We start from the raw sequence: 144,179 nt of genomic DNA, 5'->3' as shown, positions 1-144,179 counted from the left end.
CTCAATCAACAAAAAAAAGAGCAAACCATTTCATCTACCACTGGGCAAGAGATCTGAACAGAACCTTCTCTTAGGAAGACAGATGAATGGTTGACAAACATGAAAAAATGCTCACCATCCCACATTACCAGAGAAATGGAAAACAAAACCACCCTGAGATATTACCTAACCCTAGTGAGCATGGCCCACATCTCAAAGTCTCAAAGCTGCAGATGCTGGTGTGAATGTGGAGAGAAGGAAACACTTTTACACTGTTCATGAGACTGAAAACTAATACAGCCTCTTTGGAAAGAAGTATGGAGAAGCCTGAAAGAACTCCAATTAGACCTCCCATTTTGTCTGCAATCCCACTACTAGGCATCTACCCAGAATAAAAAATATCATTTTATCATGAGAACATTTGCTCTAGATTGTTTATCGCAGATTAATTCACAATCTCCGAAATATAAAAACAACCTAAATGCCTGCCAACCCAGGAATGGATTAACAAACTGTGGTATATGTATACCATGCAATAAAGTATCACAGGAATGGAGAAGCAAGAGTCCAATGTACTCGATATTAATATGAAGCTAGTAAATGATCTAATACATGTCCACATAAGAGAAAAATTCAAATCAATTCATGGAGAGGCAAGGGAATGAGAGAGTGGGGAGAGAGGAGGAGGGAGGGAGAAGGGTGTGCTGTCACATAATAGGCACAATGTTAGGGTGTATGGCACACCTCTTGGGGGCAGGGCACAATTATAAGTAACAAATGCAAACATCATAACCTGATAACCTAATTCTTTGTGCCTTCAAATTAACCTGAAACAATAAAAAAGTACATAAAATGCAAAAAAACAATGATAATGTGGATAATTGTTTTTATCTTTAGAGAACTCTGCAAAAGTGATGAGAATGAGGAGATAATTATTTTTCTGTGGGTAATTCTGTAAATTTGAATTTCTAAAATACAAATTATTCTAAAATCCAACTTAAATGGGTGGTAGTGGAATCATTCACTGGAGCTAAGTTGTGTCATAAATCAAGAATAGAAAAAGCATATAGAAATGAAGCAGGATAGGTACCATTTTATTAATATCAATTTTGTGTCCAAAACCTTGCTAATGCTTTTATTTTATTTTTTGGAATAGATTCTTTAGTAATTTCTTAATATGGTATCATGCTACCTGCAAATAAAAATAAGCTTACTTTTAAAAAATGAAATAACAGCAGCTGTTGGAAGCAGTGATCAATTGAGTTCTGCTCGCTGAGGCTTTTCAACAGCCTGTCAACTTGAAGTTGGAGAAGGTGTTCCTGCTTTGCTCTGACAGGCGAGGCTCTGGGGTGGGCCTGTGGGCCAGGGTGAGTACTGACTATCTGGGGAATGGTGCTGCAGGCTTGAGGACAATGCAAGATGCTTTGGGACAGCCCACAAAATCTAGTCATGCACAGGGCACCCTAGAGATGTCACTAAAGCAGAAATGAAGGCCTAGTAACCTAAATGGGACCCATGGGGGATCCCAAGGAGGTCTGGGGGGGATCAGGAACACTCCCAACTGTTCTACAAAGCTGCAGGACTGATCTGCCTGTGGTGACACAAACCACGGACACAGAGGCTGCCCAGGAAACACAGCAGACCAGATCAGAGGGCTGGAGGGTCCCTGGGAAGCTGCACCTTGTGGGACTTATCTATATGACAAGCACAGTGGGACCCTGATCCCTACACCCTTCCTGTGCCTCTTTGAAGTGAGGCAGTGGGCCACTGTCTTCCCAATACAAGGTGTCTGGTAGAGTCCTCTTCTCACCATTCCCCACACCCAGCTCTGCCTGCACACCATAAGAAAAGCTTTGGCCACAAATTTCCAGCCACCGCACAAAGAAACTGTGGGCAGAGTCAAGACCAGCAGGTGCATCTGATAGCTGGGGACAGTTCCCTGTTTCTTATTTCCCTCTGCCCTTCAGTTTATCCTCTGCCTGTCACCATCCAGGGAGGCTGATCTGAAACAGGATTCTGGCCCATCCACAGATTAACCAGGCAGAGGGATGTGGGGGATGGTGCAGGCTCTCAGCAGCACAGACCATCTTGCATTCCCATGTGGAGTCTCTCCTCCGTGCCTCTGACCTTCCCTTTTCTTATTTCCCCTATTGCCTTCTCTTTCTACTTCTCCTCTATGCTCCTAGTGTCCCAGGCAGTTGCTCCACGCCCTCACAGTGATGTCTCTGACAGGGCAGTCAGAATGGCCGACCAGCATACGTTTCTCCTCATTGTTGTCCAGAGAGACTGCAAAGGGGCTAGCACTATACACCACCTTGGCTCTCTTGACTTCAATTGATCTTATTTTATTCTAGGATATTAAATCAAATATAGGTGTTGTCATTTGTGCTACGTATTGTTATATTTTATTCATATATTTGTATTGGTCTTATTATAACTGGTATCATGCAATATTTCATCATACAAACATAATTAATTTTTATGTAGGAAAAATTAAGGTTTTTTAAGTTTTTTGTTCTTTGTCTGCTATTTTCATATTACACAGGGTGATATAAATATTTACATTTTTAACTATTTTAAATTTTAAATAATTATGCATTTTATCCATATTAAATTTGTTTTAACTGGATGTATGGAATACAAAGCTGTTTCCTCTTTCCTTCTGCTTCATCTCCACTGTGACCACCCCAGAAACTGTAGCTCTTGTTGGAGTGGTGACATAACAGTTTATTATTGCTGTAAATGGCAGCAATTCAATAATGATATATGACATATTAGTTTGAAACTAGAACATGCCTTCAAATACAAGTGCCTACATGTGCAAAAAAGAAAATAAATAAAATTTATAAGTTACAGTTGAGATGGGAGACTAAATTTAAAAATATAACAAGAGTTGTTAAACTGAAATGGAGACCAGAACTGAAGAATCTCTGAATTAGGCCTCGCTAAAGACTTCAGCGTTGCAATTCTGCAAACATAAACAAAATGCAATGAGCTATTTTTTGCAAAGACCTCTCTTTAAAAACAACAATTTAAACTCAACCAATCAGAAGTAGCCAATAAAACTGTTATGTTACTACAGACTTTTCAAAGATGTGAACTAAAAGAAAGTCTTAAGCCTCCAGCTGACTAAATGGATCCCTTTGCCAAGATATTGGAAGTAGTAATGAGAATTTTGTCCATTGATATAAAAAGCTGTCAATTATATATAGCTTGCAAAATGGTAAATTTAAGAAAACAATGTAGAATTATATGATTGATGTTAAACAATACTTTGTATAAAGTATTCAGAAAAATAAATACCAACCTGTTAACAATAGTTTCTTCTATACATGGAATGAGTTTGGAGGAAAAGGGAAACTTTCACTTTCTCAAAATCTGTATAATTTGATGTATTTAACAGTATGTAATTCTTTATAATTAATAAAAGAAGAAAAATAAGTGTCACCATTTGGCAGATGGGTGATAGTTTTATTTTTGTAAATATTTCTAGCATATGTTAGTTCATAGCACAAACCTGTGAAAGACTAGAGGAAAAATTAACACAAAGAAATCACACCTACCGAAAGTGAATAGATTATCTTTGCGTGATAATAGTCAGAGTGAAAACTGGTCAGGTCCTACCACTGCTCCAGCTCACATGATAAGCCTAGCACCTGCCAAGGGGAAAGCAAAAGAGAAGGAAGGCCAAACTCCTGCTACCTCCCTCACCCACCAAGACTCTGTTTGTACAATTTTCCTGTCATCAAATAAAAAATTGACTCAGCATGGAACATGTACCCTTGAAGATGCAGAATAATAAATGAGGTAATTGTATACAATGTAGGGACAGAGATACAGGTTAACACATTCTTGACCAGTCACAAGTTAACTCATATTTTCATGCCCAAGCATTGTTGACCAATCATGAGGTAACTCTTGTTTCCATTTGTATTCATTAGTGCAATTTTAAAAACACCATTTAATGGAGGATATTGTGAGTTTTCTTAACCATGTTCAGTCATGTTCACTTTATTATAACAAAATTATTTTTCTAAATATTGAGATTTTTATTACAATTCTAGTATTGCAAAAAATTCAACCATGACAGATAGTGTTGGCGAAGAATTTCTTCATAAATTATATGCAAATGCTTTATCTGATTATGCAAGTGATTTTGAAATATTTTGTAGTGATCTGGAAAATGATAGTTTATCAGAATACAGTTATAAATCTGATATTAGACCACCAAAATGGCAAAAAATTGGAATGAAATGTGATAGATTAAAGTAACTTTGAAGAAGCATGGATTAAAAATGATATGACACCAAATTTGGAGGGTGATACAAATATTTCAGGTGTAATTGCTAAACTTAGTGATACACAGGGTAACAGTGAAGTGCCAGGTTTACTATTTGATATTGATACTTTTGACTTAGTTGTTCTCCAACCAATTTCTAGCACTGCCAAATGGAAAAACATTTTATAAAAACCCTGCTAAAATTTGATCATGGGTAGAAGTTACCACTAATGATATAAAGAAGTTTCTTGGTTTAATATTGATAGGACAGACAAACAAAGAAAATCACATTGAAGACATTACTGGTCAATAGATACTTTGCTTAAAATACCAATATTTCCTAAAATTATGAGCAGAATGAAGTTTGAGCAAAGCCTTACATTTTTTTTCATCTTAATGATAATTCACAAGCTACATCTGGTAAAGATAGACTTTATACAATTAGGCCTCCTTCAGATTACTTTGTTCCAACATTTTAGTCTTTGTGTATACCTAAGTAGAAGTTACCCCTAAATGAAGCAATCAGACCATATAGAGGACATATCAGCTTCAGAACATATAATCTGGCAAAGATAACAACATATGGGATTTTAGTGAGAATGCTTTGTGAAAGTGAGACTGGTTACATGTGCAACTTTGAGATCTACTTGGGTGAAGGCAAAAAGTCACCAGAAACCACATTCTCTGTCTTAGATCCATGTCTTGCTTCCTGGTATCATGTTTACCAAGATAATTATTATCACAGTGTCTCTACTGCTAAAATATTATTGAAAAAGAAAACACTAGTCTGTGGCACTATAAGAGAGAACCATGGCTTGCCAAAGGTACTAAAAGTCAAAGAATCTTCAGGGAAGGGAAATGGGGTTTTTATGGAAATAACCCATCGTTCTTATCACATGGAAAGATAAAAGGTTAGTGAGTGTGGTATCAATTATTCACAATGCCTCTATGAAATCCACAGGAAAGCAAAAGTGGAATTCGCACATAACATTGTTAAACCTATGAGCATATCAGATTATAGAAAATACGTGAGAGGAGTGAATCAAGCAGAGGAGTATTTGGTGAACTAGATGTAGCTTGTGAATTATCATTAATTAGCATTTATTCACAGGTAATTCAGAATCTTTTGAAAAAGGCTAAAGCAGTATAAAAAGTTCGATTCTTTCTGAACAATTGTGCTTTATTCAATGCATTCAAAATTACTGTAACTTACATTTGCAAAATAAAAAGAGATACAAACAATTTCTACTAGAAGTAGCCAGGGAATGGAGAACCATTGATTCAAATGAATGCAGCATAGAACCTGCCACTTCTGGTACTTCTTAAAGAGCTCCTTACAAAAATTCACCTTTCAGGATTTCAAGACAACTAAAAGATCATGCTTTAGAAAAAATAGTTACAGGTGTAGAAAAAGAATCCAATTAGAACATGTAGAGTATTCTATTCAAAAGTAAAGTACAGCAAAACAAGATATATTTGTAAAACCTGTGTATACCATTGCTTGTAGGTGACTGCTATATAGTTTGGCATATCAAAAATATTATTAAAAGTTATACAAAAGACATGCAAAGTTCCATTTCAAGTCATTATGTGTAAATAAAGTATATTAAAGTTTATTTACATTGCTTCACTTTTATATTTAATTACAGAATAATAGCTGGTGACATGGGATAGCTTCTGCATAAAATTTCTGGTCACCAATGTGTTAAGATTCAAAATGCACCATGAACTTCTGTAAAGTTATGATAGTTACTCAACCCCCTTCACTGTCAGTTTTCTCACCTATTAAATGAGGATCCTATGCCTACTTGCTTAAGTTGATTTAAGGATAAATTCACTAAGGTATTTTTTTTCTTTTTTTATTAGTATTAGATCATAGCTGTGTACAGTAATACGATCATGGGGCACCATACACTGGTTTTATAAACAATTCGACACATTTTCATCACACTGATTCACTAAGGTATTTTAAAGTGCCTTCTATGACAAGTGTTTCCATTATTAACAAAGTAGTATCAGACTTCAAAACACAAAATGAATGATGTCAGTGAGAACAAAGACAAGATGCCTAGTTTCTAAGAAGCCTCAGAAGTATCAGAATAAGGTGGTGCCTGTAACTCAGCTGGCACGGTGCCAGCCACATACATCAAGGGTGGCAGGTTTGAACCTGGCCCAGGTCAGTGATTAGAATTGTTCACAGCTTCGCTGGAGCAGATGAACATGAAACTACAGTAAGATAAGTTCTTTACCACATTACAGTGACTTAGGTATTGAGGGTGGAATCCCTAAAGATCCTGGGTCATATAATTACACCAATGGATCCCAGGAAACCACTGGGAGAAAAAAAAAAGGCAACTGCACAGGTGTTTCCAGGAATGAGGCAACCAGGGGAGGAGCAGAGCCTTAAAATCTAAACAGCAGACTACAAATGACAAAGAAGCTCCCAGCTCTGTGGACCACAACTGTGGCTGCATCAGGACTGACCTTCTGAGACAGCTGCTGTGGAAAATGCCGAGTGTCTTTGTAGCCACACTGCCAAAGGAGTGGCCCTAAATACAGACTATAAGATTATAAGATTCCCCTTTATATTAATTTATATTAATTCTCCTTTTAGTATGATGGATACTTTTCTGTTACATCCCCTTCTAACACTTGTGGTATTTTGAAAACTTAGACCTAACTAAAGAGGTGCAGAAAAAAAATATTGACATATAGAAAGGGATGCATGGCCTGGACCACACAGACTCTGCACAAGCCTGCTTTCTTATCTTTTTCTTTTTCATTCCCTTTCTTTTTTCCTTTCTTTCCTTTCCTTTCTCTCTTTTTTTCTTTTTCTTTTTCTATTTTTTGGCAGTCTCAGTATGTCACCTTCAGTAGAGTGCTATGGCATCACAGCTCACAGCAACCTCTCAAACTCTTGGGCCTAAGCAATTCTCTTGCCTCAGCCTCCCGAGCAGCTGGGACTACAGGTACCCACCACAACCCCCAGCTATTTTTTGGTTGTAGTTGTCATTGTTGTTTAACAGGCCTGGGCTGAATTCAAACCCACCAGCTCCCGTGTATGTGGCTGGTGCCCTTAGCTGCTGAGCTACAGGCTCTGAGCCCTTCCCTCCCTTCCTTCCTTCTTTCCTCCCTTCCTCCCTCCCTCTCTCCTTCCTTCCTTCCTTTCTCATTCTTTCTTTCTCTCTCTACTTTCCCCTTTCCTTTCCCTTTCTTTGTTACTTCTCTCTTTCTCTCTTTTTTTCACAGTCTCAATTTGTTTCCCAGTCTAGAGAGCCATGGCATTAGCCTAGCTCATATTAACCTCAAACTCCTGGGTTCAAATGATACTCCTGCCTCTGCCTCCAAAGTAGCTGGGATTATAGGCACCTGCACAATGCCCGGGTAATTTTTGTATTTTTAGTGGAGATGGAGTATCACTTTTGCTCCAGGCTGGTCTTGAACTCTTGAGCTCAAGTGATTCTCTGACCTCAGTCTCCCAGAATGTGAGAATTACCGATGTGAGTCACCATGCCCAGCCTCTTTACAATCCTTATTTAAAGCATACGTGGAGCCAGAGTATTGTCCTGTGGTCTCCCTTTGATATTGCTATACTTACAGATGGCACAATAGTTTTTTTCTTTCACTACAAACATGCAGATGAACTCACGTGTAATTATTTCTCTAAAGAAGCAAATTCTCCCCAAGTAATAAGGTCAATTTTTATGAAGAGGCTTTTAATGTTTTTGGTAGTATCCCACATTCAAAAATCCAAGTGAGGATGTGATAATGATCTGGAGGTGACCTGTCAGCCCATTGATCACCAGGGTTGATTCAGCTAAACTGTCTGGCTAGATGAGTGTCCCCTTCTTCCATGTGCATCCCTCACAAAGCTCCATGTTCACTTGAAGAGGATGACCTTCTCTGATAGAGAAGGACTGTTCTTCATTCAGGGGTATATGAGCTCTCAAAAATCACAAATGAAAGCTTTTGAACATGTACTATAAACAAGGTCTTATTTCATGCAGATCCACACCCAAGCACTTACAATTTAGATATCTCAACATGAAAGCTTGTGCCATCTGGGAATAAGAAAAAAAAAACTATCTCTGAGGACATAAGAAATGTAAGAAATATACAGATATCTATTAAGAGGCTACTACATGCAGAACTGCTCCAAGATGTTTCCTTTGTCTAGACAGAATTATCTGATGAACAGCCTCAGGAGTGAAGGTACATCCCTGACTGCTGTAGATAATGATCTTTGTATCCAAAGCAGAGAAACAAAACTTGATGGGTTTCCAATGCCCTTAAAGTACTCTGTACCTTGAAAGTCACTTCCTCAAAGCTGAATCATCTGTTCCAAAGGATGGAGCAACCATCTATATTTCTGAGGCACTGGTGAGTCAGGCATGAGTTGAGATGAGGGTGAAAACTTCCAAATGTAAAGAACTTAACCCATAGTCACTTCCAGGTTTATTTGGGGGCACCTATCCATGTTTGTGAAAGTGTCTCACCTCACATGCCTGGGAATTAGGGTTTACCCTTATGATCATAGCAGGTTCTGGGTGACCCAATAATTACCCTCCCTCATGCCTCACTTTCCACATATGCAGAGACGGCATCAGTGAGAGTGACATTTCTCTACAAAGGCACAGATATATCACCCAATGCAAAGCTCTGAAGTTGTTTGTAGGTGGGCCAGGTGGTTGATTTTCTCCTAAAAGTGGCCAAACCAGCACTCTGGATGGAGAAAGCAGGGGTCAGTGTCACAACAGACAGTATCTCAAGCATCATCCAGTTCCCAAATCACTTTAGCAAAGCAGATGGCTCCATGGGGGTAGGAGGTGCATTGTTTGGAAACATACTGATGTGTAAGGTGCAAGAGTAAATGAAGAGCCAAGTGGAGGTGGGATGAAGAGGAAACCCACCAGATTCATGTAAATGGGAGGAGCACTTCACAACCTCACAGTCCCACTTGGTCTGGCCCCTCTTGTCCCAGCCTGGACTCAGTCACAAGGGGATCTCAAGGAGCCAGCAGCCAGCTGCATTTGGAAAGAGTGAGGAGCACAACACCCTTCCCCCTCCTTCCAGAGTAGCTCATTAAACCCAGCCTGGAGCATTCAGGGATTGCGGTCCTGTAGTCCCACAACTAAAGTGCTGGTAGCCATGAAGAGACTACAACTCTCAGAATGGCCAGCAATGTGCACACCTTCCTATTCCTCCCTCTAGGCCTGTGTACCACCCAGGCCCGATGCATGCTGGGATTATAGTCTGGTGGTGTGGCAGTTGGCTGTAGTCTCAGCTACTTGGCAGGCTGAAGCAAAAGGATCACTTGAGCCCAAGAATTTGAGGTTGCTATGAGCTATGATGCCATAGCACTCTGCCAAGGGGGACAAAGTGAGACTTGGCCCCCCCAAAAAAATTGAACTAAAAGCATTCATCTATGTGATATTTAAATTGACTGTAGAATTCCCTTGTTAAACTACTTTTTCCTGGATCTGTATTTTATAAACTTTTCTACTCCTGTGAATATTACCTTTTATAGCTTTCCTTTCTAGACAGAAAAATATATTTATTAAAATATATTTTTTAGAAAATTTTTATTTTCTTTAGTTTTCTGAAACAATGTATTTTGAGATGTGCTAGTTATTCTTTAATGATTTTAGTATAAATTTATATTTAAAAAAGAGGCATCAATGGGGAAGAGGTAGAACATCAGATACACCTGAAAATATTGGCAGGGCCAGATGGAAAAAGTCATTGTTCATTATTTGCCTCTCTGCTTCATAAAACATGGCCTAGATTTAATATTTAATGTGCTTAGAGCTCATTAGAGACAAGTTCTATTTGAATAAACACTACTGTTAATTTTACATTAGTACATACTAAAAGTGTTCTTTTATAATGCCAGCCTATATTATTTTTGTTTTATATCCTCTAATTAGTTGGGATTATTCATAAAATTCTCTGGAGAACTGACACCCAATTGATGGTCACTGCCATTAACTGATTTAAGAAAATAAAGTTAAATCAGTTGAAAAAACTGAAGAATTACTTTAAATCGAAGTTAAAAGGGGCAAAGAGTTTTTAAAAATCAAACTGCCATGAAAACTGCTTTACTCAAATCCTTGATCCACAGACATAATTGGGTTACCTATGGGGACAACTGAAGTTTATACATGTGAGCAAGTTCCAGTTTTGTCATAAGATTGGATCCAGCTTTCTTTTGCAAGCTGGAGAGTTTGTATAATATTGTTGTTTCATGGCTAGAGTTTTGATATAAAATCTATTGTAGGCTCGGCACCTGCAGCTCAAGCAGCTAAGGCATAAGCCAATACATGAGAGCTGGCGGGTTCAAATCCAGTCTGGGCCTGCCAAACAACAATGACAACTATAACCAAAAAATAGCTTGGCGTTGTAGTGGGTGTCTATAGTCCCAGCTGCTTGAGAGGCTAAGGCAAGAGAATTGCTTAAGCCTAAGAGTTGGAGGTTGCTGTGAGCTGTAATGCCATGGCATTCTACCCAGGGTGATGGCTTGAAGCTCTGTCTCAAAAAATAAATAAATAAAAATAAAAAATAAAATAAAATAAAATCTATTTTAATGTGTGCAACCCAAAGGTATATTTCAAAATAACTAAGACTAAACTTCATAAACGTCTTACCACAAAAAAATAAGTGAGGTGATGTTTATGTTAATCAGTTGGATTTAAGCATTCCACATTGTATATCAAATTATCATATTATATGCCATAAATGTATAGATTTATGATTTAATTTAAAATTAAATTTAAAAAATACTATTGTAATTCACTCTGTGTGTGCAGGTGCATATATTAAGATGTATTTTGTATATGTCCATATATATGTTTCTTCATACACAGTTCTAGATGGACTTGTGAACAAAGAAGCACTAATAAATTAAGCAAAACCAAATGCTTTTTAGTTCGTGAGAATTCAGCAATCTTTGATACATAAGGTGGGTTATATTAAAAAAGTATTTTTGGTATAGTAAGAACAAATATGTTTTCAAGGCCAGGTATGATGGTTCATGTGTATAGTTCTAGCACTCTGGAAGGCCAAGGCAGGAGGTTTCCTTGAGCTCGGGAGGTGGAGACCATCCTGAGCAGGAGAAAGACCTCATCTCTACTAAAAATAGAAACATTACTGTAAATTACCCTAAGGACTTCTGGCTAGGTCTTGTAGTCCCATCTACTTAGGAAACTTCAGGAAAACTCTAGAAGCCCAGGTTTGAGGTTGTTGTGAGCTTGGCTAATGCCAAGGCACTCAAGCCTGGGGCAACAGAGTGAGACTCTATCTCAAAAAAAAAAAAAAAATTTTTTTTCAAGTTGTCAGCATACATTTTTTGCCTAGGTTTTACTGGACGTTTTATGTTTTTAAAGTTTGTGTGAGCATTTGACACAAAGTTTATGAAACTATAAACCCAGCCAGAGACAAAATGATCTGTGTTTGTATGATTTCTGATAAGGTAAATTAAATATTATTGTCTAATAATAATAGCTAAATCACCCGAGTTATCGATAAAAATTTCAATTAACTTTTAGGTTCTTAGCTAGGCAAAAATAAAGACATGATTAAATAAAAAGTGGTGTCTAGGCCAGGCACGGTGTCTCAAATCTGTCATTTTAGTGCTCTGTGAGGCTGAGACTGGTCGATTGCTTCAGGTCAGGAGTTAGAGATAAGCTTGAGCAAGAGTGAGACCCCATCTATATTAAAAATAGAAAAATTAACTGAGTTTTGAGGAAGGTACCTTTAGTTTGAGCTACTCAGGAGGATGAGGCAAGAGGGTGGGTTGAGGTCAAGAGTTTGATGTAACACCCCCCACCCACCCACTCTACCCAGGGCAACAGAGTAAAACTCTGTCTCAAGACATAGTCTGCTGAGAAGACTCCGCCCCACTCCTCCCCCTTCTTACCTTATAGGACATGGGCAGTTGCTGTTCACTTCCCTGCCAAGACACTCCACTGGGCTGTCTTCTCAAAAACCTGGGCACCCTGGGTCTGAAAGGAGACATCAAACTGAAGCAATTAACATTCCTCTGCAATACTGCCTGGCCCCAGCACAAATGAGACATTGGAAACCAATGGCCTAAAAATGGCATTTTTGATCTAAACATTCCCAGAGGTCTTGAAAATTTTATAAACCACAATGGCAAGTGGTCTGAGGATCCCTACCTCCAAGCTTTATTTCTCCTTCAGAGCCACCCTTCATTCTGCTAAACCTGTACCACCTTCCAAATCCTCCTCAATGAGCAGCCACCACCTCAACCTTCCACCTCTGACTTGGACTTAGATCCAGCTGACCACTCAGTCCCCACACATTATGCCTCTCCACCTCCTGAGCCTTATTGTCCTGCTTGCTTCCCTACTCCTACATCTCCAACCTCTCCACCTGATTCCCCTTCTCCTCTCTCTTGCCTCTTTTTTTCCTCCACACACCTGCTCTCAGGGACAGCCTCCAGAAACTATTTTACCCTTATGTGAAGTAGCAGGAGCTGAGGGCATTATCAGAGTCCAGGTCCCCTTTAACTTAGGAGATCTATCCTAAATTGAAAAACACCTTTGATCTTTTTCCAATAACCCTATGAATATGCAAAATAATTCCAATATCTAACCCAGTCATATTACCTCTCATGACAGGACATTTACATAGTACTTTCCTCTATCACTACTCCTGAAGAAAAGAACTCATATTTAGGCTGCACTCACAGCCTTTGCAGATACCTTACATACCCAAGATCCAAACTGTTACCCCCGGGGGGCAACAGCAGTACCCACTGCAAATCCTAAATATAATTATCAAGAGGAATCTCCCCACCTTCCTGCCAGGGCTCATTTCATGAAGGGATGAAGAAGGTCTCCTTTATGCCGGGCAAGTGGCTCAAGCCTGTAATCCTAGCCCTCTATGAGGCCCAGGTGGATGGATCACCTGAGCTCACTGGTTCCAGACCAGACTGAGTAAGAGGGAGACATCATCTCAAAAAATAGCCGGGCAATGTGGTGGGCACCTGTAGTCCCAGCTACTCGGGAGCCTGAGGCAAGAGAATCGCTTGAGCCCAAGAGTTTGAGGTTGCTGTGAGCTGTGACACCACGGTGACAAAGTGAGACTCTGTCTCAAAAACAAAGAGAAGGCTCCACTTAATTATGATAAAATCAAAGAAATCTCCCAGATAACTTATGAAAACCCAGACACCTTTTTGACCATGCTAACTGAGATCCTAATAAAATATTCCAACGTTGACCCTGAATCTGAGGCTGAACCTCCAGGTCTCTGGTACAACTGTGGAAAAAGAGACAGTTGGCCCACCACTGCCCTAATCCTCAAGCTACTCTTAGACCCTGCCTGGTCTGTAGGGTTCAGGGTCACTGGAAGGATGAGTATCCCTGGGCTGAAGGGCATGGAGCCACCCCTTCCAAGACAGTGACTGAGCCAGGATTTGAGCTGCCTGAACTCCTATGACTAGCTACTGAAGACAGAAGGGGCCTGGACTCTCTGTCATCCACTGTTACCATCTTACTAGAAGAGCCCCGGGTTTGTCTTCTGGTTACAGGTAAGAGAATTTCCTTTCTCTTGGATACAGGAGCCACATTCTCTGTACTGCCTGATTTTTCAGACCCATTACTCTCTTCTATCATTTCTGTGTTTGGGGTCGATGGAATCGCCTCTACTCCACTCAAAACTCCACCTTTACCCTCTCAGTTAGAGCATCTGACGTTCTCCCATTCTTTTCTCATAATTCCTAGATGCTCCTCTCCCCTGATTGGCCAAGACCTGCTATCTAGAGTCCAAGCCACTTTTGCCTTATACCCATCACCCAAAACCGATGATGCCTCTCCGCTCCCCACACTTCTATTACTGTCCTCTAAAGCCTCTCCCCTATCTGCACAAATGTTCCTCCCAGAGGCTTTATGTCAGGTCAATCCTAAAATTTGGGACACCTCAACCCCTTTGATCGTTCTACACCTCAGTTCATTATAGTCACCCTTTCTAAGCCTTCATGTCCAGCAGGTGACCTCAGTATCCCCTTAATCCCCATTCTATAGGGATTCCAAGCAATTATTAATCACTTACTAAAGGACCACATCCTGAGACTCACCTCCTCCCTCAACCAACACTTCTCTCCTAGCAGTCTCCAAATCTGACAGCTCCTTCCAATTGGTCCAAGATCTATGGGCATTCTACAAGATCCCTGTCCCAATTACTCCTCTTGTCTCAAACCCTTACACCCTCCTCTCCATTATTCCTCATCCACCACACAGGCCTAGACTTAAAGGATGCCTTTTTCACTATCCCTCTACACCCCAACTCCCAAGATTTCTTCAGCTTTACCAGGACTGAACCACATGCCCAATTAACAATAACCTGGACAGTCCTCTGACAGGGCTTTGGAGTTAGTCTCCACTTTTTTGGCCAAGCTTTAGCCTCAGATCTCAAAAAGTTCAGGCCGGGTCTTCATCTGTTATCAATATACTGATGACTTACTCCTTCGCCATCCTTCCTTCACTGCTTCTATCTCTGATACTACCTCTCTCTTAAACTACCTTGGGAATATGGGTTTCATCCAGGAAAGTTCAATTAGTCAAAACCTTAGTCATCTACCTTGGCAGCTCTGTCACCCCTTCCACCTGGAGCCTAACTCTGGAAAGAAAAAAACATATTGCCACCTTACCCTTCTCCACCTCTAAAACAGGTCTCCTATCCTTTGTCAACTTGGCTAATTTTTTTCATCTATGGATTCCTAACTTTGGCATTTTAGCAAAGCCACTATATCAGGCAGTCACTGGAGACCCTAATGAACCTCTGCTCCCTGAACCCTCCCTTTCTCAACCTTTTATGGAACTCAAGCAGGCTCTACTTCAAACTACATCCATTTTGCTTCCTAATCAGTCCCTCCAAACCTTTTTTCCACTATGTTGATCATCATCAGGGATTTTCACTCCACATACTCACTCAAATCAAAGGACCTGATCATCTTCCTGTAGTATACCTTTCTAAAATACTCGACAGAACAATAGAAGGATGGCCTTCTTGCCTATGCACCTTAGCAGCAGCTTCACATTTTTTGCCATTCAGGAAAACCGCACATTCACTTTCACCCAGCCCCCCCCCCGCCCCCATTCCCTTCAGGGCTTGTTAACACACCAGGAAATAATAATTTCTTCAACCTGTCTCCAGATCTTTCATGACACCTTTCTAGAAAATGCAAATGTCTCCCTATATCAGTGCACCTCTTTAAACCCAGCCATACTTCTGCCACTCTTGCCACTCCCTGACCCATCACCAACCACATCACCACACAAGTGCTCAGACATTTTTTCCAACTTCTTACATTCCTTCCATTACCTCCAGGACATAACCATTCCATCAGCAACCACTTCGTTCGTAGACAGCAGCTGTACCCACATCAAAAACACTACTAGAGCAGGTTATGCAATTGTCCCTCACACAACCATTATTGAGTTCAGCCTCCTACCCCCAGGAACCACACAGCAGGCTGAACTCATTGCCCTTGTCCATGCCCTAACATGCCCTAAACACCAGCATAAACACAGATTCTAAATATGCTTTCCATATCCTTCATTCTCACATACCTTTATGGAAAGAACATGGATTTCCACCCAGGGATCCCCTATCATCCACAAAAAACTTATTCTTAGATTACTATAAGTCATTACCTTCCCCATCAATGTTGCAGCCTTACACTGCTGGGGACATCAAAAACTCACTTCAGACATTTCCAAGGGCAACCACAAGGTGATGTAGAGACCAAAGCCCAAGCCTCTCCTGTCCCCAAACTATCTTGCCCCTCCCATCAACCCTGATACCATAATACTCTCCCTAAAAGACTACCTGCTTAAAAGGAAAAGTAGAACCCTACATGCAGGCTGGCACACCCTAAATAATAAAATCATAATTTCTTAACAATCAGCCATTTTCATTTTAACATCTCTACATAACCAAATGCACATAGGACCCTGACCACTGACCCACCTTTTAAGCCTGTTCATACCTTAGCCAACTCTTTCAGGATATAACTAAAATCACTACTTCTTGCACAGTCTGTTCACAACCCAGTCCTCAACCTCTCCTCAAATCCCCTACTACACATCCCCACCATGAGAAGACACCCCTGGACAAAATTGGCAAATTGATTTTATACACATGCCCCCAACCCCCAGTAAAATGCCAAAAATATCTCCTTGTATCTGTAGACACATTTACAGGGTGGGTAGAAGCCTTCTCTTCTTCCTGTGAAAAGGTGGAGACTGCCATTCAAGCCCTTCTCAATGAAATAATCCCTAATTTTGTTGTCCCATCACTCTCCAGTCAGACAATGGCCCAGTGTTTACTTCCCAAATAGCACAAGGGGTTTCTCAGGACCTTGACGTACAGTGGAAATTACATTCATCCTACCAACCACAAGCCTCAGGGAAGGGAGAATGAATGGATTCATTAAAACATACCTCACTCACCTCATGATGGAAATACAACAAAGTTGGACAGACCTACTCCCCATTGCTTTAATGTGGCTATCCATTAGTCCCTGAAAACTCCACTCCCTTCACCCCTTTGAATTACTGTATAACAGATCATTCATCCTGGGAAACTTCCTGTTACTCTCTTTCCCCTTAGGGGACAATCTCCCTAACCTCTCCTCTATTAGTCTCACTGAGGCAGATAGCTGATACTATCTTATCTAAATCAACTTCCCCTTTAAAGAGACCCCCTCCAGCCAGGCTATTGGATATATCTCAAAACCCTCCAACCTAAGTCTCTATCCCAAAACTGGGATAGTCCCTTTTTGGTCCTCCTCACTACTCCCACTGTGGCCAGGTTACAGGGCATTAACTCACTGATACATTTTTCCAGTTTTAAAAACGCACCAGAATAAGTACCAACCAAGTGTGGAAATCTACTCTTCTTTCTCCAACTTGCATTCTCTTGTCCTGAATCATAGAATAGGAAGAAATTAACCCCAACAAGCTCTAAGCTGTAAGTCATAAATCAATCTCACAGTTGTAAGTTGCAGTCATAATTCCATCTTACAGCCACAAGTAAGCTGTAAACCAACCTCAAAGCCTGAGTCTGAGTTGTAAACCAGTTTTATAGACCTCTCCTGCCCCCTCCAGAATAGCTATAGAATCTGATCTTCTGATTGCCAAAGACCTTTTCACATTTCGTGGAGATCTTCACCTCCAAGGAGACATTAATTTCTCGTGGCAGATTTGACTGAAATCATTTTCTTCCTCACCTTAATACCCCCTTTAATCCTTTTAAAATTCCTTACATTACACCTCACTATCTACTCAACACAATCAATCTTACACAAAACCTACTAGACCAGTCCTCATCACCCTTGTCCACCAGTGCTGTCCGGCTGTCTGTCTCAGATGCATACACTGCCATTCCAGCTCCAAGTCACAGCTGGGAAGCATCTACTATACACTTAGCCTACTGCAAACAGAAGGGAGCCTCCTTCTCTGACTGAGTAGTCACCCTTCTGGGGAATTATCTCACTACTGTAGCCAAAGGAGTGATTATACTATTTTAAACCTTTCCTGAAAACATCCACTCACTCCCTTACACAACAACTCCCATATCTGGGACTGTAACATCCACTATAAACCTTCTTTCATCCCAGCCCCACTTTGCAGAGGCATGTTGACTCTGGCCTTTCCTGGGCACTTTACTCCTGAGCCTCTGCAATCATGCTACCAAAATCCTTCCTCCCAACACTGTTCAATCCAGACAAGTTGATTATTCTCTATCACCTCATGCTAAGGCAATTGTTTACAAACCATTTTCTTCCTGCCCCCCCCCAAATTCATAATGTTCCCCTCTTTTCTAAGCATAACTCTCAAAAGCACTGCCTTGTGTCCATACTCTCTGAGGCCCTCCGCAGACCAATGAGCAGATCTCCCTTCTTATTGGGGGGGGGGAGGGGCGGGAGGAGTTGCTGTTTTTTTGGTTTTTTGTTTTCTTTTTTTTTTTAAATCTAGAGAAATGAACCAGGACCACATCAGGGAACTTACACTTTTCTCCACTTCTTTTCACTCCAACTTATCTCCTTTAACACAATAAGGTTCTATTTCTTTGTTTGTATAAACAAGGCATATTTTTGCCTACCCACCATCCAGACAGACACCTGTACTCTTGCATGTCTGTCTCCAAATATTAACATGGCCCCTCCTAATCAATCTCTACCAATTCCAATAAAAACACAACTCAGGCCCAAAGAAAGCCCCCATTCCAATCCCACTCCTTGCTGCCCTAGGGATAACCACAGGGATTGGAACAGGACTCAGAGGTAAAGGGTCTTCTCTACATTTCTTCCATGTGTTATAACAAAACCTAGAAAGCCCAGAAGAAATATTACAGACCTTTATAAAACTGTAAGACCAAATAGATTCTTTAGTACCCTTCAAAACAGACATGGCTTGTACCCCCTAACTGCAGAAAAGGGAAACTTGTGTTTGTTGCTAGATGAAAAATGCTTCTTCTATGTCAACCAGTCTTGACTCATCAGAGATGTGGTCAAGAAATTACCACAGTGGGCTGCTAACCTCCAAAGACAAAGAGAAAACAGTGGACAAACTTGGTTTAACTCAAAAAGTGAGCTTCCTTGGGTCTTACCTGTAAGTACCCCTATAATTCTTTTATTACTTTGAGTCTCCATAGGTCTCTTCTTTATATGAACTGCGATCCAGTTCATTCAAAACACAGTTCAAAGCTTAACACAACAACACATCACCCAGGTCCTTCTTCTAAAGGAGACTCAATCAAGACAGTACCAAAATACCTCCAATTCCAATTACTACTCTCTGTACCCCTAAACATTCTATGCCTCTCTCCAGCAGGAAGTAGTTTTGAGAGATTACAGCAATCTCATTCCTTAAAATAAAAAGTGAAGAGTTATGGGGAAGAAATCCTCAAGACTCTGACAAAGTACAGCTATTTGGAAGACAGGTAGAGAAATAAAGCAGACCAGAAACCTAATTGCATGATTTCAGCAACCCCCTTCCTATACTCTTATAACTCCTCATCACCCGGACAAGAGTTTAGCCATCGTGGGAAGACAGCTAGTGATAGAAAGCAGGCCAGAGACCAAATGGGATGGTCACAGCAATATCTTCCCTACTCTCCTGAAATGCTTTAGGGCCAGGGTTTCTGGGAAGCATCAGAATATCCTACTCTGTTCTGGCTAACACTAGAGCTAAGGCCTTCATACAAGATTAACAACTTTTGCGGAAGGCAGTAATTCGAAAATCAGTCTTGGACACACCATCTTTCACTCTGCAGAAAAGAAGACTTCCCTCACTTCTCATGACCCCCTTCCACATTCTAACTATACTAATACAAGTCCTTTGAAACTGTGTGAGCTGAACTGACTTCCGGTCATACTCCATTCTGCTTCTTTAAAATAAAGACTATTCTTAATCCCTAGATTGGTCTCCTTTCCTTGAGGACCCTGACAGGATTCGATCCCTAAACCTCTCATTTTCATTTCAGTTTAGTATGAGGGCACAAATGATTAGATTACATTGTTTTCGTGCATTAGAAAAGTCTAAGAAAAAATGTATTTTTCAAACATTTACACTATACAATGCACTTTAAAGAGGAGAAAATATAAGTAATGGACAAGTGGGATGTGGTTCTACAAGTCATAGAAAACACATGCTCACAAATTAAATAAAAACCAGAATCTCTTCTTTTAATGCAGTTACAATCTGCTTCATTACTTTCTATGAGCCGTGATTTGTTTTATGTATTATCACGTATGTAACATGGCAGCATCGTTGAAATCCCTGCCATACATTACTGAACCATCTCCATGAGCCTGTTTTTTTAAGTTTCACAACATTGCAGAGGTACACACATTTTGGTTACATGCTTGCTTTTGTACATTTTAGGACAAATTCACCCAGAATGTGTGAATTATATCAGTTAGATGTGAGTCTACTCTACCCCTCTTCTTGCCTCCCACCTACATAATTTCTGTCAGAAGTTTTACTTCCATATGTGCATTTAAGTTTTGACTCAATACTCCCAATTTCGTATTGAGTATTTGTGGTGTTGTTTCATTTTTGTGTAATTCATTTAGAAGAATGGTCTCCAGTTCCATCTGTGCTTTAACAAAGGATTCTAGATTGCCACTATTTTTTATGGTTGAGTACTACTCCACAGTGTACATATACCACATTTTACTAACTAATTAATATATTGATGAGCACTGGGGTTGTTTCCACATCTTTGTGATTATGAATTGTGCTGTTACAAACATTTAAGTGCAAGTGACTTTTTGATAAAATGCCTTTTGAAACAAAGCTGGGGTGAAAACACCTTCCTGCTCATGTAAAAATTTCTGGTGAAACATCTTGAGAAATAACAAATAGAAGAAAATTGTTTGTTGTTCTCAGGCTTCTGACACTCTGACTTAGTGAAAAGTAGTGAGTGACCTGGCAGAGCTGAGGGTAGCTAGGTACCTCTGAATCTCACCTACGGTGGGTCAGGAGAGACCTGGGCTGAAGGGAAACTTAAAATATCTTGAGGAAGAGAGGGTCTGTTCTCCTACACAAGCTGTCACATCACAGATTGGCCTGTGATTCCACATCTCCTCCTGGAGTTAGTGGGTACTGAGGACACAGAGCAAAGGAGTTCTTAGGGCAGAACACCTCCCAAACCTCACTGCCACCATGAGATTCCTGCCCATTTGTGCACATGCACAGTAGGCAGTGACTTGGCCCCCTCCCTTCCTGGACAGGAGGCTACCCTCAGGAATTCCATGTCCAGAACAGTTGTTTCTCACCAGAACTTCACGCAGGTGTCTAGAGGACTAGATGTGCTAGGCCCTTCCCAGGACAAGGCTCCAATCCTCAGGAATCACGTCTACTGCACATTTCCTCCTAGAGTTCAATGTTCAATGATGAAAACACACAAAGTTGCCTAGAGGACTTCTGACAGATCCCCACACCTGGCCTTGAATTTTCAGCAGGAACCAGGTTCCTCAACCAATCTAGGATTCTGGACCATCATAATCTCATCTGACTCAATGGAGACAGAAAAGAGCCAGAGAACAGCCCTGCCTCGGCCAGTGTCTGTAGCACGAATCTGGCCACCAACTTTGCACTGTTCCCCACCCATGCAAATAGATCCTTAATAGCACCTCCCCCATTGTGGATTTTCAACCCAAACCAAACATGCTTCCATATGCACTGTGCTTGAGACCACTCTTCAGTTGCCTAAATTCAGGCCTACAGAATTTCAGATGCCCATGTGTTCCAGACCCAAACTCACTGGACCTGACTGTAGTAAACATAAATACAAAGTAGAAATAAGGGGCTTAACTTTTCCAACTTGAAAATAAAAGAATGGATTTTTCTCCCTTCCCTTTTCTGAGATCATTTAATTTAGAAAATATAATTACAAGTTCTTTTTTAAACTCTTTGAAATCTTTTTAAATCCTTTTAAAACTTAAAAATGGCTTGGGTCATCAGAATTTTTTTTTGTGAACCTGACAACCATCTCTTAGAAATAAAATATCAAAGATATAGTGCCCTGTCTCAGTTTCCACATGAGGATGAACATCTAACTTTAGAAAACACCAAGCTTTGAGGCCCAAATCTACCTCCTGTTATATAGACTTCATATATGTATTTCTTTTTTTTCATATATGTATTTCTTATTAGAATAAAGCCAATTAGCAAACACAGATGATCATTATAATTAACAGATCAATTAGTATGATATATAGTGATCTCAAGTCTTATTTGAAAGGCAATTATTATTTATTTTGAAAACTTTTTGAAAATTTTGGATTTTCCTAGTTTTATAAACACATGAGTTATTGTATATCTGAAATCTCTCAGTAGATTGCTTATGAGTCACATCACATTCTGGTTTAATTGAGGGGTAAAGGGTTTTTTTTCTGCTTTTCATCTTGTGGTTAGGGTTTCTGTGTTGGGGAATATTTATTTTAAACATATTTCCAAAAATAATTTTAGAATTAAAAAGAAAATTAAAAGGTGTCCATGAGGCATTACACTAGACGTCCTTGTTCACAATTTTGCATTACAGAATTTATCTGTCCCAACATGAGCACACAGAAAGGTCTCTCTGCTTATTTGAGATCTGTTGCCCCTTGTAGAACATATTCAGATCACATTCCTCTGGAAACCCTTGCATAAGGTGGCAATTGGCAGTTCTAGTCTTTCTCTCAATGCACCTGGAATCTTCAAACTTGAACATGATTCAGAGACGTGGGGTCTCTGACACCAACTTGGATGAGAGAATGTGCACTGAATTGATCTGAGAAACTCCTGTTCTGCCTCCCCCTCCTGCCCAGATGCAAAGGAATATGCAGTGGGTGCTACCAAATTCATGGCATTCTAGCATACTAAATCTGAAGTTCTGAGTCTGAATCCAAGGCCTGAGGCTCCTCAGAATGCACTAGAGCAGGACCATAAGGAAATCTCTCTTCCTGAATTTCTTCCCTCACTATAGCACCTGTGAACACAGAGCAGGCTGGATCTCATCTAGAATCTGCACACATGACTTGACCTCTACCTGGAATTCACAAGACAAGGCCAGACTTTGGGATGAGGATGTATAAACCCCCAGGGGAGAACTATTCTTCAGTGTTAGAGATCATCATAACTTTGTAAAAATAAAGGACCATTTGGAGTGGGGGCCCATAATTTTATAGATCTTGCCCAGTGTGACCTATTATAGCTGTGTAATATGAAAAATAGAAAGGCTGGGCACCACATCTCAACTCTGCTGGGAATTATTTGACACTTTGTACCAATCTTAGAGCATTATAAGCATTAACTCACACAATGTGAAGTTCCCAGCACTGTGCACCATACCATGCTTGTAAGCACAGAGTACCTGTTCACTAAACACTGCATTAATGCACATGCATGTGCCATTTTCCAAATGCAGATGTATTTATATACTGCCACCTTCTCTAGCCATGGTAAATCTTAAAGTGCCAGCAGAGAATGTCATGTTACAGAATGGTGTTGGTGGTCTTCTTTTTGGAACATAAGTATCTGTGTTGTGATAAATGTTGGCAATAAGGGATTCTGTGTGCTATGTCTGCCATCTCCAGCTGAGTGCTGCTGATAATGAACCTGGGGGCAACATGAGCACTGACAGGGGACTTGTTAAGGAGGCCAATTTGTGGTCCCCTTCCACACCTGCAGATCACATTTCCTGATTGGGGCCCAGAATACCACATGATTTCTATGCTCATTGAAGCTTCCCAGGTGATTTTTAGCTAAGTGGCTCTCAGCCTACGCTTTCAATTAGAATCACATGGCCACTTTGTAAAAACACCATCACCTGTGCCCTCCCCACACTTTCTGTCTATTGGGCTGGTGGAAGCATCCATGTGGTTTCAATTAAGGGCCAAAGTGAAGCAAAATGGCTCTCAGATACACTCATGAAAGCTGGACTCAGCCTTGTTCCAGAAGGAGGTATCAGGACCTGCTCTGCTTTAGTGTGGTGGGAGCTGGTCAGTGTGCTCCATATGCTCATTGTTGTAGCAGAAAGTCCTGGTACGTGTGGCAAGGGAAGGCACCTGAGGGTAGGAAAGAAGAAACTCACATTTTGGTCTACGTGAGGAGTTCATCATAACTGATGCCTTGTATAAAAAAGGAGAAGGGAGTTTATCCTTTTCTACATTGGAAGGCCCTCATTCCTGTGTATATTGTAAAATCAAGTAAAGAGATTGTGCTGACTCCTTTCTGGGATTATTCTCTAAATATAATTTTAATTTGTCTAGGCAATATCACCTGAAAGGAAATCCTAGACAAGGAAAAGGAGAAGTCATGGCTGTTTCTCAGGTAAATGTATCAAAAATGAGGGGATGTATTTACTATTCCCCCTGAAATGCAATGTGGAACTTACAAGTTTAGAATTTGCAAATCCTTTTTTCTTTACTTCTGATGTTTCTGCTAATGAGTTTGTTGTTACTAATTTCTTTCCTTTTTGTTATAATAGTCAAGGAGTCATGTGGAATGCTTCTCCTCTGTGTATCAGAGCATTCTCTATGTCCAAGTCCCATACATGTCATGGGCAAGTTTCCCAATAAACATACAAGCCGTAATATTGGGAATGTCTCTTTGTTATAGGTCAACATAGAATAGTGAAAAGTGTGGATGTCCAGGACTCCTACTGGGGATTAGGTCTGAGCCTGGAATATTAGTGAATAAGGGGAACACATTTTGTTTAGGTTCCATCTGGATGCTCCATTATAATCTATGTAGAACCAGATTAAGAAAATGCAGGAAATGAATGGCATTAATTGCCTAGGATAACTCGGAAAGTTCTGAAAAAGAAAAATAAGAATAGAGTTTCTCTATAGGATACCAAAGACAAATCATTTAAATGAACTATTAGAGATTAAAGAAAATGGGAGCCATCTGTAGCATGAACTTTGCATAAAATGAGTAGTTTTTTTTTATTATGAATATTTTTGGTTACTACAATCACAGCAGTGATGTTATGTCCTCCTGTGTGCCTTGGTACCTAATACAAATTGTACATGATAGCAGATGTTAATTTCATACAGTTGGTTAAGTTGCTCTCTAATTCCTTCGTTATAAAGTTATTTTTTCTTTTTATCACTAATAAATGTCGTTGGGGAGATTTGCTAACTGATGTTCACAAACTATCACATTTAATCTAGAAGCTTCACATCTTTGTTTTTCTTTGCTTAAAGATTTCTTTTAAAAATGAATACTGGCTTGACGCCTATAGCTCAGTGGCTAGGGGGCTGGCCCCATACACCAGGCCTACCAAACAACCTTGACAACTACAACAAAAAGAAACCAGGTGTTGTGGCACGCACCTATAGTCCTAGCTACTTGGAGGCTAGGCAAGAGAATTGCATAAGCCCAAGAGTTTGAGGTTGCTATAACCTGTGACACCATGGCACTCTATAAAGGGCAACATAGTAATACTCTCAAAAATAAATAAATACCATAATCTTTATTCACTGGTCAGAGGAACGGAGATAAATTCAAAGTCTACCACTTACTGGAGGCCTGCCATATTATTCTCTTTGGGCCATAAGCTTTCACTTTATTGATGAAATTTTTTGAAATGCAGAAACATGCACCTCACCCTGGATCTCCTGAGTCAGAACCTATATTTTAAAACTATGTTATAAACTAGAACCTATAATTTAAACTAGAACCTACCCTGTTTCCCCGAAAATAAGACAGTGTCTTATAGTAAGGTGTGCTCCCAAAGATGTGCTAGGTTTTATTTTCAGGGGACATCTTATCTTTCCTGTGAGTAGGTCTTATTTTCGGAGGATGTCTTATTTTTGGGGAAACAGGGTATGTTCTAGTTCATTGGTGTACACATTAAAATTTAGGAGATACTTTTAATTCATCATATTTATCTATGTAAGAAATACACAATTTTGTTCTATATGCTATAAATACAGTATTCAAAATGTATATGGCTGAATGCTCTTAATTTTTTTATCATCCAGAAAGGTATTGTGTATAGACTAGATTCATGCATCTCATGCCATTCTCATTGCTCAGAATTAGAAAATACTTTCAAGACTATTTTCTTTTTTTTAGTAAGTCTTTTGTACATAGATCATAAATACATTTATACCATTTTCAATGTGTTGATTATTTATAAAAATTAGAGTGCTTACACCAGACTAATCAACATAGCTTTCACCTCATTTACCCAATTATAGCATTAGGACATTTGTGTTCTACACATGATAGATCCAACTTGTACTTGCAATGTGCTCCATAGGTGTGGTCCCCCTACTATTCCTAAGACTATTTTCTTGAAGAAACAACATAGTGTGTTGTTGTTTTTTTTAAAATCTTATGGATTCATGACTCTTTCATTTTCTCTGTGAAATTAAAAACTTCTTTTATAACTACTTGATAAATATGTGTCTTTTTCAGGAACTGTTGACATTCAGGGATGTGTCTATAGAATTCTCTCTAGAAGAGTGGGCATGCCTGGACACTGCTCAGAGGAATTTGTACAGGGATGTGATGATAGAAATCTACAGAAACCTGGTCTCCCTGGGTGAGGATAACATCAGTACACAATTCCTATTCCACAGTAAAGGCAGAACTTCCTTTTCCTGTAGATTGCTTCTTAGGAATTTCTGCTTCACATCAAAGACTTTTATATTCATGCTTTTAAAGAAAACTTGGAGATTTGTTAATGTAAAACAAATTTATAGATTCTTGTCTTGGAATAAACTTTTCCCTTTCTTGAGCTGATCTGCATCTTTAATGGTAATTCTAGAAATTCTAGAATTAATCTGCACCTTAGACTCCAGTTTCTACCACTTATTATTCATTCAGTGGTAGGGGAAAGAGGAGCTCAGGAGCTTTTAGTTTGAACTATTTTGGTATTATTCTAAAGGGTCTATCAGTAAATAATATTTTGGGAAACAGTTTTATAGACCTTTTTATAATGTTCTTTCTTCTCTACTATGGACAGTATGAGATTGGTAATTGGATAATCCACAGCAAGAGTCATACAAATTCTTTCTAATAAAACAGGACTTGCTGCCTGTAAGCCAGACCTGATTACATGTCTGGAGCAAAGAAAAGAGCCCTGGAATATGAAGAGAAAGGAGACAACAGCTAAACACCCAGGTAGGTGACAGGAAACGATGCAAATAACGCAGCCGAGGGGTCCAAAGATCAAGAAGAAAGCCAGACTTTAAAAAGTGTTTTGGGTAAGTAATTTTGAATGCTACTGATTGTATAACTAAATTTTTATATCCAGGAAATATTCTTGAGTACTACTTCTACCTGGAGAATCTATTTCACATATCTTGTTTTCTTTTTACTAATTTACTTCAAACAGAACGTTGCTAAGCTGTTACCCTTCCCCATCACAATTATTATTATTTGCTTTTTTTTTCCTTCTCCAATAAATGGTAGCATTATGATCTTTTAAAAAAGTGGTTTGGGAATCTCTAATTTATTAGAAATTATTTAGAGATGTCTGTGTATATCTTTCTCTCACAGAGGAGCATCTTCTGTCCCATGCTCTGAAATTTTCTAAGAACTCTACTACCACTGCAGTGCTTTTCCTTAGAATTTAGTTAAGAACCAAAAATCTTTTCGTGGGTTATAAGGGACTAAATTATATGACCGCATTTTCATTGATCTGAGGTATATGGGAATATCTGTACATATTTTTAAAGAGCTCTATGTTAAACCATTTTTTGTTTGTTTGTTTGAGACATGGTCTTGCTCTGTTGCCCCAGCTGGAGTCTAATGGCTCACTGAAAACTCCTGGGTTCAAGTTATCCTCTAACCTCAGCCTCCTTAATAGCTACAACTATAGGTATGCATGACAATGCCCAGCTATTAATAATAGGAATTGTCATTGTTACTATCATTTTGGAGATGAGTTCTCATTACTGTACTGAGGCTAATTTCAAAATCCTGATCTCAGCTGATCTTCCTGACTTGACCTACAAATTTCTGGGATTACAGACAGAGCCATCATACCAAGCTCCATTCCCTCAGTTCTTTTTTTTTTTTCCCCTTCATGATTAAAATGTGTGAGGGGAATAAAAGAAATATTAAGAATTATTTCAGAGTGGAATGTAAATGTCTTAACACAATAACTAAGAAAATGCTAGGAAGGCTATGTTAACCATTGTAATGAAAATGTGTCAAACGGTCTACGAAGCTAGTGTATGATGCCCCATGATCATATCAATGTACACAGCTATGATTTAATACAAAAAATGTGAATAGCTGAGAATATTTATCCACCTGTTTGTGAATGTAGTTATGCATATTATAATTATCTTATGAGTTGCTATTATCATAAATACATAATCATGCATGGAAATATATGTGGCAATAATTGATCTAGTTATGTCTAAAACCTGATACGTATTAAAATTTACATTCAAAACATAAAAAAAAATTATTTCAGAAACCTTAGAAACACTAGGACAGGTTTTTATGTTTTCTTTTTTATGATTTTTAATTCCAAGGAGGATTCAGATGTGATTTTACAGAAATTCAGACTCACTAATTTTATAAAAACATATAGCATGTTCTTAAATATAAGAAAATCTAATGTACCTGTAGTTTCAAATACTTGAAAGACCGAGGTAGATGGATCACTTCAGCCCAAGAGTTTGAGATTGCTGCAAGCTATAATGATGCCGCAGCACTCTACGCAGGGCAATACAATGGGATTCCGGGTCCTAAAAATCTAAAGTTATTTTACTGCTAAATATTCTTTTTGTCTACTATGAAATAATGTTAGAAATGTAGATCCTCTATGTCTAAATTTATCAACTGTAATATAGTTTACTATACAGCTCATATAATTCTTAAATATACTATGTCATTGAGGAGCTTAGAATTGCCACACATATATTATACTCCCATTTGATAGGTATTATTTTGATAATTTCTATTTCATAATTTTCCCCTGTGCAGTAAATTTTAGAAATGTGTCATTAATATGTATGTATGTATAAAGGTATGTGCATGTGTATAACATGATAAATTTTCACAAATAAAATTGTATAACCATATATTTATATGTAATAATTTCATATGTATATACATTGTGAAATCATCTTACATATTAACTATTTACTTATAAGGAGAACACGTAAGGTCTACTCTCTTAGAAAATTTTAAGCATACAAAACATTATTATATTATTGTTTATTATATTATTAACTGTGCCATGATGCTGTACATTAGTTTCAGAAACTTATTCATCTTATAACTAAATGTTGCTACCTTTGAAGATCATTGCCACACTTTTTCTGCCTCCTGGCCCTGGCAACTGCTGTTGTAGTCTTTCTTTCTTTGAGTTCAGATTTTTATGTTACCTAAAGCAGCATTTCTTTTTCTGTGCCAGACTTATGTTACTTAGCATAGTATCCACTAGATCCATCCATGTTGATGAAATCACACGATATTCATCATTTTTATGGCTGAATGATAGTCTATGGTAAGTGTTAACTCATACTTTTAAAAAACATTATTCACCCTTAGCAGCCATTTCAGTAATTTCCATTGTCTTGACAATTGTGCATAATGCTGGAATAAACATGGGGATGCAGATTTTGTTTGAGATACTTATTTTTATTTCATTTGATTAAATACATAGAAATTAGATTACTGGGCTCTATGGTAGTTATACATTTTTAACTTTTTAAGACAGATCTGCATCTATGAACAACAATATTTTACAGGGTCTGTTTTTCTCCACACTCCTGCCAACATTTGTTATCTCTTTTCTTTTTGTTATCTCTTGTATGTTTTCCTTTAAAAAGCACCTTTCCTATTTTTCAACTGGATGATGATGATGATGAATATTTTTCCCTTTAAATTATATGAATTCCTTAGATAATTTAGATATTAACATCTTATCATGTTGATTCCTCCACATGTGTTGTTTCTTCTTGTTATTTCCTTCCACTACTTAACTTCTCTCACTTCCTAGTTCTCCTTAAGCTTCTTTGTTTCTGTGCTTTGAGATTAAAGTGCCTTTGGGTATAGGAATTAAAGAAAGAAGGAAGGAGAACAAAAGAATGAGAAAAAGAGAGGTAAAAAGAAAGCTAATGATAGTAATTGTAACAGGCCATGCATAGTGAAGCATACCAACAATATCAGTGCTCTGGGGGTCTAGGGAAGGTGTATTACCCAAGGTTAGATAATCCTGACCAGCCTGAGAAAGAGTAAGACTCTGCTTACATCAAATATAGAAAACAGCCATGAACAGACAGAGAGGCTCTGTCTAAAAAACCAAACATAAAAAACAGACTAAAAAGAGAGAGAGAGGAGAGGGAGAGGGAGAAGGAGAGATGGAGATAGAGAGAGATAGAGAAAGGTTATCTTGGTTTTTGTTTAAGAGATTTATGAGATAAAAATGAGAATAATAGAAAAGTAACCCAAAAAGCAGGGCAGAGGAAGAAAAGAGTAAAACAAGGAAGTAAAGGGGAAAAAAAAAAAGGAAAAAAACTTTCAAAATGCATGAATACCAGGTGCTGTTCCAAAATTAGGGAAAAAAAAGAAAACTTTTGTAATGACAGTAGGTGGCACTCCTTGGTTAAGAGGGAAAGAACATCCACTACTTTTTATTCTGCATGTGGTAGGGGTGGGAAGTTACTAGCTAGTTGCCAAAAAGATTCAGTCTTATTTCCTGATTTATCTGATGCTATTCTGGGTTTGGTAAAGCTGTGTGAGAGATGAATCCCCATTGGGGTGGTAGAGCCAAATTTCTGAAGCTTATGCCAGACTATGAGGTTGGGGGGACATGACTCAGCCATCCAAACAGTTCCCTGCAGCCACAGATGGGGCAATGTGGTAGGTATAATCTGCCCACCTCTGCCCATGCATCCAGCCCTGGAGTGACTGTCTGACTCCAGTAGGTGGAATCATAGCCATTCATACAACGGGACACTGAGGCTACTCCAGGATGAGCCCCCATGGTGCCAGCCAGCTCAAGATTTTAGCATTATCCACTCCTGCCTTGTGGCTTTCCCTAGGTGATAGGGCCCTGGCTGCTGGACAGCCCACTGAAGAAGCTCCAGGTACAAACCTGACCACCCAGTGCCACTACAAGGATAGCCTGGGTTAAGGCCTCTGGCTTTGTCCCATAGAGGCAGGCCTTCAACAAAGGACCACATTCTGTGCAACTGAGAATCTTGTGGGACCTATATTCCTGCTTGTTTCATACCATTCCACAGGCATGGATGGACAGGGCATCCCAGAGTTCAGTTCAATCCCCAGTCCACCCCTACAGGAAGCCATGGTGAGGTGTGGGCAAATCTCCTGCAAAATTTATCTGTCAGCTCTGTCCCTGGGTTGCTGAGTCTCTTACATCTGCTTTCCATGCATGTCTCCAATGCATCTTTACTTTAGCTCCTGGTGTCCCATGTTGTCTCACTGTGTCTTCGCAGTATTGCTTCTGGACAAGATCATCCAGATAGACGCACCTCCTCGCTTCGATTTTATTGAGATCAGCTGATGAGAGAATGTCTCTAGTCTGTGATCATAGAGCTCCTTCTCTGCATTCCTTTTTAAAATCTGGGTATTTAAGGACAGAAAATAGATTATAAGTTATTTTTGTATTTTTACAAAAATTAATGACTGGATTTTTTTTTATTTTAAAATATTAATGGTGCAAAAAATATTTTAGGTTACCTGAATCATTTTTTTGATGCTAGAGTCTTAGCTATAGGTGTGCACATCACTCAAATGGTATTCATGGTAACCATTAGTAGGGTGTTCCTTTCTCCTCCTTCCCTCTACCCCCTCCCCTGGTTGATTTTTACAGAACTTTACTTCCCTCTATTCACATGTGTGCTCATCAGTTAGTTTCAATTTAATAGTGAATATATGTGGTGGTGTTTTTTTATTCTTGAGATACTTCACTTAAAAGGATGGTCTCCGTTTCCATACAGATTGTTGTAAAAGGTATTCATTTATCATTTTTTTGTGGTTGAATAGTACTCTATGGTGTACACATACAACATTTTATTAGTCCACTAATGAATTGATCAGCACTTGAATTGCTTCCACATGTTGGCAATAGTAAATTGTGCTCCAATAAACCTTCAAATCCAGGTGTATTTTTGATACAATAACTTATTTTCCTTTGGGAAAATACCCAATAGTGGGATTACTGAATCAAATTTTAGGTCTACTTTTAGTTCTTTGAGAAAACTTCATTCTGATTTTCATAGAGGTTTTACAAATTTGCACTCCAACCAACAGCTTATGAACATGCCTTTCTCTCTGTGTCCATGTCAGCATCTACTGTTTTGGATTTTTTAAATAAATTCCATTCTAAATGGGGTAATGTGATAATCTCTTTGTGATTTTCACTTGCATTTCTCTGATAAGTTGTGACATTGAATATTTTTCACATATTTATTGACCATTTTTCTTTATTCTTTTGAGAATCTTCATGTGTTCCCCACTCTTTATAGGATTTTTTTTTTCCTGCCTGGTAAAATCTAGTTATTAGCCCTTTATTGGAAGTGAAACTTGTGAATATTTCTTCCAATCTGTAGGTTGTCCACCTGTTTTGTTGATTGTGTCCATAGCTATTTAGATGCCTTTTAGTTTAAAAAAATGTCAGTTTTGGTTTTGCCATGATTGCCTTGGGATCTTTTTCTTAAATTCTTTGCCTAGAAGAAGGGTATTTAGAAGGGTATTTTCCAGATTTTCCTATAGACGTCTGATGATTTCATGCCATATATCTAAATCTTCCATACAGTCTCAATTCTTTTTGAGTGGTGAGAGGTAGGAGTCCTGCTTCATTCTGCTGCATGCGCAATTCAATTTTCCCTGCACCATTGACTGAATAGGCCTTATTTTCCCCAGTGCATGTAGTTGCCTGCTTTGTTAAAGATAACTTGGTTGGGCCAGCATTGTTTTGGTTACTATAGCCTCATAGAATAGTTTCAAGTGTGGCAGTGTGAATCCTCCAGATTTGTTCTTTTGCTTAAAATCCAGGCTATTTTATGGCAAACAAAGCATGGAATGACTTTTTCTATATCTGTGAAGTATGACTTTGCTAACTTGTTGGGGATTGCATTGAATTTGTAAATCACTTTGGGTAGTATTGACATTTTAACAATTTTGATTCTCCCAATCCATGAACAGGATATGTTTTTCCAGTTGTTTATATTCTCGGCATTATTTTCTTCATAGTTTCATAGTTTCCCATGTTAGAGATCTTTCACTCTCTTAGTTGCACATAAATATATCCCTATGTGTTTTTGTTGTTGTTGCTTTTGTGAATAGTACTGAATCTTTGTTTTTACTCCCAGCTTAACTGTCATTAGTATTAGAAATGGTATTGATCTATCTATATTGAATTTTTATCCTGAGACTTACTGAATTCATTGCCAGTTCCAGAAGTCTCTTGGTAGAAACTTTAGGATTTTCTAGCTACAAGGTCATATTACCTGCAAAGAGAAAGTTTTGACATCCACTTTACCAATTTGGATAACATTAATATTCTTTTCTTGCCTGATTATCTTGCCTAGGACTTCTAGCACTATGTCAAATAGGAGTGGTGATAGTGGGAATCCCTGTCTTATTCCAGTTCTTATGAAGAATGCTTTCAACTTTTCCCCATTCAGTATGAAGTTACTTGTGGTGTTTACATATATGACTTTTACAATTCTGAGATATTTTCTTTTGATGCCTGGTTTGTTGAGGGTTTTTATCATGCCTCCTTTGCCTAGTTTATTGAAGGTTTTTAAGCATGAAAGTGTGTGAATTTTATTGAATGATTTTTCTTCATCTATTGATATGATCATATGGCTTTTGGTTTTACTTTTGTTTGTGTGATCAATCACATTTACTAATTTACATATGATGAACTATCCTTGTATCCCTGGGATAAAGTCTAGTTGGCCCTTGGGGGGTTTCTTACTGTATTATTGTATCCAGGTTGCTAGTATTTTATTGAGGACTTTTGTAGCGGCTTTCATAAGGCATATTGATTTCTTTCTTTCTTTTTTTTTTTTTTTTTTTTTTGAGACAGGGTCTCACTTTCTCATCCTTGGTAGAGTGCCGTGGTGTCATAGCTCATAGCAACCTCAAAATCTTGGGCTCAAGTGATTCTTTTTCCTCAGCCTCCCAAGTAGCTGGGAGTACAGGAGCCCACCACAATGCCTAGCTATTTTTAGAAACTAGATCTTGCTCTGACTCAGGCTGGTCTTGAACTCATGAGCTCAGGCAGTCTATTTGCCTTGTCTTCCCAGAGTGCTAGGATTACATGCATGAGCCACAGCGCTCAGACTAGGGATATTGATTTCTAGTTTTCTGTTGTTGTTGTTGTTTCTTCTCCTGGCTTTGGTATGAAGATACTATTGGCTTCCTAGAATGAGTTGGGGAAGATTCCCTTCTTCTCAATATTATGGAATAATTTCTACTGTATGTGTGTCCTGTCTTCCATATAAGTCTGATAGAGTTCAGTTGTGAATCCATCTAGCCCTGAAAGATGCAGGGGTTTTCTTTTCTGAGTGGATTTTCATTACTAATTCAATCTCACTTTTCATTTTTGGTTTGTTTAGGAGTTCTATTTCTTTCTGGGTAGTCTTAGAGATTATGTGTTTCTAGGAACTTGTCCATTTACTCTATGTTCTCTAGATTATATGCATAAAGATTTAATTGGTATTCATGGATGATGTTTATTCCTGTAGTATCAGTAATGTCACCTTTTTCATTTCTGATTGAGCTTATTTGGTTTACTTTTTTTTCTATTTTTAGGTAATCTAGCAAGAAGTCTGTAAATGTTTTTATCTTTTCAAATAACCAACTTTTTGGCCAATCCTCTTTTTTTTTTTTCTTTGTCATCCAATTAATTTAGTTCTGATATAAATTTTTTTTTTCCTTTTTTCTTCTGCTGGTTTTGAGTTTGGCTTGTTTTTCCTTTTGTAATTCCTTGAGCTATGACAATACACTGTTAATTTGTAATCTTTCTGCCTTTTAAGAAAAGGCATTTAAGGATGTAAAATTTACTGTGAGGATTTTTTTTGCTGTGTTACAATGATAGCTGACATCCTCTTTGTCCTTCACTTCATGATTTTTTTTAAATTTCCATCTTACTTTCATTCTTGATGCAATTGTCATTCAGCAGCAGGTTGTTTACTTTCCATGACTTTGTGTAGGTTTTATCTTGTGAAGTATCTTTTATTTAGCAGTGGTCTGAGAAGATACATGGTAAAATTTTGAAATTTTTGAATTTGTTGAGACCTGTTTTGTGGTCTAAGTTATGATGAATGTTAGAAATATCTCATGTGGTTTTGAGAACAATGTATATTTTGTAGTTACAGAAAATAATGTTCTGTGTGTGTCTCTTGGTCCATTTGATTTTGAGTTTGGTTTAAGTCTTGTTTTTGTTTATATACATGTTTTTACTTGTGTTTCTCTTATATCCTTTATTGAGCTCTGACAGTGGAGTGTTGAGGTCCCCAGCGTTTATGATGGTGCTATTTATTTATTTGCATTGCTTTACTAAGATCTACTTCATGTATCTCGAGGTTCCCGTTTTGAACACATATATGTTTATGATTTTTATATCTTCTTGTTGGATTGCTTCCTTTACCATTACATAATGACTCTCTGTATTTCTTTTCTTTTGTTGGATTAAAGTCAATTTTATCTAATATGAGAATGGCTACACCTGCTCTATTTTCATTTCCATTTGCATGGATACAAAATCTATGCTGTTGTTCTTCAGTTTAAGCTGATTGAAGATGGATCCAATCCCTTCAGGCTTATAAAGTTTCTTCTAAAAAGTCTGTTGTCAACCTGCTAGGTTTTCCTTTGTAGTTATTTGATACGTCCATCTTGATTCTTGCAGAATTTTGTCCTTCATTTTGATTTTGGTCAGGATGTTTACTATGTGTCTTAGCATTGACCTGTTTGCTATAAATCTTCCTGGTTTTCTATGTCCATCTTGTATCTGTGTGAATTTCTGGCAATGCCCAGTATGTTTTCCTTAATGTTTTCTCATATAGGTTTCCATTCTTTAACTTGTACTTTATTTTCAGGGATACCTATAATCCAAATGTTAGTTTGCTCACATAGTCTTACATCTCTCTCGATGATTACTTGGGAGTTTTTACACTGTTCTCTGCTTCTTTGAGTTACGGAGTTACTAAAGAGTTGTCATCAAGTCTTCTTCCTTTTGGTTCAATCTATTGTTAAATATTTAAACTGAATATTGACTTTTTTCAAATGATGCTTTCATTTCCTTAAGTTCTATAATATCCATTCTTACATTATCTGTCTAATGACTTTTTGTATTTTCATTGATTCCCTGATTTTTTTTCTTTTCTACATGTTGGTTTTCAACTTTCTCTTTAATTTCAATTGTAGTATTGGCCATTCAAATTCTAAATTCAATTTCTGTTATTTTGGCAGTTTGTGGGTGGAGTTCACTGTGGTAACTCTATTGTGTTCTCTATGGGGTATCACAATATTTTGTTTTTTGCTCTTGACAGAGTTATTTTGCTGGTTTCTTCTCATGTAGACTTTCTTCTCTTAGTTTTAGGTTAATGGGAATGAAAGGTACTTGGTGTCCTCTAATGAGGACCCTTTTGTTCCAAGTTCAGGAGTGAGAGTTGCTCAGTGAAGGGGAGTCCTAAATGAAGAATTGGACTTCAGACAGGTTCTGCTGGCACTGTGTTTGGGATGGGTACTCAGTAGTGGGGTCTTGGGGTCTAGACACAGTCCTGGAGCCTCAGGGATCAGAGTTCAGACCCAGAAGTGCCCCTTCAGCTATAGGGGCAGAGCCTCAGTCATGGGAACAGTGAAAGTTTCAGATATTGCTCTGTGCCGCTATATGCAGGGCTGTTTTATAAGCATATGGACTGCTAATGCCCAGTCATACAGGCAGGGTTTCCCTCCCCCCACCCACCCACCCCCAGTGGCCCACTTTCCATCTGGGTGGGCCAGAGATGTTGGTCATCCATGGTTCTCTCGCCATTCCCAGGACCCCCTGTGCCAGTTATCCAAGGATACCAAGTGATGCTTGTGGCTGAGGCTCCACAAAGCCTTCTTATTCTTGTATCTGAGGCTCCCCTTCTGTTCGGCTTGTTTGCTGGGAAAGTGGAATGCTTAACCTTCAGTCACAGGAATCAACACAATAGAGCATCTGTCTCTTCCCCAGCCTGGCTGGGGTGATACTAAGATTGCTGCTAGATGGAGGGTCCTGAGCAAACCTAGCTTCACACACTGGTGTGATCAGGATATTATCAGTTGCATAGGTCTAGCATTGGCAGGCATCAGAACTCCCAGCAACTGGTCTCAAGTGCAGTGTCTGCACAGACTGTGAGCAACTTCCTGATGAGCCCAGAGTTCTACAGTGGAAGAAGGGGGCCCTTCATAGATTGAGTTGCCTATAACCTTTGTTTCTCTTTTAGTAAACTGTGTCTCTTCAGATTTCCTCTGTCCTGCTGTCTTCACCTCTTTCCAGCAGTGGAGATTGCATTGGATGCCCCAGCTTAATCTCCAAGGCAGTGGGTGGAACTTGTGAGTTAGAATCAGCCATATTGTAATTGGTTGAATTGATAGATGCTATAATTATGTGTAGAGTTGTTCTTTTTGTCAATGGTTGATGCCAGCAGGGAAAAGTCAACTGTCAAAATGTTCTTTTGTGCCTGTAGTAAGTTATAGTCTCTTGGGTGCAGTGCTTGAATGCTCAGGCTTTGGGACGGGCCCTATATCTCCCAGAAGGTTGTCCGATCTCCACTATGGCAGAGGTGGGTGTAGGAGCAAAGCAAGCCATGGTTAGGTTGCACGAGCCTGGAAGGCTTGGAAAGCCTCAGCAGAGCTCAGGGTTTTTCTTTGTCCATGGCTGCAAGGGGGAGCTGCTGGGAGGAAAAGAAGGAAAACCTCTCCAGACCAAAAGGGCTCCTTATTGGGAGGGGCCTGAATGCTTGTTTGCTATGTCAGCTTTCTCTACCAGAGGACCCACCCTTCTCCAACTTTCCTGCAGGGCTGTGGGCACTATTCCAGATCACCATGTCTCAGTCCCTCACAGTGTTCTCCTAACTGATCTGTTCATGTGAGCTCCCTAAGTTTCCACATTTATCTCCCAGTCCTCCTCATTATGTTTCCCCACAACTTGCTTGAGGACAGGGATATGGAATCTGGACTGCATGTCTGACCTAGTCATGTGCATGTCTGTGAAATTCTGGAAGACAGGGAGACCCCTCCATCAGGTGCCCTTAGTTACCCTGCAGTTCCTCAAGGTGAATGATGTGGGCCTCAGTTTCTGTGGAAAACTCAGACTGCAGGATGAAGCAGCTGGGGAGAAATGGCCATTCACCAAATTCTTAACTCACTTCCCAGCTGCAGTGCCTGAGAGAGAGGTAAGGAGAAATAAGAACCTGAAGGGAAGAAAGCCAGTTCTCTGGTCTCTCAGGTCGGTTTACTTGGCAGGAGACCGCACATGAAATGCCCAAGCTCTGAGATCATGAATGTTTTCCTCACTGTGCTGTGCTTGCCCCAGTGCTTGGGCACATGAGGGTGGAAAGCTTCAAAAAACCTAAGCAGTCCACTGGACACTGAAGGAGTATGAGAGACAGAAAGGAATCCTCCCTTATTCCTTCAGTAGGCTCTAAGCCTCTCTGTGTTTGATCCATGCTAATATGTTTTTTTTTTTTTTTTTTTTAAAGACACAGAGTCTGACTTTGTCACCATCAATAGGGTGCTGTAGCATCACAGCTCACAGCAACCTCCAACTCCTGGGCTTAGGTGATTCTCTTGCCTCAGCCTCCTAAGTAGCTGGGACTACAGGTGCCCGCCACAGTGACTGGCCATTTTTTTGTTGCAGTTTGGCCGGGGCCAGATTAGAATCCTCCACCTTCAGTATATGGGGCCAGTGCCCTACACACTGAGCCACGGGTGCTGCCTGCCAATATGTTTTTCTTTATGTTCTTTTTCTGCTTTGTAATTTTTCCTTGTGAGACCCCTGGAAGGCTCTAGAGCAGGTGTCCTCAAACTTTTTAAACAGGGAGCCAATTCACTATCCCTCAGACTGTTGGAGGGCTGGACTATAGTTTAGGAAAAAAAGAAAAAAAAACTATGAACAAATTCCTATGCACACTGCACATATCTTATTTTGAAGTAAAAAAAAAAAAATGGGAATAAATACAATCACACCACCTCATGTGTCCCGCAGGCTGCAGTTGGAGTCTAGAGCTTCTATCTATGATCTACACCTGAGCTGCATTTCCTATTCCCTCTTCCTGATATGAAACCCTACCTTTCCTCCAGGATGGTCTGGCAAATGGTTTCTATTTATTCATCTTTCCCTTCCCCGTGGAATTCTGGAAGACATTGCATTAAATTTGTTTATCACTGTGGGCAGTATTGACGGCTGAACAATACAATATTATCTGACCCTTGAGCAAGAAGGTGTTTAAAATCCACATTTTCTTCGTACTTTGCCAGTTTTTTTAATTCTTTATTAAATTATAACTGTGTACATTAATGCTTTTGTGGGGTAAAATGTGCTGATTTTATATACAGTGTGAAATGATTACATCTAACTGATTAACAGTTTTTCTTTTGGTTTTTAGTTTCATTCATTTTGGTCAGAAAAAGGTACATTGTTTGATTTTAGTCATCTTCACGTGAATAAGACTTGTTATGGGTCCTAACAGAATTTGCCAAGTATAATTAAGAATACTGTGTAATATGCTGCATTTATGTCTAACCAGTCTAGAATGTTTTTCCGGTTTTCTGTTTTCTTCTTCATCATCTTATTTTCTATTCATTATTGAAAATGAGATGTTTGGGCGGCGCCTGTGGCTCAGTGAGTAGGGCGCCAGCCCCATATACCGAGGGTGGTGGGTTCGGACCCAGCCCCAGCCAAACTGCAACAGAAAAATAGCCGGGTGTTGTGGTGCGCGCCTGTAGTCCCAGCTGCTCGAGAGGCTGAGGCAAGAGAATCGCGTAAGCCCAAGAGTTAGAGGTTGCTGTGAGTCCTGTGACGCCACGGCACTCTACCCGAGGGCGGTACAGTGAGATTCTGTCTCTACAAAAAAAAAAAAAAGAAAGAAAATGAGATGTTAAAGTCTCTTAAAATTATTGTGTTGCTAAGTATATCCTTCTACATTTCTGTCCACAATTCTGTCTGTATTCGGGTGTTTGAAAGCATATACATATTTACCTATTTATTGTAAATGTCCATATATGTTTCACCTGTGTATCTTTGAATTGTGTGTTATAAATTTCTGTTAATGGACCAATTTTACTTCGAATCTTTGTCTATTTGGATAGTTTTTGTATTAAAGTGTATTTGGTTTAATTATGAGCATTTCATTCTCATACTTTTAACTTGACACTTTAGAGATAAAGTGAATCTTTTGTATGTGGCCAATTGCAGTTTCTTGGTTTTTTTTTGTTTGTTTGTTTGTTTGTTTTATAATCCATACATACATTTTATTTTCCATTACAAAGTTAAATTTATATTTAAGGAAATGAATTTACTTTTGTCATTTTTATGTTTTCCATGTGCCATGTGGATACAATTTTCTTCATTTCCTCTGGCTTTCCCTTCATTTTTGTTTTGTTGATTTTGCAGCGAAATGGTTTAATTATCTTATTTGTTTCTGCATAATTGCTATAGGTATTTTCTTTGTGATCACCTTGAGAAATGGAAACTACATAAAATATCTCTAAGTTATAACACTATTGTTTAATCTCATTAACAACTTTACTTCAAGTGAATAGGAAAATTATACCTCTTTAAATCGCACACTTTGCTATTAATGTCACAAATTATAAGTTTTTATATTTTGTGAATTTATTAAAGAATCTTTGCACATCTACATAAATTTGATAGCAGAACGTTGAGGGTTTTATTCACCATCTTTATGACAGCAGAGAATTCTATATCTCTGTGTAGATTTTCTTTAAAAGAGAGTCTTTTATGTTTATGTTTTTCATAATACTACCCAAGGTTATTTCATTTTTTAATATAATGGACTCCCTTTAACCTTTCTCATAGGACTTTTCTAATGGAGAAAAACATCATCAACATTTTTTTATCTTAAGAAATTTTTTTTTCTTCTTTTGGAAGTAAAATTTTCCCAGACCAGAGATTCTTAGTTGGGAGGTCTTTTTTAGTTTTATCACTTAGAAATGTGAAAAGTTCTCAGCTATTTTATTTTCCAAATAACTTTTCTGTAATTTTCTGTCTACATTCACCTTCTAGAACTCCTTTCTTAAATATATTGATCAATTTTATTGTGTGTAGTAAGTTCTATAATCCACTTTCAGTTTCCATTTTTAAATTTTTGCTTCCATGAATCAATATGAATAAATAATATCTTATTTTTTCTGTTTGTTCAGCTTCATTAAGTCTGCTCTTGTACATCTCTAGTGAATATTTAAACTCAGTTATTATATTCTTTAGCTATACAATATAAATTGGGTGCATTGTATAGTTATTATCTCTTTCTTAATATCTCAGTTTTCTAAGGCATCATTTTGATGAACTGTACTCTGTGCTTTGTTTTTGAATGTAGAGCATGTTTAAGATGATTATTTTTAATTCTTTTTTAGGTATTACAAAGACTTCCATTTCTCAAGGGTTAATTCCTGAAGATTTATTTTCTTCCAATGGGACATGTTTTCTGTATTATCTATATGCCCTATAATCTTGTAGTACATTCTATAAATAGTGTTTGTGTTGTACACTGACACATTACAAATTTACAATTTTATATTTTTGTGATACTTTACTAAGAAGACTGTGTTTCAGCTCCATGCAAGTAAACACAAAAAATGTAGAGTCTCCATCTTTTCTTATAGCTCAGTAGTTCTCCATAGTATACATGTACCACAGTTTGTTGGTATGACAACAAACCCCTATTCAGGAGTTGATGGGCACTTGTGTTGTTTCCACGTCTTGGCAATTGTGAACTGAACTGCAATAAATATTCTGGTATAAATGTCCTTGTGGTAAAATGATTGTTTTTCTTCTGGGTAGATACCTAGTAATAGGATTGTGAAATCAAATGGAAAGTACAATTTAAGTTATTTGACAATTCTTCACACTTCTTTCTATAGAAGGTGAGTTAGTTTGCAATCCCACCAGCACTGAAAAAGTGTTGCCGTCTCTCTACATCCATGCCAGCATCTGCAGACTTGGCATTTTTCGATGTGGGCTAATCTCAATGGAATTAGGTGATATCGCTAGACATTTTTGATTTGCATTTCTTTGATGATTAGGGATGATGAGCATTTTTTCATGGGTTTGATGGTCATTTGTCTGTCATATTCAGTTAAGTTTCTGTTCTGTTCAAGTTTCTTGGAACCTTACAAATGGGGTTATTTGTTCTTTTTTGTTGATTAATTTGAGTTCTTTATAGTCTAGTTATCAGTCCTTTGTAAGATTCATAGCATGAAAATATCTCCTCCCATTTTGAAAGCTATCTGTTTGATTTTGTTCTGGTACTGTTAGCTATGCAGAAGCTTTTTAGCTTGATCATATGACATTTATTTATTTTTGTTGTTGCTGCAATTGCCACAGGTGTCCTCTTCATAAAGTCTTTTCCTAGGTCAATTTTGTCAAGAATTATCCTCAACTTTCTTTTAGAATTTTTGGTTTTGTGTCTAATTTTATTTTTCCTGTTTTTAATATTTTTAATTTTTTATTAAGTCATAAACACATAGATTACGTATTCATTAACGCATTTGTGGAGTACAATGTACTGATTTCACATAGAATCAGGAATGCTTACATCACACTGGTTAATATATACTTTATTGGTTTTGTGTCTGAAATATAACTTTTTTATCCAGCAGGACTCAATTTTTGTCACTGGTGAAAAGTGTTGGTCCAATTTCAGTCTTCTACATGTGCCTAATAAGTTCTCCCAGCACCATTTATTAAATATAGATTCTTTTCCCCAGTACATGCTTTTATTTGGTTTATCAAAGATCAGATGGTGATAGGTGGTTGGGTTAATCCATAAGTTTTCTCTTTCATTCAATAGATGTCTATCTGTTTTTGTGCCAGTGTCATGTTATTTTGATCCCTATAGACTTGTAGTATAACCTGAAGTCTGGTAACATGATGCCTCCAGATTTGTTTTTATTTCTAAAAATTGTATTGGCTATATATTTTTTTTCTGATTCCATATGAAAAAAGTACTAGTTTTTTGAGTTATTTAAAATGTGACATTCCTTATTTCATGAGAATTACATTACATCTGCAGATCACATTGGGTAGCACAGAAACTTTAATGAAGTCAGTTTGTTCCATCCAGGAACATAGTAAGTTCTTCCATTGGTTAATGTCTTCTGATATATCTTTTCCCAGTGTTTCATAGTTTCCTTTATAGAAATCCTTCATGTCTTTTGTTGATGTATTCCCAGGTATGCTATTTTCTTTGGAGCTACTGTGAATTGTATTAGGTGTTTGATTTGATTCTTAGTCTATTATTGGTGTACTACAAAGGCTACTAATTTTTGGACATTGATTTTGTGTATTAAGACATTACTGTATTTCTCAATCTCCTCTAATAGCTTCATATTTGAGTCCTACTAATTTTCCAGATATAAGATCATGTCATCTGCAAAGAAAAAGAATTTGCCCTTCACTGTACCTATTTGAATGCCCTTGATCTTCTCTTGCCTGATTGCATTGGCTAGGATTATCAACACTATATTGAATGGCAGTAGTAACAGTGGTTACTCATGTCTGGTTTGAGTTCTAAGTAGAAATGCCTCAGTTTACTCCATTCAATATGATATTGCCTGTGATTTAATTTTAGGTGGCCTCTATCAATTTAGGAAATGTCCCATATATGCCTATTTTCCTAAGTGTTCTTGTCAGAAAAAAAGATGCTGGATTTTGTTGAGTGATTTTTCTGCATCAATTGAGACAATCATATGGTCTTCACTTTTGATATTTTTTATGGTGTTAATTACATTTATGGATTTACTTGTGTTGACTCAAACTTTCATCCCCAGGATAAAGCCTACTTGATAATGATGTATAATTTTTTAAATGTGTAGTTATATCCTTACATACAAAGATCTTACTGGATATTATTGTCTCGATATTTATTAATGTTATGGGACTATAGATGTCTTTATTTGTTGCATATTATCCTTCCTGGTTTTGGTGATATTTTCTTTGTAGAATGTGTTAGGAAGGATTCCTTTCTTCTCTATGTTTGGGTTTGATTATGCAGTATAGGTACTTGTTCCTCTTTGAATGTTTGGTAGAATTCTGGTGTGAAACCATCTTATTCAGGGCCTAATTTTTTTGAGGATGTACTTTTTTTCTAGTCTTTTTGGTAGGGTTTTGGAAGGTGGTGTGATTCCAGGCCAGGCGTCCTCAAACTAAGGCCTGCGGGCCACATGAAGCGGTGTGAATTGTATTTTTCCTGTTTTGTGTTTTACTTCAAAATAAGATATGTGCAGTGTGCATAGGAATTTGTTCATAGTTTTTTTTTTTTTTTTTTAAACTATAGTCCAGCCCTCCAACCATCTCAGGGACAGTGAATTGGCCCCCTGTTTAAAAAGTTTGAGGATGCCTGTTCTAGGCATTGGTCCATTTACTCTACATTTTCAGATTTCTGGGCATAGAATTTCTGGGCATAGAATTTTTTGTAGTAATTGTTAGATTCTTCTGTATTTCTGTGGCATCTGTTATTTTCCCTTTTCATTTCTGATTGCAGTTATTAGATATCTTACTTTTCTGTTTCTGGATAGTCTTGTCAATCATTTATCAATTATATTAATCTTTTCAAAGAAACAATTTTTTTATTTTACTAATCTTCTGAATGATTCTTTTGGTTTTTGTCAATGGTGTTCACTATCCCATTCTCGTCACCACTTGTCAGGGCCTGGGACTGGCCAGGTCTCTGGCCTGGCTTATCTAACATCTGAAAGTGGATCGCTGTGCTACCTTGCTTGGGAACAATTACCCTTAGGTGCCTGAAGGCTATTTGCCTGAGCAGAAGAGAGAGAGAGAAAGACAGTCTTTGAGGGAGAGAAACAGTCTTAGTAAGAAAGTGTATCTTAGCAGTATTCTTGGAGAGATGCCAGGCACATGCCCTGCGAGCAGAAGAAGTGACAGAGTCAAGAGTGAGTCCGTGAAAGAATGAGAATGAATGACACCCTGACTAACCTCTCCTGAAGCTTCTTACAGACGTGATCCCATGCCTATTTGCACCACAGATGTAGAGACTGCCAAGCACTGATGTTCTCATCTCATGAGCTCTTGTGTTAAGGAGAGCCAAATCCCTTCCCCATGCCATTATCACAAAGGTGTTGTATTACCGAGCTGTTACCAGTGTTTCTTATAATTATAGCTACGTGGTCTACTACAGTTTTTAATTTCATTTAGTTCTGCTGTAATTTTGGTTATTTTTTTTTTCTTTTCCTTGGTTTTGGATTGGATTCTTCTTCCTTTCCCAGTTATTTGTGATAGCCCATTAGGTTGTCGGCTTCCTCTCTTTCTGTTTTCCAGATGAAGGCATCTAATGCTATAAATTTTCCCCATAGAAAAGCCTTTGCAGTATCCCACAGTTTTTGATAGCTTGTATTTTATTACCATTTTGTTCAAGAAATCTAATAATTTTCGTCCCAAACTAATTTTTATCACAGCTGTTGTTTAGCAAAAAGTTGTTTACTTTTCATGACTTTATGTGGGTATGAATAGTTCTGTTGGTGCTGAGTTCTGTTTTTATTCTGTGATGATCTGAGAATATACAAGGTATTATTTCTTTACTTTTGAATTTATTAAGGCTTGATCTGTGTCGTAACATATAATCAATTTTGGAAGATGATGCATGGGCTGATGAGAAAAAAAATGTGTATTAATTTTATTAGAATGGAATGTTCACTGTCTATAAAGTCCATTTGTTCTAGGGACATGTTTAAGTCTGTTACTTCTTTGTTTAGTTTCTGCTTGGAGGATCCGTCCAGCTCTGTCAGGGGTGCTGAAATATCTATTATGGAGCTGGAAGACATCATATTGTTCATATCATTTAAGTTTCATTTATTATATTTATGAGCATTTAGATTGAGTAGATAGATGTTAATGATAGTAATGTCTTTATGTTGTATAATTCCCTTGATCAGTATTTAGAGTCCCCTTCATTGTCTTTCCTTATTTTTCTTGGTTTTAATCCAATTGTATCTGCAAATAAGTTTGCAGCCCCTGCTTTTTTTCTGATTTCCATTTGCCTGGATTGTTGTTTTCCATTCCTTTACCCTGAGTCATTTTTTATCCTTTGAGGTTATATGCATTTCTTGGATACAGAAGATATATACATTTATCCAGTCAGCCAATGTATGCTTCTGTGATGATAAATCTAAACCTTTCACATTTGTTGAGAGAATGGCATAGGTACCATGGAGTTTTTTTTTTTGTTGTTGTTGTTTTTTTGGGGGGGTCTGTTGCTTTGTTTTATCCCTTGTGCCATTGTGGAAGATAGGATTTGTTATTAAATTTTGGGGTGTTTATAGTTCAGTGATGGCCTATTGTGCTAGTTAGTATAAAGAATGGATCTCAGTACTTGTAGAGTTGGTTTAGTTGTGGCAAGTTTCCTCAAACTTTTTTGTTGTTGTTGTTGTTGCATATGAAACTGTTTAAAAAGATACAGGATCCTCTCCTGAAAATTGTTTTGTTTAAAAAGGTTAAAGGTGGATGACCACCCTCGTCTGGCTTTAAAAGTTTCAGCTGAAATGTCTGCTCATACCGTGATATTTTTCCTTTTGTCAGTAAGACTTTTTTTATACCTGGCTGCTTGCAGGATTTTCTCTTTCATGTTGGCTTTGGCAATGTTAACTATGATTTGCCTAGGAGATGCTTTGTTTGGATTAATTTGTGCTGGGGTTCTGAAACTATCTACCATCTTAATTCTATGTTTTTCTTAATGCTTGGGAAATTTTACAACATGATATCACGAGGTAGAGCTTTGGTGTTTTTAGGATCATCATCTTCGTTAAGAATCCCTATAATTTGGATATTCAATCTTTTAGAGTAATCCTATAACTCTCTCAGGAAATATTCTAGGTTTTTTTTCCTTTTTCTGCACCTTTGAATGATCAAAATTCTTGTCTTCAATTTCTGAATTTTTCTTCTCCATGTTCTACTTTATTATTGAGGCTTTGTACTATGTTTTGAAGGTCTTTGATTTTTTTTTTTCAATTTGTTAAGCTCTGACATATCTTTTCTACTTATATCCAGATGTTTGGTGACTTTGTCCTTAATTTCACTAATTTTTTTAAGATGACAATTTGAATACATTTTGGATTTCTTGATTCATCTTCTTGATTCCATTCATCTATTTTCCATCCATATTCTGAATTCTATTTCTGACATTTAAAACATTTCTCTATGGATGGTATTTTCTTCTGTATCTCTCTTGTAATCTTTTGAGGGAGTTGATCTAGTCTTACTTTTTATGTTGTCAGTATTCTTCTGCTGATTCCTCCCCATGGGTATTTTCAGCTTATTTTTTGTATTAATTATACATTTTTTTAGCTAAAATGTTAGGTTGTTCATAAATATTTATTAAGAGATTATCTAATTGGGGGCCATTAGACATCACCCCAGAGACCTATTTGGAAACTAAAACCAGCTAAATTTTTGTCCTTTAACTCTACTTCTGGACGGGAGCCTCTGTGGAAAGCTGGCTTCAGTCAGACATCTTGCCTTTGCCCCCCAAAGCATATCTCTTAAAACCTGTATCTCAACCCTTTCAGGGTAGCTCTCAGTCCATTATTTTTATATTCCAAATTGTATTTATTTTTTCAATTGGCAAGGGAATGTTGGATTACTTTCATCTTCTGGTTTTTTAGACTACTGGTCTAATGAATATGGGTTTGGAAGGACATATTAGAAAATCTATGCAAGAATATATCTCTTAGTTTCTTCTGATTTATAGTTCTACTTGCCTGCCTGTTTTCCATTGCAAAACTACTTTGATTACTATAGCTTTTTAATGTTTTGAAGTGATAAAGTTTGGTATATATAACATTATTTCTTTTTCAAGTGATTGTTAGGACATATATGATACCTTTGTGATTCCACATCATTTGGGGCTTTTATTTTTGCAAAAAAAAGAAAGAAAGAAAGAAAGAAAGAAAGAAAGAAATTGGAGTTTATAAAAGATTGCATTAAATTGGCAAATCATTTTGAGCAGTATGGGCATCTTCTCAACATTAAGCCTTTCAATGCCTGAACCAGAGTATTCAAGACTATGTTGTTTATTTCCATGTATTTGTGACTTTCTGCTATATCTTTCTGCTATTTGTTATTTATTTATACTTCTATTCCATTTCAGTCAGTAATTTAAGTGTATACAATTTTAATTTTTGAAATTACTTAAGACATAGCTGGGCATTGTGGCAGGCGCCTGTAGTCCCAGCTACTCGGGAGGCTGAGGCAAGAGAATCGCTTAAGCCCAGGAGTTGGAGGTTGCTGTGAGCTGTGTGAGGCCACGGCACTCTACTGAAGGCCATAAAGTGAGACTCTGTCTCCACAAAAAAAAAAAAAGACTTCTCAACTCTTTAGGGCAGCGCCTGTGGCTCAGTTGGTAAGGCGCCAGCCCCATATACCGAGGCTGGCGGGTTCAAGCCCGGCCCCGGCTGAACTGCAACAAAAAAATAGCCAGGCATTGTGGCGGGCACCTGTAGTCCCAGCTACTCGGGAGGCTGAGGCAAGAGAATCGCTTAAGCCAAGGAGTTGGAGGTTGCTGTGAGCTGTGTGATGCCACGGCACTCTACCGAGGGCCATAAAGTGAGACTCTGTCTCTACAAAAAAAAAAAAAATAAAATAAAAATAAAAAAAAATGAAGTTGCTGTGAGCTGTGACTCCACAGCACCTACCGAGGGTGACATAGTGAGACTATGTCTCAAAAAAAAAAAACAGAAAGATTGTAAAATTTAAATAAAAAAAAAAAAGAAATTACTTAAGACATTATTTATGACAGAACAGGTGGTCTTTCCAGAAAAATACTTTCATGAGATATTGAGAAGATTGTATATTTTGATGTTCTGTGTCTCTGTACCTCTGATAGGTATAATTACTTCATAGTATTTTCAAAACCTCTGCTTCCTTAGTAATAATCTGATCATTTATTACTGAGGGTAGAATGTCAAAGCATCCTATAAATAGATAGATTTTTATTTATTGGTGCAATTATGTCAGTGTTTCCTTTACATATTTGCTATCTTTCATTCAAGAGAAAGATATATGTATATTATACATGTACATATATTATTTTTAGTTTCAAGTGAATGACGTTTATCTCATGTCATGGCAGGGAAAGTATATTTTAAAAAATGTAATATTTCTGACATAAAATATAGTGTGCTTTACAAATTGTGACTTTCTATGTTCTCATAGGATTAACTCTTTTTTGGTATGTTTTTCTACATGCCAATTTTAGTATGTTTTTTATTAGATATGAGGTTGAGACTCTTGTATACAATACAGTTGTATTTTTAGTCTGAAATTCAATTTATGTCTTTTAAGTGGAACATCTAATGCATCATGCATTAATTTTATATAATCTTTAAGAAGGATATAACATACTCTATCCCTGTGATTTGTTTTTAGTGGTAAATACTTTTTATTTTGCTCTCTTGATTTCTTTCATGTATCAATGACTTTTACAGACATACTATCTTTTGAAATTTTCTCCATATCTCTATAAATATTCTTTATAATGATGATCAGAAAAATTTCTAAAGTCTTTTGGATTTACCACATATATTACAATAGTACAACTTAGTTTCAGTCTCATATAAAATTTTTTTCTTTTAGCTTGGCATGCATAGCACAGTGGTTACAGCATCAGCCATATACACCGAGGGCAGTGGGTTTTAACTCAGCCCGGAACAACTAAACAACTGCAAAAAAAAAAAAAAAATGGCCATACATTGTGTTGGGCACCTGTATTCCAGCTAGTTGGGAGGCTGAGGCAAGAGAATTGATTAAGCCTAAGAGTTGGAGTTTGCTGTGAGCTATAATGCCATGGCACTCTACTGAGAGTGACATAGTGAGACTGTCCAAAAAATTTTTTCTTTTCTGTATACATCTTCCCTCTACTTCATGTTATTAATATTAATATATATTTTCATATCTGAATTAAGATAAAGTAATGATTAGTTTTATGATTTTATCCTTCAAATTTGATACAACAATAGGAATGTTTCATGCACTATCATTATAATACCACAGTGTTTTGATATTTGCATATTCAAAACACAGAGTTGCATATTTTTCATGGAAGACAGAAACCAGTCTTTTGAAAGGCCACAGAAGGCCATATGTATGAAAATATGTGCCCCTACATTTATTCTCTTTTGAAGGAGAATCCAGGACATGAGATTTTACTACGTAAGCTGTTACATTAGGGAGGAAGGAGGGATTTGGTGGGAAACATAACAAACTTTCCATGACTTCTATACTGGGCTCTTTTGGTGTGCTATAAACTATTAAACAGTTTTAAAAGTTCTCAAAAGTCATTTTTCTAAATTTTCAAGTTTATATACCTGTGAAGGTATTAATATTTTGGTATTCTACTGTGATATCTTGCTACTGTGCTTGATATAATTTTATATATTTGTTTGTAAATTATATTCTTCTGAGTTTCTAAAGTGAGATAAATTGATATTTTCATTTCTTTTAGAACTATGTTGTCATTACACCCAGGAATTTTTGCCAGAGCAGGATATAATGGATTCATTACAAAAAGGAATAATGACAAAATGTGGAACCTGAGGCCTTGAAAATTTACACCTAAGGAAAGACTGGGAAAGAATGGGTGAATGTAAGAGGCAGAAAGTGTGTTATCATGGACTAGCCCAAAGTTTCTCAACTACACATAGGAGAGTCATTCAAGATAACAAATGTATGGAGGTCGTTAGTAAATCTGCAAATCTAAGTAGGCTTAAGGTAAGACATATCAGAAAGAAAACTTTCAAATATAACCCATGTGACAAAACCTTTAATGACAGGTCAAATATTTCTGAAAATAAGAAAGTTAGCACAGGACAGAAACACTATAAGTCTGAAGAATGTTGCAAAGCATTTAATCATTGCTCAGATCTTATAACACACAAGTGAATTCATACTGGAGACAAAACCTATAAATGTGAAGAATGTGGCAAAGCCTTTAGCCAGTTCTCAGATCTTACAAGACATAAGAGAATTCATACTGGAGAGAAACCCTATAAATGTGAAGAATGTGGCAAAGCCTTTAAACAGTGTTCAACTCTTACAACACATAAAAGAATTCATACTGGAGAGAAACCCTACAAATGTGAAGAATGTGGCAAAGCCTTTAAACAGTGTTCAAATCTTACAAGATATAAGAGAATTCATAGTGGCGAGAAAACCTACAAATGTGAAGAATGTGGCAAAGCCTTTAAACAGTGCTCATATCTCACAAGACATAAGATAATTCATACTGGAGAGAAACCCTACACATGTGAAGAATGTGGCAAAGCCTTTAAACAGTGCTCATATCTTACAACACATAAGATAATTCATACTGTAAAGAAACCCTACAAATGTGAAGAATGTGGCAAAGCCTTTCACAGGTGCTCACATCTTAAAAGACATAAGAGAATTCATACTGGAGAGAAACCCTACAAATGTGAAGAATGTGGCAAAGACTTTAGCCAGTACTCATATCTTACAATACATAAGATAATTCATACTGAAGAGAAACCCTACAAATGTGAAAAATGTGGCAAAGCCTTTCACAGGTGCTCACTTCTTACAACACACAAGAGAATTCATACTGGAGAGAAACCCTACAATTGTGAAGAATGTGGCAAAGCCTTTAACCACTGTTCAAACTTCAAAAAACATCAGAGAATTCATACTGGAGAGAAACCCTACAGATGTGAAGAATGTGGCAAAGCCTTTAACAACTGCTCAGCTCTTACAACACATAAGAGAATTCATACTGGAGAGAAACCCTACGAATGTGAAGAATGTGTCAAAGCCTTTAAACAGTGTTCAACTCTTACAACACATAAAATAATTCATACTGGAGAGAAAACCTACAAATGTGAAGAATGTGGCAAAGCCTTTCACAGGTGCTCACACCTTAGAAGACATGAGAGAATTCATATTGGAGAGAAACCCTACAAATGTGAAGAATGTGGCAAAGCCTTTCACAGGTGCTCACATCTTAAAAGACATAAGAGAATTCATACTGGAGAGAAACCCTACAAATGTGAAGAATGTGGCAAAGACTTTAGCCAGTACTCATATCTTACAATACATAAGATAATTCATACTGAAGAGAAACCCTACAAATGTGAAAAATGTGGCAAAGCCTTTCACAGGTGCTCACTTCTTACAACACACAAGAGAATTCATACTGGAGAGAACCCTACAATTGTGAAGAATGTGGCAAAGCCTTTAACCACTGTTCAAACTTCAAAAAACATCAGAGAATTCATACTGGAGAGAAACCCTACAGATGTGAAGAATGTGGCAAAGCCTTTAACAACTGCTCAGCTCTTACAACACATAAGAGAATTCATACTGGAGAGAAACCCTACGAATGTGAAGAATGTGTCAAAGCCTTTAAACAGTGTTCAACTCTTACAACACATAAAATAATTCATACTGGAGAGAAAACCTACAAATGTGAAGAATGTGGCAAAGCCTTTCACAGTTGCTCACATCTTAGAAGACATAAGAGAATTCATACTGGAGAGAAACCCTACAAATGTGAAGAATGTGGCAAAGCCTTTAACCACTGCTCAGCTCTTACAACACATAAGAGAATTCATCCTGGAGAGAAATAATATAAATGTGGAGAATGTGGGAAAGACTTATCAAGTACAATACATAAGGGAATTCATACTGGAGATAAACCCTACAAATGTGAAGAATGTGGCAAAGCCTTTAACCAGTGCTCAACCCTTAGAAAACGTCATAGAATTCATACTGGAGAGAAACGCTACAAATGTGAAGAATGTAACAAAAACCTTAACAGGTTCACATCAAACACTACATAATAGAATTTATACCAGAGAAAAGTGTTACAAATGTAAGAAATGTTGCAGAATCTTCAATAACTGCTCCCACTTTACTCAACATCAAAGAAGTCATACTAGATAAAAATGGGATAAATGTAATGATTGTGAAAACAGCTTTATCAAAGTGTTAGCATTAGCATAAACAAGAGTACATATGCTGAAAGATAATAAAAATTGGGGGAAAATTTTTATATCACAGATCTTATTGGATATGCCAATATTTCCTGAAAAATTATTTAAAATCAGAGAATTTTTATCAAAACTTTAATATAAATGTGGACAATATTTGTGCAAAGCATCTCAGAAAAAATTTCAAATTATTGATTACAAATAATTGAACAAAAGTTTATTAAAACATCTTGTCTAAATAAATATCAGTAGATTCCCATTAGAATACACTAAAGCACTAAGACTTTCACACATGCTAAACAACTTGTTGATTACAGTGAATAATCTAGTTAAAATTGTTTGGCAATTAATTTTAAGTTTAAAAGGCAGAGATGGATTTTATGGGTGTCATAATTTTATGTAAAGTATGCTTTTTTATCCTGGTTGAGCTATGCATGTAATACTTGTTTGTATTTTGAGAAGCAGGTATTGATGGAATTTTATTCACAATGCAGAAATGCTATGCTTTTATTCCTAGTGTTTATGTGGAACTATGTTTTTAATTGTTGCTACATTGGATTTATTAGATGTCTTTGTATATTAGGCAATTTTGCATACTTTTATTAGAAAATCAAAAACATTGAAATGTAATATGGATGAAGCAGAACTGTGCTTTGTGGTCGATACATAAAAAGTATTTTAAGTGATGAAGAAGTCATACAGGCTAACATTTTTTCTGTATTAGGGTAAGAAAGTAAAACAATTACAATTTTAGAAGTAAATCATTTTACTAATTGCACATTAGTCTAATAAAATACACTGTATTTTGAAAAATTTTTTGAGATTACATGTGAATTCAGTTTTATTAAATTAAAAAATGATTTTAAGTGTTGAGTGTTGTAGATTGAACAAAGTATTATTTTGCCACCAACATTAACCTAGCTCGTATTACTCAAAGTTTTAGGTAATGGATATTAACAATGTGCTATTGGGTTACGTACTAAAATTTCATCTCTTATGATCCATTTTTCCAGCTCCTTTAAATTTCAAATACTTTGAAGAATAATGTTAACCCTTAGGTTAAAGTGTTCTTATCTTTTTCAGTTACATTGTTGCCATAGTGGTTGAAATAAAAATTGTCTTGTATAATAAAAAGCTATACATTTTTCAAACCCAAATGACTATTTATAAAATCCTATCCTAAATTTCTCTTCAAACATGCAACCTCACTGGCTTATGAAACACAGATTTTTATTTACATGTAAGAAAATATGCAAATATATCGCTCTAAAGAAATGTTGTAACAGAATTAGAGAGCAATTAATTATGCTCTGATGAATGTGGTTATGTAACAACTTTTAAAGAAAAGAAAAAAATATTTGGAAAAAGATATTTTAAAATGTGTTGATAATTTGCTGTTCAACTAGAAACAGTTAAGTTTCTGAAAGTAAATAATTCTTTCATGCCGTACATTCAATTAATTCTTCTAAAATCTTAATACTCTGGCTCAGAATCTCCCCCATTCAAGTCCCCTGTTTTTACTGATTGATCATGCCTGTTATAACATATAATTTTCTTATCTTAAAGTTTGTGAAGTGTTCTTTATATTACCTGATAAAGGATTATAAGAGTTATTTTTTTTTAATTTGTGGTGCTCATGAAGTGATTTGAAAGTGAATGTAATTCCACAGCATTTAAGTCCCTCAGTACATTCTATATTTTTCTTCTAAATCAGGGAATCCTACTTAAGCCTCTTTTGCTTTAGTTATTATTTCTTTCAGTTTTTGTCACTGACGTAGTTGAGTATATTGACTTTATTAGGCTTATTTATCCAGATGATCACTGAGTAGTCTTCATTAATCATGAAGTTATTTTAAAATTCGAGTTGGGGAACAAGAATAGGGTAGTGATAGGTATGAAAAAGATGCCTTATAATTAGCATTAAATATTTCTAGAGGAGTTTGCAACAGTAGATAAGAGATTAACAAAATCTAAGACAAGTAAATAGCATTGATTTTGCATGTGGAGAGAAGACACTTTCACCTCAACAAATTCCCTGAATTTATCAAAGGAAATTCTGTTTCTTCAATTTTATAATTATGCCCACTTTGTTTCTCTCTTTCTTGATTGCAAACCACAAGTGTATCATAGCCATTCTTCTTTTCGCCAGTGATATGGCTATAACTTGCTCACTGTGTTTTACATACTACGTGAGATTTCTCACAGTATTCTAAAATTTCTCAGGAGAAGTTTAGAAATTTTTAATTTGATAAAAGAATCAAATTATTTTGAATAATTTGAATTATTAGAATTTTGAATCAAAGAATTTTAGACTATGTGTTATAAATGCACCATTCTTGATTACTTAATAGAAGTCAGTGTGATTCAGTGTCTTTATAACTCTTAAAGAAAGTACAAAGATAAATGATTCTGAATGCGAAAGAATTAAATCACGCAGTCAGTATTATCCATATTTACTCCTAATACATATTGTCATAAATATGTAAATAAAAGAAGCAAAGCATATATAACCATGTGATACTTATTGTAAGCACTACATAACAAACACTACAATTTCCAAAGGCAGTTTATGGTAAGGGAAGATGTTTGAATTTAATTTTTATGAAATATAGAGTACAACATATGATTCCATATTAGTGTATATTTTTAGTGTCAGACTCTGAGTACATATTTTTTAGTTTTATAAAATCATACAATGTCTATGAATTATATTATTCAATCTCTTTATTACAATCTTACTGAATTTATTTTATCTTTATTTCAGTGGGTGCAGCACATAGGCCACAGTTTTTTTTGTCTTGTTTTGTTTTTTTGTTTGTTTGTTTTTAGCAGCTACTGTTTATTGGTCCACTTTACTATGTGTCAAATACTTTAAGCATGTTAAGGTACATCTTCTAATTTAATTTCCACAATTCTCTCAAGTTAATAAATTGTCACCCCCACTTTTCAGATGAGACAGCCTAAGTTCAGTGAGACTTCATTTGCTCAAGATCATGTTATCTATGAAGGGAGAAAAAGTGGAATTCATTTGCACTCTGGTTTAATGGGCTCTGAAAGCTGTGCTCTCAGTTACTATGCTATAAGGAATTTGTATCTTCCTTTTTTTGGCTTGTTTTTTTAAATTATTTTTTATTAAATCATAACTTTGTACATTGATGCATTTATGGGGTTCAGTGTACTGCTTCGATATACAATGTGAAATGTTTACATTGAACTAAGTAACACATCCATCACAATTATACTCATTTCTTAATAGTTCTGAAATGTACCATTGCATCATGCACATTAGGTGAGGTCCCCCCATATACCCTCTTTCCTCCCATAACCTCCTTTCCACTCCACAATTTTTATGCTTAGTTCCTCTAACTGTGGCAAAGGTTTAGGTCATTCTCTGTAGGGGAACTTCAGGGATCATTGTAGGTTTTTTGTTGTTGTTGTTTGGTTGGTTGTTGGGAGACGACCTCCTGGGAGGCAAGGTCCCCCAGTTTTGAGGAACCACATCTAAGTCAAAGACCAAATGCAACTCGGCTCCAGCTGTTTCCTTTTATGGATGATTCTTTAACCAAATTAGAATTGAGACATGCCCTTTTGGTCATCTCAGACTGATGAGAATGCTATTCTGCTTTTAGAATGTTTTTAATCAATATATGCAATTATGACAAAATTATGCCTTCAAGCTACTGTATACAAAAGCTGTGCAGTAAAGTTGAGGTTGCCTTGTCCTGTTGAGGAAAGGTCCTCCTGATCCCACTATTTTCTGTGTCTCTTTTTCTCTATCCCACACCAGTCTACTCCAGGGTTCCTAATAACTAGGCTGGTTCCAGACATTTGGGTTTTGTTGTTGTTGTTGTTGTTGTTGCTGTTGTTTGTTTTGTTTTGAGACAGTGTCACACTATATTGCCCTCAGTAGAGTGCCATGGTGCCACAGTGTACAGCAACCTCAAAGTCTTGGGCTTAAGTGATTATCTTGCCTCGGCCTCCCAAGTAGCTGGGACTACAGGAGCCTGTCACAATGCTCGGCTTTGTTTGTTTGTTTGTTTGTTTTTGCAGATGTCATTGTTGTTTAGCTGGTCCGTGCAGGGTTTGAACCCACCAGCCTTGGTGTATGTGGCCAGTGCCCTACCCACTGAGATATGGGCACCACCCCATGGTAGGTTTATGATTGAAAAATTTATCAGTAATTTTGGAACCTATTTTGTTTTCTATGTGACCAGAGATACGATAGTAAGCACCACATATGTCAGTAACATCTACCACGACATAAACATAAGCACCAGGAATATCGGGTGACTTGAGCTTAAAATAAAAGCTTTAAAGGACGTTGGCCACTCTTATGTTTTTTGCTGGATCCTAAATGTTCTGGTAAATATCAAAGTTTCTTTGCTTATAACTGTCAAATGAAATGATAAAAACCAGAACTAAAATGATATATTTTGAGGGGTAGTTTGTAAACACTGCTGTGCGTGGGACTCCAGGGCAACCTGAAGGCTCATGAATTAGTGACCTGGAAAGATACTAAACGGAAACTTGAGAAGCACTGCTAACTAGATAAGAGCTATTGCATTCTAATTCTGTTCTTTCAGTTAAAGTACATATTAACTTATTGCTGATTATAGTTACTTTGTTGTACTATCAAATATTATTCTTTCTAACTATACTTTTGTACCCATTAACCATTCTCAAATTCTTCCCTCTACCTGGTATGCTTCTTAGCTTGTTGTAAACATACTTTTACTCTTTGTCTCTATAAAATCAAATTTTAATATTCATCTCCCATATATAATTGAGAACAAGTGGATTTCTCTATGTGATTGGCTTATTTCACTTAACATCATGTTTTTCCAGTTACTTTCATGTCATTGCAAATGGCAGGATTATTTCTTGCTATATAATATGCCAAGGTGTATATGTAACACAGTCTATTAATAAGCTGATGAACATTTAGGTTGGTTTTATATCTTGGGTATTGTGAATAATGCCATGATAAAGATGGGAGTGCATACATTCTGTTGATATAGTGAATTTTCCTTTGTTAGATATATAATTAGCAAGAAGATTGCTTTTTGAGTTGTTTTCAGAACCTCCATACTCTTCTACATAGTATTTGTACTAAGTAACATTCCAGATTCTCTTCAGTATTCATTATTGCCTGTATTTTTTATAAAAGCCATTTTAACTGGAGAGAGATGGTATCTCATTGTAGTTTTGATTTGCACTTGTCTGATAATGAATATTGTTGAGCATTTGTAATATACCTAAAGGCTTTTTTTTTAATTTATTTATTTTTTAGAAATAGTGTCACTATTTTGCCCTTGGTAGAGTGCTATGTCATCACAGCTCACAGCAACCAAAAACTCTTGGGCTTAAGCAATACTCTTGCCTCAGCTTCCTATGTAGCTGGGACTACAGGCGCCCACCACAACACTCGGTTATTTTTTGTTGCAGTTCTCACTGTTGTTTAGCTGGCCCAGGCTGGGTTGAAACCCTCCAGCCTTGGTGTATGTGGCTAGCACTGTACCACTGTGCTGCAGGAACTGAGCCCTAAAGGCCTTTTGTATGTCTTCTTTTGAGAAATGTCTTTATAATTTGCCCATTGTTACTTGAATATTTTTTTTCTACTGAGTTGCTGGAGCTCTTAATATAGTCTAGATACCAATCCCTTATCATATGGATATTTAGCAAATATTTCCTTCCATTTTGTGGGTTGTATCATCACTTTGTTGTTTCTTTTGCTGTACAGAGCTTTTTAGGTTGGTGTAATCTTATTTGTCTAATTTTGCCTTAGTTGTCTGTGGTTTGGGAGTATTACTCCAGAAGCCCTTGCCCTTTGGACAAATGCTTAAAAAAAACATTTTTAGTATTTATCCAGCTTCAGGTCTTATATCAATTTTGGCTTGATAATTGTATGTGGAGAGAGATAAGGGTCTAGTTTTATTCTTCTGCATATGAACACCTTATGCTGTGTATTTTCCCAGCACCATTTATTAAAGATATTGACATTTCCTCATGGAATGTTCTTGGCACCTTGTTTGAAGGTAAGTTTACTATAGATATGTGAATTTATTTCTTGGTTCCCTACATTTTCCCATTGGTCTATGTGTCTTTTTTTGCCAGTATTATGGTCTTTTGGTTGCTACAGCTCCGTTGTATAACTTTAAGTCAGGGTACATGATTTTTCTGGTTTTAATTTTTTTTTTTTTTTTTTTTTTTTTTACTCAGAATGGCTTTTAGTATTCTGGGACTCATTTACTTCCATACAAATTTTATATTTTTTTCTTTTTTTCTTTGAGTTGTATTGATATTTTAACATTATTGATTTTTTTTTTTAATTTGGGGGCATAGAACATCTTTCCAATTTTTTTGTTCTGTTCAATTTCTTTTATGAATATTTCATAGTTTTCATTGTGGCTATATTTCACTCTTTGGTTAACTTTATTCCTAGGTATTTTATTTAATTCGTAGCTGTGGTAAATGGGATCACTTTTTTATTTTTTCTGATTATTTACATTTGCACATATAAATGCTACTTATTATGCTATGATGTTTGCATCCCACAACTTTACAGAACTTGTTTATCAATGCTAATTTGTGTGTGTGTGTGTATAGTCTGGTCCCTTTATAGCATTTTTTTCCCCTGTTGTATAGCTGTTGGAGTTCCTTTTATATTTTGACCATTAACCAATCCTATGCATAATTTGAAAATATTTCCTTCCATTTATATGTTGTTTCTTCACTCCACTGATTGTACCTGGTAATGTATAGAAGCTTCTAATTTGAAGTAATCATATATGTCTATTTCTTGCTTTGACTGAGATTTTTAAGTGTTAGTCTCCAAATCATATTCCAGACCAATGCCATTGGGCTCTGTGTTTTCTTGTGGTACTTTCCAAGTTGTATGTCTTACATTTAAAAGTTTAATCCATTTTGAGTCCATTGTTTATATATGATGTTAGTTAATAATGTCACTTCAGTATTGTACTTGAAGATATTCAATTGTCCTAGCAGCACTTATAAAAACATTGTCCTTTCTCCATTGTTTGTTTTTGTCAACTTTGTCTAAAATAAGATAGCTGTAAATGTATACATTTATTTTGGGGTTCTCTATTTTGCTCCATTGGGCCACATGTCAGATTTTACACCAATATTATCCTATTTTGGTTACTCTAGCTTTATAATATATTTTCAAATTAGATGAGGTGAAGCATCCAACTCTGTTCCCTTTGTACAATTACTTTGATCATTCTGGGTCTTTTTGATTATTGTATAAATTTTAGATTTTAAATAGGTTCGGAGAATAATGTCATTGTTGCTTTGATATGAGATTGTATTGAATCTTCAGATTATATTGTGTAGCATAGACATTTTAAAAATATCATTTAGGGGCAGCACCTGTAACTCAGTGAGTAGGGCACTAGCACCATATGCTGAGGGTGGCCGGTTCAAGCATAGCCCTGGCCAAACTGCAACAACAATAACAAAAAAAATGTTTGTAAAAATGGTATAAATTTTAGGGCAAAGCCTGTAGCTCAGTGGATAGGATACCAGCTAAAACAGCAATGAGAGTTGCAAAAAAAATTGCCAGGCATTGTGGCAGGAACCTATAATCCCAGATACCCGGGAGGCAGAGGCAAGAAAATCGCTTAAGCCCAAGAGTTGGAAGTTGCCATGAGCTGTGATGCCATAGCACACTACCAAGGGTGACAAAGTGAGATTCTGTCACAAAAAAAATCTATGTAATATATATATATAATGTAATAAAAATATAGAATATATATATTATATATAATATTATATATATTATATATGTCATTGATATATACATATCATTTAGGCTAATCCATAAGTGACATTTTTTCATTTATTTTCTCATTTTAAATTTCTAAATTCAGTATAGAAATCCTTAGCCTTTTTGGTTAAATTTATTCCTATGGATATTTCTTGAAGCTATTGTATTGGAAATTATTTTTTATGTAGTTTTTTTTGTTTTTGTTGTTGAAGAATCATTGAGGGTACAGTGAGCTAGGTTATACTTCTTGAGTTTGCTGGGTAAAGTCCCTCTATTAATATTGTCCTACACCCAAGAGGTGTGTCACACACCGTGGCCCCACACCTCCTCCCTCCTTCCCTCTTACCCCCTCACATTCCCCCACCCCCACCATTAACTAGCATCAACTGTTCACATATCAGAATTAAGTACACTGTATTCTTGCTTCTCCATTGTTGTAATGCCTTACTAAGAAGAATGTATTTCAACTCCATCCAAATTAATACAAAAGATGTAAAGTCACCATCCTTTTTAGTAGCTATACAGTGTTCCATGGTTCAGTGAATGAGTGAACTGAATAAGTAGTCTCTACTTCTTTACAGAGAGGAAATGTATGTCATACCTAATGAGTCAAATATTCCTTGGAAAGACATAAGAAAGTAATATACGAACACACAGACATACATATGCATTATATAATACATATAATATGTAATCATAATTAAAATACAATTATAAGCCATGTAACAAAAATAAACTTATTTGATAACTAAAATATATGTATATATACACATATATAAATTATATGTATAATTATACATAATTTATATATACATATAATGTAAACATAAATATAGAAATATATTTAATATAAAATATTATATATATCAAGCCTTCCTCAAGAAAATGGAAAGAGAGAAAGTTAATAACTTAATGGGACATCTCAAGCAACTGGAGAAGGAAGAACATCCCAACCCCAAACCCAGCAGAAGAAAAGAAATAACCAAAATCAGAGCAGAATTAAATGAAATTGAAAACAAAAGAATTATACAACAGATCAATAAATCCATAAGTTGGTTTGTTGAAAAGATAAATAAAATAGATAAACCTTTGGCCAACCTAATCAGGAAAAAAAGAGTAAACTCTCTAATTTCATCAATCAGAAATGGTAAAGATGAAATAACAGACCCCCCCCAGAAATTCAAAAAATCCTTAATGAATATTACAAGAAACTTTATTCTCAGAAATATGAAAATCTCAAGGAAATCGACCAATAGTTGTAAATGCGCCACCTACCAGGACTCATCCAGAACGAAGTGGAAATGTTGAACAGGCCTATATCAAGTTCTGAAATAGCATCAACTATACAAAATCTCCCTAAAAAGAAAAGCCCAGGACCAGATGGCTTTATGTCAGAATTCTACCAAACCATTAAAGAGGAACTAGTACCTATATTACTAAACCTCTTCCAAAATATAGAAAAAGAAGGAATACTACCCAACACGTTATATAAAACAAACATCACCTTGATCCCTAATCCAGGGAAAGACTCAAAAAGAAAAGAAAATTATAGACCAATATCACTAATGAAAATTGAAGCAAAAATAATAAGATCCTAACAAACAGAATCCGACAACACATCAAAAAAGTTATACACCATAACCAAGTGAAATTTATCCCAGGGTCTCAAGGCTGGTTCAATATACGCAAATCTATAAGTATAATTCAGTACATAAACAAAGTAAAAAACAAAGACCATATGATTCTCTCAATTGATGGAGAAAAAGCCTCTGATAATATACAGCATCCCTTTCATGATCAGAACACTTAAGAAAATTGGTATAGAAGGGACATTTCTTAAATTGATAGAGGCCATCTACAGCAAACCCACAGCCAATATCATATTGAAGGGAGTTAAATTGAAATCATTTCCACTTAGATCAGGAACCAGGCAAGGTTGCCCATTGTCTCCATTGCTCTTTAACATTGTAATGGAAGTTCTAGCCATTGCAGTTAGGGAAGAAAAGATGATCAAGAGTACCCACATAGGGTCAGAAGAGATCAAACTTTTACTCTTCACAGATGATATGATGGTATATTTGGAAAACACCAGGGATTCTACAACAAAACTTGTAGAAGTGATCAAGGAATACAGCAATGTCTCAGGCTAGAAAATCAACACCTATAAATCTGTAGTCTTTATATATACCAACAATAGCCAAGCTTAAAAAACAGTCAAGGACTCTATTCCTTTCACAGTAGTGCCAAAAAAGATGAAATATTTGGGAGTATACCTAACAAAGAATGTGAAAGATCTCTATAAGGAGAACTATGAAACTTTAAGAAAAGAAATAGCTGAAGATGTTAACAAATGGAAAAACATACCATGCTCATGGCTGGGAAGAATCAACATTGTTAAAATGTGTATACTACCCAAAGCAATATATAATTTTAACGCAATTCCTATCAAAGCTCCATTGACATATTTTAAAGATCTTGAAAAAATACTTCATTTTATATGGAATCAGAAAAAACCTTGAATAGCCAAAACATTACTCAGAAATAAAATAAAAACAGGAGGAATCACACTACCAGACCTGAGACTGTACTATAAATCAATAGTGATCAAAACAGCATGGTACTTGTACAAAAATAGAGAAGTAGATATCTAGAACAGAATATAAAACCAAAAGATGAATGCAGCCACTTACCGTTATTTGATCTTTGATAAGCCAATTAAAAACATTAAATGGGGAAAATATTCTCTATTTAACAAATGGTGCTGGGTGAACTGGCTGGCAACCAGTAAAAGACTGAAACTGAACCCATACCTTTCACCATTAACTAAGATAGACTCTCACTGGATAAAAGATTTAAGACATGAAAGCATAAAAATACTTGCAGGGAAAACTCTTGAAGGAATCGGCATGGGATATTTTATGAGGAGGACTGCCCAAGCAATTGAAGCAGTATCAAAAATACATTATTTGGACTTGATAAAACCAAAAATCTTCTGCACAGCCAAGAACATAGTAAGCAAAGCAAGCAGAGAGCCCTCAGAATGGGAAATAATATTTGCAGATTATACCTCTGATAAGGCTTTAATAACCAAAATCCACAGAGAACTCAAATGTATTAGCAAGAAAAGAACAAGTGATCCCATCTCAGGATGGGCAAAGGACTTGAAGAGAAACTTCTCTAAAGAAGATAGATGCATGATACACAGACACATGAAAAGACACATGAAAAAAAGCTCATCATCCTTAATCATCAGAGAAATGCAAATGAAAACTGCTTTGAGATATCATCTAACCCCAGTAAGAGTAGCTCACATAACAAAATCCCAAAACCAGAGATGTTGGCTGGATGTGGAAAAAAGGGAACACTTCTAAACTGCTGGTGGGAATGCACAGTAACATTCCTTTTGGAAAGAGGTTTGGTGAATAATTAGAGATCTAAAACTAGACCTGCCCCTGGTGGACCATGATGGCGGACAGGATGGACGTGTAGCCCACCTCTCCCAAGTCATCAGGTGAGAAGAAAGTGGGCCTGGACCTTCCCCGTGTGCGGATTATTGGTGTGGATGGACAGTTTGAGATGCTCAGAGAACTGGCGGATTGCTATATATGAGAGGTAATTTAAAACCACAGACTCTGTTGTAGAGATTCTTCCCTGCTTGGCTGTGCTGGCCAGCAAGCCCCTCCCTTGCAGAGGACAGCAGCTTGCAAATGCTGACAAAACCCAATTGATGAATATTTATTCCTGAACTGAGGGAGGCATCCGAACAGAGAGCCACTCAAAACCACAGGAAGCTGGGCAACCTGCTGGACAATTGAAGGGAAGGGATCCTGCCCAGGAAACGACATTTTGAACTACCCAAAAGTGCGGGCACCTTCCCTAGACCAGGAGCCGGAGCATTCCTGGGGGAGAATGTTGGAGGGGGTTGGAGGTTCAGGCTGCATGGTGAACCGATCCAAAAGGGAGACTCTGAACCATAAAACTCAGAATAAGGTTCCTGAGCACTCCAGCCACGAGAACTGGCTACAGCTGCTTCAGCCACGGACCCACAGCAACCATGGGAACCCAGCAGCATCCTCCCCCACAGCTGATTGCAGTCACCAGTTTGCAGAAGAACCTGGGAGCAGAGTGGAAAGATTTAAGAAGCATGGACTCCTGCACTGAGTGGTAACATCGGTCGCAAGTGCTGTCGGGAGCAGAACAGCCAAGGCTACACAATACATAGGTGACAAACTTTTACAGAAATTCCAAAATGGTGATTGGCCATGGAAGGTGGTTACCATGGTAACAGTATAAACTGTGAATAAGGTATGAGCCTGGGAACCACTCACAGCACCACCTAGTGTCCAGAAAGTTTATTGCAGTATGAATACATTCCTACAAAAGTTGATCCCTACACCATAAATAAAGATGTATATATGTATATTTCTACATACAAGAATAATATTTTTGTAGTGGTGCCTTTTTTTTTGTTCTGTTTTCACCATTTTCTTGGAGGAGCTTTTGTTAATTTTTCATTATTTTTATATAGATATATTTTTATTTCTATTTTTTCTAATTTTCTCCTTCTCTTTTAGCTTTTCTATGAACACCACTTTTTTCTTTTTCTTTTCTTTTTTCAATTATTTTACGATTATCACTATTTTTATTGCACTTGTTTTTATGTTGCTGTTGTTGTGGGTGTTGTCTGTATATCTATGTGTCTTCATCTGTTTCTGTATCTATGGGCTCGTGTGTCCGGTATACTTTGCACCTGTTTATTTGCTCATTTGCTCTCAATGAGCTTGGTGTTCCTACCTACAACTCTGAGCTCCAAGCAACCCCTCCACTCTCACTCTGAGGTCTGCAGGCCTGCCCCCCAGGAGTCCAGATTCTTGGGTGATTTCTCGAGAGGTGCAAACAGGACCTGAACTGCAGCTTGACAGTGCTGATTCTGCAGCACAGGAGTGAGAAGATGATGGTTGGCTAAGAGGGAATCACACCGGAGTGGCAGTGCCCCGAGGTGCAGAGAAGCAGCTGTCTATAGCAATGACAAGGCCCACCCCAAGATATCCTGAAGCCACTCCTCCTGTCTCCCTGGGCAACCAGATGAGGCCAGGCATCTTCTCAGACGGCAACCACCACATAACAGACCTGGGACTGAAACACAGGCCTTGGGAGTAAAGGGTTTGCCTGAGGCGGTACTGGCCTGGGTGGAACGTGGGGACTAGAAAATGCACCCGGAGAGCAGGGAAACTGCCAGGGTGGGCCTGGGCATCTTTACTGAGCCTAAGATGCACCTGGCCCTCAGGGGATAATCAGCCTATAGACAAAGCAGGCCAAGAGGCTACAGCTGACAACTAATCGTGCTGCGAATACAAACCTGCAGGTGTAAAGGCAGGGCCTGAGGCACAGGTTCTGGAAATACAAATCAGCTTCTCCTCTACAGAGAAATTTAGCAGGGTCAGAAAAAAACTCCCACAGGGTTGCTCCGTTCAGCCAGTAACATAAACTAAGAGTGGGGCTGGAAATGAGGGAACAATCCCAGCCTCCATCAAGTGCCCGAGGTTGACAGGTCTCACCATGCCATGCTGGATAGAGGCAGAGAGCAGCGGCTTGGAAGAGCACATACAGATTTCCCTGTGATTTAGGCAGGAGCAAACCTCTGGAGTATCTGCTCACTGCAGAAAACTGACTGGGTCGCAGCCCTGTGGGGCTAGCAGCAACTGGGTGTGACAGAGCTGCAAGGTGGGGAAGAAGGCATCAATCTTCACAGACTGATCTATTTTGGGTGGCTCCACCTGACTCCACACAGCACTGGAGCAAGCCATATTAGAGTAGTCACCAGACCTCTGTGATCCAGTTCCCAGAGACTTCTTAAACTCTCCCACCCGAGACAGGTGCTGACTGAGACAATTGATTTAAACATTTTGAACTGAGCCAATCGTCTGAGGAATATTCAGGTGGTGCCCTGGGGGTGTGGTTGTAGGAAGGTATGATTTTCCTTTTCAAATTGTTGCCTGTAGTGGGCAGGGTGACATAACTGCTGGTATTTCTCCACAGCTGAGACTTCAACCCAGAGTAACTGTTGCACTAGGGTTGAACAGAAACCAGCTGAAAACAAGACAGAACCACTTAGCCCCAACACACCAAACAGGGCCCCACTTTCTCAGGCCACAGCACTGTACAGGTCTTCGACAAAGCTCCAGGGGAAAAATCAAACGGAGTAAAACAACCATGGGGTGCAATCAGCGAAATAACGCTGGTAACATGAATAACCAGAATAGATCAACCCTCACCAAGGAATGACATGGGAGATGTAATTGAAGATCCAATTCACAAACAGCTGGCTCAGATATCAGAAATTGAATTCAGAATTTAGATGGAAGACAAGATTAACAAAATGGAATTAGGAATTCAAGGAGAAATTCAAAAGTTGTCACGAGAATTTAACAAATTTAAAGACAAAACCACCAAGGACTTAGACACACTGAAGCAAGAATTTGCAGCCCTCAAAGATCTGAAAAATACAGTAGAATCCCTCAGTAACAGAGTGGACCAAGCAGAAGAAAGGATTTCTGACGATGAAGACAAAGCCTTTGAACGCTCCCAAATTCTCATAGAGGAAGAGAAATGGAGAGCAAAAAATGGATCATTCTCTCAGAGAGCTCTGAAATAATTCAAAGAAGGCCAATATCCGAATAATTGGAATTCCTGAAAATGATGAGGATGCCTCGCTGGGCACAGAGGCCATTCTGCATGAAATTATGAAAGAGAATTTTCGAGACATGCCTACAGATACTGAAATTCAAATAGCAGACAGCTTCAGAACCACAGCACAACTCAACCCGAATAAGACATTCCCCAGGCATATCATAATTAACTTCACTAAAGTTAATATGAAGGAGAAAATTCTCAAAGCTGCCAGGTGAAAGAAAGCCATTACGTACAAAGGGTAGAATATTACAATGACTGCAGATCCCTCTGCTGAAATTTTCAAGCCAGAAGAGGGTGGTCATCAAATTTTAACATCCTAAAGCAAAATAACTTTCAACCCAGGATCTTGTATCCAGTTAAACTGAGTTTCATTTATGATGGAAAAATTAAATACTTTAATGAAATTCACATGTTGAAGAAATTTGCCAGAACGAAACCAGCTTTTCAGGATATTCTCAGATCTATCCTTCATAATGTCCAACCCAATCCTATACCACAAAAGTAACCTCATCAGAAACTTCAGATCAAACTCCAACTGCCACAATGGCGAAACGATTAAAAATGTCCACAGGACTTTTGAAAAACTCGACACCCAAAATTTCACCAGACTGATTAATATTCTCCATTAATGTGAAAGGCTTAAACTGTTCTCTAAAGAGGCATAGGTTAGCTGACTGGATACAGAAACTCAGGCCAGATATTTTTGGCATACAAGAGTCACATCTTAAATTAAAACACAAATACAGACTCAGGGTGAAAGGATGGTCGTCCATATTTCAGGCAAATGGTAATCAGAAAAAAGCAGGTGTTGTAATTTTACTTGCAGATACAATAGGCTTTAAACCAACAAAAGTAAGGAAGGACAAGAAAGGTCACTTCATATTTGTTAAGGGTAATACTCAATATGATGAGATCTCAATTATTAACATCTATGCACCCAACCAGAATGCACCTAAATTTATAAGAGAAACTCTAACAGACATGAGCAACTAGAATTCCTCCAGCTAAATAATAGTCAGAGATTTCAACACTCCTTTGGCAGTGTTGGATCAATACTCCAACAAGAAGCTGAGCAAAGAAATTTTAGATTTAAACCTAACAGTCCAGCATTTGGATTTAGCAGACATCTACAGAACATTTCATCCCAAACAAAACTGAATACACATACTTTGAATCAGCCCACAGAACTTACTCCAAAATTGATCACATCTTAGGTCACAAGTCTAACCTCAGTAAATTCAAAAGAATAGAAATTATACCTTGCATCTTTTTGCACCTCCGTGGAATAAAACTTGAAGCTGAGTAACAACAGGAATCTGCATACTCATACAAAAACATGGAAGTTAAATAACCTTATGCTGAATGATAGCTGGGTCAGAGATGAGATTAAGAAAGAATTGCCGGAGGCGGAGCAAGATGGCAGCCAAGTAACAGCTTCCTTGCATCTGGGCACCGTGAGTTTGGGGATATAGGACTCCAGGCATCTCTGGCTGGTGGGATCTGCCTATCATCACCCCTGAGAGGATACAGGGAGTCAGCGAGAGACTTCTGGACCCCAAGAGGAGGACTAAAACAGTGGAAAACCGGAAAGTGGTCATGTGTGTTCAATCCGTCTAAATCAGCTCGCAACTTCCACAGGCACGAGAACTTAAAGAGCAAGAGGAAGTGAAAGGAAAATTAGGGCAAGGAAACAGATAAAAGAAATCACTCATGAGGAAGAATCAGCAGAAAACTCCAGGCAACATGAAGAACCAGTCCAGAAAAACCCGGCCAAGGGACCATGAGGCAGCTACTGCAGAGGATTCCACCTATACAGAAATGTTAGGAATGACAGAAAGGGAATTTAGAATACACATGTTGAAAACAATGAAAGAAATGGTGGAAACAATGAAGGAAACTGCTAATAAAGTGGAAAATAACCAAAAGGAAATTCAAAAACAGAATCAAATAAGAGATGAACGATATGAAGAATATAAAAAGGATATAGCAGAGTTGAAGGAACTGAAACAGTCAATCAGGGAACTTAAAGATGCAATGGAAAGTATCAGCAACAGGTTAGACCATGCAGAAGAAAGAATTTGAGAGGTTGAAGACAAAGTTTTTGAGATAACTCAGATAGTAAAAGAGGCAGAAAACAAGAGAGAGAAAGCAGAACGTTCACTGTCAGAATTATGGGACTTTATGAAGCGTTCCAACATACGAGATATAGGAATTCCAGAAGGGGAAGAAGAATGCCCCAGAGGAATGGAAGCCATACTAGAGAATATTATAAAAGAAAATTTCCCAAATATCACCAAAGAATCTGACACACTGCTTTCAGAGGACTAACGGACCCCAGGTCGCCTCAACTCTAACCGAGCTTCTCCAAGACACATTGTGATGAACCTGTCCAAAGTCAAGACAAAAGAAAAGATTCTGCAAGCTGCCAGGAGTAAGCGCCAGTTGACCTATAGGGGCAAATCCATCAGAGTGACCGCAGACTTCTCTAATGAAACTTTCCAAGCAAGAAGACAATGGTCATCTACCTTTAATCTACTTAAACAGAACAATTTCCAGCCCAGAATTCTGTACCCTGCTAAGCTAAGCTTCAAAATTGATGGAGAAATCAAATCATTTACGGACATAAAAACATTGAGGAAATTCGCCACAACAAGACCAGCTCTACAGGAAATACTTCAACCTGTTCTGCACACTGACCACCACAATGGATCAGCAGCAAAGTAAGAACTCAGAAATTAAAGGACAGAACCTAACCTCCACACTGATGCAAAAGATAAAACTAAGCAATGGACCCTCACAAAATAAGACGAATAGAATACTACCACACTTATCAATTATCTCAATAAATGTTAATGGCTTGAATTCTCCACTGAAGAGACATAGATTGGTTGACTGGACTAAAAATCACAAGCCATCCATTTGCTGTCTGCAAGAAACACACCTGGCTTCAAAAGACAAAGCTCCGAGTCAAGGGTTGGAAGACAATTTTTCAGGCAAATGGCATTCAGATAAAAAGAGGAGTTGCAATCTTATTTTCAGATACATGTGGATTTAAAGCAACTAAAGTCAAAAAAGACAAAGATGGTCACTTTATATTGGTCAAGGGAAAAATACAAGAAGAAGACATTTCAATTCTAAATATCTATGCCCCCAATTTAAATGCTCCCAGATTCTTGAAACAGACCTTACTCAGTCTGAGCAATATGATATCTGATAATACCATAAAAACAGGGGACCTTAACACTCCTCTTACAGAGCTGGACAGATCCTCTAAACAGAAATTAAACAAGGATATAAGAGATTTGGGATGATGGGAAGATGGCGGACTGAAGCCAGCTTTCCATAGAGGCTCCTGTACTGAAGGAGAGTTAGGGGACGAAAATTTAGCAAATAACCTGATGGATTCCAGCAACACCAAGCGAGAAAGTTGAAGAACGCACATCAACCCCGCTGAGAAGAGCTGTGACCACAAGGAAGCAAACAAAAGGTACAAAACCCATCACCAAGTGGATGGGAGTCCCCCCTCCCCACCTTATCGGCTTAAGGGCCCCACAAACAAAAGGGCAGAAACCAAAGACCATCCCACTACACTTCACGGGAAAGACCTACTACAAACTAGACCTACCTCCCTTACTAGGAGGCCTAGGCGTTATCCTGCCAGGCATAAAACTGTATAAATCTGTAAATTTCCTTTGCTGGTGACTCTGAGTACCCAGCACTTCCCTCCACTCTCTCTGAGGTCTGAAAGCCTGTCCCCCAGGAGTTCGGATTCTTGGGTGGCTCCTAAAGGTGAGAGGACAGTCCCTGAGCTGTGGCTGGTCAGCGCTGATTCTGGGGCATGGGAGAGAGGTTAGGACAGTCAGCGGAGGGAGACCCTCACCAGGGTGGCACTTCCCCGAGGCGAGGTGCAGCAGCCCTCCTTGGGCAACAATACCTCCAGGCATATAGCTGAGTCGAACTCGCTACCAGTTGCTCTGAGTGCCTGGCGCTCCCCCCGCCCTCATTCTGTGGTCCGGAGACCTGAACGCCTGCCGTGTGGCTGGGCAGGGAACTGGGGATAGCCGAGTCTGTTCGCTGCCCAGCGGTTCTGGGCTCCAGCCGCTCCCTCCCACCCCGCCTTCACTCTGAAGCCTGAAGGCTTGAGCTACGGCAGTACAACCAGGCGAGAGACGGGAAGAATCTGAATTTCCTTGCTGCCGAGAGCCCCGGGCTCCCAGTGTTCACCCCGCCCTCGCTCTGTGGTCCGGAGACCTGAACGCCTGCTCGGTTCTGAGCTACAGCCACTTCCTCCACCCCGCCCCCACTCTAAAGCCTAAAGGCTTGAGCTGCGGTGGTACAACCAGGCGAGAGACCGGGAGAATCTGAATCTGTTCACTGTCCACCGGGCTCCCTAGGCTCGTAGCCCCTGCTAGCTCGGAGTGCCTGGCGCTCCCCCGCCCTCACTCTCTGGTCCGGAGAACTGAATGCCTGCCGTGTGGCTGGGCAGGGAACTGGGGATAGCAGAGTCTGCTCGCTGCCCAGGGATTCTGGGCTCCAGCCACTCCCTCCCACCCCGCCCCCACTCTGAAGCCTGAAGGCCTGAGCTGCAGCGGTATAACCAGGCAAGAGACCGGAAGAATCTGAATTTGCTCACTGCAGACTGGGCTCTGGCTCCAGGCTCCCAACATTCACCCCGCCCTCGCTCTGGGGTCCGGAGACCTGGCTCGGTTTGAGCTCCAGCCACTCCCTCCACACAGCCCCCACTCTAAATCCTGAAGGCTTGAGCTGCCGGGCGAGAGACCGGGAGAACCTGAATCTGCTCGCTGCTGACCAGGCTCCCTACGGCTTGGAGCCCCTGCTGGCTCTGAGTTCCAGGCACTCCCCCGCCCTCACTCTGTGGTCCGGAGACCTGAACACCTGCCGTGTGGCTGGGCAGGGAACTGGGGATAGCTGAGTCTGTCCGCTGCCCAGCGGTTCTGGGCTCCAGCCGCTCCCTCCCAACCCGCCCCCACTCTGAAGCCTGAAGGCTTGAGCTGCGGCAGTACAACCGGGAGAGAGACTGGGAAAAACTGAATCTGTCGACCGGGCTCCCTACGGCTCTGAACCCCCTTGGAGGTAGATCAACAGCCGTTTTTTCTTTAACGGCAGAACGCTCACTTCTGGATATTCTGAGGCCACACCCCCTGTCTCCCTGGGCAACCAGAGGAGGCCACCGGTGAGCGGGGGATTTCCTGACACTGCTCACAAACCGGGGAAGCTTCCAGGGCGGGGCCGACCCAGAGAGGTGATCGGACTCAAACCTACAACACCAAAGACGTTTGAACTCAAAACAGCTCGTCTTCTGTAGGCGATTTTGACAGGAACAGAGACAGAACCCCGTAAAGTTGTCTGTTCTGTTCTGTTCTGTTCTGTTAGCAGCATCCATCAGGGACAGGGCTAAGCCTGAGTAAACACCTCCCTCACATCACCTGCATCAAACACTCATAGATGTCAGGCCCCATCTCCTCCTGCAAGATAGCGGCAGTCTACGGGGGCCTGGCAGACTTCCTGCGATTCAGGCAGGTGCAAACCCATGGAGTGTCTGTTCACTGCAGGCAACTGGGTTAGCCATCTGCAGAGATACCAGTGACTGGTCTGACGAAGGGACAAAGTGGGGAAGGAGACGTCAACCTTCCTAGATTGCTCTGTTTGCTGGGTGCCTCCTCCTGACTCCACGCTGCACTGGGGTGAGTCGTGTCAGAGGAGTCACCAGGCCTCTGTGATCCAGTTCCCAGAGACCTCTTGAACTCTCTCACCTGAGACAAGTGCCGATTGAGACAGTTGATTTGGACCTTTTGAACTCGGCTAATAGACTGAGGACTTTTCAGGCGGTGCCCTGGGTCTACGGTTGTAGGAAGGTTGATTCTCCTTTTCCAACTGGGGCCAGAGGTGGGCAGGCGGGGTGACTTAATTGCTGATTTTTCCACACAGCTGAGACATCAAGCCAGAGTAGAAGTTGCAATAGGATCGAACAGAAACCAGCTGAAAACAAAACAGAACCACTTTGCTCCACCACACCAGACAGGACCCCAGTTTCTCAGGCCACAACACTGTACGGGACCTCGATAAAACCCCAGGGGAAAAACCAAAGGGAGTAAAATAACCATGGGGCGGAATCAGCGGAAAAACTCTGGTAACATGAATAACCAGAATAGATGAACCCCCCCCAAGAAAAGACACGGCAGATGTGATTGAAGATCCCATTCATAAACAACTGGCTGAGATGTCAGAAATCGAATACAGAATTTGGATGGCAGACAAGATTAATAAAATGGAATTAGGAATCGGAGGAGAAATTCAAAAATTGTCTCAAGAATTTAACGAATTTAAAGACAAAACCACCAAAGACTTAGACACACTGAAGCAAGAACTTACAGCCCTCAAAGATATGAAAAATACAGTAGAATCCCTCAGTAACAGAATGGAGCAAGCAGAAGAAAGGATTTCTGACATTGAAGATAAAGTCTTCGAACGCTCCGAATCTCTCAAAGAGGAAGAGAAATGGAGAGCAAAAACGGATCACTCACTCAGAGAACTCTCAGATAATTCGAGAAAAAGCAACATAAGGATTATAGGAATTTCTGAGAAAGATGAAGTGGCCTCCAAGGGCACAGAGGCCCTTCTGCATGAAATTATGAAAGAAAATTTTCCAGACATGCCTAGAGAATCTGAAATTCAGATAGCAGACAGCTTCAGAACCCCAGCACGATTCAACCCCAATAAGTCATCCCCCAGACATATCATAATTAGCTTCACTAAAGATAACATGAAAGAGATTTTTCTCAAAGCAGCCCGGCGAAAGAAAACTATAACGTACAAAGGTAAGAATATTAGAATAACTGCAGATCTCTCTGCTGAAACTTTTCAAGCCAGAAGAGGCTGGTCCTCAACTTTTAATCTCCTAAAGCAAAAAAATTTTCAACCCAGGATCTTGTATCCAGCTAAACTGAGTTTCATCTATGATGGAGAAATTAAATACTTCAATGACATTCACAGGTTGAAAAAATTTGCCATAAGTAAACCAGCTCTTCAGGATATTCTCAGACCTATTCTCCACAATGACCAACCCAATCCTACACCACAAAAGTAAACTAACTCAGAAACATCGGATCAAACTCCAACTTCCACACTGGCGAAAGGATTAAAAATGTCCACTGGACCTTTGAAAAACTCGATACCCAAAATTCCACCAGACTTATCAATACTCTCCATCAATGTGAATGGCTTAAACTGTCCTCTAAAGAGGCATAGGTTACCTGACTGGATACAAAAACTCAAGCCAGATATTTGTTGCATACAAGAGTCACATCTCAACTTAAAAGATAAATACAGACTCAGGGTGAAAGGATGGTCATCCATAATTCAGGCAAATGGTAATCAGAAAAAAGCAGGTGTTCCAATTTTATTTGCAGATACAGTAGGCTTTAAACCATCAAACGTAAGGAATGACAAGAATGGTCACTTCGTATTTGTTAAGGGTAATACTCAACATGATGAGATCTCAATCATTAATATCTATGCACCCAACCAGAATGCACCTCAATTTACAAGAGAAACTCTAACAGACATGAGTAACTTGATTTCCTCCAGCTCCATAATAGACAGAGATTTCAACACTCCCTTGGCAGTGTTGGATAGATCCTCCAGCAAGAACCTGAGCAAAGAAATCTTAGATTTAAACCTAACCATCCAATATTTAGATTTAGCAGACATCTACAGAACATTTCATCCCAGCAGAACTGAATACACATACTTCTCATCAGCCCACGTAACTTACTCCAAAATTGACCACATTTTAGGTCACAAGTCTAACCTCAGTAAATTTAAAGGAATAGAAATTATTCCATGCATCTTCTCGGACCATCATGGAATAAAACTTGAATTGAGTAACAACAGGAATCTGCATACCCATACAAAAACATGGAAGTTAAATAACCTTATGCTGAATGATAGCTGGGTCAGAGATGAGATTAAGAAAGAAGTTGCCAATTTTATGGAACAAAACGACAATGAAGACACAAACTATCAGAACCTCTGGGACACCCCAAAGGCAGATCTAAGAGGGAAATTTATAGCACTGCAAGCCTTCCTCAAGAGAACGGAAAGAGAGGAAGTTAACAACTTAATGGGACATCTCACGCAACTGGAAAAGGAAGAACATTCCAACCCGAAACCCAGAAGAAGAAAAGAAATAACCAAAATTAGAGCAGAAATAAATGAAATTGAAAACAAAAGAATAATAGAACAGATCAATAAATCAAAAAGCTGGTTTCTTGAAAAGGTCAATAAAATAGATAAACCTCCGGCCAACCTAATCAGGAAAAAAAGAGTAAAATCCCTAATATCATCAATCAGAAACAACAAAGACGAAATAACAACAGACTCATCAGAAATCCAAAAAATCCTTAATGAATATTACAAGAAACTTTATTCTCAGAAATATGAAAATCTGAAGGAAATAGACCGATACTTGGAAGCACGCCACCTTCCAAGACTTAACCAGAATCAAGTGGAAATGTTGAACAGACCCATATCAAGTTCAGAAATAGCATCAACTATACAAAACCTCCCTAAAAAGAAAAGCCCGGGACCAGATGGTTTCACGTCAGAATTCTACCAAACCTTTAAAGAGGAATTAGTACCTATAATACTCAACCTGTTACAAAAGGTAGAAAAAGAAGGAAGACTACCCAACACGTTAAATGAAGCAAACATCACCCTGATCCCCAAACCAGGAAAAGACCCAACAAGAAAAGAAAATTATAGACCAATATCACTAATGAATATAGATGCAAAAATATTCAACAAGATCCTCACAAAAAGAATCCAGCAACACATCAAACAAATTATACATCATGACCAAGTTGGTTTTATCCCAGGGTCTCAAGGCTGGTTCAATATACGTAAATCTATAAATGTAATTCAGCACATAAACAAATTAAAAAACAAAGACCATTTGATTCTCTCAATTGATGCAGAAAAATCTTTTGATAATATCCAGCATCCGTTCATGATCAGAACACTCAAGAAAATTGGTCTAGAAGGGACTTTTCTTAAACTGATAGAGGCTATCTACAGCAAACCCACAGCCAATATCATATTGAATGGAGTTAAATTGGAATCATTTCCACTCAGATCAGGAACCAGACAAGGCTGCCCATTGTCTCCATTGCTTTTCAACATTGTAATGGAAGTTTTAGCCACCGCAATTAGGGAAGAAAAGGCGATCAAGGGTATCCATATAGGGTCAGAAGAGATCAAACTCTCGCTCTTCGCAGATGATATGATTGTGTATCTGGAAAACACTAGGGACTCTACTACAAAACTCCTAGAAGTGATCAAGGAATACAGCAGCGTCTCAGGTTACAAAATCAACATTCATAAATCGGTAGCCTTTATATACACCAACAACAGTCAAGTTGAAAAAGCAGTTAAGGACTCTATCCCATTCACCTTAGTACCAAAGAAGATGAAATATTTGAGAATGTACCTAACAAAAGACGTGAAAGATCTCTATAAAGAGAACTATGAAACTCTAAGAAAAGAAATAGCTGAAAATGTTAACAAATGGAAAAACATACCATGCTCATGGCTAGGGAAGAATCAACATTATCAAAATGTCCATACTACCCAAAGCAATATATAATTTCAACGCACTCCCTATTAAAGCTCCACTGTCATATTTTAAAGATCTTGAAAAAACATTACTTCGTTTTATATGGAATCAGAAAAAACCTCGAATAGCCAAGACATTACTCAGAAACAAAAACAAAACAGGAGGAATCACACAACCAGACCTCAGACTTTACTACAAATCGATAGTGATCAAAACAGCATGGTATTGGCACAAAAACAGAGAAGTAGATATCTGGAACAGAATAGAGAACCAAGAGATGAATCCAGCAACTTACCGCTATTTGATTTTTGACAAGCCAATTAAAAACATTCAGTGGGGAAAAGATTCCCTATTTAACAAATGGTGCTGGGTGAACTGGCTGGCAACCTGCAGAAGACTGAAATTGGACCCACACCTTTCACCATTAACTAAGATAGACTCTCATTGGATTAAAGATTTAAACTTAAAACATGAAACTATAAAAATACTAGAGGAGAATGCAGGGAAAACCCTTGAAGAAATTGGTCTGGGTGAGTATTTCATGAGGAGAACCCCCCGGGCAATTGAAGCAGCTTCAAAAATACACTACTGGGACTTGATCAAACTAAAAAGCTTTTGCACAGCTAAGAACACAGTAAGCAGAGCAAGCAGAAAGCCCTCAGAATGGGAGAAGATATTTGCAGGGTATATCTCTGACAAAGGTTTAATAACCAGAATCCACAGAGAACTCAAACGCATCAGCAAGAAAAAAACAAGGGATCCCATCGCAGGCTGGGCAAGGGATTTGAAGAGAAACTTCTCTGAAGAAGACAGGCGCACGGCCTTCAGACATATGAAAAAATGCTCATCATCTTTAATCATCAGAGTAATGCAAATCAAAACTACTTTGAGATATCATCTAACACCAAAGAGACTAGCCTATATCACAAAATCTCAAGACCAGAGAAGTTGGCGTGGATGTGGAGAAAAGGGAACACTTCTGCACTGCTGGTGGGAATGCAAATTAATACATTCCTTTTGGAAAGATATATGGAGAACACTCAGAGATCTAAAAATAGATCTGCCATTCAATCCTGTAATTCCTCTGCTGGGCATATACCCAGAAGACCAAAAATAACAACATAACAAAGATACTTGTACCAGAATGTTTATTGCAGCCCAATTCATAATAGCTAAGTCATGGAAAAAGCCCAAGTTCCCATCGATCCACGAATGGATTAATAAATTGCGGTATATGTATACCATGGAATACTATGCAGCCTTAAAGAAAGATGGAGACTTTACCTCTTTCATGTTTACATGGATGGAGCTGGAACATATTCTTCTTAGTAAAGTATCCCAAGAATGGAAGAAAAAATACCCAATGTACACAGCCCTACTATGAAACTGATTTGGGACTCTCACATGAAAGCTATAACCCAGCTACAACTTAACAATAGGGGGAAGTGGGAGGGGGGGTGGGTGGAGGGAGGGGGATCGGTGGGATCACACCTGTGGTGCATCTTACAGGGGTATTTGCGAAACTTGGTAAATGTAGAATGTAAATGTTTTGGCACAGTATCTGAGATAACGCCAGAAAGGCTATGTTAAGCACTGTGATAAAAATGTGTCAAATGGTTTATTAAGCGAGTGTATGATGCCCCATGATCATATCAATGTATACAGTTATGATTTAATAAAAAAAAAACAAAAAAGGATATAAGAGATTTAAATGAGACCCTAGAACAACTATGCTTGATAGACGCATATAGAACAATCCATCCCAAAGATAAAGAATATACATTCTTCTCATCACCCCATGGAACATTCTCCAAAATTGATCATATCCTGGGACACAAAACAAATATCAACAGAATCAAAAGAATTTAAATTTTACCTTGTATCTTCTCAGACCATAAGGCACTATAGGTGGAACTCAACTCTAACAAAAATGCTCGACCCCACCCAAAGGCATGGAAATTAAACAATCTTCTGTTGAATAACAGATGGGTGCAGGAAGAAATAAAACAGGAAATCATTAACTTCCTTGAGCATAACAACAATGAAGACACAAGTTACCAAAACCTGTGGGATAATGCAAAAGCAGTTTTGAGAGGAAAATTCATCGCTTTAGATGCCTACATTCGAAAAACAGAAAGAGAGCTCATCAACAATCTCAAAAGATATCTTATGGAATTGGAAAAAGAACAATCTAAGCCTAAACTCAGTAGAAGAAAAGAAATATCCAAAATCAAATCAGAGATCAATGAAATTGAAAACAAAGAATCATTTAGAAAATTAATGAAACAAGGAGTTCGTTTTTTGAAAAATGTAAATAAAATAGATAAACCATTGGCCAGACTAATGAGGAATAGAAAAGTAAAATCTCTAGTAACCTCAATCAGAAATGATAAATGAGAAATAACAACAGATCACACAGAGATACAAGAGATAATCTCTGAATACTACCAGAAACTCTATGCCCAGAAATTTGACAATGAGAGAAATGGATCAATATTTGGAAACACACCCTCTCCCTAGACTCAGCCAGGAAGAATAGAGCACCTGAACAGGCCAATTTCAAGCCCTGAGATCAAAGAAACAATAAAAAATCTTCCAACCAAAAATGCCCTGGTCCAGATGGCTTCACTCCAGAATTCTATCAAACCTTCAAGGAAGAGCTTATTCCTGTACTGCAGAAATTATTCCAAAAAATTGAGGAAGAAGGAATCTTCCCCACACATTCTATGAAGCAAACATCACCCTGATACCAAAACCAGGAAAAGACCCAAACAAAAAGGAGAATTTCAGATCAATCTCACTCATGAATATAGATGCAAAAATTCTCAACAAATTCCTAGCCAGTAGATTACAGCTTATCATCAAAAAAGTCATTGATCATGATCAAGTAGGCTTCATCCTAGGGATGCAAGGCTGTTTTAACATACGCAAGTCTATAAACGTTATCCACCATATTAACAGAGGCAAAAATAAAGATCACATGATCCTCTCAATAGATGCAGAAAAAGCATTTGATAAAATCCAGCATCCTTTTCTAATTAGAACACTGAAGAGTATAGGTGCCGGGAGCCAAAGCATCTCACAAGAATACCCCTTGTTATCTTGATTTTAGGAGCAAACTATTCTCAGGAATTCAACCGTAAACAGCAACGGTACTTTCCCCTTGCATATCTCCTCAAAAATTCACCCCCCGCCTTAGGGTCCTTGTCCTAGTAATTTTCCAGAAACTAGCCCCCTCCCCACCCCGTTAGGAATAGCCCTTAGTTACTTCCTCGTTTGTGTGCTTATAAGTCCAGCTGAAAAATAAACTCGACGGAGCTTGATCAGACTCTTGACTTGCTCTCATTCTTTCGTGTCTCTTGTCCCCTCATTCGACTGACCCCTTTGTTTCCCAGGTCCCTGTTGAATTCCCCGCGGGCCGGGGCAATTGGCGCCCGACGTGGGGCAAGGGTACGGGGGTGTCATCGAACGTTGCTGCCAGTAAGGGTACCCTTATCATTGGATTGCCGCAACACCAAGGTTGTGAGTGAAAATCCGCACTGTGATCGCCGCACCACAAGAAGGACGTGAGTGAAGATCCGCACTGAGATCGCCGCAGAATTGCCCACCTGCGAGTCTGATCCGTCAAGGTAAGAGAAAGCAACGAGTTTATGGGACAAACGTTAGGTAAACATGACTTGTTTATTCAGGGACTCAAGGAGTCCCTCAAGACACGAGGAATTCGGGTAAAGAAAAAAGATCTCTATAAATTTTTTGTTTTTATTGGTGATATCTGTCCTTGGTTCCCCCAGGAAGGCACTATTGATGTTCTGAGATGGACTAGAGTCGGTGATTGTCTAAAAGATTATTATAGAACATTTGGCCCCGAAAAAGTCCCTGTTCAGGCATTTTCCTACTGGAACTTGATCTATGATATTTTAAAAACTTACAACCAATGGCTTGATATCCAAGAAGTTGTTAAAGAAGGAGAAAAGGCGCTTAAAGAACACTCCAGACCACCCTCAGCCTGCCCTTCTGTTTCTGTTCCTATGCCTGAGTCTGACACTCCCCCCAATCCTGAACCTCTCAAACCTCCTATTAATTCCCTATTCCCCTCCCTTGAGGAGCCCCCTCCCAACTCCCTCTCGCCCGAAGAAACGACCACCTGGGAAGAGGAGGCCGCTAAGTATCACCATTCTGACTGGCCTCCCTTCCCTTCCATCCTAAATCATCCCCCTTCCTATGCTTCTGCCCCTCCATTTTGTGCTCCAATTCTAGGCGTAGATACGCCAATTGAAAATGTCAAACGCAAACTATGTCAAGAGGTCTCCTCCCTTAAGGACTTACTCCAAACAAAAAAGGAACATTTACAACTCATTCAAGAATTACGTGCTTTAGAATTGGAGCTAAAAATTCCCCCCCCACCCCAACGTTCCATAAACATAGCTCAAAAGAAAAACCTTTAAAGGTGCTGCACGCCTTTCCTGTAACTAAGATAAAAGGGAATCCCCCTTCCGAATCAGAACCAAAACCCCCCTCTGATGGGGATGAACACCCCTCGGCAGATGAAGCCTCAGATAATGACCACGAGGCCTCTGACTCAGATGCTGAAAAAGCTGAAACTGCCAATCAGCAGTATCGTCGCTTGAATTTCAAGCATGTTAAAGAATTAAAAACTGCTGTGTCCCTCTATGGCCCCACAGCCCCTTTCACTATATCTATAGTTGAATCTCTGAGCGAGCGGTGGCTCACCCCAAATGACTGGTTCTTTATAAACCGTGCCACCCTGCCTGGAGGTGATTACGTCCTCTGGAGAACCGAATATGCTGATAACTGCAAAGAAACAGCAGCCCGTAATCTTGAAAATAAGACCTCCAAGAAATGGACTAGGGATAAACTCATGGGACATAGTCCCTATGATAGTAACATCATACAAGCTAAATTTTCCCCCGGCCTCCTGGCCCAAATACAGAATGCTGCCCTTAAAGCATGGAGAAAGCTCCCTCCCAAGGGATCGGCAACTACCTCCTTGGCCAACATTCGACAGGGCCCTGACGAGCCTTATAGTAATTTCATCAGCCGCCTGACCGATGCGGCTGAGAGGCTCATCAGCCAACAAGAAAATGAAAGCGAGTTCATTAAACATCTCGCATTTGAAAATGCAAACCCTGCATGTCAAGCCGCCATACGGCCTCACCGCAGCGGCAAGACCATTTCTGATTATGTTAAACTTTGTGCAGGTATCGGCACCGCTCACTCCATGGGACTCGCTATTGGAGCCGCCCTTAAAGAATTCGCTCAGGGAAACAACCCAAAAACTTGTTTTAGTTGTAAACAACCAGGACACTTTTCTAGAGACTGCACGGCCCCTAAGGCCGAACGACCCATACCGCCCACTCTTTGTCCACGATGCAAGCGAGGCAAACACTGGGCGTCCGAATGCCATTCAAAAACAGACGCCCAAGGCAATCCCTTACCTCAGAAGCAGGGAAACTTCCTATGGGGCCAGCCCCTGGCCCCCAAACGGGCACAGACCCCTGGGGCTATCAGGTTTGTCCCCCAAAACCCGCCCCCTCAAGTCCAAGCCTCCTCTCCCTCTCCCGAGCAACAGCCGGCAGCGCAGGACTGGACCTCTGTTCCTCCGCCGGCGCAATACTAACACCTGAAATGGGCATCCAAATCCTCCCTACTGGGGTTTATGGTCCCTTGCCCCCCAACACTTTCGGACTTCTTCTTGGCCGTGCCAGTACCACCCTACAAGGCCTCACTATTCCCCCCGGCATCATTGATAACGATTACGCCGGAGAAATTAAAATACTTGCTTCCGCCTCCCTCGGCCCTATAACCATTCACCCAGGCCAAAGAATAGCTCAGCTAATATTACTTCCCCTCTTACCCTCCAACCATCCTTATTCTCTAAAAACCCAGGGTACTCATAACCTCGGTTCCTCTGATGCCTATTGGGTCAGACAAATCACAGAAGAAAAACCCCTCCTTAAGCTACAATTAAACGGCAAAACTTTTGAAGGGTTACTTGACACTGGGGCAGATGCCACAGTAATCGCCAGTAAATACTGGCCCCCTTCCTGGCCCCTCACTACTTCCCTAACCCATCTCCGGGGTATTGGCCAAACCTCCAACCCCCAACAGAGTGCTGAAATCCTCAAATGGACAGACGAGGAAGGCAACACTGGTACTGTCCAACCTTATGTTGTGCCTGGCCTCCCAGTCAATCTCTGGGGCAGAGACATCCTGGCCCAACTAAGACTAATTATGTGCAGTCCAAATATGAAAGAAAATGCAGCCAGATGGCTGCCTGAAAGATTAGTAAAACAAATTGATAGCAATTCTAAAATCCAGGGAGAAAAACCACCCTGAGATTATCTTTCTCCTTTCCCTTCCAGAACCACGGACTTCCATCCATGATGCTGCCTTATCTCCTGATTTTCTGCCTTCCGGCACTGGGCCAATGTGTTCCAGCAGTTACCAAGCCCTTCGCTTGGCGCTTTTATTTAACTGAAAACTCGACCGATGAAAACACAGATTGACAAACTTCATAAGCTTAGCTTAGATTTAAAAAAACAAAAATTTTCTTCTGAGGCAAACGAGTGATGGAAATCCTCCATGTACTCCTTACTCATGCCCCTTGCAGGTCCCCTTATTCTTGCTATTAATAATCACCCTTGGACCCATTATTCTTAACAAAATCGTGAATTTTATCAAATCACAGATTGACTCCCTGGCATCAAAACCCATTCAAGTCCATTATCATAGACTCGACATTGCAGACCGGGGCCTTGCCAACGAAGATATTCCTCCAGGAACCACGTAAGCACTCAGAGCTATGCACGTTGACTCACCATCATATATGAGTACAACCTGGGTACCTTTTTACGGGGTGCAATAAAGACACTGCAGAGGGAAGGCATAAACAGCCTCTCTGAGTCCCTTGGAAGCAAACCTGATTTGCATAGAGGTTAGCGTAAAAATTTCTCCTTTCCTCCCCAAAAGACGCTCAAACTTATCATGCGGTCATTATGCCCGCGGGAGGAATCAGGTCAATACTTCCCCCCAAAAGGTTAATGCCCTCTCTTCTAGGCCGACAACTGACAGACCCCAACAATTTAAAAAACTAAAAGGGAGGAGATGCCGGGAGCCAAAACATCTCACAAGAATACCCCTTGTTATCTTGATTTTAGGAGCAAACTATTCTCAGGAATTCAACCGTAAACAGCAACGGTACTTTCCCCTTGCATATCTCCTCAAAAATGCACCCCCCACCTTAGGGTCCTTCTCCTAGTAATTTTCCAGAAACTAGCCCCCTCCCCGCCCCGTTAGGAATAGCCCTTAGTTACTTCCTCGTTTGTGTGCTTATAAGTCCAGCTGAAAAATAAACTCGACGGAGCGTGATCAGACTTTTGACTTGCTCTCATTCTTTCGTGTCTCTTGTCCCCTTATTCGACTGACCCCTTTGTTTCCCAGGTCCCCGTTGAATTCCCCGCGGGCTGGGGCATATAGGCATAAGAGGCACATTTCTAAAACTGATTGAAGCTATCTATGACAAACCCACAGCCAATATTTTACTGAATGGAGTAAAACTGAAAGCTTTTCCTCCTAGAACTGGAACCAGACAAGGTTGTGCTCTGTCACCTTTACTATTCAACGTAGTGCTGGAAGTTCTAGCCAATACAATTAGGCAAGACAAGGAAATAAAGGGAATCCAAATGGGAGCAGAGGAGGTCAAACTCTCCCTCTTTGCTGACGACATGATCTTATACTTAGAGAACCCCAAAGACTCAACCACAAGACTCCTAGAAGTCATCAAAAAATACAGTAATGTTTCAGGATATAAAATCAATGTCCACAAGTCAGTAGCCTTTGTGTACACCAATAACAGTCAAGATGAGAAGCTAATTAAGGACACAACTCCCTTCACCATAGTTTCAAAGAAAATGAAATACCTAGGTGTATACCTAATGAAGGAGGTGAAGGACCTCTATAAAGAAAACTATGAAATCCTCAGAAAGGAAATAGCACAGGATATTAACAAATGGAAGAACATACCATGCTCATGGATGGGAAGAATCAACATTATTAAAATGTCTATACTTCCCAAAGCAATCTACATATTCAATGCCATTCCTATCAAAATACCAAGATCATCCTTTCAAGATTTGGAAAAAATGATTCTGCGTTTTGTATGGAACCAGAAAAAACCCCGTATAGCTAAGGCAGTTCTCTGTAACAAAAATAAAGCTGGGGGCATCAGCATACCAGATTTTACTCTGTACTAGAAAGCCATAGTGCTCAAGACAGCATGGTACTGGCACAAAAACAGAGACATAGACACTTGTAATCGAATTGAAAACCAAGAAATGAAACTAACATTTTACAACCACCTAATCTTTGATAAACCAAACAAGAACATACCTTGGGGGAAAGACTCCCTATTCAGTAAATGGTGTTGGGAGAACGGGATGTCTACATGTAAAAGACTGAAACTGGACCCACACCTTTCCCCACTCACAAAAATTGATTCAAGATGGATAAAGGACTTAAATTTTAGGCATGAAACAATAAAAATCCTCAAAGAAAGCATAGGAAAAACACGAGAAGATATTGGCCTGGGGAAAGACTTCATGAAGAAGACTGCCATGGCAATTGCAACAACAACAAAAATAAACAAATGGGACTTCATTAAACTGAAAAGCTTCTGTACAGCTAAGGAGACAATAACCAAAGCAAAGAGACAACCTACACAATGGGAAAGGATATTTGCATATTTTCAATCAGACAAAAGCTTGATAACGAGGATCTATAGAGAACTCAAATTAATCCACATGAAAAAAGCCAACAATCCCATATATCAATGGGCAAGAGTCATGAATAGAGCTTTCTCTAAAGACGACAGATGAATGGCTAACAAACACATGAAAAAGTGTTCATCATCTCTATATATTAGAGAAATGCAAATCAAAACAACCCTGAGATATCATCTAACCCCAGTGAGAATGGCCCACATCACAAAATCTCAAAACTGCAGATGCTGGCGTGGATGTGGAGAGAAGGGAACACTTTTACACTGCTGGTGGGACTGCAAACTAGTACAACCTTTCTGGAAGGAAGTATGGAGAAACCTCAAAGCACTCAAGCTAGACCTCCCATTCGATCCTGCAATCCCATTACTGGGCATCTACCCAGAAGGAAAGAAATCCTTTTATCATAAGGACACTTGTACTAGACTGTTTATTGCAGCTCAATTTACTATCGCCATAATGTGGAAACAGCCTAAATGCCCACCAACCCAGGAATGGATTAACAAGCTGTGGTATATGTATACCATAGAATACTATTCAGCCATTAAAAAAATGGAGACTTTACATCCTTCGTATTAACCTGGATGGACGTGGAAGACATTATTCTTAGTAAAGCATCACAAGAATGGAGAAGCATGAATCCTATGTACTCAATTTTGATATGAGGACAATGAATTACAATCATGGTTAAGGGGGGGAAACAGAAAGAGGGAAGGAGGCAGGTGGGTTGGGCCTTGGTGTATGTCACACTTTGTGGGGGCAAGACATGATTGCACGAGGGACTTTACCTAACAATTGCAATCAGTGTAACCTGGCTTATTGTACCCTCAATGAATCCCGAACAATAAAAAAAAAAATAAGAGAGAGAAAAAAAAAAGAAAGAAATTGAAAATTTTTGGAACAAAACGACAATGAAGACAAGAACTATCAGAACATCTGGGACACTGCAAAGGCAGTTCTAAGAGGGAAATTTATAGCACTGCAAGCTTTCCTCAAGAGAATGGAAAGAGAACAAGTTAACAACTTAATGGGACTTCTCTAGCAACTCGAAAAGGAAGAACATTCTAACCCCAAACCCAGTAGAAGAAAAGAAATAACCAAAATCAGAGCAGAATTAAATGAAATTGAAAACAAAAGAGTAATGCAACAGATCGATAAATCAAAAAGCTGTTTCTTTGAAAAGGTCAATAAAATAGATGAAACTTTGGCCAACCTAATCAGGGAAAAAAGGGTAAAATTTCTAATCTCATCAATCAGAAATGACAAAGATGAAATAATAACAGACTCCTCAGAAATCAAATAAATCCTTAATGAATATTACAAGAAACTTTATTCTCAGAAATATAAATATCTGAAAGAAATTGACTGATACTTGGAAGCACATCACCTTCCAAGACTTAGCCAGAATCAAGTGGAAATGTTGAACAGGCCCATATCAAATTCGGAAATAATATCAACCATACAAAACCTCCCTAAAAAGAAAAGCCCGGGAACAGATGGTTTCACATCAGAATTCTACCAAACCTTTAAAGAGGAATTAGTACCTATATTACTCAACCTGTTCCAAAAGGTAGAAAAAAAAGGAAGTCTACCCAACACGTTCTATGAAGAAAACATCACCCTGATCCCCAAACCAGGAAAAGACCCAACAAGAAAAGAAAATTATAGACCAATATCACTAATGAATATAGATGCAAAAATATTCAACAAGATTCTGACAAACAGAATCCAGCAAGACATCAAACAAATTATACATCATGATCAAGTCGGTTTTATCCCAGGGTCTCAAGTCTGGTTCAATATACGTAAATCTATAAATGTAATTCAGCACATAAACAAATTGAAAAATAAAGACCATATGATTCTCTCAATCGATGCTGAAAAAGCTTTTCATAATATCCAGCATCCGTTCATGATCAGAACACTTAAGAAAATTGGTATAGAAGAGACATTTTTCAAGCTATTAGAGGCCATCTGCAGCAAACCCACAGCCAACATCATATTGAATGAAGTTAAATTGGAATCATTTCCACTCAGATCAGGAACCAGACAAGGCTGCCCCTTGTCTCCATTGCTTTTTAACGTTGTAATGCAAGTTTTAGCCACCGCAATTAGGAAGAAATGCGATCAAGAGTATCCATATATTGTCAGAAGAGATCAAACTTTCGCTCTTCGCAGATGATATGATTGTATATCTGGAAAATACTAGAGATACTACTACAAAACTCTTAGAAGTGATCAAACAATACAGCAACATCTCAGGTTACAAAATCAACATTCATAAATCAGTAGCCTTTATATACACCAACAATAGTCAAGTCGAAAAAACAGTCAAGGATTGAGATTAAAGATGGCAGCTGAGTAACAGCTTTCCTGCAACTGGAACAGCAAGTCTGGGGAGACAAGACTCCAGACATCTCTGGCCGGTGGGATTTGCCTATAATCACCCCTTTGAGGATACAGGGAGCCAGCAAGGGACTTCTGGACCCCAAGAGAAGGACAAAAACAGTGGAAAACTGGCAAGTGGTTGCGTGTGTTTGATTGACCTAATCACGCTGGCGACCGTAAGTACGAGCAGCATTGAGACTGCAAACCGGAAAGGCCTTACCTGTGAACTGTTTCGGTGTTCTTGGACTTAGCACTCAGTTGAACTGCCTTGGGGAGAGCTTGAGCAGGAGTGTGTAGAATTTTGTGCATTGTCTGGGGCCCCAGACTGAGCCACTGAGCTGGGCGTAGGAAGCATTGTGAAAGAACTGCCCTGGCAAACTCCGCCCTCAGGGTCTCAGAGCAAGGATTGGGCGGGTCACAGTAATCTACTGACTGAGTAGCCTAAAGGCGGGGAGTGAGCTGCCTTACAGCCTTAATATTTAGGGGCAGAGTGAGATGTTTTTGGCACCCTGGAGCTTTGGGCTGTTTCCCTGAATAGAGTGCTGTGACATCACAGCTCATAGCAACCTCAAACTCCTGGGCTTGGCGCCAACCAGACCTCAATAAGAGCTGTGCAGCAACCCCTGACCAGTGACCTGCACCCACCGTGCCTCCACATTCCCTGACCAAGAACTGCGGGAGCCATGCAACCCTACGTCCTCCCTCCTGTGTCCTCCCAGCTTCCACCCTAACCCGTTCATCTGGACAGGGACTCTGGTAGCTGCGTGCCCTTTGGAGCCCTCCCTGCCTCTGCGCAGAGCTCTTCTCCTGGCCAGAAACAGCTGGAGCCTGGGATCTCTGTGCCAAAGTCAATGGGCGCCTGGCACTCCCAGAACCGTGCGCAACACCCCCAGCCCTGTTGCTGGATCCGGGTGTGTCACAAACCGGAGCTGCTTCCACAAACAGAACTACCTAGCTAGAGCAGCCCCAGAGCAACTATACAGGGTCACTCCCTACAAAGATCCAGCAACAATTGCGTGATCCCACTGGGGTCTAATCTTGGAGATACACCTCCCCAACTCTGAGGACAGCCAGAGGCAACAGTTAAAACAATCATGAGGTGAAATCAACAGAAAAACTCTGGTAATATGAATAATCAGAGTAGATCAACTCCCCCAAGTATCAGTGGGGCAGAAACAGCAGAAGACCCCAGGCACAAACAAATAGCTGAGATGTCACAAATTGAATTCAGGATCTGGATAGCAAATAAGATCGAATTAGAATTCCAAAAGTTATCTCAAGAATTCAACAGATTCAAAGACCAAATGACCAAAGATTTCAAAACATTGAGACAAGAAGTTGCATCCCTCAAAGACCTGAGAAACACAGTAGAATCCCTCAGTAACAGAATGGAGCAAGCAGAAGAAAGGATTTCCAACACTGAAGACAAAACTTTTGAACATTCCCAAACCCTCAAAGAAAAAGAGAAATGGAGAGCAAAAACAGACCACTCTCTCAGAGAGCTCTCAGATAATTTGAAGAAAACCAATATTCGTCTTATAGGGATCCCCAAAAGTGAGGAAGTGGCTTCACAAGGCACAGAGTCTCTTCACCATGAGATTATGAAGGAGAACTTTCCAGACATGCCAAGAGATTCCAAAATTCAGATAGTGGACAGTTTCAGAACACCAGCATGACTCAACCGAAATAAGACATCCCCCAGACACATCATAATCAATTTCACTAAAGTTAATATGAAGGAGAAAATTCTGAAAGCTACCAGATGAAAGAAAACCGTTACCTACAGGTGAAGCATATTAGCATAACTGCAGATCTTTCTGCTGAAACCTTTCAAGCTAGAGGAGGATGGTCATCAACTTTTAATTTCTTTTTTTTTTTTTTTTTATTTTATTTTTTTTATTTTTTTTTAAATATTTTTTTTTCTTTTTTTTTATTGTTGGGGATTCATTGAGGGTACAATAAGTCAGTTACACTGATTGCAATTGTTAGGTAAAGTCCCTCTTGCAATCATGTCTTGCCCCCATAAAGTGTGACACACACTAAGGCCCCACCCTCCTCCCTCCATCCCTCTTTCTGCTTCCCCCCCCATAAACTTAATTGTCATTAATTGTCCTCATATCAAGATTGAGTACATAGGATTCATGCTTCTCCATTCTTGTGATGCTTTACTAAGAATAATGTCTTCCACTTCCATCCAGGTTAATACGAAGGATGTAAAGTCTCCATTTTTTTTAATAGCTGAATAGTATTCCATGGTGTACATATACCACAGCTTGTTAATCCATTCCTGGGTTGGTGGGCATTTAGGCTGTTTCCACATTTTGGCAATGGTAAATTGAGCTGCCATAAACAGTCTAGTACAAGTGTCCTTATGATAAAAGGATTTTTTTCCTTCTGGGTAGATGCCCAGTAATGGGATTGCAGGATCGAATGGGAGGTCTAGCTTGAGTGCTTTGAGGTTTCTCCATACTTCCTTCCAGAAAGGTTGTACTAGTTTGCAGTCCCACCAGCAGTGTAAAAGTGTTCCCTTCTCTCCACATCCACGCCAGCATCTGCAGTTTTGAGATTTTGTGATGTGGGCCATTCTCACTGGGGTTAGATGATATCTCAGGGTTGTTTTGATTTGCATTTCTCTAATATATAGAGATGATGAACATTTTTTCATATGTTTGTTAGCCATTCGTCTGTCATCTTTAGAGAAAGTTCTATTCATGTCTCTTGCCCATTGATATAACGGATTGTTGGCTTTTTTCATGTGGATTAATTTGAGTTCTCTATAGATCCTGGTTATCAAGCTTTTGTCTGATTGAAAATATGCAAATATCCTTTCCCATTGTGTAGGTTGTCTCTTTGCTTTGGTTATTGTGTCCTTAGCTGTACAGAAGCTTTTCAGTTTAATGAAGTCCCATTTGTTTATTTTTGATGTTGTTGCAATTGCCATGGCAGTCTTCTTCATGAAGTCTTCCCCCAGGCCAATATCTTCCAGTGTTTTTCCTATGCTTTCTTGGAGGATTTTTATTGTTTCATGCCTTAAATTTAAGTCCTTTATCCATCTTGAATCAATTTTTGTGAGTGGGGAAAGGTGTGGGTCCAGTTTCAGTCTTTTACATGTAGACATCCAGTTCTCCCAACACCATTTATTGAATAGGGAGTCTTTCCCCCAAGGTAAGTTCTTGTTTGGTTTATCAAAGATTAGGTGGTTGTAAGATGTTAGTTTCATTTCTTGGTGTTCAATTCGATTCCAAGTGTCTATGTCTCTGTTTTTGTGCCAGTACCATGCTGTCTTGAGCACTATGGCTTTGTAGTACAGACTAAAATCTGGTATGCTGACGCCCCCAGCTTTATTTTTGTTACTAAGAACTGCCTTAGCTATACGGGGTTTTTTCCGGTTCCATACAAAACGCAGAAGCATTTTTTCCAAATCTTGAAAGTACGATGTAGGTACTTTGATAGGAATGGCATTGAATAGGTAGATTGCTTTGGGAAGTATAGACATTTTAACAATGTTGATTCTTCCCATCCATGAGCATGGTATGTTCTTCCATTTGTTAATATCCTCTGCTATTTCCTTTCTGAGGATTTCATAGTTTTCTTTATAGAGGTCCTTCACCTCCTTCGTTAGGTATATTCCTAGGTATTTCATTTTCTTTGAAACTATGGTGAAGGGAGTTGTGTCCTTAATTAGCTTCTCATCTTGACTGTTATTGGTGTATACAAAGGCTACTGACTTGTGGACATTGATTTTATATCCTGAAAGATTACTGTATCTTTTTGATGACATCTAGGAGTCTTGTGGTTGAGTCTTTGGGGTTCTCTAAGTATAAGATCATGTCGTCAGCAAAGAGGGAGAGTTTGACCTCCTCTGCTCCCATTTGGATTCCCTTTATTTCCTTGTCTTGCCTAATTGTATTGGCTAGAACTTCCAGCACTATGTTGAATAGTAAAGGTGACAGAGGACAACCTTGTCTGGTTCCAGTTCTAAGAGGAAAAGCTTTCAGTTTTACTCCATTCAGTAAAATATTGGCTGTGGGTTTGTCATAGATAGCTTCAATCAGTTTTAGAAATGTGCCACCTATGCCTATACTCTTCAGAGTTCTAATTAGAAAAGGATGCTGGATTTTATCAAATGCTTTTTCTGCATCTATTGAGAGGATCATGTGATCTTTATTTTTGCCTCTGTTAATATGGTGGATAACGTTTATAGACTTGCGTATGTTAAACCAGCCTTGCATCCCTGGGATGAAGCCTACTTGATCATGATGAATGACTTTTTTGATGATAAGTTGTAATCTATTGGCTAGGATTTTGTTGAGAATTTTTGCGTCTATGTTCATGAGTGAGATTGGTCTGAAATTCTCCTTTTTGTTTGGGTCTTTTCCTGGTTTTGGTATCAGGGTGATGTTTGCTTCATAGAATGTGTTGGGGAAGATTCCTTCTTCCTCAGTTTTTTGGAATAATTTCTGCAGTACAGGAATAAGCTCTTCCTTGAAGGTTTGATAGAATTCTGGAGTGAAGCCATCTGGACCAGGGCATTTTTTAGTTGGAAGCTTTTTTATTGTTTCTTTGATCTCAGTGCTTGAAATTGGTCTGTTCAGGAGGTCTATTTCTTCCTGGCTAAGTCTAGGGAGAGGGTGTGATTCCAAATATTGATCCATTTCCTTCACATTGTCAAATTTCTGGGCATAGAGTTTCTGGTAGTATTCAGAGATGATCTCTTGTATCTCTGTGGGATCAGTTGTTATTTCCCCTTTATTGTTTCTGATTGAGGTTATTAGAGATTTTACTTTTCTATTTCTAGTTAGTCTGGCTAATGGTTTATCTATTTTATTTATTTTTTCAAAAAACCAACTCCTTGTTTCATTAATTTTCTGAATGATTCTTTTGTTTTCAATTTCATTGATCTCTGATTTGATTTTGGATATTTCTTTTCTTCGACTGAGTTTAGGCTTAGATTGTTCTTCTTTTTCCAATTCCATAAGATCTCTTGTGAGATTGTTGATGTGCTCTCTGTCTGTTTTTCGAATGTAGGCATCTAAAGCGATGAATTTTCCTCTCAAAACTGCTTTTGCAGTATCCCACAGGTTTTGGTAGCTTGTGTCTTCATTGTTGTTATGCTCAAGGAAGTTAATGATTTCCTGTTTTATTTCTTCCTTCACCCATCTGTTATTCAACAGAAGATTGTTTAATTTCCATGCCTTTGGGTGGGCTTGAGCATTTTTGTTAGAGTTGAGTTCCACCTTAGTGCCTTATGGTCTGAAAAGATACAAGGTAAAATTTCAATTCTTCTGATTCTGTTGATATTTGTTTTGTGTCCCAGGATATGATCAATTTTGGAGAATGTTCCATGGGGTGATGAGAAGAATGTATATTCTTTATCTTTGGGGTGGAGTGTTCTATATGCATCTATCAAGCATAGTTGTTCTAGGGTCTCATTTAAATCTCTTACATCTTTGTTTAATTTCTGTTTAGAGGATCTGTCCAGCTCTGTAAGAGGTGTGTTAAAGTCCCCTGTTATGATGGTATTATCAGATATCATATTGCTCAGACTGAGTAAGGTCTGCTTCAGGAATCTGGCAGCATTTAAATTGGGTGCATAAATATTTAGAATTGAAATGTCTTCTTGTTGTAGTTTTCCCTTGACCAATATAAAGTGACCATCTTTGTCTTTTTTGACTTTAGTTGCTTTAAATCCACATGTATCTGAAAATAAGATTGCAACTCCTCTTTTCTTCTGAATTCCGTTTGCCTGAAAAATTGTCTTCCAACCCTTGACTCGGAGCTTTAATTTGTCTTTTGAGGCCAGGTGTGTTTCTTGCAGACAGCAAATGGATGGCTTGTGTTTTTTAATCCAGTCAGCCAATCTATGTCTCTTCAGTGGGGAATTCAAGCCATTAACATTTATTGAGATAATTGATAAGTGTGGTAGTATTCTATTTGTCTTATTTGGTGAGAGTCCATTGCTTAATTTTATCTTTTGCATCAGTGTGGAGGTTAGGTTTTGTCCTTTGATTTCTGAGTTCTTACTTTGCTGCTGATCCATTGTGGTGGTCAGTGTGCAGAACAGGTTGAAGTATTTCCTGTAGAGCTGGTCTTGTTGTGGCGAATTTCCTCAATGTTTGTATATCCGTAAATGATTTGATTTCTCCGTCAATTCTGAAGCTTAGCTTAGCAGGGTACAGAATTCTGGGCTGAAAATTGTTCTGTTTAAGTAGATTAAAGGTAGATGACCATTGTCTTCTTGCTTGGAAAGTTTCATTAGAGAAGTCTGCGGTCACTCTGATGGATTTGCCCCTGTAGGTCAACTGGCGCTTACTCCTGGCAGCTTGCAGAATCTTTTCTTTTGTCTTGACTTTGGACAGGTTCATCACAATGTGTCTTGGAGAAGCTCGGTTAGAGTTGAGGCGACCTGGGGTCCGATATCCCTCTGAAAGCAGTGTGTCAGACTCTTTGGTGATGTTTGGGAAATTTTCTTTTATAATATTCTCTAGTATGGCTTCCATTCCTCTGGGGCATTCTTCTTCCCCTTCTGGAATTCCTATAACTCGTATGTTGGAACGCTTCATAAAGTCCCATAATTCTGACAGTGAACGTTCTGCTTTCTCTCTCTTCTTTTCTGCCTCTTTTACTGTCTGAGTTATCTCAAGAACTTTGTCTTCTACCTCTGAAATTCTTTCTTCTGCATGGTCTAACCTGTTGCTGATACTTTCCATTGTATCTTTAAGTTCCCTAATTGACTGTTTCAGTTCCTTCAGGTCTGCTATATCCTTTTTATATTCTTCATATCGTTCATCTCTTATTTGATTCTGTTTTTGGATTTCCTTTTGTTTATTTTCCACTTTATTAGCAATTTCCTTCATTGTTTCCATCATTTCTTTCATTGTTTTCAACATGTGTATTCTAAATTCCCTTTCTGTCATTCCTAACATTTCTATACTGGTGGAATCATCTGCAGTAGCTACCTCATGGTCCCTTGGTGGGGTTGTTCTAGACTGGTTCTTCATGTTGCCTGGAGTTTTCTGCTGATTCTTCCTCATGAGTGATTTCTTTTATCTGTTTCCTTGCCCTAATTTTCCTTTCACTTCCTCTTGCTCTTTAAGTTCTTATTCCTGTGGACTAAGGGTTATAGGACCAGAAGGGCGAGAAGGTTGAAGAGCAAAAAAAGGGGATGAAAGAAAGGAGGACCGAGTGATAAGAAAAAAAGAAAGATAGAGAAAGGAGAGGGGGTGGGTATAAGGAATATTGACAAAAAGAAGAGAGGCACAGAAAGAGGGAGACAGGGCAATATAGGTGTACAGTAGGGTACTTTGACACAACCTTAAAAAACCCCACCTTCTGGGGGTGCCCAGTTGCGTGGTTCCCTTGAGGTCAGCAGCTCTTTGCTAACCTGATCAGACACAGTACCCCACCTCCACCAAGTAGAGAGGAAAGACAAAAATGCTATAAATCAAACCAAAAGAAGCAAACAGAAAACTTTACGGGGATAAAATTGGGTGAAAAACCAAATTATATCGGTAGAAACACTAGCAAAAATGAAGTTGAAGTTATTAAAAAAGGCAGCAATGGGAAATTATAATTAAACTAGTAAAGTTGAGAAAGAAAAAGGGATCTGTGTGGAAAAGATTGAAATTAAAAAAACAAAAGAACATCAGCAACGTCAAAATAAACAAACAAAAAAAACAACCAAACCAAAAAAAAAAAGAAGAAAAAAATACACAACCAAAAACAAAGCAGTTTGTATATGTTATTGAATATTGTCTGGGCAACACGTGGTCTTCTGGGGTATGAGATGTTAGTCACAGTTCTGATACGACTGGAGGCTGCTGATTTCTCAAACCCCAGCAGGTAGACACCCTAAATCTCTCTTCAGCCTACTTAAAAGGCACTTTGAACTTGTAAACTTGCTGAGCAGAAGCTTTCCCAGCTTTCTCGCCGGAATCGCTGCTGAAGTGGCTATGCACTTACTCAGTGTGCCAAAACCGATCTCACTCTGCCCCTGAGGGTTAGGGCTGCAAGGCGGCTCAGACCCCACCCTTAGGCTACTTGGTTGCTGGGTTACCAGCTCCCACCCGTTTCTAGCTCTGCGACCCTGAGGGCAGAGCTTGCCGGGGCAGATCACTGACAATGGATCCGTGTGACCCACCGCCAAACACTATCAGCTCCGTCTGGCTCAGTGGCTCAGACTGGGGCCCTAGACAACGGCCAAAGTTCTCCGCACTCCCGCTCAGGCCTTCCCCAAGGCAGTTCAACTCAGTGCCAAGTCCAAGGACATCAAAACAGTTCACAGGTAAGGCCTTTCTGGTTTGCAGTCTCGCTGCTCCTGAACTTACAGTTGTGGGCGGGTTTAGACGGATTGAACACACGCGACCACTTGCCGGCTTTCCACTGTTTTAGTCCTCCTCTTGGGGTCCAGAAGTCTCTCGCTGACTCCCTGTATTTTCATAGGAGTGATGATAGGCAGTTCCCACCAGCCAGAGATGCCTGGAGTCCTATCTCCCCAGACTCACGGTGCCCAGATGCAAGGAAGCTGTTACTCGGCTGCCATCTTGCTCCGCCTCCCAGTTAAAATATCAACTTTTAATTTCTTAAAACAAAATAACTTTCAACCCAGGATCCTGTACCCAGGTAAACTGAGCTTCATTTATGATGGAGAAATTAAATAGTTCAATGACATTCACAAGTTGAAGAAATTTACCACAACTAAACCAGCTCTCCAGGACATTATTAGACCTATCCTCCATAAAGACCAGCAGAATTCTCCACGAAAAAAGTAAATCCACCCAAAAAATTTTTGATCAAATTCCAACTTCCACAGTCACAAAAGGATTAAAAATGTCCACCGGTCTCTTGAAAGGCTTATCAATACTCTCAATAAATGTGAATGGTTTAAATTGACTTCTAAAGAGGCATAGGTTGGTGGACTGGATACAAAAACTCAAGCCAAATATCTGCTGCATTCAAGAATCACATCTTACATAAAAAGACAAATATAGACTCAAGGTGAAGGGATGGTCATCTACATTCCAGGCAAAATGAAAAGCAGGAAAAAACACGCATTGCAATCCTGTTCGCAGATGCAATAAGCTTTAAACCAAGAAAAATAATTAAAGATAAGGATGGACACTTCAAAAAATAAGAAAAGGATGAACACTTCATATTTGTTAAAGGTAATACTCAATATGATGACATTTCAATTATTCATATTTATGCACCCAACGACAACGCACCTCAATTTATAAGAGAAACTCTAACAGACATAAGCAACTCGATGTCCTCCACTTCCATAGTAGATGGAGATTTTAACATCCCTTTAGCAGTCCTGGATAGATCCTCCAAAAAGAAGCTAAGCAAAGAAATTTTAGATTTAAAAATCAACCATTCAACATCTGGACTTAACAGACATCTACAAAATAATTCATCCCCAAAAAACTGAATACACATTCTTCTCATAAGCCCACGGTACATACTCCAAAATTGACCACATCCTAGGCCACAAATCTAACCTCAGCAAATTTTAAAAAATAGAAATTATTCCTTGCAACTTCTCAGACCATCATGGAATAAAAGTTGAACTAAATGACAATAGAAACCTGCATACTCATACAAAAACATGGAAGCTAAACAACCTTATGCTGAAGGATACATGGGTTATAGACCAGATTAAGAAGGAAATCACCATATTTTTGGAACAAAACAACAATCAAGACACGAATTACCAGAACCTCTGGGATACTGCAAAGGCAGTCCTAATAGGGAAATTTATAGCACTGCAAGCCTTCCTCAAGAAAACGGAAAAAATTGAAGTCAGTAACTTAATGGAACATTTCAAGCAACAGGAGACAGAAGAACACTTCAACCCCAAACACAGCAGAAAAACAGAAATAACAAAAATCAGAGCAGAATTAAATGAAATTGAAAACAAAAGAAGTATACAACAGATAAATCCAAAAGCTGGTTTTTTGAAAAGATCAATAAAAAAGATAAACCTTTGGCCAACCTAACCAGGAAAAAGAGTAACATCTCTAATTTCATCAATCAGAAATGATAATGACGAAATAACAACACACCCCTCAGAAATTCAAAAAATCATAAACGAATACTACACGAAACTCTACTATCACAAATATAAAAATCTGAAAGAAATCGACCAATACCTGGAAGCACGCAACCTACCAAAACTCAGCCAGAACGAAGTGGAAATGTTGAACAGGCCTATATCAAGTTATGAAATAGCATCAACTATACAAAATCTCCCTAAAAAGAAAAGCCCAGGATCACATGGTTTTACGTCAGAATTCTACCAAACTTTTAAAGAAGAACTAGTACCCATACTACTATACCTCTTCCAAAATATAGAAAAAGAAGGACTATTACCCAGCACATTCTACAAAGCAAGCATCACCTTGATCCCCAAACCAGGAAAAGACACAACAAGAAAAGAAAATTATATACCAATATCACTAATGAATATAGATGCTAAAATACTCAATAAGATCCTAACAATCAGAATCCAACAACACATCAAAAAAATTATACACCATGACAAAGTGGGATTTATCCCAGGGTCTCAAAGCTGGTTCATTATACGTAAATCTATAAATGTAATTCAACACATAAACAAACTTAGAAATAAAGACCATATGATTCTTTCAGAAAAAGCTTTTGATAATATACAGCATCCCTTCATTATCAGAGCACTTAAGAAAATTGGTATAGAAGGGACATTTAAACTGATAAACTCTATCTTAAATTGATAGAGGCCATCTAAAGCAAACCCATAGCCAATATTGTATTGAATGGAGTTAAATTGAAATCATATCCACTTAGATCAGGAACCAGGCAAGGTTGCCCATTGTCTCCATTGCTCTTTAACATTGTAATGGAAGTTTTAGCCATTGCAATTAGGGAAGAAAAGGCGATCAAGGATATCCACATAGGGTCAGAAGAGATCAAACTTTCACTATTTGCAGATGATATGATCGTATACCGGGAAAACACTAGGGATTCTACTACAAAACACTTAGAAGTGATCAAGGAATATAGCAATACCTCAGGCTACAAAATCAACACCCATAAATCTGTAGCCTTTATATATACCAAGAATAACCAAGCCAAACAAACAGTCAAGGACTCTATTCCTTTCACAGTAGTGCCAAAGAAGATGAAATATTTGGGAGTATACCTAACAAAGGACGTGAAAGATCTCTACAAAGAGAACTATGAAACTCTAAGAAAAGAAATAGCCGAAGATGGTAACAGATGGAAAAATACACCATGCTCATGGCTGGGAAGAATCAACACTGTCAAAATGTCCACAGTGCCCAAAGCAATATATAACTTTAATGCAATTCTTATTAAAGCTCCATTGTCATACTTTAAGGATCTTGAAAAAATAATACTTCGTTTTATATGGAATCAGAAAAAACCTCGAATAGCCAAAACATTACTGACCAATAAAAACAAAGCAGGAGGAATCACCCTACAAGACCTGAGACTGTACTATAAATCCATAGTGATCAAAACAGCATGGTACTGGCAAAAAAGCAGAGAAGTAGATGTCTGGAACAGAATAGAGAACCAAGAGATGGATCCAGCAACTTACCGTTATTTGATCTTTGACAAGCCAATTAAAAACATTCAGTGGGGAAAAGATTCCCTATTTAACATATGGTGCTGGGTAAACTGGCTGGCAACCTGTAGAAGATTGAAACTGGACCCACACCTTTCACCATTAACTAAGATAGACTCTCACTGGATAAAAGATTTAAACTTAAGACATGAAACTATAAAAATACTTGAAGAAATGCAGGGAAAACTCTTGAAGGAATCGGCCTGGGTGAATATTTTATGAGGAGGACTCCCCAGGCAATTGAAGCAGTATCAAAAATACACTACTGGGACCTGATCAAACTAAAAAGCTTCTGCACAGCCAAGAACATAGTGAGTAAAGCAAACAGACAGCCCTCAGAATGGGAGAAAATATTTGCAGGTTATACCTCTGATAAAGGTCTAATAACCAGAATCCACAGAGAACTCAAAGGTATTAACAAGAAAAGAACATGTGACCCCATCTCAGGGTGGGCAAGGGACTTGAAGAGAAACTTCTTCTAAAGAAGACCGACGCAAGATCTACAAAGTCATGAAAAAAAAGCTCATCATCCTTAATCATCAGAGAAATGCAAATCAAAACTACTCTGAGATATCACCTAACCCCAGTAAGAGTAGCCCACATAACATAATCCCCAAACTAGAAAAGTTGGCGTGGAAAGGGAGGAAAGGGCACACTTCTAGACTGCTGGTGGGAATGCCCACTGATACGTTCCTTCTGGAAGGATGTTTGGAGAATACTCAGAGACCTAAAAATAGACCTGCCATTCGATCCTATAATTCCTTTACTAGGTTTATACCCGGAAGACAAAAGTCATAATATAACAAAGACATCTGTACCACCATGTTTATTGCAGCCCAATTCATAATTGCTAAGTCATGGAAGAAGCCCAAGTGCCCATCAACCCACGAATGGACTAGCAAATTGTGGTACATGTATACCATGGAATACTATGCAGCCTTAAAGAAAGATGGAGACTTTACCTCTTTCATGTTTACATGGATGGAGCTGGAACATATTCTTCTTAGCAAAGTATCTCAGGAATGGAAGAAAATGTATGCAATGTACTCAGCCCTACTATGAAGCTAAATTATAGCTTTCACATGAAGACTATAACTCAACTATAGCACAAGACTATGGGGAAAGGGCCAAGGAAGGGGAAGGGAGGGGGGAGGTTTTGGTGGATGGAGTGTAATGGGTGAGGCCACCTTTATGGTGCATCTTAGAATGGGTACAGGTGATTGCACTAATATACACAGCTATGATTTAACAATAAAAAAAAATGATCCTAGCAAACAGAATCCAGCAACACATCAAACAATTTATACATCATGACCAAGTCGGTTTTATCCCAGGGTGTCAAGGCTGGTTCAAATACGTAAATCTATAAATGTAATCCAGCACATAAACAAATTAAAAAACAAAGACCATATGATTCTCTCAATCGATGCAGAAAAAGCTTTTGATAATATCCAGTATCTCTTCATGATCAGAACACTTAAGAAAATCGGTATAGAAGGGACATTTTGTAAACTGATAGAGACCATCTACAGCAAACCCACAGCCAATATCCATATTGAATGAAGTTAAATTGGAAACATTTCCACTCAGATCAGGAAACAGACAAGGTTACTCGTTGTCTCCATTGCTTTTTAACATTGTAATGGAAGTTTTAGCCACCCACAATTAGGGAAGAAAAGGTGATCAAGGGTATCCATATAGGGTCAGAAGAGATCAAACTTTCACTCTTTGCAGATGATATGATAGTATATCTGGAAAACACTAGGGACTCTACTACAAAACTCTTAGAAGTGATCAAGGAACACAGCAGCATCTCAGTTACATAATCAGCCTTCATAAATCGGTAGCCTTTATATATACCAACAATAATAAAGTTGGAAAAACACTTAAGGACTCTATCCATTCACAGTAGTGCCAAAGAAGATGAAATACTTGGGAGTTTATCTAACAAAGGACATGAAATATCTCTATAAAGAGAACTATGAAACTCTAAGAAAAGAAATAGCTGAAAATAGTAACAAATGGAAAAATATACCATGCTCATGGCTGGGAAGAATCAACATTGTTAAAATGTCCATACTACCCAAAACAATATATAATTTCAATGCAATCCCTATTAAAGCTCCACTGTCATACTTTAAAGACCTTAAAAAAACAATACTTCGTTTTATATGGAAACAGAAAAAACTTCGAATAGCCAAGACATTACTCAGAAATAATAACAAAGCGGGAGGAATTACACTAACAGACCTCAGAGTATACCACAAATTGATAGTGATCAAAACAACATGGTATTGGCACAAAACCAGAGAAATAGATGTCTGGAACAGAATAGAGAACAAAGAGATGAATCCAGCTACTTAACATTATTTAATCTTTGACAAGCCAATTAAAAACATTCAGTGGGGAAAAGAATCCTTATTTAACAAATGGTGCTGGGTGAACTGGCTGGCAACCTGTAGAAGACTGAAACTGGACCCACACCTTTCACCATTCACTAAGATAGACTCTAACTGGATCAAAGATTTAAACTTAAGACATGAAACTATAAAAATACTAGAGGAGAGTGCAGGGAAAACCCTTGAAGAAATCAGTCCGGGTGAGTATTTTATGAGGAGGACACCCCGGACAATTGAAGCAGCTTCAAAAATACACTACTGGGACTTGATCAAACTAAAAAGCTTAGGCACAGCCAAGAACACAGTCAGTAAAGCAAGCAAACAGCCCTCAGAATGGGAGAAGATATTTGCAGGTTATGTCTCCAACAAAGGTTTAATAACCAGAATCCACAGAGAACTCGAATGCATTAGCAAGAATAGTACAAGGGATCCCATAGCAGGCTGGGCAAGGGATTTGAAGAGAAACTTCTCTGAAGAAGACAGGTGCACGGCCTTCAGACATATGAAAAAATGCTTATCATCTATAATCTTCGGAAAAATGCAAATCAAAACTACTTTGCGATACCATCTAACTCCAGTTAGACTGGCCTATATCACAAAATCCCAAGACCAGAGATTTTGGCGAGGATGTGGAGAAAAGGGAACACTTTTGTACTGCTGGTGGGAATGCAAATTAATACATTCCTTTTGTAGAGATATATGGAGAACACTTCGAGATCTAAAAATAGATCTGCCATTCAATCCTGTAATTCCTCTTCTGGGCATATACCCAGAAGACAAAAACTCACATCATAACAAAGATATCTGTACCAGAATGTTCATGGCAGCCCTATTCACAATTGCTAAGTCATGGAAAAAGCCCAAGTGCCCATCGATCCACGAATGGATTAATAAATTGTGGTATATGTACACTATGGAATATTATGCAGCCTCAAAAAATAAGGAGACTTTACCTCTTTCATATTTACATGGATGGAGCTGGAACATATTCTTCTTAGTAAAGTATCTCAAGAATGGAAGAAAAAGTACCCAATGTACTCAGCCCTACTATGAAACTAATTTAGGGTTTTCACATGAAAGCTATGGCCCAGTTACAACCTAAGAATAAGGGGAAGAGTGAAAGGGAGGGGAGGGCGGGGGGAGGTAGGTGGAGAGAGGGGGATTGGTGGGATTACACCTGTGGGGCATCTTACAAGAGTATATGTGAAACTTGGTAGATGTGGAATGTAGATGTCTTGGCACAATAAATGGGAGAAGGCCAGGAAGGCTGTGTTGACCAGTGGGATGAAAATGTGTCAAACGGTCTATGAAACTAGTGTATGATGCCCCATGGTCATATCAATGTACACAGCTATGATTTAATAAAAAAAAAAAAGACCTGCCATTAGATCCTATAATTCCTTTACTAAGTATATACCCAGAAGACCAAAAATCACAATATAAAAAAGACATCTGTACCACAATGTTTATTGCAGCCCAATTCATAATCGCGAAGTCTTGGAAGAAGCCCAAATACCCATTATCACACGAATGGACTAGCAAATTGTGGTACATGTATATCATGGTATATTATGCAGCCTTAAAGAAAGATGGAGACTTTACCTCTTTCATGTTTACATGGTTGGAGCTCGGACATATTCTTCTTAGCAAAGTATCTCAAGAATTGAAGAAAAAGTATCCAATGTACTCAGCCCTACTATGAAGCTAATTTATAGTTTTCATATGAAGGCTATCACCCAACTATAGAAAAGGATATGGGAAAAGGACCAAGGGAGGGGAAGGGAGGAGAGAGGTTGCTTTGGAGGGAGGGTAATGGGTAGGGCCACACCTACGGTGCATCTTAGAATGGGTACAGGTGAAACTTACTAAATGCAGAATACAAATGTCTACATACAATAACTAAGAAAATGCCATGAAGGCCATTTTGAATTGTTTGATGAGAATATTTCAGATTGTATAGGAAACCTGCACATTGTACCCCTTGATTGCACTAATGTACACAGCTGTGACTTAATAAAAATTAAAAATTTAAATATATATTATATGAAATATATTTATACAATACATAATATTATGTAATGTATATGATATATACATATAATATATTTACATATTTATATAATATAAATGTATTATAAATATGTAATGTAAATATAAAGATAATATAAATATTTTATATAATATATAACATAAATCTTTTATATAATCGTAAATATATATTTACATATAATGTATAAATGTATTATAAATATAATATAAATATATCATATATAAATTACATATGATATATTATGTATCATTATAAATCAGAAATTTATAATTTTAATATAAATAAAAATTATAAACTATAAATATATATAAATTTATAATTATATATATTACATATAGAGATTAAATATATATTTATGGTTGCATGTAATGTATATGGAGCAGTGTACAGTTAAGCGGAGGCAGAGCGGCTCAGCGAGCTCCTCTCTGCTTTCCCACAGAGAAACCCTGACTGTCCTCAGAGGGCGAGCCACACACACAGCCTCACACCCGCGAGGTCACTATCGTATGACAAAGGCTTAGCCGCAGTTCATCTTCCTCCCTGTGTACTTTCCATTTGCCTTCCTGGAAAAAAGAATTCAGGGGGGAGGAGACAAGATGGTTGACCGAAGCCATCTTTCCACAGAGGCTCCCATCCAGAAGGAGAGTTAAAGGACAAAAATTCAGCAAGTAACCTGGTGAATTTGAGCTGCACTAAGGGAGAAGGTTGAAGAACACACGTCAACCCCGCAGAGGTGAGCTGCGACCACAAGGATACAAACAAAAGGTACAAACAAAATCCATCGCCAAGTGGATGGGAGTCCCCTCCCCCATGAGAACGGCTCAGAGTGCCCCACAAACAATCAGGCAGAGTTCAAAAGTCCTCCCACTACACTCCACAGGAGAGGCCCTCTGAAAACTGGACCTACCTCCCCCACTAGGGTGCCACAGCGTCCTCCTGCCAGGCATAAAATTGTATAAATTCTATATACTCTCTACCTGGAAATCTGAGCTCCCAGTGCTCCCCTTCACTCACACTGAGGCCTGGAGGCCAGTTCCCCAGGAGTTCAGAGTCTTGGGTGATTCCTCGAGGGGTGTGGATGGGGCCTTGACTGCAGCTGGTCAGTGCCAGCTCCGGGGCATGGGAGTGACGAGAGGATGGTCGGCAGAGAGGGGACCACACCAGAGTGGCAGTTCCCTGAGGACACTGCGACAGCAGTCTTTTGGTGACAATACGGCCAGGCATGAAACTGTGTAAAACTGTGTGTGTCCTCTGCCCGCAACCCCAGGCTCCCAGTGCTCCCCACCCTCCCCTCTGCTCTTGCTCCAAGGTCTGGAGGTCTGTACCCAAGGAGTCCAGACTCTTGGGTGATTGCTCGAGGGGTGTAGAAAGTGCCGGGCTGCAGCCGGTCGGCACAGACTCTGGGGTACGGGAGCAGTGAGAGGATGGTTGGCCAGAAGGCAGCTAAACCTGAGCAGTGATTGCCTGAGGCATAAAACAGCAGCCCTCTTTTGCTAGCAATACGGCTCACTACAGAATATTCTGAAGCCACACTGCCTGTCTCCCTGGGCAACCAGAGACTATGATTATATGATTTGCCTGAGGCAACTCCAACTTGCAAACTGAAGAAACTCCCAGGGTGGGGCTGACCCAGAGGTCCGCTTTACTGAACGTAAGATGCACCTGGCCCTCAGGGGATCGTCAGCCTATAGACAATACAAGAGCAAAGACAAGCTAATTTGGAACTCAATTCAGCTTCTCTTCTGCATGGGAAGCGCAAAGTTGTTCTGTTCTGTCAGTAACATTAATCAGGGGTGAGACTGCACCTTAGTGAAAACCCCCCAACCTTCATCAAGAACCGGAGGTTTTCAGGTCTCACCTCCTCCTGCTAGAGAGAGGCAGAGTGCAGCGGCCTGGCAGAATTGCTTGTGATTCAGGCAGGTGCAAACTCCTGGAGTACCGATTCACTACGGCAACTGGGTCAGCCAACTGCAGGGCTATCAGTCACTGGGTGTGACAGGGGTGCAAGGTGGGGAAGGAGGCAGCAACCTTCCCAGACTGATCTATTGGCTGGGTGGCTCCTCCTGACTCCATGCAGCACTGAAGCAGCCACACCAGAGTAGTCACCAGACCCCTGTGATCCAGTTCCCAGAGACCTCTTAAACTCTCTCACCTAAGACAGGTGCAGACTGAGACAATTGATTTGGACTTTTTGAACTGAACCAATCACCTGAGGACAAATCAGGTGCTGCCCTGGGTGTGTGGTTGTAGAAGGTATGATTTTCCTTTTCCAATTGTTGCCTGTGGAGGGTGGGGTGACTTAATTGCTGATATTTCTCCACAGCTCAGACTTCACTCCAGAGTATCTGTTTCACTAGGGTTTTTGTTCAGCTGAACAAAAACCAGCTGAAAACAAGACAAAACCACTTTGCCCCACCACACAAGACAGGGCCCCAATTTCTCAGGCCACAACATTGTACAGGCACTCGGCAAATGCCCAGGGGGAAAAATCAAAGGGACTAAAATAACCACGGGGTGGAATCAGCGGAAAAACTCTGGTAACATGAATAACGAGAATAGGTCAACACCCCAAGGAAAGATATGGCAGATGTAATTGAAGATCCCATTCATAAACAACTGGCTGAGATGTCAGAAATCGAATTCAGAATTTGGATTGCAGACAAGATTAACAAAGTGGAATAAGGAATTCGAGGAGAAACAAAACTTGTCTCAAGAATTTAACAAATTTAAAGACAAAACCACCAAAGATTTAGACACACTGAAGGAAGAATTTGCAGCCCTCTAAAATATGAAAAATACACTAGAATCCCTCAGTAACAGAATGGAGCAAGAAGAAGAAAGGATTTCTGACATTGAAGATAAAAGCCTTTAAGTGCTCCCAAACTCTCAAAGAGGAAGAAAAATGGAGAGCAAAAATGGATCATTCTCTCAGAGAGCTGTGGGATAATTCGAAGAAGGTCAATCTCCGAATCATTGCAGTTCCAGAAAAAGATGAAGTGGCCTTGCTGGGCACAGAGGCCATTCTGCATGAAATTATGAAAGAGAATTTTCCAGACATGCCTAGAGATTCTGAAATTCAGATAGCGGACAGCTTCGGAACCCCAGCATGACTCAACCCCAACAAGACATCCCCCAGGCATATCATAATTAACTTCACTAAAGTTAATATGAAGGAGAAAATTCTGAAAGCGGCCAGGAGAAGAAACCACTACCTTCAAAGGGAAGAATATTAGAATGACTGCAGGTCTCTCTGCTTAAACTTTTCAAACCAGAAGAGGGTGGTCACAGACTTTTAATCTCCTAAAGCAAAATAACTTTCAACCCCAGATCTTGTATCCAGCTAAACTGAGTTTCATTTATGATGGAGAAATTAAATACTCTAATGACAGTCATATGTTGAAGAAATTTTCCATAACCAAACCAGCTCTTCAGGATATTCTCAGACCTATCCTCCATAATGACCAACCCAATACTATACCACAAAAGTAACCTCATCAGAAACTTCAGATCAAACTCCAACTGCCACACTGGCGAAAGGATTAAAAATGCCCACTGGACCTTTGAAAAACTCGATACCCAAAACTTCACCAGACATATCAATATTCTCCATTAATGTGAACAGCTTAAAGTGTCCTCTAAAGAGGCATAGGTTAGCTGACTGGATACAAAAACTCAGGACAGATATTTGTTGCATACAAGAGTCACATCTTAACTTAATAGACAAATACAGACTCAGGGTGAAAGGATATTCGTCCATATTTCAGGCAAATGGTAATCAGAAAAAAGCAGGTGTTGCAATTTTATTTGCAGATACAATAGGCTTTAAACCAACAAAAGTAAGGAAGGACAAGAATGGTCACTTCATATTTGTTAAGGGTAATACTCAATATGATGAGATCTCTATTATTAATATCTATGCACCCAACCAGAATGCACCTCAATTTATAAGAGAAACTCTAACAGACATGAGCAACTTGATTTCCTCCAGCTCCATAATAGTCGGAGATTTCAACACTCCTTTGGCAGTGTTGGATCGATCCTCCAACAAGAAGCTGAGCAAAGATTTTTAGATTTAAACCTAACCATCCTACACTTGGATTTAGCAGACATCTACAGAACATGTCATCCCAACAAAACTGAATACACATACTTCTCATCAGCCCATGGAACTTACTCCAAAATCGATCACATCTTAGGTCACAAGTCTAACCTCAGTAAATTTAACAGAATAGAAATAATTCCATGCATCTTCTAGGACCACCATGGAATAAAACTTGAGCTGATGGGGGGAGAGACAAGATGGCGGACTGAAGCCAGCTTTCCACAGAGGCTCCCGTCCTGAAGGAGAGTTAAGGGACAAAAATTTAGTAAGTATCCTGGTGGATTTGAGCTGCACCAAGAGAGAAGGTTGAAGAATGCACATCAACACCGCTGAGGCAAGCTGTGATCACAAGGATGCAAACAAAATTTACAAAATCCATCACCAAGCAGATGGGAGTCCCCCTCCCCCATGAGACGGGCTCAAGAGCCCCACATTTAAACAAATGGGCAGAAATTAAAGGTCCTCCCACTACACTCCACGGGAGACATCTTCTAAAAACTTGACCTACCTCCCCTACTAGGGTGCCATGGCATTCTCCTGCCAGGCATAAAACTGTATAAAACTTTCAATATTCTTTGCTGGCAACACTGAACCCCCAAAACTCCCCTCCCACTCACACTGAGGTCTGGAGGCCTGTCCCCCAGGAGTTCAGATTCTTGGGTTATTTCTCAAGGGGAGTGGACAGTCCCCAAGCTGCAACTGGTCAGCGCTGACTCTGAAGCACGTGAGTGAGGAGAGGGCACCCGGCTAAGGGGGAGTCACGCCTTGGCGGCACTTCCCTGTGGTGCAGGGCAGCAGCCCTCCCCAAGCAACAATACGGACAGGGATAAAACTGAATGAAACTCTAGCTTCCCCGCTGAGCTCCCAGCACTCTCCCCCACTCTCACTCGCGTCTGGGGGCCTGTCCCCCAGGAGTTCAGATCCTTGGGTGATTTCTCAAGGGGAGTACACAGTGCCCGAGCTGCGACTGGTCAGCGCTACTCTGAGACACGTGAGCGAGGAGAGGGCACTCGGCTGAGGGGGAGTCACGCCTTGGTGGCACTTCTCTGTGGTGCGGTGCAGCAGCCCTCCCTGGGCAACAATACAGCCAGGCATGAAACTGAGTAAAACTGTAGCTTCCCCATTTCCAGCGCTGAGATCCCAGCACTACCCCCAACTTTCACTCAGGGGTCTGGGGGCCTGCCCCACAGGAGTCTGGATTCTTGGGAGATCTCTAGAGGGGTGTGGACAGAGGATAAACTGCGGCCGGTCAGTACTGACTCTGGGGTGCAAGACAGAGGAGAAAAGGGTCAGCTGGGTGCCCACACCAGAGCAGCAGTTCCTGGAGGCAAATCAACAGCCGTTTTTTTTTTCACAGCAAAACGGCTCAATTCTGGATATTCTGAAGCCACACACCCTGTCTCCATGGGCAAACAGAGGAGGCCACCAGAGAGCAAAGGATTTGCCTCACGCTGCTCACAAACCCAGGAAGCTTCCAGGGCAGGGCCGACACAGAGACGTAATTGGACACAAACCTCCAGCAGCAAAGTCGTTTGAACTCAGAACAGCCCGTCTTCTGCAGGCGATTTTAGCAGAAACAGAGACAGAATCCTGCAAAGTTGTCTGTTCTGTTCTGTTAGCAGCATCAATCAGGGATGGGGCTAAGCTTGAGTGAACACCTCCCTCCCACCACCTGCATCAAGCACTCAAAGATGTCAGGCCCCATCTCCTCCTGCTAGATAGCGGCAGACTGCAGGGGCCTGGCAGATTTCCTTGCAATTCAGGCAGGTGCAAACCCCAGGAGTATCTGTTCACTACAGGCAACTGTGTTAGCCATCTGCAGAGATACCAGTGACTGGGTCTGACGGAGGGGCAAAGTGAGGATGGAGACATCAACCTTCCCAGACTGATCGATTTGCTAGGTGGCTCCTCATGACTCCATGCAGCACTGGAGTAAGCCATATCAGAGTAGTCACCAGACCCCGGTGATCAAGTTCCCAGAGCCCTCTTGAACTCTCCCACCCGAGACAGGTGCTGATTAAGACAATAGATTTGGACCTTTTAACTGAACTAATAGAATGAGGACTTTTCAGGCAGTGCCCTGGGTATGCAGTTGTAGGAAGGTTTGATTTTCTTTTTCCAATTGGTGCCAGAGGTGGGCAGGCAGGGTGACTTAATTGCTGGTTTTTCCACACAGCTGAGACTTCAAGCCAGAGTAAATGTTACAAAAGGATCGAACAGAAACCAGCTGAAAACAAAAGACAGAACCACTTCGCCCCACCAAGAAGACAGGGCCCCAGTTTCTCCAGCCAAAACACTGTATAGGCCCTTGATAAAGCCCCAGGGGAAAAATCAAAGGGAGTAAAATAACCATGGGGTGGAATCGGCAGAAAAACTCTGATAACATGAATAACCAGAATAGATCAACCTCCCCAAGAAAAGATACGGCAGATGTGATTGAAGATCCCATTCATAAACAACTGGCTGAGATGTCAGAAATCGAATTCAGAATTTGGATTGCAAACAAGATTAATTAAATGGAATTAGGAATTCGAGGAGAAATTCAAAAGTTGTCTCAAGAATTTAACGAATTTAAAGACAAAATAACCAAAGACTTAGACACACTGAAGCAAGAATTTACAGCACTCAAAGATATGAAAAATACAGTAGAATCCCTCAGCAACAGAATGGAGCAAGCAGAAGAAAGGATTTCTGACATTGAAGATAAAATCGTCGAATTCTCCCAATCTCTCAAAGAGGAAGAGAAATGGAGAGCAAAAACGGATCATTCACTCAGAGAACTCTCAGATAATTTGAAGAAAACCAATATACGAATAATTGGGATTTCTGAGAATGATGAAGTGGCCTCGGTGGGCACAGAGGCCCTTCTGCATAAAATTATGAAAGAAAATTTTCCAGACATGCCTAGAGAATCTGAAATTCGGAGAGCAGACAGCTTCAGAACCCCAGCACAATTCAACCCCAATAAGTCATCCCCCAGGCATATCATAATTAGCTTCACTAAAGTTAACAAGAATGAGAAGATTCTCAAAGCAGCCCGGCGAAAGAAAACTATAACGTACAAAGGTAAGAATATTAGAATAACTGAAGATCTCTCTGCTGAAATTTTTCAAGACAGAGGAGGGTCATCATTGACTTTTAACCTCTTAAAGCAAAATAACTTTCAACCCAGGATCTTGAATCCAGCTAAACTGAGTTTCGTTTATGCTGGAGAAATTAAATACTTCAATGACATTCATATGTTGAAAAAATTTGCCATAAGTAAACCAGCTCCTCAGGATATTCTCAGACCTATCCTCCACAATGACCAACCCAATCCTATACCACAAAAGTAAACACACTCAGAAACTTTGGATCAAACCTTTAAAGAGGAATTAGTACCTATATTACTCAACCTGTTCCAAAAGGTAGAAAAAGAAAGAAGACTACCCAACACGTTCTATGAAGAAACTTCCACACTGGCGAAAGGATTAAAAAGGTCCACTGGACCTTTGAAAAACTCGATACCCAAAATTCCACCAGACTTATCAATACTCTCCATTAATGAGAACGGCTTAAACTGTCCTCTAAAGCGGCACAGATTAGCTGACTGGATACAAAACCTCAAGCCAGATATTTGTTGCATACAAGAGTCACATCTCAACTTAAAAGACAAATACAGACTCAGGGTGAAAGGATGGTCATCCATATTTCAGGCAAATGGTAATCAGAAAAAAGCAGGTGTTGCAATTTTATTTGCAGATACAGTAGGCTTTAAACCATCAAAAGTAAGGAAGGACAAGAATGGTCACTTCATATTTGTTAAGGGTAATCCTCAATATGATGAGATCTCAATTATTAATATCTATGCACCCAACCAGAATGCACCACAATTTATAAGAGGAACTCTAACAGACACGAGTAACTTGATTTCTTCCAGCTCCATAATCATCGGAAATTTCAACCCTCCTTTCGCAGTGTTGGATCGATTCTCCAGGAAGAAGCTGAGAAAAGAAATATTAGATTTAAACCTAACAATCCAATATTTAGATTTAGCAGATATCTACAGAACATTTCATCCCAACAAAACTGAATAGGCATACTTCTCATCAGCGCACAGAACTTACTCCAAAATTGACCACATTTTAGGTCACAAGTCTAACCTCAGTAAATTTAAAGGAATAGAAATTATTCTTTGCATCTTCTAGGACCATCATGGAGTAAAACTTGAATTGAGTAAAAACAGGAATCTGCATACTCATACAAAAACATGGAAGTTAAATAACCTTATGCTGAATGATAGCTGGGTCAGAGATGAGATTAAGAAAGTAATTGCCAATTTTTTGGAACAAAACAACAATGAAGACACAAACTATCAGAACTTCTGGGACACCACAAAGGCAGTTCTAAGAGGGAAATTTATAGCGCTGCAACCCTTCCTCAAGAGAACGGAAAGAGAAGAAGTTAACAACTTAATGGGACATCTCAAGCAACTGGAAAAGGAAGAACATTACAGCCTCAAATCCAGTAGAAGAAAAGAAATAACCAAAATTAGAGCAGAATTAAATGAAATTGAAAACAAAAGAAGAATACAACAGATTGATAAATCAAAAAGCTGTTTTTTTGAAAAGGTCAATAAAATAGATGAACCTCTGACCAACCTAATCAGAGAAAAAATAGTAAAATCTCTAATCTCATCAATCAGAAACAACAAAGACGAAATAACAACAGACTCGTCAGAAATCCAAAAAATCCTTAATGAATATTACAAGACACTTTATTCTCAGAAATATGAAAATCTGAAGGAAATTGACCAATACTTGGAAGCACATCACCTTCCAAGACTTAGCCAGAATCAAGTGGAAATAATGAACAGGCCCATATCAAGTTCAGAAATAGCATCAACTATACAAAACCTCCCTAAAAAGAAAAGCCCAGGACCAGATGGTTTCATGTCAGAATTCCACCAAACCTTTAAAGAGGAATTATATTACTATATTATTATATTACTCAACCTGTTCCAAAAGGTAGAAAAAGAAGGAAGACTACCCAACACGTTCTATGAAGCAAACATCACCCTGATCCCCAAACCAGGAAAAGACCCAACAAGAAAAGAAAATTATAGACCTATATCAGTAATGAATATAGATGCAAAAATATTCAACAAGATCCTAAAAAACAGAATCCAGCAACACATCAAACAAATTATACACCATGACCAAGTTAGTTTTATCCCAGGGTCTCAAGTCTGGTTCAATGTAAGTAAATCTATAAATGTAATCCAGCACATGAACAAATTAAAAAACAAAGACCATATGATTCTCTCAATTGATGCAGAAAAAGCTTTTGATAATATCCAGCATCCCTTCATGATCACAACACTCAAGAAAATTGGTCTAGAATGGACATTTCTTAAACTGATAGAGGCCATCTACAGCACACCCACAGCCAGTATCATATTGAATGGCATTAAATTAGAATCATTTCCACTCAGATCAGGAACCAGACAAGACTGCCCACTGTCTCCATTGCTTTTTAACATTGTAATGAAAGTTTCAGCCACTGCAATTAGGGAAGAAAAGGCGATCAAGGGTATCCATATAGGGTCAGAAGAGATCAAACTTTCGCTCTTCACAGATGATATGATTGTGTATCTGGAAAACACTAGGGACGCTACTACAAAACTCATAGAAGTGATCAAAGAATACAGCAGCATCTCAGGTTACAAAATCAACATCTGTAAATCGTTAGCCTTTATATACACCAACAATAGTCAAGTTGAAAAAGCAGTTAAGTACTCTATCCCATTCACAGTAGTGCCAAAGAAGATGAAATACTTGGGAATTTATCTAACAAAAGACGTGAAAGATCTCTATAAGGAGAACTATGAAACCTTAAGAAAAGAAATAGCTGAAAATGTTAACAAATGGAAAAACATACCATGCTCATGGCTGGGAAGAATCAACATTGTTAAAATGTCCATACTACCCAGAGCAATATATAATTTCAATGCACTCCCTATTAAAGCTCCTCTGTCATACTTTAAAGATCTTGAGAAAAACAATACTTCATTTTACATGGCATCAGAAAAAACCTTGAATAGCCAAGACATTACTCAGAAATAAAAACCAAACAGGAGGAATCACACTAACAGACCTCAGACTATACTACAAATCGATAGTGATCAAAACAGCATGGTATTGGCACAAAAACAGAGAAGTAGATATCTGGAACATAAGGGAGAACCAAGAGATGAATCCAGCTGCTTATCGTTATTTGATCTTTGACAAGCCAATTAAAAACATTCAGTGGGGAAAAGATTCCCTATTTTACAAATGGTGCTGGGTGAACTGGCTGGCAACCTGCAGAAGACTGAAACTGGACCCACACCTTTCACCATTAACTAAGATAGACTCTCACTGGATTAAAGATTTAAACTTAAGACATGAAACTATAAAAATACTAGAGGAGAGTGCAGGGAAAACCCTTGAAGAAATCGGTCTGGGCGAGTATTTTATGAGGAGGACGCCCCAGGCAATTGAAGAAGCTTCAAAAATACACTGCTGGAATTTGATCAAACTAAAAAGCTTCTGCACAACCAAGAACACAGTAAGTAAAGCAAGCAAACAGCCCTCAGAATGGGAGAAGATATTTGCAGGTTATGTCTCTGACAAAGGTTTAATAACAAGAATCCACAGAGAACTCAAATGCATCAGCAAGAAAAAATCAAGGGATCCCATCGCAGGCTGGGCAAGGGATCTGAAGAGAAAATTCTCTGAAGAAGACAGGCGCGTGGCCTTCAGACATATAAAAAAATGCTCATCATCTTTAATCATCAGAGAAATGCAAATCAAAACTACTTTGAGATATCATCTAACTCCAGCGAGACTAGCCTATATCACAAAATATCAAGACCAGAGATGTTGGCCTGGCTGTGCAGAAAAGGGAACACTTTTGCACTGCTGGTGGGAATGTAAATTAATACATTCCTTTTGGAAAGATCTATGGAGAACACTCAGAGATCTCAAAATAGATCTGCCATTCAATCCTGTAATTCCTCTGTTGGGCATATACCCAGAAGACCAAAAATCACAACATAACAAATATATTTGTACCAGAATGTTTATTGCAGCCCAATTCATAATTGCTAAGTCATGGAAGAAGCCCAAGTACCCATCGATCCACGAATGGATTAATAAATTGTGGTATATGTACACCATGGTATATTATGCAGCCTTAAAGAAAGATGGAGACTTTACCTCTTTCATGTTTACATGGATGGAGCTGGAACATGTTCTTCTTAGTAAAGTATCTCAAGAATGGAAGAAAAAGTACCCAATGTACTCAGCCCTACTATGAAACTAATTTGGGGCTTTCTCATGAAAGCTATAACCCAGTTACAACCTAACAATAGGGGGAAGTGGGAAAGGGAGGGGAGGGAGGAGGGTAGAGGGAGGAGGATTGGTGGGATTATACCTGTGGTGCATCTTACAGGGGTATTCGCGAAACTTGGTAAATGTAGAATGTAAATGTCTTGGCACAGTAACTGAGATAATGCCAGGAAGACTATGTTAACCATTGTGATGAAAATGTGTCAGATGGTCTATGAATCGAGTTTATGGTGCCCCATGATCATATCAATGTACACAGCTATGATTTAATAAAAAATAAAATAAATAAAAAAATAAAAATAACTTGAGCTGAGTAACAACAGGAATCTGCATACTCATACAAAAACATGGAAGTTAAATAACCTTATGCTGAATGATAGCTGGGTCAGAGATGAGATTAAGAAAGAAATCGCCAATTTTTTGGAACAAAACAACAATGAAGACACGAACTATCAGAACCTCTGGGACACCACAAAGGCAGTTCTAAGAGGGAAATTTATAGCACTGCAAACCTTCCTCAAGATAACGGCAGGAGAGGAAGTTAACAACTTAATGGGACTTCTCAAGTAACTGGAAAAGGAAGAACATTCCAACTCCAAACCCAGTTGAAAAGAAAAAACCAAAATTAGAGCAGAATTAAATGAAATTGAAAACAAAAGAGTAATACAACAGATCAATAAATCAAAAAGCTGGTTTTTCGAAAAGGTCAATAAAATAGATAAACCTTTGGCCAACCTAATCAGGAAAAAAAGAGTAAAATCTCTAATCTCATCAATCAGTAACAACAAAGATAAATAACAACAGACTCCTCAGAAATCCAAAAAATTCTTAATGAATATTACAAGAAACTTTATTCTTGTAAAATGAGAATGAGAAATATGAAAATCTGAAGGAAATTGACCGATATTGGAAGAATGAGAAATATGAAAAAAATGAGAAATATGAAAATCTGAAGGAAATTGACCGATAATTGGAAGCCTGTCACCTTCCAAGACTTAGCCAGTGGTGCATCTTACAAGGGTATATGTGAAACTTGGTAAACGGTCTGTGAAGCTTGTGAATGATGCCCCATGATCATATCAATGTACACAGCTATGATTTAATAAAAAACAAAATAAATAAAAATAAAATAAATATGTATTTATATAGTATATGTAAAATTTATATAATTTATATAATTATATATACACACATATATAATTTACGTATAATTATATATAATTTATGTGTGTATATATATTTCAGTTATAAAATAACTTCATTTTTGTTACATGGCTTATAATTTGTACTGTGTATTAATAGTAAGAATCAGTTATAATGTCAGAAAATAATTGCACATACTTTAATGGCCATGTACAAATATTATTTTACTAGTACTGAAATGCCATTATTAATAAGGGAAAATTATTATGTATTTACAACAATATTATTCTATTGTTTCTTTTGGGCCCAATATGTCTGCAGAACATAAATACGATGAGGGTGATAATGTGTATTTTTGGGAAGTATTAGATATTTGACTCTGGTAGTTAAAATAAATGTGTCACTTTAGTATGTTAGGTGGAAATAGAAAAAATAAACTGTGCAAGTTCTCTTATAAAATTTTATATATAAATGTATGTTTATGTATCTCTGTGTGTGTATATACAAATGTGTATGTATAAAATATATATATATAGCCATTCAAGAGCAAAGTTTTGTCCGAGGTATAAATTTCTTAATATGAACCATGAACAACAACTGTCAAGATTTCTGCCTTGATTTCCAAATTTATACTTCAGGCAGGTATTATTGTCAGTTACATTTAAATACAAGCTACTATTACCCTCAGAAGATAAATTTAAAGATAAGTGTGGATTTTCCAATATTTGGATTCATAAAAATGAGTTTTCAAAAACCTAGATTGGAAATATATGTTTATGTACACAGAAAATGACCTGAAAGTGTAATGATAAAATGTGCTGTTTGTAGTAACTCTTTAAGGAAGAAAAACTTTTGATTCTACTTCCTAAATCTTATGAAGTCAATAATTGTGTGCATTATATTCCATATATTTTAGTATTTTCAGAGATAAATGTCAGTAATTTTCTCCTGTGTCTAGAAAGCTTATCTAAGAAATATCTAGAATAGAAAGTTACATGGGGAAAAGCAACGCAACAGTGAGGAAATATGGTTGAAGTGACTTTTGGTTGGCAGTGGAATGACATCATAAAGATGATCATGTTCTATTCTCTGACTTCTATGAATGTACTGGGCTGCGTGACAGAGGAGAATTAAGGTTTCAGATGGAATTAAAATTGCTAATGAGCTGACTTTAATATAGCAAGATTACCCTTCAGGTGTCCTCAAACTTTTAAAACATGGGACCAGTTCACTGTCCTTCAGACTGTCGGAGGGTCAGACTATAGTTTTTTAAAAAAAAGTATGAACAAATTCTTATGCACACTGCACATATCTTATTTTTAAGTAAAAAAACAAAACGGGAACAAATACAATCACACCACCTCATGTGGCCCACGGGCCACAATTTGAGGACCCCTGTGATGATTCACATGAACCAATGTAATCACAGGGGCTTTTAATGAATAATTAGGAGGCAAGAGACTCAGTGTTAGAACCATGCACTGTGAGAGCAATGTGACTACCCATTGTTGCCCTTGTAAATGGTAGGCAGACAGAAGCCAAAGACTTCTAGGTTTCTAGGTGGCCTCTAGAAACTTAGGGAAAAGAACAAACAAAAAAAAATAGATTCTCATGTAGAGCCTGTGCAGGCAAACCTCACCCTCCTGACACCCGAACTTAAACTAATAAAACCCGTTTTGGTCTTTTGACTTTCAGAAATGTAATGTTATGAATACATTTTGTTGTATACCTCTGGGTGTGTCATAATTGTTACAGTAGAAGAGAGAACTAACTCAGGAATATTGTCACATTTTTAAAAACTTTTTATACTTCTAAATTTATGATAATCTGTTAAAACAAAAAGAGGGAACTAAGTCAGGAGTATTGTCACATTTTATTAAAACTTTTTTTAAGAAAACAGCATCTTAATATTAATAAAATTATTATACTTCTAAGTTTGTGATAATTTGTTACAACAAAAAGAAGGAACTAACTCAAGAATATTGTTACGTCTTACTAAAACTTTTTAGAGAAACATTATCATAATATTAATGAAATCTTTTTTAAAAAAAATACAGAGTGTCACTCTGTTGCCAAGGGTACAGTGCTGTGGTATTGTCATAGCTAACAGCAATCACAAACTCTTGGGCTCAAGTGATCCTTTTGGTTCAGCCTATGGAGTAGCTGGGACTACAGGTGCCTGAATCAATGCCTGGCTAGTTTTTCTATTTTTACTAGAGATGGGTGTCCCTTTTGCTAAGGCTGGTCTGTAACTCCTGAGCTCAATTAATTTACCCACAGCCTCCCAGAATGCTAGCATCACACTTGGCCTGAAATATTTTGTTGTTGTTTGTCAAACTCTTTGAAATTTCTTTAGACTATCAGCATGACTTCTTGTATTTCCATATGGAATATAACCTGAAGGCAATTAGTCAAAATATTAAAAAGTCAGAAAGAATGTCATGAACATAGGATTCTTGGTTTCTGAGGTTAGATTTGGTGATTCTTTTTCCATTAACATAAATTTATTTAAGTTCATCTGTGCAAGCATTAGTTAATAATTTTTATATGGTGATTTTTAATTAGTAAAGTACAATATTAATAAATGCTTTAAAGGAGGCCAATTACTATATGAGCATAGATAATGGACACCCGCAAAGCCTTGGTAATGCTTGAGTTGACATTAGGCATGTAATGATTATATGACATGGAAAATAGTGCAGAGAGGCTTATTACTTAAAGATGTGGATTGACTAATCAGGGTCAATCAAAGATATCTGAGTTAGATAAAAACAATAATAGAATATTGCCTATGACAAAATAACACTGTTACACATTCTTTTTTTTTGTGTGTGGTTTTTGACTGGGGCTGGGTTTGAACCTGCCACCTCCAGTATATGGGACCAGCGCCCTACTCCTTGAGTCACAGGCACCGCCCAACACTGTTGTACATTCTATTCTTTGGTTTTTGAGATGCAAAATATGTTTCTTCTTTGCTATTATTATAAAACTTTTCACTTAATGTTTCTATTAATTTTTTTTCCAAGCTGGCTTTGTAATCTTAAAAATCTTTTTGTCTTACATATATTTACATACAATCGTGAACATAGGTCTAAGACCACCAGTCACTTGGCCCTTGTCCACATACCAATGTTCCTCATTGAACTTTCAGACCGACTTCAAAGTAAAGCATTTTTCTACATAAGTAGGGTAACCAGTAGCCTCTACTCTTTCTCCAGGCCATTAGCCCCAGATCCTGGTTGGCTAATTATTAAAAAAATTCAAAAATTACATTTTAATAGTTTCTTTTATATGTTTTCACAATTTTTCTTTCAATAGTAACTCAATCATCTGCAATGTGTATCTTGAATACAACCTAGAGCAATCTGATGATGCTCACTAAATATTTCTCCCTTAACCCTGTGAACTATATCATCAGGATCTCTTTTGTCACTCTGACAATGTATACAGATATCTTCCTTTTAGTGGTTATGGTGGTTTCAAGTCTGTACATGGTGATTCTCTCTTTCAGGCATCAGAAGTAATCCCAAAACCTTGTATCCCTAGCCTCTTTCCCAGAATCTTTATAGAGAAAAGGGCCACTCAGATTATTCTACTGTTAGAGTTTCTTTGTGGTAATATTGGATGTGCCTTATCATTTCATCCACTTCCACAGTCACGGGCATATGATCCAATTCCCTTGGGCAGCTAGAGACTTCTGGAAAATGGATATGTCATAAGAAGGTCTTCTGTTTGCTGCTCATTTCAGAAAAAAAGCATAATCAACATTTTTTTTTTGCTTTGACTCTGAGATTCAGTATAGAGTCATCAGTTAACTTATTATTATTGTTTTTAAGTAATAAAAAATAGACAACTAATTTTAATAAACAAAAGTAAAAGATAATTTAAAAAAACATATCATGCCAAATCTTGTAGAAAATAGAAAAAGAAAAATACATCAAATTATTCTACTTGATCTGGGTACACCTGATATTAAAATTGGAGAAAATATATTGTTATAAGGGAGAATTACAAACATATATCACTTATAAATGAGGATACAATATCCTAACAACATATATTAACAAGTTGAGTTAAAAATTAATGTTTAAGTAATATACTTTTGTAAAAATTAAAACCAATTTATGTGAAAATTAGTCACTTTTTTTTGTTCTTTTTTTTGTTCTTTTTTTCCTTTCCCTCACACCTTTCCTCCTTCTCTGTCTGCTCTCACCCTTCCCCCAATCCCCACCATGTCATTAATTGCCATTAATTGTCTTCAAATCAAAATTGAGTACATAGGATTCATACTTCTCCATTCCTATGATGCTTCACTAAGAATAATGTGTGTGTTCCAACTCCATCCAGGTTAATCAACATTTTTCTTTTTTTTTTTTTGTAGAGACAGAGTCTCACTTTATGGCCCTTGGTAGAGTGCCGTGGCCTCACACAGCTCACAGCAACCTCCAACTCCTGGGCTTAAGCGATTCTCTTGCCTCAGCCTCCCGAGTAGCTGGGACTACAGGCGCCCACCACAACGCCCGGCTATTTTTTGGCTGCAGTTCGGCCAGGGCCGGGTTTGAACCCGCCACCCTTGGTATATGGGGCCGGTGCCTTACTGACTGAGCCACAGGCGCCGCCCAATCAACATTTTTCAAAGTATGTACCAAAATCTCCATCGATTTTTAACAAATTAATTATAAAAATAATTTGCTCAAAAGTAGATTTTTCTGACATCAGTCATATTTAAGTAGCACATTTTGTCATCTGGTTTTATTAAAATGTATGGTATCATATATTTAAACTGACTGCAGATCATTAGCACCTATTCCACCATATAGTGATTTCAACTTTGTTGGGTATTGTAAGAATCATAGTAATTTCTTTTTTAAATTTCAGATTATATTGTTTTCATTTCTAAGGTAAAATTTAAGTTGTAGTTGATCCCTTCACTCAGGGGGTGTGCTGAACACTCTCACATTGTGAAAATTAGTTGAGATGCAGCCAGTAGCCTTCCCTTCTACTGCCAATCACCCTCACTTCTCTCACCCCACTCCTTCTTCTCTCCTCTCCTTTGCTAGACAATACTTGTGTTCTTTGTTTTCTCATGGGCATGTAGTTGTTTATATATTTATTTCATATTAATATTGAGTACATTGGATAGGCTTTTTTCCATTCTTGAGATACTTCACTAAAAAGAATGTGTTTCAACTTAATTCAGGTAAACATAAAAGATAAATTCTGCATCTTTTCTTATGGCTGCATAGTACTTCATGGTATACATATGCTACAGTTTTTTAATCCATTCATAGATTGATGGGCACTTGAGTTGTTTCCACATCTTGGTAATTTTGAATTGTGTTGCAATAAACATTTTGCTGAAAATAACTTTGTGGTAAAATGTTTTTTTGTTCTTCTGGGTAGATACCCTGTAATGGGATTGTGAGATCAAATGGAAGGTACACTTTAAGGTCTTTCAGAATTTTCCATACTTCTCTCCACAGAGGTTGTATTAGTTTGCAGTCCCACCACCAGTGGAAAAGTGTTTTCTTCTCTCCACATTCAAACCAGAGTCTGCATATTTGGGGCTTTCTGATGTGGGCATTCTCACAGGGGTTAGATGTTATCTCGGAAGGGTTTTGATTTGCATTTCTCTGATGGTTAAAGATGATGAGAATTTTTCATGTGTTTGTTGGCTATTTGTTATCTTCAGAGAATTTTCTTTTCAAGTCTGTTTCCCTCTTGTAAATAGGGTTGTTTGCTCTTTTCTTGTTGATTACTTTGAGTTCTCAGCAGATACTATCAGCCCTTTGTCAGATTTATAGCATGTGAAAATCTCCCATTTTGTAGGTTGTGGTACCCTTATCTATGCAGAAGCTTTTTAGCTTAATCAAATACTATTTATTTGATTTGGTGTTGCTGCAATTGCCAAGAGGTTCTTCTTCATAAAATCATTTCCCAGGACAGTATTCTCAAGCACTTTCTCCATACTCTCTTCTAGAATTTTTATTGTTTTGTCTCTTAAATTTACATCTTTTATCTGGTGAGAATCAATTTTTTTCAATGGTGAGAGGTGAGGGTCCAGTTTCATTCTTCTACATGTAGCTAACCAGTTCCCCCAGCGTTGTTTATTAAATAGGGATTGTTTTCCTCAATCCATGCTTTTGTTTTGTTTTATGAAAGATCAAATGGCAATATGTGACTGGCTTCATCCATAGGTTATCTATTCTATTCCATGGATAAACTATTCTATTTTTCTGCCAGTACTATGCTGTTTTGATCATTTTAGACTTGTAATATAATGTGAATTCTGGTAACATGATGCCTCCAGGTTTGTTTTTACTTCATAAAATTGTATTGGCTATTCAGGTGTTTTTCAGATTCCATATGAAATGAAGGACTTTTTTTTAAGTTCTTCAAAGTATGACATTGGTGCTTTAGTGGGGATTGCATTAAATCTGTAGATTGCTTTGGTAGTATGGACATTTCAACAACATTGATTCTTCCCAGACTTGAGCATGGTATGTTTTCCATGTGTTAACATCTTCTGCTATGTCTTTGATCAGGTTTTCATAGTTCTCTTTATAGAGATCCTTCATGTCTTTTGTTATATATATTCCCAGATACTTTATCTTCCTTGTAGCTACTGTGAAAGGTATAGAGTCTTTGATTTTTTTTTCTCAGCCTGACTGTTATTGGCATATATGAAGGCTAATGACTTGTGGTCATTAATTTTGTATCTTGAGACACTACTGTATTCTACTATATTCTTTGATCACTTCTAAGATCTTTGTAATTGGATCCCTGGGATTTCCAGGTAGAAGATCATGTCATTTACAGACAGCAAGTTTTTTGACCTCCTTTGTCACCATTTCATTACCTTGATCTTTTTCTCTTGTTTGATTGCAATGGCTAGGACATCCAGCACTATGCTAAATAGCAGTGATGACAGTGGGTATCCTTGTCTAGTTCCAGTTCTGAGTGGAACTTTTACTCCATTCAATATGATATCTACTGTATGTTTGATGCATATGACCTTCATCAGTTGATGTCCCACCTAAACCTATTTTCTTAAGTGTTCTTAATAAGAAAAGATGCTGGATATTGTCAAAGGCCTTTTCTGTATCATTTGAGAGACTAATATGGTTTATGTTGTGAATTAAATTTATGAATTTACTTATCTTGAACCAAGCTTTATTCCTGGAATAAACCTACTTGATCACAATGTATAACTTTTTCAATGTGTCACTGTGTTCTGCTTGCTAAGATCTTATTGAATAGTTTTGCATCAATATTCATTCATGTTATTGACCTATAGTTTTTTGTCATTGTTCTTGCTGTTGGGTCCTTTTCTGGTTTTGAAATCAGGGTGATATTTGCTACCTAGAATGTGTTGGGAAGGGTTCTTTCCTTCACTATGTCTTGAAATAGCTTATGTAACATAAGAACTAGTTCCTCTTAGAAGGTTTGGTAGAATTCATCTGGTGTGAAACCATCTGGTCCAGGGCATTTCTTTTATGGAAGATTTTGTATACTTGATGCTATTTCAGTGCTCAGTATAGGTCTATTCAATATTTCTTTCTCTTTCTTTCTTTTTCTTTTTCTTTTTTATATAGAGAAAGAGTCTTATTTTGTCACCCTTGGTAGAGTGGCATGGCATCATAGCTCACAGCAACCTCAAACTCTTGGGCACAAGTGATTCTCTTGCCTCAGCTTTCTGAGTGGCTGGGACTACAGGTGCCTGCTACAAAACATGGTTATTTTTAGAGGCAGGGTCTCACTTTGGCTCAGGCTTGTCTCCAACCTGTGAGCTCCGGCAATCCACCCACCTTGGCCTCCCAGAATTATGGCATTACAGGCATGGGCAACCTTGCTAGGCCTATTCAAACTTTCTAAATCTTTTTGGTTGAGTTTATGAACATGCCATGATTCCAGGTATTGTTTATTTCCTCTACATATTCATATATGGGGGTGTAGAGTTTCTTGTAATAATTGTTGAGGATCTTTCAGTAGTATTGTTGAGTATCTGCTGTTATGTCCCCTTTATGGTTTCTGATTGAAGTTATTAGAAATCTCACTTTTCTTGTTAGCCTAGCCAAGGGTTTATCAATTATATTAATCTTTTCAAAAAGTCAACATTTTGTCTTACTGATCTTCTGAATATTTATATTCTTGATTTCATTTAATTCTGCTCTTATTTTGGTTATTTCTTTTCTTTTGATAGTTTTGGGTTAGATTGTTCTTTTCCAGTGGCTTGATATGGCCCATTACAATGTTGACTTTCTTTCTTTCTGGTTTCTTGATGAAGGCTTCTAATGCTATACATTTCCCTCTTAGAAGTGCCTTTGTGTTATTGCACAGTTTCTGATAGCTTGTAGCTGTATTATCATTTTGTTCAGGGAATCCAATGTTTCCTCAATAATCTCATCCTTAGCTCAGCTTTCATTCATTCAGCATATTATTTATTTAGTTTCCATGACTTTATTTGCATGTGAAAGTTTCTTTTGTTCTTAAGTTCAACTTTTATTCCATGATGGTCTGTGAAGATGACAGGAATTATTTCTGTTCTTTTAAATTTGTTGACGTTCAATTTGTATCTTAATATATGATTAATTTTGGAAGACGATTCATAGTCTGATGAGAAGAATATGTATTCAGTTTCTCTACAATGAAATATTCTTCATATGCTTGTTAAATCCATTTGTCCTGTGGTCATGTTTAAGTCCATTATTTCTTTGTTTAGTTTCTGCTTAGAGGAGCAGTACAGTACTGTCAAAGGGGTATTAAAATCTTCAACTTTTATAGTGTTGGAAGATATGCTGTTCAGATCATTGAAGGTTTGTTTTATATGTCAAGGAGAATTTAGGTTGGGTTTGTAAATGTTAACTATTAAATTTCTTCATGTTGTATGCTTCTCTCAACCAGTATATAGTTTCCATCCTCATATTTTATTTTCATTGGTTTAAATCAAATTGTATCTGCAAGTAAAATTACAACCCCTGCTTTTTTCCAATGTCATTTTCCTGGATTATTGTTTTCTATTCCTTCACTCTGAAACTTGTTTTCTACTTAATGGTTAGGTGTACTTCTTGGAGACAGTAGATATGGGGTTTAACTTTTGTATCCAGTTAGCTAGCCTGTGCTTTGTTTGGATTGAGTGGTGGTGGGGTTCTAAAGCTGTCTATTCTTGGAACTTTTGTGTCTCTCACAGTGCTTGGAAAATTCTCCACCATGATGTCTTTAAGTAGAGCATCAGCGCTTTTAGGACTGTCCTCTTCTCCTTTAGCAATCTCTGTCACTTGGATAGTTGACTTTTTGGAATAATCCTGTATTTCTATGAGGTAATATTATGTTTTTATTGTCTTTTTTGTGCCTCTTAGAATAATTGGGATAATTCAAAAGTCTTGTCTTCAATTTTTTCAATTTTTTCTTCTTCATGTTCTGTTCTATTACTGAGATGGTCTACTGTGTTTCAACATTCCTCCAATGTCTTTCAATTCCTTAAGCTCTGCTATATCTTTTCTACTTATGTACAGATGCTTGGTGATTTGTCTTTGATATCACTAATTTTTGAGACAATTTTTGGTTATTTTTTGTTTTCTTTTTTTATCTTCTCCTCAATTCCCTTCATCTTATTTGCCACCCAAATTCTACTCTATTTCTGACATTTTAGCAATTTCTCTATGGATGGTATTTTCTGCTGTATCTCCCTTGTAATCTCTTGAGGTAGTTGATCTGCTCTGATTTTTTATCTTGCCAAAATTCTTTTGCTGCCTCCTTCCCCTGAGTAGTTATAACTTTTTTAAAATATTAATTATACTTTTTTAGTTTAAATATTAGGTTGTCCCTGCTTAGTTATTGAGAGATAATCTAATTTGACACCCTTATGGGCAACCATTCTAACCTGTTTGTCAACTAAAACTGGTGAGGTAGGAACCAATCTGGAGGTCCCAGAAAATGTTGCTAACCACTCCTTTGCCAAAGACCTGGAGCTGGGTTTTTTGGTCCTTTCCCCACAGCTTTATGAAGCTCCCTTCCAGTTCTTCAGTGAGAGTCTTTGAAGCCAGCATTGGTTGGATAACACAACCTGATTCTGTCCCAGTGTCAGCCTGTCCCACACCCAGTTTAAAGGGGCCACAGTATTTCACTGGGTTTTCTGCTATATAGAGATTCAAACAGCTGTGGCCCCACCCCCTGCTGGTGACACCTTGAGGAGGGGAAATTGTGGATATACTCACTGTTACTGGCCCTCATGGCACCACCCCCTCTTGTGTAAACAAATTCAAATTAGCAGCAAACCTGCAGCCCCAGCCAGTGGTGGCTGGAAAATAAGAATCTCTGCAATTATCTTTTCTGCAAAGTGATTTTTGATCATTCAGATATACTCCTGATAGATAAATTGCAGAATCCAATGGCAGGTTGATTTTTAAATCCCTGAGTGTTCTCCAAACTTCTTTCCAAAAGGAACGGATTAGCTTACATTCCCACCAGCAGTGCATAAGTGTTCCTTTTTCTCCACATCCATGCCAACATCTGTATTTTTGGGATTTTGTTATGTCAGCTACTCTTACTGGAGTTAGATGGTACTCAAAGTGGTTTTGATTTGTATTTCTCTGATGATTAAAGAAGATGAGCATTTTTTCATGTCTCTGTATACCATGCTCCTATCTTCTTTGAAGAAGCTTCTGTTTAGGTCTCTTGCCCATAGTGAAATGGGATCACTTGTTCCTTTCTTAAAAATAAGTTTGAGTTCTCTGTGGATTCTGGTTATCAGACCTTTGTCAGAAACATAACCTGCAAATATCCTCTCCCATTCCGAGGACAGTCTACTTGCTTTACTTACTGTGTTCTTGATAGCACAGAAGCTTTTTAATTTGATCAGATTCCAGTAAAGTAGTTTTGATATTGCTTCGATTGCTCTGGGGGTATTCCTCATAAGTTGTAATAGCCAAGTCATGGAAGAAGCCCAAGTGCCCATCAACCCATGAATGGATTAATAAATTGTGGTATATGTATACCATGGAATACTATAGAGCCTTAAAAAAAAGATGAAGCCTTTACTTCTTTTATGTTTACATAGAGGCATCTGGAACATATTCTCCTGAGTAAAATGTCTCAAGAATGGAGAAAAAAGTGTCCAATGTACTCAGTACTTCTATGAATTCTAGTTATATTTATTCACACTTTCTTAGAAAAGATAGAACACAACTGTAGCCCAGGATGAAAAAGAGAAATGGAGTGGGAAGGGAAGGGAGAGAGGAGGTTTGACAGAGGGAGGGTAAAAGGTGGGACCACACCTATGGAGCATATGACAAGGGTACAAATCAATTATGTCAAGTATAGAACATAGATGTTTTGGCATAATAATTGAGTAAATGAGGGGAAAGCTATGTTGATTGGTTTGATCTAACCATGTCGAATTGTATATATATAAAAAAATCAGCACATTGTACTCCACATATGCATGAATGTATTCATGATCTATGTGTATTTGACTTAATAAAAAAAAAAAGAAAGAAAAGAAAAAGAATCTGTGGATAGTTCTAACTGACATTTCTGATTGACCTCCTTCAGCAATGGCAGCAATCCCTGCACAAACAAGTTCAAAGAAATTATGGTCCTTCCCATCCATAATCTTGGCTGTGGACTACATAGAATGCACCCATGGCTGAGGAGGGGATCTCATTCCTGGACTTTCCTAGTGTGGATCACCTGAGGATAGGCCTGTCTCTCTCCAAGTTGCTAGGAAGGGAGCTGAGTGTTTCTGGGGATTTCTGGGCACAGACACCAGACATAGGAATTCTAGAGGGCAGGGCAATGTCTCCCCTTACAGGAGTGAGAGCCAGGAGAAAGCATATTTTGCCATGCCAACATAGAATGTGTGTGCCACTGTTTTCTCTGTTCAGCAGCCCACAAAAGCAGAGGTGTGCTTCGAGAACTCTCCAAACATACCAGTATCTTCAGGGGAAGTACATTAGGCAACCAAAGAGGATAAAAGGGGAACTTTAGTCTTCAGACTGAAGAAACAATATTTGTTCACTTTTGAACCAGGCAAGATAAGGACACTGAGTTAGAAATTCCCAGATGCAGAAGAACTAGGACCTCACAGCTGTCTTTTTTTTTTTTTTTTTTAGACAGTCTCACTGTATTGCCCTTGGTAGAGTGCTGTGGCATCACAACTCACAGCAACCTCCAACTCTTGGGCTTAAGTGATTCTCTTGCCTCAGCCTCCCAAGTAGCTGGCACTACAGATACCCACTGCAATGCCCAGCTATTTTTTTGTTGCAGTTGTTTAGCTGTCCCTGGTTTGGTTCAAACCTACCACTCTTGGTGTATGAGGCTGGTGCAGTAACAACTGTGCTATGGGCACCAAGCCTTACAGCTGTCTTCTGTGTGGTAAGATGAGTGCTCCTTTGTTTCCTCCTCACTTGCAGAAAGCCCATGACCCAGGTGGGGAAGGGGTGCCCCATCTTCTTTGGCACCAGACACCTTCAATCTAGTTGCTCTGTACCTGATCTCTATTATTTTTCTTCCTCTTTCTCAGCCTTACAGCTTATCTCAGTGGGGATGATGTGCACCTTGATTTTGTCTCCTTGTGTTCAACTCCCCAAATTTGAATTCTCTGAGTTCATTTCAGTCCAACTTTTCTTTTTCTGGTCAGGAGCTTCTGGTGAAAGCTGCCACTTGCCAGCTATCTTGACTATCCCAGGATGCTTATAATTTCTTAACTATTTTTTATTGTGTGTTCTACAAGAATTTTAAAAACACATAATATTTAAAAAAATGCAGTGTTCACATAGAACACACAGATGGAACTCTTCATAAAGATATTTTATAGGAAAATCCATAGTTTTATAAGAAATCTCAATTGTCTAGATTTTTATCATCATCCCATCTTTCTCCTCCACAGTACACTGATATTTACAGACTATGGTTATTTTTCTTTAATACTAAAATTTTCTTCTTATTTTTTGAAGAAATTTCTAAAGTGTCAATCCTTAACCCATTAAAAAATATGTGGGATCGGGGAGACAAGATGGCGGACTGAACCCAGCTTTCAACAGAGGCTCCCATCCAGAAGGAGAGTTAAGGGACATGAATTTAGTAAGTATCCTGGTGGACGTGAGCCTCACCAAGAGAGAAGGTTGAAGAACGCACATCAACACCGCTGAGGCAAGCTGTGATCACAAGGACGCAAACAAAAGGTACAAAATCCACCACCAAGCAGACGGGAGTCCCCCTCCCCCGTGGGACCGGCTCAAGAGCCCCACAATTAAACAAGCGGGCAGAAATTAAAGGCCTTCCCACTACACTCCACAGGTGAGACCTTCTAAAAATTGGACCTACCTCCCCTACTGGGGTGCCGTGGCGTTCTCCTGCTGGGCATAAAACTGAATAAAACGTTAAAAATCCTTTGCCGGCAACCTTGAATCCCCAACACTCCCCTCCCGCCCACTGAAGTCTGGAGGCCTGTCCCCCAGGAGTTCGGATCCTTGAGTGATTTCTCAAGGGGAGTGGACAGTCCCCGAGTTGCGACTGGTCAGCATTGACTCTGAGGCACGCGAGTGAGGAGAGGGCACCGGGCTGAGGGGGAGTCACGCCTCGGCGGCACTTCCCTGTGGTGCGGTGAAGCAGCCCTCCCCGTGCATCAATACAGCCAGACACAAAACTGAATGAAACTCTAGCTTCCCCCCCCCACTCTCACTCGGGGTCTGGGGACTTGTCCCCCAGGAGTTCGGATCCTTGGGTGATTTCTCGAGGGGAGTGCACAGTGACCAAGCCGCGACTGGTCAGCGCTGACTCTGAGACACGCGAGCAAGGAGAAAGCACTCGACTGAGGGGGAGTCATACCTCGGCGGCACTTCCCTGTGGATTAGGTGCAGCAGCCCTCCCCGGGCAACATTATGGGGCCGGGCACAAAACTGAATAAAACTCTAGCTTCCCCGCTGAGAGCTGAGAGCCCCTACTCTCACTCGGGGTCTGGAGGCCTATGCCCCAGGAGTTCGGATCCTTGGGTGATTTCTCGAGGGGAGTGCACAGTGCCCGAGCTGTGTCAGGTCAGCACTGACTCTGAGACACGTGAGCAAGGAGAGGGCACTCTGCTGAGGGGAAATCAAGCCTTGGCGGCACTTCCCTGTGGTGCTGTGTAACAGCCCTCCCCGGGCGGGCGTAAAACTGAATGAAACTCTAGCTTCCCCCCCACTCCCAATCGCAGTCAGGGGGCCTATCCCCCAAGAGTTCGGATTCTTGGGGGATCTCTTGAGGGGTGTGGATCCAGCATAAACTGCGGCCGCTCAGTGCTAACTCTGGGGTGCGAGACAGAGGAGAAAAGGGTCAGCTGAGTGCCCACACCAGAGCAGCAGTTCCCTGGATGTAGATCAACAGCCGTTTTTTCTTTAGCGGAAGAATGCTCACTTCTGGATATTCTGAGACCACACCCCCTGTCTCCCTGGGCAACCAGAGGAGGCCACCGGTGAGCGGGGCATTTCCTGACACTGCTCACAAACCCGGGAAGCTTCCAGGGCGTGGCCGACCCAGAGAGGTGATCGGACGCAAACCTCCAGTAGCAAAGAGGAAACAAACCTCCAGCAGCAAAGACGTTTGAACTCAGAACAGCCCGTCTTCTGCAGGTGATTTCAGCAGGAACAGAGACAGAACACCGCAAAGTTGTCTGTTCTGTTCTGTTAGCAGCATCCATCAGGGACAGGGCTAAGCCTGAGTGAACATCTCCTTCCCATCACCTGCATCAAGCACTCAAAGATGTCAGGCCCCATCTCCTCCTGCTAGATAGCGGCAGTCTGCGGGGGCCTGGCAGACTTCCTTGCGATTCAGGCAGGTGCAAACCCCTGGAGTGTCTGTTCACTAAAGGCAACTGGGTTAGCCATCTGCAGAGATACCAGTGACTGGGTCCGACAGAGGGGCAAAATGGGGAAGGAGACGTCAACCTTCCCAGACTGCTCTGTTTGCTGGGTGCCTCCTCCTGACTCCACGCTGCACTGGGGTGAGCCGTGTCAGAGGAGTCACCGGGCTCCTGTGATCCAGTTCCCAGAGACCTCTTGAACTCTCCCACCCGAGACAGGTGCCGATTGAGACAGTTGATTTGGACCTTTTGAACTGGGCTAATAGACTGAGGACTTTTCAGGCGGTGCCCTGGGTGTGCGGTTGTAGGAAGGTTTGATTCTCCATTTCCAACTGGGGCCAGAGGTGGGCAGGCAGGGTAACTTAATTGCTGATTTTTCCAACAGCTAAGACTTCAAGCCAGAGTAGAAGTTGCAATAGGATCGAACAGAAACCAGCTGAAAACAAGACAGAACCACTTTGCTCCACCACACCAGACAGGGCCCCAGTTTCTCAGGCCACAACACTGTACAGCCCCTCGATAAAGCCCCAGGGGAAAAACCAAAGGGAGTAAAATAACCATTGGGCGGAATCAGCGGAAAAACTCTGGTAACATGAATAACCAGAATAGATGAACCCCCCCAAGAAAAGATACGGCAGATGTGATTGAAGATCCCATTCATAAACAACTGGCTGAGATGTCAGAAATCGAATTCAGAATTTGGATTGCAGACAAGATTAATTAAATGGAATTAGGAATTCGAGGAGAAATTCAAAAGCTGTCTCAAGAATTTAACGAATTTAAAGACAAAACCACCAAAGACTTACACACTGAAGCAAGAATTTACAGCCCTCAAAGATATGAAAAATACAGTAGAATCCCTCAGCAACAGAATGGAGCAAGCAGAAGAAAGGATTTCTGACATTGAAGATAAAGTCTTCGAACGCTCCCAATCTCTCAAAGAGGAAGAGAAATGGAGAGCAAAAACGGATCACTCACTCAGAGAGCTCTCAGATAATTTGAAAAAAAGCAAAAAAAGAATTATAGGGATTTCTGAGAACGATGAAGTGGCCTCCAAAGGCACAGAGGCCCTTCTGCATGAAATTATGAAAGAAAAATTTCCAGACATGCCTAGAGAATCTGAAATTCAGAGAGCAGACAGTTTCAGAACCCCAGCACGATTCAACACCAATAAGTCATCTCCCAGACATATAATAATTAGCTTCACTAAAGTTAACATGAAAGAGAAGATTCTCAAAGCAGTCCGGCGAAAGAAAACTATTACGTACAAAGAATATTAGAATAACTGCAGATCTCTCTGCTGAAACTTTTCAAGCCAGAAGAGGGTGGTCATCAACTTTTAATCTTCTAAAGCAAAATAACTTTCAACCCAGGATCTTGTATCCAGCCAAACTGAGTTTCATCTATGATGGAGAAATTAAATACTTCAATGACATTCATATGTTGAAAAAATTTGCCATAAGTAAACCAGCTCTTCAGGATATTCTCAGACCTGTCCTCCACAATGACCAACCCAATTCTATACCACAAAAGTAAACTCACTCAGAAACTTCGGATCAAACTCCAACTTCCACACTGGCGAAAGGATTAAAAATGTCCACTGGACCTTTGAAAAACTCGATACCCAAAATTCCACCAGACTTATCAATACTCTCCATCAATGTGAATGGCTTAAACTGTCCTCTAAAGAGGCATAGGTTAGCTGACTGGATACAAAAACTCAAGCCAGATATTTGTTGCATACAAGAGTCACATCTCAACTTAAAAGACAAATACAGACTCAGGGTGAAAGGATGGTCATCCATATTTCAGGCAAATGGTAATCAGAAAAAAGCAGGTGTTCCAATTTTATTTGCAGATACAGTAGGCTTTAAACATCAAAAGTAAGGAAGGATAAGGATGATCACTTTGTATTTGTTAAGGGTAATACTCAATATGATGAGATTTCAATTATTAATATCTATGCACCCAACCAGAATGCACCTCAATTCATAAGAGAAACTCTAACAGACATGAGTAACTTGATTTCCTCCAGGTCCATAATAGTCGGAGATTTCAACACTCCTTTGGCAGTGTTGGATCGAGCCTCCAGCAAGAAGCTGAGCAAAGAAATCTTAGATTTAAACCTAACCATCCAATATTTAGATTTAGCAGACATCTACAGAACATTTCATCCCAACAAAACTGAATACACATACTTCTCATCAGCCCACGGAACTTACTCCAAAATTGACCACATTTTAGGTCACAAGTTAAACCTCAGTACATATAAAAGAATAGAAATTATTCCATGCATCATCTCGGACCATCATGGAATAAAATTGAATTGAGTAACAGGAATCTGCATACTCATACAAAAACATGGAAGTTAAATAACCTTATGCTGAATGATAGCTGGGTCAGAGATGAGATTAAGAAAGAAATCGCCAATTTTTTGGAACAAAATGACAATGAAGACACAAACTATCAGAACCTCTGGGACACCGCAAAGGCAGTTCTAAGAGGGAAATTTATAGCACTGCAAGCCTTCCTCAAGAGAACGGAAAGAGAGGAAGTTAACAACTTAATGGGACATCTCAAGCAACTGGAAAAGGAAGAACATTCCAACCCCAAACCCAATAGAAGAAAAGAAATAACCAAAATTAGAGCAGAATTAAATGAAATTGAAAAAAAAAGAATAATACAGCAGATCAATAAATCAAAAAGTTGGTTTTTTGAAAAGGTCAATAAAATAGATAAACCTCAGGCCAACCTAATCAGGAAAAAAAGAGTAAAATCTCTAATGTCATCAATCAGAAACAACAAAGACGAAATACCAACAGACTCATCAGAAATCCAAAAAATCCTTAATGAATATTACAAGAAACTTTATTCTCAGAAACATGAAAATCTGAAGGAAATTGACCGATACTTGGAAGCACGCCACCTTCCAAGACTTAACCAGAATCAAGTGGAAATGTTGAACAGACCCATATCAAGTTGAGAAATAGCATCAACTATACAAAACCTCCCTAAAAAGAAAAGCCCGGGACCAGATGGTTTCACGTCAGAATTCTACCAAACCTTTAAAGAGGAATTAGTACCTATATTACTCAACCTGTTCCAAAAGGTAGAAAAAGAAGGAAGACTACACAACACGTTCTATGAAGCAAACATCACCCTGATCACCAAACCAGGAAAAGACCCAACAAGAAAAGAAAATTATAGACCAATATCACTAATGAATATAGATGCAAAAATATTCAACAAGATCCTAACAAACAGAATCCAGCAACACATCAAACAAATTATAAATCATGACCAAGTTGGTTTTATCCCAGGGTGTCAAGGCTGGTTCAATATACGTAAATCTATAAATGTAATTCAGCACATAAACAAATTAAAAAACAAAGACCATATGATTCTCTCAGTTGATGCAGAAAAAACTTTTGATAATATCCAGCATCGCTTCATGATCAGAACACTCAAGAAAATTGGTCTAGAAGGGAAAATTGGTCTAGAAGCCTTAAACTGATAGAGGCCATCTACAGCAAACAAACAGCCAATATCATATTGAATGGAGTTAAATTGGAATCATTTCCACTCAGATCAGGAACTAGACAGGCTGCCCATTGTCTCCATTGCTTTTCAACATTGTAATGGAAGTTTTAGCCACCACAATTAGGGAAGAAAAGGCAATCAAGTGTATCCATATAGGGTCAGAAGAGATCAAACTCTCGCTCTTCGCAGATGATATGATTGTGTATCTGGAAAACACTAGGGACTCTACTACAAAACTCCTAGAAGTGATCAAGGAATACAGCAGCGTCTCAGGTTACAAAATCAACATCCATAAATCGGTAGCCTTTATATACACCAACAACAGTCAAGTTGAAAAAGCAGTTAAGGACTCTATCCCATTCACAGTAATGCCAAAGAAGATGAAATATTTGGGAATTTACCTAACAAAAGATGTGAAAGATCTCTATAAAGAGAACTATGAAACTCTAAGAAATAGCTGAAAATGTTAACAAATGGAAAAACATACCATGCTCATGGCTAGGAAGAATCAACATTATTCAAAATGTCCATACTACCCAAAGCAATATATAATTTCAACGCACTCCCTATTAAAGCTCCACTGTCATATTTTAAAGATCTTGAAAAAACATTACTTCGTTTTATATGGAATCAGAGAAAACCTCGAATAACCAAGACATTACTCAGAAATAAAAACCAAACAGGAGGAATCACACTACCAGACCTCAGACTTTGCTACAAATCGATAGTGATCAAAACAGCATGGTATTGGCACAAAAACAGAGAAGTAGATATCTGGAATAGAATAGAGAACCAAGAGATGAATCCAGCTACTTACCGCTATTTGATTTTTGACAAGCCAGTTAAAAACATCCAGTGGGGGAAAAGATTCCCTATTTAACAAATGGTGCTGGGTGAACTGGCTGGCAACCTGCAGAAGACTGAAATTGGACCCACACCTTTCACCATTAACTAAGATAGACTCTCATTGGATTAAAGATTTAAACTTAAAACATGAAACTATAAAAATACTAGAGGAGAATGCAGAGAAAACCCTTGAAGAAATTGGTCTGGGCGAGTATTTCATGAGGAGAACACCCTGGGCAATTGAAGCAGCTTCAAAAATACACTACTGGAACTTGATCAAACTAAAAAGCTTCTGCACAGCTAAGAACACAGTAAGCAAAGCAAGCAGACAGCCCTCAGAATGGGAGAAGATATTTGCAGGGTACATCTCTGACAAAGGTTTAATAACCAGAATCCACAGAGAACTCAAACGCATCAGCAAGAAAAAAACAAGGGATCCCATCGCAGGCTGGGCAAGGGATTTGAAGAGAAACTTCTCTGAAGAAGACAGGCGCACGGCCTTCAGACATATGAAAAAATGCTCATCATCTTTAATCATCAGAGAAATGCAAATCAAAACTACTTTGAGATATCATCTAACTCCAATAAGACTAGCCTATATCACAAAATCTCAAGACCAGAGATGTTGGCGTGGATGCGGAGAAAAGGGAACACTTCTGCACTGCTGGTGGGAATGCAAATTAATACATTCCTTTTGGAAAGATATATGGAGAACACTCAGAGATCTAAAAATAGATCTGCCATTCAATCCTGTAATTTCTCTGCTGGGCATATACCCAGAAGACCAGAAATCACAACATAACAAAGATATTTGTACCAGAATGTTTATTGCAGCCCAATTCATAATAGCTAAGTCATGGAAAAAGCCCAAGTGCCCATCGATCCACGAATGGATTAATAAATTGTGGTACATGTATACCATGGAATACTATGCAGCCTTAAAGAAAGATGGAGACTTTATCTCTTTCATGTTTACATGGATGGAGCTGGAACATATTCTTCTTAGTCAAGTTTCTCAAGAATGGAGAAAAAGTACCCAATGTATTCAACCCTACTATGAAACTAATTTGGGGCTCTCACATGAAAGCTATAACCCAATTACAACTTAACAATAGGGGGAAGTGGGAAAGGGGGGAGTGTGTAGAGGGAGGGGGATCGGTGGGATCACACCTGTGGTGCATCTTACAGGGGTATTTGCGAAACTTGGTAAATGTAGAATGTAAATGTTTTGGCACAGTAAATGAGATAACGCCGGAAAGGCTATGTTAACCACTGTGATAAAAATGTGTCAAATGGTCTATGAAGCGAGTGTATGATGCCCCATGATCATATCAATGTATACAGTTATGATTTAATAAAAAAAAATAAAATAAAAAAAAATGAAATGGCATCAACTATACAAAATCTCCCTAAAAAGAAAAGCCCAGCACCACATGGCTTTACGTCAGAATTCTACCAAACCTTTAAAGAAAAACTAGTACCTATACTACTAAACCTCTTCCAAAATATAGATAACGAAGGAATATTACCCATCACATTCTACAAAGCAAACATCACCTTGATCCCCAAACCCGGAAAAGACACAACAAGAAAAGAAAATTATAGACCAATATCACTAATGAATATAGATGCTAAAATACTCAATAAGATGCTAACAAACAGAATCCAACAACACATCAAAAAATTATACACCATGACCAAGTCGTATTTATCCCAGGGTCTTAAGGCTGGTTCAATATACGTAAATCTATAAATGTAATTCAACACATAAACAAACTTAAAAATGAAGACCATATAATTATTTCAATTGATGCAGAAAAAGCTTTTGATAATATCCAGCATCCCTTCATGATCACAACACTTAAGAAAATTGGTATAGAAGGGACATTTCTTAAAGTAACAGAGGCCATCTACAGCAAACCCACAGCCAATATTGTATTGAATGGAGTTAAATTAAAATCATTTCCACTTAGATCAGGAACCAGGCAAGGTTGCCCATTGTCTCCATTGCTCTTTAACACTGTAATGGAAATTTTAGCCATGGCAATTAGGGAAGAAAAGGCGATCAAGGGTATCCACATAGGGTCAGAAGAGATCAAACTTTCACTCTTCGCAGATGATATGATCGTATATCTGGAAAACACTAGGGATTCTACTACAAAACTTTTAGAAGTGATCAAGAAATATAGCAATGTCTCAGGCTACAAAATCAACACCCATAAATCTGTAGCCTTTATATATACCAAGAATAACCAAGCCGAACAAACATTCAAGGACTCTATTCCTTTCATAGTAGTGCCAAAGAAGATGAAATATTTGGGAGTATACCTAACAAAGGATGTGAAAGATCTTTACAAAGAGAACTATGAAACTCTAAGAAAAGAAATAGCCGAAGATGTTAACAGATGGAAAAACATACCATGCTCATGGCTGGGAAGAATCAACATTGTTAAAAATGTCCATACTGCCCAAAGCAATATATAATTTTAATGCAATTCCTATTAAAGCTCCATTGTCATACTTTAAAGATCTTGAAAAAATAATACTTCATTTTATATGGAATCAGAAAAAAACTCGAATAGCCAAAACATTACTGAGCAATAAAAACAAAGCAGGAGGAATCACGCTACCAGACCTGAGACTGCACTATAAATCCACAGTGATCAAAACAGCATGGTACTGGCACAAAAGCAGAGAAGTAGATGTCTGGAACAGAATAGAGAACCAAGAGATGGATCCAGCTACTTACCGTTACCTGATCTTTGACAAGCCAATTAAAAACATTCAGTGGGGAAAAGATTCCCTATTTAACAAATGGTGCTGGGTGAACTGGCTGGCAACCTGTAGAAGATTGAAACTGGACCCACACCTTTCACCATTAACTAAGATAGACTCTCACTGGATAAAAGATTTAAACTTAAGACATGAAACTATAAAAATACTTGAAGAAAATGCAGGGAAAACTCTTGAAGGAATCGGCCTGGGTGAATATTTTATGAGAAGGACTCCCCAGGCAATTGAAGCAGTATCAAAAATACACTACTGGGACCTGATCAAACTAAAAACTTCTGCACAGCCAAGAACATAGTGAGTAAAGCAAGCAGACAGCCCTCAGAATGGGAGAAAATATTTGCAGGTTATACCTCCGATAAAGGTCTAATAACCAGAATCCACAGAGAACTCAAACATATTAACAAGAAAAGAACCACGTGACCCCATCTCACGGTGGGCAAGGGACTTGAAGAGAAACTTCTCTAAAGAAGACGGACGCAAGATCTACAAACACATGCAAAAAAGCTCATCATCCTTAATCATCAGAGAATTGCAAATCAAAACTACTCTGAGATATCACCTAACCCCAGTAAGAGTAGCCCACATAACAAAATCCCAAAACCAGAAATGTTGGCGTGGATGTGGAGGAAAGGGCATACTTCTGCACTGCTGGTGGGAATGCCCACTAGCACGTTCCTTCTGGAAGGATGTTTGGAGAACACTTAGAGACCTAAAAATAGACCTGCCATTCGATTCTATAATTCCTTTACTAGGTTTATACCCAGAAGACCGAAAGTCACAATATAACAAAGACATCTGTACCAGCATGTTTATTGCAGCCCAATTCATATTTGCTAAGTAATAGAAGAAGCCCAAGTGCTCATTGACTCATGAAAGGACTAGCAAATTGTGGTACATGTATACCATGGAATATTATGCAGCCTTAAAGAAAGATGGAGACTTTACCTCTTTCATGTTTACATGGATGGAGCTGGAACATACTCTTCTTAGCAAAGTATCTCAGGAGTGGAAGAAAAAGTATCCAATGTACTAAGCCCTAGTATGAAGCTAAATTTTAGCTTTCACATGAAGACTATAACCCAACTATAGCACAAGACTATGGGGAAAGGGCCAAGGAAGGGGAAGGGAGGGGAGAGGTTTTGGTGGAGGGAGGATAATGGGTGGGGCCATATCTATGGTGCATCTTAGAATGGGTACAGGCTATTGCACTGATGTACACAGCTATGATTTAACAATAAAAAAAAAAAAGAAAAGAAAAATTAAGAAACCATAAAGTTTAGAAGTCTCTGGATAGTCTCTAGCCCTGCTGCACAGGAGCACCTAGGAACATTGCTTGTGGGGTGGGGCAAAGGCATTGTTTTGAAATGTAAGTGTGGCTGCAGATTTTACTTGCCAGTTGATACATTCTCCTGTGAATAGACCCCTGGAAAATTATGCATTTGAAAAATAAATAAATAAATAAATATAAGTACACATTATCCTTGAAAGATAAAGATAAGTGTGGATTTTGCAATATTTTGATTTATATAAATGAGTTTTCTAAAACCAAATTGGAAATATATGTTTGTTGATGTAGAAAATGACCTGAAAGTTTAACAATAAATGTGTGCTCTTTGTAGTAATTCTTCAAAGAAGAAAACCTTTTGATTCTACTTAGATTTTATAAAGTGGAAAAATTGTGTCTATTATTCTCCATGTATTTTAGTATTTTCAGAGATAGATGTCAGTAATTTCCTCCTGGGTCAAGAAAGCTTATGTAAGAAACAACTAGAATAGAAAGTAAACTGGGAAAAAGCAAGACAATATTGAAGAAATATGGTTAAAGTGACTTTTGGTTGGCAGTGGAATGGCCTCACAAAGATGATCATGTTCTAATCTCTGGCTTCTATGAATATACCAGGCTGTGTGACAGAGGAGAACTAAGGTTTCAGATGGAATTAAGATCACTAAAGAGCTGACTTTAATATAGCAAGATTACCCTAGGTGATTCAGATGGACCCAATGTAATCACCAGTGTCTTTTTATGAGTAATCAGATGGCAAGAGGCTCAGTGTTAAAATCATGCAATGTGAGAATAATGTGAATACCCATTGTTGCCTGGTAAGTGGTAGGCAGACTGAAGCCAAAGACTTCAGATGGTCTTAAGAAACTTAAGGGAAAGAACAAACAAAAAGTAAATTGAGCCTGTTCAGGCAAATCTCACCCTCCTGACACCTTAACATAGCCTAATAAGGCCCATGTTGGTCTTCCAACTTTCAGAAATGCAATGTTATTGCGTGTTATTTTATACTTCTAAGTTTGTGATAATTAGTTACAACAAAAGAGAGAACTAAGTCAGGAATATTGTAACATTATTAAAACCTTAAAAAAAAACAGCATCTTAACATTAATTAAATAGGTATACTTCTAAGTTTTTGATAATTTCCTTGTGTGGAGGAAGAAAAACAGTTACCCTAACTTTGTCCTGCTTCTCCATGAGATGATTTTAAACTTCCTGAAATCAATCAATGCTTCCCTTTGAAATGGGTAGTTGCTATTTTAAACAGTGTGTATTCTTTAGCAATGGGTTTAAGAAAATGGTGTCTAATTTCTAATTTTCTGTCTCTTTATTCCCTGAGGAAGTTCTGGCCACTGTCACTGTCAGCCAATATGCAGAGATAATAAGTCAACCAAACTTTATTTGTCAGAAAGCCAGCCATTCTGGAGAACAGTGAGAGTAGCCTCTCTAAGACTGTTCTATTCTTCGATTTTCAAAATCATAGTTTATACATAAAAGTTCAAAGTAAAGATCAAATTAATCCTTATTTTAAATCAGGGGTCCTCAAACTGTGGGCCACGGGTCACATGAGGTGGTGTGATTGTATTTGTTCCTGTTTTGTTTTTTTTACTTCAAAATAAGACATGTGCAGTGTGCATAGGAATTTGTTCATAGTTTTTTTTTTTAAACTATAGTCTGGGGCGGCACCTGTGGCTCAGTCCGTAAGGTGCCGGCCTCATATACCGAGGGTGGCGGGTTCAAACCCGGCCCCGGCTGAACTGCAACAAAAAAATAGCTGGGCGCTGTGGTGGGCGCCTGTAGTCCCAGCTACTCGGGAGGCTGAGGCAAGAGAATCGCTTAAGCCCAGGAGTGGGAGGTTGCTGTGACCTGTGTGATGCCACAGCACTCTACCGAGGGCCATAAAGTGAAACTCTGTCTCTACAAAAAAAAAAAAAAACTATAGTCTGGCCTTCCAATGGTCTGAGGGACAGTGAATTCGCCCCCTGTTTAAAAGATTGAGGATGCCTGTTTTAAATAATAATCAGCATAACTCAGTGACCTATTACAACATTCCAATTCAAAAGTTAATCTCCTAACTCAATCCACCTAAACTACTCAAGATAAGTAGCTTTAGGGTGGGAGCTAAATTTACAAAACAATAAGAATGGGAGACAGGTAGTGAAGGTCACTTAGTAGTAAACTGACAAGACCAATTGTGTCATGTTGGCTGTAGCCTGACTACATTTTGTTCTATTACATGTGCTTTCAGATTCATGCAAATTTCTTAGTATGTGGTAGTGTCATTTAATATCTAAGTACAGAAATATTCTGCTTTAATTTAGGAAAAGGCAGACAAATGTCTTCAGGGTAATAATTCGAGTGATCTTTGAAATGACCATGAATTAAAATCAAGCTCTTTCTCTGTACCTTTTATTTACACAGTAGAGAAAGCCTTTGAAACTTGAACCTCTTTAGGATATGTTATGTATATCCAGTAATTTGCTTAAAATAAGATAACTCTGTTGCATTTTATAAGTTTCCCCATACTTCTCTGGCCATCATTATATAACCACTTCCAAATATTTACCTTAGAAATGAATGAGCTTTTCTAATATTGCTGTATTCAAGACTGCTAAATTTCCATTAAGCAGACCTAATTCTGCCATCCAAGTTCTAGATTTTATAATACTTATGAGCTGTTTCTAATTTATTTTCACTGCCTTGTTCTGTCCTGAAATGTCAAAGAGTGCTGAATAGGTCTTGGAATTAACATGGCAGTTAAGAAACTTGGCCAGGTTTTACAGCAGATTGTGACATCAACAAAATACAAAGGAGAATGGTGAAATTAACATTAATGTATGCTTGCACACACTAAATCTATATGTCCATGATCAGGCAATTAAAAAAATAGGTGTGTTTTTAGGATGATGCTATTAAAGACAGATCTTTATGATGAAAAGAAATTTCCACATGAAAAGCAACTTACTAAAAGTAATGCAGTAATCCCCTCTCTATAACTAACAGCAGATTTAACTAGGCATTTGGTTGTCTCTGGTTGCCAATATTTTTCCCTGGGCTTCTTGTCTGTTTGTTTGTTTGTGGTGTTTAGCAGGTCCTGGCCAGTTCCAACTGGCCACCCCTCACCTCCTGCATAGGGCTGGCACTCTAACCATTGAGTAACAGGCACCCAGCCTTTCCTAGGCTCCTTTAACCTGTGCTAAAACTGTTTTAAAAACACTAACAGGTTTTTTTCACAGCTGTAAAGGAATTATATGATAGAGGTACCTGTAATATCCTTGACCTTGGGTGAATGGACTCTGTGTTAGAAACCTGGAGTCCTGGTATTTGGTGTCCTGTACAGGTTCTGAGCACCAGCAATGGGGTCAGATCTCCTTGAAGGGCCACACTGCATGTATCTCTACTCTCATGGTCTGGGTGATTTCAGTCCAGTTATTTCACTTCTGTGAGCCTCAGATTCCTTACCCAAAAATGGAGGCAACAAAATTACCTACCTCCATGAGTGTTATCTTCAAACATATATGCTTATCTTCATACATATATGCTTCAAACACAGCATATATGTATAAAAAGTCCCTAGCACATAATGACAGTGATATATGCAGTTGTTTTTAGCTTTTGTTTTTAATTGGGAGTGTTAATGCTCTATGAGTTGTGGGGAGAAAATAAAATCCTGGCCTTTGAATACACTCTGCTCCCTGTGGAGTATGTGCAGCTGGCAGCAAAGAGCGCTTTCTGTTATAAAGATCTCTGATCCTTTGTGCAGGCTGGAAACCTCCAGGCTGGGAGCACTAAGGCCAAGGGCTGGGCTCCTGGCCCAGTTCTTCAGTCTGACAGCCTTTCCCTTCCCTATCCTGGGCCTCTGTTCATTTATCTGCCTATAAATAAGGCACAATAGTGCCTCCTAGGGGTTCGGTGTGAGTAAAGCACATTATTCAGTAGGTAATCCTTT

General features: G+C 38.8%; 1 pseudogene; it reads left to right on the top strand.

Annotated features, from left to right (window-relative positions):
- Positions 1–23,683: 23,683 nt before the first annotated feature.
- LOC128572481 (zinc finger protein 724-like) lies at positions 23,684–126,147 on the top strand (annotated as a pseudogene).
- Positions 126,148–144,179: the final 18,032 nt, after the last annotated feature.

This window comes from Nycticebus coucang, chromosome 20, assembly GCF_027406575.1.
Source record: "Nycticebus coucang isolate mNycCou1 chromosome 20, mNycCou1.pri, whole genome shotgun sequence".
NCBI lineage: Eukaryota > Metazoa > Chordata > Mammalia > Primates > Lorisidae > Nycticebus > Nycticebus coucang.
This window is presented reverse-complemented; position numbering and strand designations above follow the sequence as displayed.